Genomic DNA, 136,796 nt, shown 5'->3' on the forward strand with positions numbered 1-136,796 from the left:
TCTCCATATTCTCATTATCATTATCAGTCCTAATCATAATGCAGTACAAGTTCACTATAAAAACTTAAATAAATAAATAAATTGTGTTCACCTGTTAAACTTCTTTTTTCTAATGATATCCAGCGTGGTGGATTTTACTGATTGTCTTGGTCATTTTGGCAAGTTGTGAATCGATGAAGGTGATTGCTGTACAGATATAAACACTGCAGTGACACTGGTAACATGCTGCATGGTGCTGGTGGATATACCGGCACAGAGGACTAAATGACGTGTATAACAGAATTAAGAGGGAACGAGTGTTCAGAGACCTCCTCAACTACAAGCACCCTTGATCTCTGTGTCAGAAAAACTCCTTTTCTCGGTCTTCCTCTCGGTAGTTGCAGTGATTCACTGTAAAGATCAAACAGGCTCATTCACATGCAGAAACATTCATGAGGTGTTTTGCATCGACCATTTATGGTTGAATGTGGGCGTGTAGAGGGCGGAATATGAGGCGGATCCACGTGCGCACATTTCCAGGTGGACTGTGATTTATAAAGGGAACATTGCGTGCAGGTGTGCGTACGCACAGTTTTATAAGTCTGATTTTTTTTGGTGCACGCCATTTTCGGCTTTTGTGCGCACGTACATTTTTAGTGTGGATCCTACGCACTGTTTTATAAATGAGACCCTAGGTCAGGTAAAGTTTCTGGAAGAAGTTCAATATAAAAGGATTAAGATCACATTTCATATTCTTCATCATTCAATCATCATTCGCTACACCTGCAAATGCCATTAGGAGCACTAGGAGGAGGCAGAGGAACCGGATTGTTTTTTTTTAAAGATTATCTCTGGACTACTGTCAGGATATAGTGACAGTTAGAGCAAATATGATAGAGTAATTTTTATAAATGTTACCAACTGCAGCTTTAATAGATACACTCTCAATGCAATCTATGCAGATCTAGTGGAAACAAGATTGGTGAATGTGATCCATAATCATCTGCGTTGTCTCTGAAGCTACTCTTTAGTCAAATTGGACCTGAGTGAAGTTTTTTTCAACAAAAAGATTTCTTCCACACGTGTCAAGATGATAATGGGTTGAAGTAACTGTATAACGTTGTCTTTTCAGATGAAAGGTGATAAAAGTAAACGCCAAAGTTGAGGATGTGACGAAGACAGAAGGAGAAAGAAAATCATGGGTGAGTGGACTCCTTTTTTATCACATCTGACGATAGTGCTGTGCTTTCCGACGCTTACAAAAGTTTGTGGATGAAGCATTAAGATGTTACATTTGACTCATTTAGCGGCTGGCTAGTTAGCTATAGCTACCTTTCTAATAAAATGAGCCCAACAGCGGACAGTGCTGAGTCATGGTCCCTCTGTCTCACTGCTCGGCGCTAGGAGACTACTTCGCCGGGAGGAGGTCAGGCGTTAGCTAGCTAGCTTGTCAGTCTCCAGACAAACTAGCTAACTAGTCAACCAGTCTTTGTTAGAGTAACTTTTAACATTGTTAAAAAACAAGCCAACAGAACTTGCTAGCCAGCGTTAACTAAGCCCCCAGGAAGAGCGCTGGTCATTGTTCCCAATTTTCGTAGTGGCTAAACGGCGGTAGTTTGAACAGGTAGATCAGCTGTTCGAGCAGCGGAACATAACGTCATTCAAACCCAACAGAAACAAAATTAAACTCACCAAAACCGTCTTGGTTTGTCTCTCCACTGGCCTCTTCCACTGCTCCAACAATATGGTTGAAATAAACTCTTAATCCATAGCTTTAGATGGGAAAATCGAATCCCCTCATACAATTCAAACTACCTCGCCATCCCACATACCAAGCGTCAGCTTCTCTCCCTGCTCGGACACCTGAATTTCGCCATCTGCACCATCCTTCAAGGTTGATCCTTCTTCTTCAACTTACTATCCTTGACTATCCTTGATCCCCTTTCAACCCTCTCTTTGACCCCCGCCATCCCACCGCATACAACACCAAAAAACCTTCGGCTACCGTTCATCCCCCGATAACTGCCCCTTTTTCATCCCTCTCCTCGACCCCCCCTTTATCCCTCTTCTCAAACCTTTTTCATTCTTCTTTTTGACCTCCAACATCCCACTGAACACGACCCTCACCCAATTATCCCAACGAACTAGACCCTTACGACCAAACTTCGGCTTCTGTTCATCTCCCAGTAACCGCCCCCTTTTCCGACCGCCCCATCATCCCACCGAACACGACCCTCACCCAAACATCCCGCCGAAAATGAGCCTCCCCCAATTATCCACCGAACTCAACCCTTACCAAATCTTTCTCGCATCCTCCAGCCATTCCAAATAAAACTACTTTTGTACTGTAGTAATGGCATAGTCTTCGTTAGTGAAAAGTTAGTTATGGGTAATGGGGCTGGTAAGAGAAGAAGGTTGGAATCCAAATTTCTTCCTGACCTGTATCCACATTCTCAGAGTGTGACTCATAGTTGGGTAAATAATGCATCTCCCTCTCCTGGAAAGCAGATGGATTAAGTAGTGAGCATGGCGGGAAGGGAAATAGTTCGATCTGGAACATACAGGTCATTGGCGTAGAGTGCTACCTTATGCTCAATGCTCAATATGCCCTATCAGTCATGAAGTGCAATCGCCAGAGGTTCAATGGCTAAGTCGAAAAGTTACGGTAATAATATGTTAATGCTGTGTTAAAAATTTGTTCCGCTGCCCCAAAAAAGGCCCAAAAAAACATTATTTATAGATTATAGTCTTCAATAGGAATTAATGGGTTTGGGGCCAAGTGCCAGAGACAGCATAGGGAAGTTGGAAAGTTTGAAAATATTGAGATACAGAATAACACATTCCTGTTTTTTCACCTTTCATGGGATTTGTTGACAAAATTGAAAATTTGAAATATTATATACCAAACATCTCTAATTTGCAAACATCATATGCCTGAAGTTTGGAAGAGAACCCTAGTGCTTCTTTGATTCTCCCATTTAAAATCAAACATATTGTTTTTTTTCTCACTATACAGCTGACGAAGTTGAGCAGTCACCCAAGAGTTGGACTGAATCTCAAGTAAGCACCTGGCTAAGATCCATTGGAGTGAAGGAGCAGTACATAGAAAAGCTCTATGAAGAAGAAGTAGATGGACAAATCCTTCTTGCACTGAATGAGGACTTTTTGAAGTCAAAAGTTTGCATGAAATCAGGGCCTGCTCATTTGATTATTCAAAAGAGAGATGAGCTCATCAACTCCAAACAAAAGTCTCAAGATAAGAAAAAGACCACCAGTGGCAAAACACTGGAGCAGAAATCAGTTCAATGTCTTCCCACAACAAGTGAAGGTACTTCAGCACAGATTCATGAGAGAGATCAAGATGTCTTGAAGGAGAAACAAACTGCTCAAGAACAATGTGTGTTGATATCAAAGGAAGACTGTAGACCACGACCATTTGATCAAGAGGGGATTGATTTCATATATGTAAAGCACAGAGTCCTGCAGCCTGAATCAGGTGCTTTTAATCTGACATCTCCATGCCATGAATTTAAGTCTCTTTCTGTAGCTGCTGCGTTGGATCGTACAAGACTCCAAGCTAAGTTTGCCAAAGAGGTCCTTAAATTTGCAACTGGCTGTATGAATATCAGAACAAATGGTACAATACACTTTGGTGTGATGGACAGCAAGGAGGATGTAGGAAACGTACATGGTGAGATAATTGGCATCCCTGTAAAAGAGAAAGACATTTATGTAGATGCTTTGGACTACATTGAGAGGAGTTTCTCCTCTAACACGGAGCATATGCGCCAGTGTGTGCGGCCACCACAGTTCATTGAGGTTATGGATCAAGAAAAGAGGTATGTGGTAGAGGTTGACATTGTGCCTTCAATAGGTATCGTTAAGGGCAAGGTGTATGCAGTTCGTCTGCCAAACTTCAAAGAGTCAGCCAACAAAGTAGAATTTGAGAAAGAAGCGATTCTGCGGAGGGTGGGTTCGAAAACGGAGCCAGTGAGCGACAAAGACCTAAGTGATTTTTACCAGCGAGTCAAAGATCGGGATGCTCAAAGAGAAGAAGCAGAGAGAAATCAGTTCTTCAGTGCCCCAGAGTTCTGCCAAGACCTCGGAAGGAAACTCAAAATGCTAATGACGAGTGGGAAAAAATTCATCGAAAAGGAGAAATGGTTCATATTCGTCACAAACAAATTCAACCCTGATGACCTCTGCAACATTGACTGGTTGCTTAACATGACCATGTTCTGTGTGTTTGACTTTGACCCAGACTCAAAGATTTCAGGTCTTTGCAGTAAATACCTTCAGCATCACGCTGCAAACATGCATTCTCTGCAGAGCTACAGGAAATCCGGTGACATGAGCATCAAAGAATTCACAAGCCACTTGCATCTGTTTGATCAAGCTAGCTGGATCTTTTGTAATGGCCGTACTGACTACAAAGGAAATGAAACTCCATGTGATGAAATGACTTGGATCAAGACAAAAGTGACTTTACTGCGGGAATCTGTGTCTTTGATCTGTAAACAAATCTTGCCAAAGGGGACATTCCAGGTCATTTTTCTTCTCACTTCACCAGTTGAGAAGCCTCTGTTGCACACCTTTAATGAGTTTTTCACAGACATGGAAGGCCATGAAGACATCATCTGCATCTGTGAATCACAGAAAAACTTCCAGAAGTGGCAAAGCTTTGCAGAGGGCTCATGTGGAAAAGAAACTGTGAACAATTCCAGTGTTGTTGGGATGAAAATGAGTCACATTAATGCAACTCTGCAGCAGGTACAACCAGTTAATGCATGTGCCAGCAAACACTTGCCAGTCTTTATGAGGGGGACTTGCCTTCTTGAAACACATGAAGAGGAACAGATGTATTCTCTGGAAATTCTGACGGTCGACCATTGTCATGAAACAAGCAAAGACTTCATCGATGAGGAGAAATCAAACATTGAACAGCAGTTCTACCGTGGTGGGAGAGTGAACTGGTTGAATTTCTGGCTTGCTGAGCACAACTATGTTGGAGAGGTAATTGAAAGAGATGCTTATCATGATGTTTCCAACCTTCTCCATGACACTTTGAAATACAATGCAGAACAAACTCCGGTGAACAGCATAAACATCTACCATCATCCAGGAAGTGGTGGAAGCACTGTCGCAAGACAGGTGCTGTGGAACAAAAGGAAAGATCTGAGGTGTGCAGTTGTGAAGCCTTCATACTCATCTGCTCTTGTTGCGCAACATGCAGTTGAACTAAGAGAGTATGAAGAAACTGATCCACAGACGTGTCTTCCTGTGCTGCTCCTCATTGAAGACTCAGACAAAGAATACCTAGATGATCTCAGGAATGAACTAGAGGTTGCCATTAACACCAAAAGAATCCAGTTTGGAACTCTATGTTTCATTTTGTTGAGCTGCAGACGATCCCATGATCCAGAGAAGAAATGCAAGGAGTCTCCATTGCAGAATGTGTCAGTCACTCACAAACTGTCTGCTCAAGAGAAGAGAAAGTTTGCTGGAAAACGAGAGGTGCTTGAGGAATGCTATGAGCCTGAATTCATCCTGACATTTGTTTTGATGAGTGAAGGATTCAATGAGAAATACGTTCAACAGTTTGTGGAACATTTGCTCCAAGGCATTGACCGTCAATCTGTTGTCACACGCCTGATTCTCTATGTAGCACTGCTGAACACTTATGTTCAAAACTCTTTCATCTCTCAGTCCCATTGTGAAGCTTTGCTTGGTTTAAACGTTAAGTGGGAAAGGTTTCGCCAACATGACTTTGAGAAATCACTCACTGATCAAGCGAAACTAGTCTTCTTGCACCTCAGAGATGACAAGACACACATCGAATCAATCAGAATCATTCACCCACTCGTTGCAAAGGAAATTCTCCAACAACTTTTGGGAAACCATCAGACCCAGAGCAGTTTGGCAATGGATTTGCTCTGCGAGAAGGTGCTTTTTGAGCACAGATTTGGAAGGGACGAATATCTGTCATTTTTGAGAGCGCTTTTCATAAGGCGATCCAGAATAAGCAAAGGGGACAAATATGACAGCTTTTTCTCTCCTCTGATTGAACATGTGTGTGCAAAGGAGAAAAGCCCAGACAAAGCAATTGAGTTACTCAAGGAAGCGTTCCAGTGTTTCCATAAAGATCCATTCTTTGCACAACAACTTGCTCGTCTTCATTATACTTATGAAAAGTTCGAAGAGGCAAAATACTGGGCAGAGACAGCAGCCAAACAACAGCCCAACAACTCATACATACTCGACACAAAGGGGCAGGTGTACAGGAAATGGTTCCAAGCTAAATGCAAAGCTATTGACAATGACAATGTCCCAAAGACAGCTCAAAATATAGTAGATGCTGTGGAGACTGCACTGAAAGCCCTGGAGTGTTTTCAAGAATGTGAAAAAGCAGCTGCAGCCGATATGGAAAACCTTAACAGCTCAGGGTTTTTTTCTGAAGTTGAGGTTGGCTGCAGCCTGCTCAAGCTGATCTCATCATCGCAAGTGTTTGCAAACAGAGCCGATGGCCATTCAGAGTGTATGAAGTACCTGTTAACAGATTACATTCCGGAGGAAATTGAAGATGTCTGGGAACCATTTCATGGCCGTTTGAAAAAACTCAACAAGACAATGCAAGATGCCTTGGAATGGATTTCAGAAGACCTCAGTTACTTCCAGACAGACATCGGTGCAGATGAAGAAGAGACCCCTGAAAGACCTGAAGAGAAGATAAGCCATCCACTGACATGGTTGTCAAAAAGATCTTCAGAGTATGGGAAGTACTTCAGTGAAGCTTATTCTACTGAACTTCTACAACATGGGAAGTCAATCCCAGCCAATCTAACTCCTTTCCAAAAACGCATGGTCATCTATTATCTTGGCGGGGGTAACGTAACATCCATCCTCTCCAAGCTAACTGACCAGAGGGATGTAGTATACCTTCTAGAGAGCATCCTTTCTCTCTACCCCAGCAATCCAATAAAGGCCAACTTTGGCCAAAGGGACATTGTCAATTACATAATGGCCCACATTTCTCTGAACTGCCTGTCACCACAGAATCAAAAGGTAGCTCCTCTGAAAGATCTACAGGCACTTAGTCGTCAGTTCCCTTCTGATAAAAATAAATGTTCGCCAAGTGCCCTGTTCTTGCTTACCTTGCTGTTCTGGCCAGAGGATTGTGACACAGATCAAGAGAAAGAAACTAAATATGAAATTGTGCAATCAGCTGTTGAACACCTGGAAAAAGACTACTGGACCAAGATGAAGGACATTCCTCCGCGGAAAAGAAGGATTTACACCCATTTCTTTCTGGGCAATGGGAACGGATTGGATAAATTTGTCCACAAGAGAAAGTTTGAAACAGTCACAAAGGGGATCTCTGTCTCCGAGAAACGCATGAAGTGGTTCAGGGGTGAGGCATGGAAAAAGCCTGAGATTGCAACGATGCTGAAACGTGTTTCTGGATGGACTGAAGATGGAGTGGTGTACCTTGAAGGCCCTCGGAAAAAGAAGTTCAAAATCCTGCCTATTCATGTACCTTCAGTGCCTCATAGTAATGAAAACATCACATTCTACCTGGGGTTTACCTACAAAGGCCCTGTTGCCTACAACATCATTGTGAAACAATAGTTTGTCTTTGAACAATGATCCTGACACATGGCTGTATGTCATCTTGCTGACGCATGGGCCTAGTATCCACCTCAAGACCTAAGAGCTATAACAAATTAAAAAGAGAAAAGGTCATTCAAAACACACAAAACTTCTTACGACAGCTTGTCAAGTAGGCAATCTTTGTGAAAGACGAAACCAAAATGTTGAAGCACATGGTATTGTTTTGTAAGATGTAAGATTGTTTGATGTTTCCCCTCTTGTACTTGTATAAAGATGCACATGTAAGTGTACTGAAAAAGTGTCATAAAAATGACTCACCAGTTTTTGTGTACATATGAACATGGACTATGACATGATTGACTCTGGATTCTCAGAGTAAAAACAATGTAAACTGAATGTGCTACTCTACAGCTCAATGCTTCTCAAATAGGAACTCAAAGTGCCTGTTTCAACCTGTATCTAGTATCCTGTTATTTTCTGATTGTTTGTCGATCCAGTTCAGATGGACTGCAGTTCACACCTTGCATCAAAATGCATTTCAAATGTATCTCAAGTGAGCGTTAGTGCCTGGATTTTGCTAAGGTGCTCACATTTGGTGTTGTTGTTTTGTAAGATGTAAGATTGTTTGATGATTCCCCTCTTGTACTTGTATATAGATGCACATGTAAGTGTACTGAAAAAGTGTCATAAAAATGACTCACCAGTTTTTGTGTATATATGAACATGGACTATGACATGATTGACTCTGGATTCTCAGAGTAAAAACAATGTAAACTGAAATTGATACTCTAAAGCTCAATGCTTCTTAAATAGGAACTCAAAGTGCCTGTTTCAACCTGTATCTAGTATCCTGTTATTTTCTGATTGTTTGCTTGATCCAGTTCAGATGTATTGCAGTTCACACCTGGCATGAAAATGCATTTCAAATGTATCTCAAGTGAGCGTTAGTGCCTGTATTTTGCTAACGGGCTCACATTTGGTGTTATGTTTTGGAAACTGAACTAGACTGCTGTTAGAAAGAAAAAAAAAACATGTCACAGAAGATGAATTTTGGTGTCAACTGTTCTTAGACATCTGGGCTTTATAGTAGATCATGATGGCTTATACTCACTCTTCTATATTTACCAGGATACAATGTAGAAAGCAATGGAATTAAATGCAACTACCTTCATGGGATTTTTTATCAGTGTTTTAACAATAAATATATTAAGAGATAAACAGCAACAGTATGTACAGTTGGAGAAGAATGTGTATACATATTGATATGCAATAGAAACATGTGTAATAAAGTGCTTGTATAGATATTGAATACACTTTACACAAATTATGAAAACACACTTGTCCTTAAAATGAAACTACAAATGATGTCAGTACCTGTACTTTTGTTGCTATACATTTTTAAAATGTTGTACTTATTATGTATTTGATGATGTTTTTGATAGTAACATGAAATATTTGACTCTGTAAACATTGGTGTTCTGTATGTAAAATATATCACAGAATACAATAAACTGTTTTTTTCTCTTCAATTTCAGTTTTATGTTGTCATTCCTTGAATAAAATTTCATGTTCAACTGATAGTGATAGTCTTTTCAGAAGATTTTATCGTGCAACAACTGGCAGACTATATAAGACATACTTGTTAGACCTACACTTGAAAAATGAACACAAATTGACACTTAACATCAAGCGTAGTTTGATGTTAGCCTGCACTTTGATTGGTCTTCTACAGGCATGTTATTTCATTGTAGACAACTTATTTCAGTCAAATTCTGCTTGGTCCGCTGCCTTTCATTACAGCGTGTTTGCTGCCACTGCTCACATGGTATTTGGTGGGAGATAACTATGCAAAATAATAGCTACGACACTGAATGAACTGCTCGATAGCTAACTACTAGCTCTGTATATATATATATATATATATATATGTATGTATGTATGTATGTATGTATGTATGTATATATATGTATGTATGTATATATATGTATATATATGTATATATATATATATATATATGTATATATATATACATACATACATATATATATGTATGTATGTATATATATATATGTATATATATACATATATATATATATATATTATACACTGCGTGCAGGAGTTTTTTTTCTTTTATTTCAAAAGTTCAATACATTAGATTCACACATGTTCACACATGTTCAGATTTTTCATTACAATTGTGCAAATATGTTTTACAGTATAAAAATAATATAAAAGTAAAATAAATTATACAGCAAATAAAATGTAAGGAAAGGAAAAGATGAATAAAAACAAAAACAAATAGTGTGTACTATCTCAATCTTTGTTAGTATGCTGTCTTTTTGAGAAGTTCTTCGGTAAATTAATTAGCATGAAAACAATCTACAAACACACGTTCAATAGTTTCTCCTTCACAATAACAAAAAGTGCATCTATTGTTAACAGTTGCTAAGAACTTATATGTTAGATATTATCTTTAGCAGGGTAGATAGTATCAGTGTGCACACCAGGGTGTGGAATTTCCTCAAAAACGAAACTTGGTGAGCTGCGCAGGCGCAGTAGGAGCAGTATATAAACAGAGATCTAGTGAAGTCACATCAGTTCTGTGTTGGATGTTACTCTGAGAACAACGTCAGGGGGAAAATCCACAACAGGAAAGGAAGAAAAGCTGATTTCTGTCTGTATTTATCCAAGGTAAGAACAGTGGTCTCCCTTTTATTTATTTATCATTTTTATTTATTTACTTCTGTAAATGTTTTTTGCCTGCTGATGTTCAAAAAAAAGAAGTGATCTCTGTCTATATGTGGTTAGGGGTTTTCTGTACCAACAATATACCCATAGGCTACTTAGTTGTGTGTTATGGAGGTTCAGTGTTACAGACAACAGATTGTTTAGAAGTCTCTGCTCTCAGGAAGCAGGACAGAGGAAGTGATTATTGTGTAAACCAGTAATACGATTCTGTGTTGTCTCTGAACATATTTCTTCCTCAACCCTTTCACGCATAGTGATCACTACAGTGGACAGCTATTCAAAAGCCATTTTCTTGTATTCCTGTGGGTTTTGATGGTGTAGTCGCACATCAGCCACCTCAGTGGACGTTATAGCATCATCCCATACACTGCCACCCATTGGCCTGCCATTGTAATTGCACAAAACAAAATCCTCAGAAATGCTGAGCAGCTCAGGAATAACTTCCCAATCCTTCTATAGCAGGAGAGCCTTGCAGGTAAAAAAAATGTATAACATCAAGTAACAACTTAGGAGTAATATAATTGTTAAAATTACGAAGTATTGATTTTATGTTGGGAGGAAATTACGATTAATCATCTGTCTACTAAATTGGACATCATGCATCGCTGGTTATATTTCAACTACAGTTCATACTATTACTGCAACTTTGTTGTTCTTGAAAATTCTTCCCTTTGCAGTAACTTTTTTGGCTGAAAATCAATTTATTAATGTTTTAAGAATGTAACTTGCAGTTTTTTTTTAACAAAAACAATACTTTGTGCAGATTAATCCCATTATATGAGTAACAGTTTGCATGGTTATATTTTGTAGAGCTCAGGTGCAGTGCCTGATAGAAAGGCCTACAGGATATTGGAGCAAATACCATCTGAGTCAAGTGAGGATGATGCTAGTGGCAGTGATGATGAATGATTGCCAGAAAAAGAAAGATCAGCAAATAGAAGCAGTAGTGACAGTGGAGCTGAGGGAGCTGAGGATGCCAAGGGAGCTGAGGATGTGCCACCTGACAGAGCTCAAGACAACCAGTTTGAGGGAGAGGGCCTACTTTTTTAGGAGAGTGGAAAGTGAATGTTGAGGGAACAGAGCCAATAGATTTCTTGATGCATCTATTTCCTGAAGAGCTGATAAATGAAATAGTGCACAATACAAACCTGTATGCACTCCAAAAAGGAAATGAAAATCTGGCCTTGACAAAAGATGAAATGAAGACATTTCTAGGAATTAATATGTCCATGTCAAACCTCAGGTATCCAAGATCAAGAATGTTCTAGTCATCAGAGGTAGGGCATCGTCTTCATTTGATAGCAAATGCCCTGCCATGATGCTGCATGCACACAAAAGACCAAGTACATCTGCATGCAGTGTCTTGTGGCTTTGTGCCCTGGGTGCTTTGCCAATTTTCATAGAAGATAGACTTGGTGAAATGATGCAAAAGTCAGTAAAACTGAAGAGACTATACTGCTGAATTACACTGAAAGAGAGTATTTTGAGAGCCATGGACATGGTTCAGCAGGGGGAGATGGGGAAGGGCTGAAGAGTCAAGAGTGAGACGCTGAATGAGGGAGGAGACAGGAGCAAAGAGCAGAAAAAGAGAAGGGAGAGGGGGAGGAATCAGGAGCGAGGTTCTTCCTTTTTGAATTGCATTGAACAGTGTTAGAATATGTTCAAATATGTGAACACATTAGTTTAGCAGCATTAAAAATAAATATGATTTTATAGTTTTCGCACAATTTATCATTTTATTCATTGGTTTGGAAAAAACATAGTTCTTCAGTTGAAAACCTAAACGCATGCTGTCCAACAAAGTGGACATGTGAAAATCTCCCTGAAAAATGTGCGTTTAAAAAAAATGTGAGTCAATATTTTTTTTTCATGCCTAAAGATGAATAAAAACAGTTAGTAAAAAAATCCTGACTGAGGTCATCATAATTCATGCATGAAAGGGTTAAACCGGAGTGAAGTTTCTTCAACAGAGAGATGTCTTCCACACATGGGTTGAAAGTAACAGTATGACATTTTCTTTTGCAGATGGAGGGTGATAAACACCAAAGTTGATAATGTGACGAGGAAAGGAGAAAGAAAATCCTGATGGAGTGACACAACATTTTTCCAGTGTTTATCCAAGGTAAGAACAATGGCCCGCCTTTTTATATATTTATTTATTAGCTGGTGTTAATGTTTTTAACCTTACTCAGAGTTATGGATGTAAGTTAGGCCTGTTATATAACATCGATGCTCATAGTGTGATGGTGACGCACTAAAAGAAATGATCTCTCCCCTACATGGCTCACCATTTTCTGTGGCGAGACAGGCTGGGCACAGACCCTGAAAAAAAGCAGGAACAAAAGAATGTGGAATGTGGTCTGATTGGTTTGAAGTGAGGAGATAGGGATCACATCTAAACAATCCGATAAGTTTTTGTAACATGCAAGAATTTTTACTTAAAATTTACTCATGATAGGGATGCTCATTTTGAAATATTTTCTTAGCCGATAACCGACCCTCGTTAACCGATTATTAACCGTTAACCGACAAGATTAGTGCCTCGTGCCAGCTGCAGGAGCACAACAGATATTCGTGAGTCTCCAGTTCACCCGTCCGGGAGCGTTAACTTAGCAGCTACGATGCTGCGTGTAGTGTCGCGGACATGCAGCCACTTTCCCAGTAAAAATCTCCACCACACATTTAGTTTAGTTTAGCAGATTGTCAGCTGTGTGTCTGCCCGGCGTAACTTTAGTGAGTGTCCAATAAACAGTGTGTGTGTTCGTGCTACGTTAGCAGCTCTAGCATTGCCAGAGGCTTCGTGCTCGCCGGCGCACATGAAGTCTGCGTAACTTTAGCGAGTTTCCAACAGACTGTGTGTGTGTTGGTGGTGAGTGTGAGGTTGTTGGTGGCGTTATAGCTATGAACGTAGGTGTAGCAGTGAGTGTACAGTTTATTTGTCGGTGAATAAATGCTACGAAACTACAATTCCTCCGCTCCGCTCAAGCGAGCTGGAGCTGTTCTTATAATACATCCATGGAGAGACCGGAGCCGACTTCCTGTATCCTTCAACTCCGGCTCCGCCTCTTAAGGTGGGCTGTTAAGGTGGACCAGCTTTTCTCCTTAAAGTGACGAACCGCTCTTCTGAGCCGCTCAGCTTTTAAGTTAATTATTAACATTTCTTTTAACCGTTTTAACCGATAGCGTTAAAGGGACTGTTTGTAACTTCTTACACGTATAAATCAATCCGGGTCGGTGTCCCATGCACGCTCGCGTGTGGCTACGCTGTTCAGACTCAGACTCCAACACAAACTATACGGAAGCACCAAAACCTCAAAGTTCTATCTAGTGAAGCCCGTCTGTTAAACAGTGTTGGCCGCGGTCGGAGGACGCGGTCGGAGACCGTAGCTTTGGTCTCCATGGCCGGAGTCTCTGCTCCTCTGCCTGCTTGCCTTCACTCACACACCACACTCGTTCTCACTCTTTCGCTCCACTCTTACATACATGCGTGCACACTACACACTGCAGAAGAGTTAGTTTAGCTCTGAGAATATCTAGTGAATGCACAGTGGATGTTTGTGCAGAAATAAATGCTGCAGCTCCTCCAGACCAACAGAGGTTTTCCGTGTCTTGTGAATTGATGGGGCTCCGCAGCAAGAAACGTTATCGTCTCTGACCAAAACTCCGGTTTCTCCCCTGTTCCCTCCGACCGCGGTCGGGAGGCTGAAGCAGGAAAAGCCAACACTAGGATCAGCATTGATTCATGGAGAGACCTTCGTCTGGTCAGCTAACATTACTGCCAAGCAGCTGAAATATAGAATGATATTGTGGTTTTAGCTGACGTGTGTCGCTTCACTGTTTTGAGCGATGCTCGTTCATGTCTACTGTATGTAGAGCGAGTACAAGCGTGAGCAACAGGACACTGACTTTCGTTGACTTAACGGCCACAGGTGTCGCGGTTTACAAGCAATTTCAGATTCTTACATAGAGTCCCTTTAAGAGAGTCTGAGCCGGATTTGCAGGATACAGGAAGTTGGCTCCGGTCTCTCGAGCTCGCTTGAGCAGAGCGGAGGAATTGTAGCATTTATTCACCTACAAATAAACTGTACACACACTGCTACAGCTATGTTCACAGCTATAACGCAACCAACAACCCCACATTCACCGCCACCGCACACACACAGTCTGTCGGACACTCGCTAAAGTTACGCTGCGCTGACGGAGCGTATGTTTGTGGCAGCGGCGAGCACGAAGCCACCATGCTAGAGCTGCTAACGTAACACAAACACACACACACTGTTTGTCGGATTGCATGTCCGCGACACTACACGCAGCATCATGGCTGCTACAGTAACTCTCCTGACGGTGAACTGAGGACTCAGTTGTCTGTTGTGCTCATACACTGGCGCACCGCTGCCTGCGAGGTACAAATCTTGTCGGTTAACGGTTAATAATCGGTTAACGAGGGTCAGTTATCGGTTAAGAACATTTTTCAAAATTAGCATCCCTAGTTTTCATTGGTCTTTAGGGAAACTTTAAATTGCTATAGCAGTTTATTTCTATAGACAATTACATTAACATTAAAACAATAATTAATACAATCAAATTACAATTACATTAATTACATCATTCTAGAGGACAATTACAGCATATCAGGGAATATACACACACACTTTTTGAAAAGATCTTTGGCCATGCTGATAAATCGACTGATATGTAACAGCCTATATCATCATCAGCATCAATGTAGACCAATAAATAAGGAAATTGCTGTACGTATATTGCTGTATATGTTTGAGGTAATTTAGAAACTGTCACCATTACATAGTTTGACCACCAGAATGGACTGTTTTCCAACTGAAATGTTAACGTTATGTGTTCATGTAAGAAAAGAATATCAGTTTATCTATTTTAACATAATTTTAAATATTTATCAAATATTTATCAGTGTTGACCTCATTAATCCACTAACAGTTGAGTTATAATCTTCAGTAATTCCGATGAGGAGTGTAAAATTTGCAAATAAAGAAGACAATAATTGAACAGTATTTTGCATGGAGTTTCGCATATCTGTCTCTCTGTAATGACTGTACCAGGACTTATATGAAGTGAACTAAAGCTATCTGGGATTCCAGTTTCACCATAAACAAGATACATTTGCCTGTGAGCCAGTTTCATTTAGCACATGTTCATCTGTATGCAAGATTATAATGGACTGAATGTAACTGTATAACATTTTCTCTTGCAGATGGAAGGTGATAATAAGTTAATACCAAAGATGATCATTTAGAGGAAGGAGAACGAAAATCATCATGGGTGAGTGGAGTGACAAGTCCTTTTTTCAGCACTTCAAAGGGGTGTAGTAGTTTGAGCTGTTTGCAGTGACATGTATCTTTGTCTTCTCTGCTTTTAAAGTGTTAATATATTACCTAAAATATTCCCTTGTGCACCTCAAGTTTGGCTCTAGCAGCACTGTATTATAAATTATAATTTGTTATTGTGAGATTTGATATACATTATGGAGAAACGCGGATATATGGAGCATATTAGCTCAAATGCTAAACACCAAATTTAAGGATTTGGTTAATATCAAAAAGATAAGAATATTGGGCTAGATGCATGTATCAATAATATTTTGTTTAGTTATGAATACTCAAACGAATCAATACATGGCCTAACCTAGTCTTAAACAAAATAAAGCATTCAGGGTGTAAAGTGCATTATCCTGTTTTAATGTTACCCAAAGTACAACATCTTTAAACTAGAACAACAAAAATATATGAAAATCATATTTAATTAGACCCAAATCACAGTCCTCGCAGGTGCATGCTTAAGGTGGACACCCATGGCTGCTTCGATTATGCTCTCTGTGGCCCTTGAATCCCGTCTGTTCACAGCAGCTGGAAAAAAAGCACAACAAAAAAATAATATTCATCTTTATAGAGCGCCTCTTCTGATGCTGGAGCACTTTTTATCTGTCAACATTCAAAACAAAGACATCCTGCCAATTATAATCTTGTGCGTGAAAACACTATATAAATCACGAACATAAACAATATAAACAGCTATCAACGTATTGTTTAAATGCTCTTGTTTTCACATTACAACCTAAACCAAAGTTCCCAGCTCGGGAAATGGGACCATCCGAGGAGCACGTGAATGCAGCATAACTGGCGGCTCAAGTCCAAGGTAGCAACATCAGAAGCTACCACCCCTCTCGCTATGAATACAGAGTAAAAAAATAGAGAAAATGGGTCTTAAAAATAACCAAAATTTCACAGGACTAATGCGCAGGAAAACTGCTTTGCCACCCGACTATGCATATGTTTCATTTTCAAAAACACACAGCTAGCGTGCTAGCTTCCCCGGGCTCAGTTCATATGTAAACACGCTATCTATGAGAATACGCCATGTAGCCTCAAACTCAACACTTAGTATGAGAATGGTAGAAGCGTCTTTACAAATACATTTGCATTTTAAATTTTAGTGTCTTTTCGGAACTCACCTGCAACTCGCATCCCCTCCCTGTCGAACCATAGACGTGTCAAACTCGATGTAGAACTGCATCACCTGTTGCACATGTGTCGGAGGCCAAAGGTATTAGTGTTGGTGTGCAAGGAAAAATAATCCTACATCGAACTCGGGGGAATGCTGGAACAAAACATACTGTTTAGCCCCTCTATTGGCCATATACTGTACATGATATCATATTGCGTTTAGAATAATACTTTTCAATAACACAATTCATATGTAAAAACTACTGTTCACACTGTTTTCAATGTAGCACCATTGAAAATGGTGCACCATTTGACAATGTAGCACCATTGTCAGACAAATTTCCCTCAAAATCACCATTCCCATAAGATTATGTTTTCATGTCGGCAAATGGTCGAAATAAAGTCACGTTGTGACACGAAGTCTATTGGACTCGTTGGCCTTGATGCAGGTCGAGGAAATGTTTGCTGGGAGGGGGGGACTGCAACTGAAATTCAGCCCAGGACTTTGAGATGGAGAGGCCCGGAACATTTTTTCTAATACAGCCATACCAGCTGCCACCTCAGTACTTATTTATGAAAAGTTGTGGCTGGACGGAAATTCAATAGAGCAAAACTTCGATGTAGTAGAAGTGAGAGCATGCCGTGAGGGGAAACGGATGTATCCAAAACATATAGTAACAGGTCATCGGCGTAGAGCAATACTATTCTCAATGCCCCCCTGCAAATACCTGATATGCCCTGGTAGCCACCTATGTGCAATCGCCAGATGTTCTATGGCTAACTCAAAAAGCTAAGGTGATAATATGTCAATGGTATGTTTACAGTTTGTTCTGCTGCCCCCAACAGGCCAAAAAATATAATTACTGCTTTAAAAATTCAATAGGAATGAATGGGCTTGGGGCCAAGTATCACAGACAGTTAAGGGAAGTTGTAAAGTTCTGAGATACGGATACGGTTTTGGACTTTTCGTTGGATTTGACAAAATGGAAAATTTTAATTCTCATATTTAAAGTATGTGCTACTACCAAACATCTCTAAATATGCAAACCACAAATATGCCTGAAGTGCGGTAGAGAACACGATCACTTCTCTGATTCTGTAATTTTTGTCTTTTCTCACTATACAGCTGACGAACTTGAGCAGTCACCAAAGAGTTGGACTGAATCTCAAGTAAGCACCTGGCTAAAATCCATTGGAGTGAAGGAGCAGTACATAGAAAAGCTCTATGAAGAAGAAGTAGATGGACAAACCCTTCTTGTACTGAATGAGGACTTTTTGAAGTTAAAGATTTGCATGAAATCAGGGCCTGCTCATTTGATTATTCAAAAGAGAGATGAGCTCATCAACTCCAAACAAAAGTCTCAAGATAAGAAAAAGACCACCAGTGGCAAAACACTGGAGCAGAAATCAGTTCAATGTCTTCCCATAACAAGTGAAGGTACTTCAGCACAGATTCCTGAGAGAGATCAAGATGTCTCAAAAGAGAAACAAACTGCTCAAGCACAATGTGTGTTGACTTCAAAGGAAGACTGTAGACCACGACCATTTGATCAAGAGGGGATTGATTTCATATATGTAAAGCACAGTGTCCTGCAGCCTGAATCAGGTGCTTTTAATCTGACATCTCCATGCCATGAATTTAAGTCTCTTTCTGTAGCTGCTGCGTTGGATCGTACAAGACTCCAAGCTAAGTTTGCCAAAGAGGTCCTTAAATTTGCGACTGGCTGTATGAATATCAGAACAAATGGTACAATACACTTTGGTGTGATGGACAGCAAGGAGGATGTAGGAAACGTACATGGTGAGATAATTGGCATCCCTGTAAAAGAGAAAGACATTTATGTAGATGCTTTGGACTACATTGAAAGGAGTTTCTCCTCTAACACGGAGCATGTGCGCCAGTGTGTGCGGCCACCAAGGTTCATTGAGGTTATAGATCGAGAAAGTACAGAAAAGAGGTATGTGGTAGAGGTTGACATTGTGCCTTCAATAGGTATCGTTAAGGGCAAGGTGTATGCAGTTCGTTTGCCAAACTTCAAAGAGTCAGCCAACAAAGTAGAATTTGAGAAAGAAGCGATTCTGCGGAGGGTGGGTTCGAAAACGGAGCCAGTGAGCGACAAAGACTTCAGTGACTTTCATGACCGGGTCAAAGATCGGGATGCTCAAAAAGAAGAAGCAGAGAAAAGCCAGTTCCTCAGTGCTCCAGACTTCTGCCAAGACCTCGGAAGAAAGCTCAAAATGCTAATGACAAGTGGGAAGAAATTCATTGAAACGGAGAAATGGTTCATACTCGTCACAAACAAATTCAACCCTGATGACCTCTGCAACATTGACTGGTTGCTTAACATGAACATATTCTCTGTGTTTGACTTTGATCCAAACTCAAAGATTTCAGGTCTTTGCAGTAAATACCTTCAGCATCACGCTGCAAACATGCATTCTCTGCAGAGCTACAGGATATCTGGTGACAAGAGTATCAAAGAATTCACAAGCCGCTTGCATCTGTTTGATCAAACTAGCTGGATCTTTTGTAATGGCCGCACTGACTACAAAGGAAGTGAAACTCCATGTGATGAAACGACTTGGATCGAGACAAAAGTGACTTTACTGCGGGAATCTGTGTCTTTGATCTGTAAACAAATCTTGCCAAAGGGGACGTTCCAGGTCATTTTTCTTCTCACATCACCAGTTGAGAAGCCTCTCTTGCTCACATTTTATGAGTTTTTCACAGACATGGAAGGCCATGAAGACATCATCTGCATTTGTGAATCACAAGAAAACTTCCAGAAGTGGCAAAGCTTTGCAGAGGTCTCATGTGGACAGAGGGAAACTGTGAACAATTCCAGTGTTGTTGGGATGAAAATGAGTCACATTAACGCAACTCTGCAGCAAATACAGCCTGCTAAAGCGTGTGCCAGCAAACACTTGCCAGTCTTTGTGAAAGGGTCTTGCCTTCTTGAAACACATGAAGAGGAACAGATGTATTCTCTGGAAATTCTGACGGTCGACCATTGTGATGAAACAAGCGAAGACTTCATCGGTGAGGAGAAAGCAAACATTGAACAGCAGTTCTACCATGGTGGGAGAGTGAAGTGGTTGAATTTCTGGCTTGCTGAGCACAACTATGTTGGAGAGGTAATTGAAAGAGATGCTTATCATGAGGTTTCCAACCTTCTCCATGATGCTTTGAAGTGGAATGCAGATCAATCTCTGGTGAACAGCATAAATATCTACCATCATCCAGGAAGTGGTGGAAGCACTGTGGCAAGACAGGTGCTGTGGAACAAAAGGAAAGATCTGAGGTGTGCAGTTGTGAAGCCTTCATACTCAGCTGCTCTTGTTGCGCAACATGCAGTTGAACTAAGAGAATATGAAGAAAAAGATTCACAAACGTGTCTTCCTGTGCTGCTCCTCATTGAAGAATCAGACAAAGAATACCTTGATGATCTCAGGAATGAACTAGAGGTTGCCATTAACGTCAAAAGAATCCAGTATGGAACTCCATGTTTCACTTTGTTGAGCTGCAGACGATCCCATGATCCAGAGAAGAAATGCAAGGAGTCTCCATTGCAGAATGTGTCAGTCACTCACGAACTGTCTGCTCAAGAGAAGAGAAAGTTTGCTGGAAAACGACAGGTGCTTGAGAAACAATATGCGCCTAAATTCATCCTGACATTTGTTTTGATGAGTGAAGGATTCAGTGTGTATTACATTCAACAGTTTGTGGAACATTTGCTCCAAGACATTGACCGTCAATCTGTTGTCACTCGCCTCATTCTCTATGTAGCACTGCTGAACACTTATGTTCAAAACTCTTTCATCTCTCAGTCCCATTGTGAAGCTTTGCTTGGTTTAAACGTTAAGTGGGAAAGGTTTCGCCAACATGACTTTGAGGGCTCACTCAGTGATCAGGCTAAACTAGTCTTCTTGCACCTCAGAGATGACAAGACACACATCAATGCAATCAGAATCATCCACCCACTCGTTGCAAAAGAAATTCTCCAACAACTTTTGGGGGACCAACAGACCCAGAGCAGTTTGGCAATGGATTTGCTCTGTGACAAGATGCTTTTTGAGCAGAGATTTGGAAAGGAGGAATATCAGTCATTTTTGAGAGCACTTTTTATGAGACGATCCAGAAAAAGCAAAGGTGACGAATATGATAGTTCTTTCGCTCCTCTGATTGAGCATGTGCGTACAAAGGAGAAAAGCCCAGACAAAGCTATTGAGTTACTCAAGAAAGCATTCCAGTGTTTCCATGAAGATCCATTCTTTGCACAACAACTTGCTCGTCTTCATTATACTTATGAGAAGTTTGATGAGGCAAAAAGCTGGGCAGAGACAGCAGCCAAACAACAGCCCAACAACTCATACATACTCAACACAAAAGGGCAGGTGTACAAGAAATGGTTCCAAGCTAAATGCAAAGCTATTGGCAATGTCCCAAAGACAGCTCAAAATATAGCAGATGCTGTGGAGACTGCACTGAAAGCCCAGGAGTGTTTTCAAGAATGTGAGAAAGCAGCTGATGCAGAAATGGAAAACGTTAACAGTTCAGGGTTTTTTTCTGAAGTTGAGGTTGGCCTCAGCCTGCTCAAACTGATCTTTTCATCGCAAGTGTTTGCAAACGGAGCCAATGGTCGTTCAGAGTGTATGAAGTACCTGTTAACAGATTACATTCCGGAGGAAGTTGAAGATGCCTGGGAACCATTTCATGGCCGTTTGAAAAAACTCAACAAGACATTGCAAGATGCCTTGGAAGGGATTTCAGAAGACCTCAGTTACTTCCAGACAGACATCGGTGCAGATGAAGAAGAGACCTATGAAAGTCCTGAAGAGAAGCCACTGACATGGTTGGCAAAAAGATCTACAGAGTTTGGGAAGTACTTCAGTGATAATACACTTTACGGGAAATCAATGCCAGCCAATCTAACTCTTTCCCAAAACCGTATGATCATCTACCGTCTTGGCGGGGGTAACGTAACATCCATCCTCTACAAGCTAACTGACCGGACGGATGGAGTACGTCTTCTCGAGAGCATCCTTGCTCTCTACCCCAACAATCCAAAAAAGGCCAAATTGGGACAAAACGACATTGTCAATTACATCATGACCCAGCTAACTCTGAACTGCCTGTCACCACAGAATCAAAAGGTAGCTCCTCTGAAAGATCTGCAGACACTTAGTCGTCAGTTTCCAACTGATAAAAGGAAATGTTTACCAACTGCCCTGTTCTTGCTTACCTTGCTGCTCTGGCCAGAGGATCATGACACAGATCAAGATAAAGAAACCAAATATGAAATTGTGCAAGCAGCTGTTGAACACCTGGACAAAAACTACTGGACCAAGATGAAGGACGTTCCTCAGCGAAAAAGAAGGATTTACACCCATTTCTTTCTGGGCAATGGAAACGGATTGGATAAATTTGTCCACAAGAGAAAGGTTGAAACAGTCACAAAGGTGTTCTCTGTCTCCGAGAAACGCATGAAGTGGTTCGGGGGTGATGCATGGAAAAAGCCTGAGATTGCCACGATGCTGAAATGTGTGTCTGGTTGGACTGAAGATGGAGTGGTGTACCTTGAAGGCCCTCGGAAAAAGAAGTTCAAAATCCTGCCTATGCATGTACCTTCAGTGCCTCATAGTAATGAAAACATCACATTCTACCTGGGGTTCACATTCAGAGGCCCTGCTGCCTACAACATCATTGTGAAAAAATAGTTTGTCTTTGAACAATGATCCTGATACATGGCTGTATGTCATCTTGCTGAAGCATGGGCCTAGTATCCACCTCATTACCTAAGAGCAAGAACAAATTAAAAAGAGAAAAGATCAATTCAAAACACACAAAACTTCTTACGACAGTTTGTCAAGTAGGCAATCTTTGTGAGAGACGAAACCAAAATGTTGAAGCACATGGTATTGTTTTGTAAGATGTAAGATTGTTTGACGTTTCCCCTCTTGTACTTGTATATAGATGCACATGTAAGTGTACTGAAAAAGTGTCATAAAAATGACTCACCAGTTTTTGTGTATATATGAACATGGACTATGATATGATTGACTCTGAATTCCCAAATAAAAACAATGTAAACTGAATGTGCTACTCTAAAGCTCAATGCTTCTCAAATAGGAACTCAGAGTCCCTGTTTCAACCCGTATCTAGTATCCTGTTATTTGCTGATTGTTTGTCGATCCAGTTCAGATGTATTGCAGTTCACACCTGGCATCAAAATGCATTTCAAATGTATCTCAAGTGAGCGTTAGTGCCTGGATTTTGCTAACGTGCTCACATTTGGTGTTGTTGTTTTGTAAGATGTAAGATTGTTTGATGTTTCTCCTCTTGTACTTGTATATAGATGCACATGTAAGTGTACTGAAAAAGTGTCATAAAAATGACTCACCAGTTTTTGTGTACATATGAACATGGACTATGACATGATTGACTCTGGATTCCCAGAGTAAAAACAATGTAAACTGAATGTGCTACTCTACAGCTCAATGCTTCTCAAATAGAAACTCAAAGCGCCTGTTTCAACTTGTATCTAGTATCCTGTTATTTTCTGATTGTTTGTTGATCCAGTTCAGATGTATTGCAGTTCACACCTGGCATGAAAATGCCTTTCGAATGTATCTCAAGTGAGCGTTAGTGCCTGGATTTTGCTAACGGGCTCACATTTGGTGTTTGGAAACTGAACTAGACTGCTGTTGGACAGAAAAACAGTATGTCACAGAAGATGAATTTTGGTGTCAACTGTTCTTAAACATCTGGGCTTTATAGTAGATCATGATAGCTTATACTCACTCTTCTATATTTACCAGGATACAATGTAGAAAGCAATGGAATTAAATGCAACTACCTTCATGGGATTTGTATCAGTGTTTTAACAATAAATGTATTAAGAGATAAACAGCAACAGTATGTACAGTTGGAGAAGAACGTGTATACATATTGATATGCAATAGAAACATGTGTAATAAAGTGCTTGTATAGATATTGAATACACTTTACACAAATGATGAAAACACACTTGTCCTTAAAATTAAACTACAAATGATGCCAGTACCTGCACTTTTATTGCTATACATTTTTAAAAAGTTGTACTTATATTTGATGATGTTTTTGATAGTAACATGAAATATTTGACTCTGTAAACATTGGTGTTCTGTATGTAAAATATATCACAGAATACAATAAACTGTTTTTTTTCTCTTCAATTTCAGTTTTATGTTGTCATTCCTTGAATAAAATTTCATGTTCAAGTGATAGTGATAGTCTTTTCAGAAGATTTTATCGTGCAACAACTGGCTGATAATATATAAGACATACTTGTTAGACCTATACTTGAAAAATGAACACAAATTGACACTTAACATCAAGCATTTTAACACTGTCCAAACAACTTGAATATTGTTTTTCATCAGTTAGGCTATAAAGTGTGTGCAAACTTCAGAAAGAAAAAAAATACATTACAACTTTGTGGTGTTAATAGTTTAATCATTCTGGACCAGTAGTAGTAGTTCTGACTGAGACAAAGTTGTCAGGTCACTCAATACAGGATTATTAACATTTGCAATGCAGATTACTATAAAAACAAATCTAATTTTTAGATATTTCAGCGCTCTCAAAAAATATCAGCGTATGTACCTAATCAGATTTACAGGGGTTCCCATTAGTGTTTTTGGCTTATCAAATAGTCTTAATTGGCTAATGACACATTGATTTTTTTTCTCGTAAAGTTATGACTTTATTCTCATAATATTACAACTTTTTAATCAGGTACATTACATTTACCACATACATACTATATACAACATCATATTTGTGTTACACTAATAACATTAAAATTTTCCAAACATATATAAATTTCACCTTCATACACAATCTTCCACAACCATTTAGCTTCAAGGCCCATCATCAGGGAAAAGGAACAAAAGAAAAACCATACATGACCAACACTGGACTATCGATCAGCTGCTTAAGTAATGTATTCTTAGATGGTATTTGAATGAGGATTTGTTAGAGGATTGATGGATGTAAAGAGGGCAGCTATTCCAATGACTGATGGCATGATAAATGACTGTCTTTTTTAAGGCATTAGATTTTGGGTGAGGTAACAAGATTTGGCCATTACCTGCTGTTCTAGTAAAATGACTGTGAACGTCTCTACATTTGGTAATTTGACTGTATAAAAACTCGGGTTTAGTAGAATAAATGCTGTTACTAAAGAATGTCGCTGTGCTTAAGGCGAGTCTTTTGTCTATACTGGTAACCATGACAGTTTATGATGCATGCTGTCTGTTTTCGTTCTCATGGGGCAGTGTAAGACTAGTCTTGCAGCTCTGTTTTGGGCAATTTGTAGTTCTGTAATAGTACTTTAAAAGGCAGAAGAAGTAAAATGAAGAGCCGTTTGGGAGCCGAAAGAGCCGGATCTTTCTTGGTGAGCTGAGTCAAATGATCCGGCTCACTAAAAAGATCCGAAATTCCCATCACTATAGCTCACAGCTATAACAAATCCCAGCTGGTCTCTGAGCCAATGAGAAGCGGTCATCCTGACCAGACAAAATCTCGCGAGATCTAACATCGCGAGAATGCAGCTGCCGAGGATGTTGAGAGTATAACGGTTCAACGTCCACAAAATGAACAAAACTACGCGTGTGAGTGATTCTCCACCTCCAATAACTATATGTTCATGACGGCGTTTTGTAATAGCAGGCCATAGAAGGTCAAATTGACTCTACTATTGAATATTTATGCCATAAGAAGCACAAACAGTTCATCTCAGGTGAGTGTTATGGGTCTGCTGTCTAACTCACCTGTAGCTGGGCTCCTCCTCTTCCTCACTTTGTCAACATGTTTGTACATCAGCTCCTCGTCTATCCATCAAACAAAACCAATCTATGATAAGCTAAGTAGAACCAAAGCACATGAAAGACTTGGTAATAATAATAATCCAGCAAAACCACAGAGCAATTCAGTGGAAACAGGAGTGCACACAGAAAGCTCTGATATTTCCAGAGACATTGAATGCAGCATGGCTCCAGAGAGCAGGTTTGACTGCAGCAGAGACAGGCTGCTCAGCAGGAGGGAGTGTGCAGAGAGGGGATGCTGCTATGCTCCTCTGGCTGACTCTGCAGGACCACCTTGGTGCTTCTACCCCAGTGTGTACCCAGGCTACAAGATGGGTCCCTTAACTCCCACCATGAGAGGCCAGGAGGCCACCCTGAGTCGAGACACCCCCTCATACCTCCCCAGAGACATCTCCACCCTCCACCTGGAGGTCATAGAAGAGGCTGCAGGCTGCTTACACCTCACTGTGAGTACCCAATATACTCTAAAGACATGATGAAAGAAGTGCACTGGAGTTCCCTGTTGATTTGCATGTTAAGTATAGGCTGTATAGACCAGGGGTCAGCAACCTGCAGCTTTTTAGCCCCTCTCCAGTGGCTCCCTGTGGATTTTTAATAAAATTAGTGGAAATGAATAATAAATAAAAATTAGTGTAAATTAATAATAAAAACAATTTTTGTTTACATTTTCAATTTTATTTGTCATTGTTGTAGGTCTATGGTAGGAGTATTAGGGCCACATTGAGGAAAAAAAATAAATCTGAGATTTTATAGGTTTACGAGAAAAATAATATGAGAATAAAGTCAGAAGTTTAAGAGAAAAAAGTTGTAATATTAGGAAAATAAAGTCATAATATTATAAAATAGTAATTTTACGTGTTATTTTCTTTTTTTCTTGTAAACTTCTGACTTTTTTTCTCGTAAAGTTATGACTTTATTCTTGCAATACTCTGAATTTTTTTCTCATAAAGTTAGGACTTTATTCTCGTAATATTACGACTTTTTTTTCTCGTAAAGTTATGACTTTATTCTCTAAATCTCAGGTGTTTTTTCCCTCATTGTGACCGAAATACATTTGCACTTTAGCCCTCACTGCATTAGACTTATATACTATATACTTAGACTATAAACTGTGTTACCTTCATCACAATGCTCACATGTTTTGCAGCTCAAGACAGATTATTATTATCTTTTTTGCCTAAAATGGCTCTTTTGATAGTAAAGGTTGCTGACCCCTGGTATAGACTGTCATGTAGTGTGAGTGTGTTGTAAGCCCATGTGGGCTTGGCATAGCTGTGTGAATAATAATAATAAAAAACGTTCTTTATTCATTCATATGTATTATATCAAGAGATTAGACCCTCTACTATTCTACACACACACTGATCATTAGTATGTGCTGGTAAAAAACTGAAGTTTGTTTGTTTTCTGTCTAGTTAAAGGACCCGTCATCTCAGCGATATGAAGTTAAGCTCCCAGCTGGTGTTCCTCAGAGCAAAGCTGATACCCAACAAGACGCCCTCTACACCACTGAATACCAGTCGGACCCATTTGGCTTCATAGTGCGGCGAAAATCCAATGGGAGGGTGATGTGAGTAGTGTGATGGAATTTTCCATCAATTCCTCTCTTATTGGTAGAAAGGTCAGAGTGTTTGTCAGAAGTGTCCCTCTGTTGACATTCTTGGGTTGGAGTCCTGTCTAGAGGAGCCACCGTTATCTGTACAGCTGTGCCTGTAGTGGAGACCGTAGAGCCAGTCGCTAGGGCAACCAGGGTCAGAGATGCCAGAGGAACGGAGTAAGTCATAACATGATAAGGGGTAAGACACTGAGCACCGGGGAGGAAGGACAGAGTTGTGAGGCCTTCACGCAGAGAGCATCTATTGTGGAGACCTGTCAATTCTCCTTGATCAAGCTTCAATAAACCTTCTTTTGTAAGACATCATCAGCTCCGGACCTCTTCCTTCCAAAGATAACTTGTGTATCAATTATTCCATCACAAGTAGTACGATGGTTATTTTTAACGCCACTAATTTGGGGGTTTTTCCGTTGGCTTTTGGATGATTGCAGAAAATAAGATCTGTGGCAAAGATAATCTTCACAAATAAACATCACTTTTATGTTTTTTGAAGTGTAAATGCAATCGCAAGAAGTAAAAAGCTAACGTTAGGCTCAAAACAAACTACACCACAATCATATGAGCGCGAGTATACACAACGAGGCTGATCATTTAGCCACTTGTTAGCAACCGCCTTTTTTAAGACACGTAAAAGATTCAAAATTCATGAGTCAGGTATATCTTGATGTATTTTATATCGTAGAAGAAAACATTAAAATCTCTTCAGCTTGTGTTAACCACAGACCTCATTTCATGCATTTAACTGAAAACCCATTCAAAAAGCCCATTGACTTCCAGACGAGGGAACCGGACGTGCTAAAATGCTAACTCATTGCAGGGTTTTAAGGACTCATTCCTGCAGCAAAGTGGCCAGGGAGTGTATTTATTTCACCATTTATATTGAGCATCTTTGGCACAAAAAGTCATATTTTTAACTGCGAAAAATGTCCGGTCGTGTGATGATTTTCTTAATAAAGATCATCATGTAGTTTTTGTTTGCTTGTCCAGCATGAACACCACCGTCGCTCCTCTGCTGTTTGCTGACCAGTACCTGCAGCTGTCCACCTCACTGGCCTCTTCCCTCGTGTCTGGCCTCGGGGAGCATTACACCTCCCTCCTCCTGGACCTTAACTGGACTTCTCTGACACTCTGGAACAGAGACATGGCACCTCATGTGAGTCTATTGCAGTGGCTCCCAACCTGAGGGTCGGGGCCCCTCCAGAGGTTTTACGGGTGAAGAGATAATTAACAAGATCTGAAACAGGAAAAAAAAGAATATTCTTGCTGCACAAATTGTTTATTTTTCTCTAATATTGGTGAAGTAGATAGGTTCAAGGTCATTTATTTGTCATATGTCAATTCCAGCAAGCAGTCATTGGCAATGAAAATCTTTGGTTCCTTCGACAATGCTCATAAAATATGTATATATAAATATAAAAGAGGAAATCACACAAGTAAAAGCAAAATGATAATCTAAGGTGTAAAATAGTACAGGTAAAGTATATGTATAAGTATATATGTTTAAGTATAAACATAAGTAAGTGTAAAATAGTAATGTAAATAAATTTGTAATTTAGTTGATGACAGTATTTCAGATGGGAAAACTGAATGTAAACAGGATGTAGTATATATATGCATGATGAGAAGTAATATATGTACACAGGAACATAGTATGTAATAAGGGGAAGTACTAATAAATATATATATATACAGAGGTGTACACAGGAATGCAGTATGCATAGAGAATAATAATATATATATATATATATATATATATATATATATATATATATATATATATATACGTATATATACAGAGGTGTAATTTCTGGTTGCAAATAACCAAGATGACGATGGCCAAAAATGCGAACTCGAGGCTTCAAAACGGCCGTCCACAAACCAATAGGTGACGTCACGGTGACTACGTCCACTTCCTATATTCAGTCTATGTTCACAACTCAGTCGTATGATAAAGAGTTCCAAGTAGTCTTTGTTTTAAAGGGTCACAAGCCGAAAAGGTGAGTAACCCCTGTTCTATATGACATGCCAGTGATGTCCTATCTTCTTCTGATTTATAGCACATTAAAACATCCCAAAGTATTTGGACCTCCTTTTTATATCCAGCCGTCTCTGTAGAACAGTAAAGCTTTTGTCATTTCCTGCCTCTTTCCCGTTCCAGTTGTAAATGTTGACACTTGTCTCTCTCTCTACAGACTGATGCTAACCTCTATGGCTCCCACCCATTCTACATCGTACAGGAGGAGGACAGCATGGCACATGGAGTTTTCCTTCTCAACAGCAATGCAATCGGTACCGAGCTATCGTTTCCAATAAGACACACACACACACACACACACACACACACACATACAGCATCCCAGGGTCATTTTCCTGCCCTCACTTTCCATACAGAATGCTGAATATCTTTCCAAATGCAGAGGTGATGTTGCAGCCGACCCCCGCTCTCACCTGGCTGGCTATCGGCGGAGTCCTGGACCTCTACGTTTTCTTGGGTCCTGACCCTCAAAGTGTTCTACGACAGTACCTCCAGCTCATTGGTATGCATTTTCAGTGTTGTAACACATCTTCAGGTAGCAAGAGAAATAGCTGTATATACACATACGGGCGAGAGGAATGTGTAGTTTTTAAGTCTGCTGTATATTGGAAGAACCTGATACAGAGTGGATGTGTTTCTCTGCTTCCCTGCTGTCATTCATTTATCCCCAGGCTATCCTATGATGCCTCCCTATTGGTCACTGGGCTTTCATCTGTGTCGCTGGGGTTACACGACCTCTATCACAACCCGACATGTGGCACAACGCATGCACAATGCAAAATTTCCCATGGTAAATGAAATAATCACAAAGCTCTATTTAGATTAAACTAATAGAGTGCTGCAGGGATGACGTATTTTTATAAGCCAAAATGCTAAGTCATTTCCTGGTTTTAGGGCTCATTCCTGCACCACTCTACCTAACTCTAGTGTTGTTCAATCAACACATAGTAACACGTGAAACTTTGCTGTGACATTCTCAGATATTTTAAATTATCATCAACACTACACAAAGCTGACATCAAATTGTTATTATTTATCTTTTTTTTTTTCGTCACCAGGATGTGCAGTGGAATGATCTGGACTATGCAAATAAGTGCAGGGTCTTCACCTTTGACCCCTGGCGATTCGGCGACCTCCCAGAGATGGTGGAGGAGTTCCACAAGGGAGGCATGAAGTACATCCTTATCCTGGTGTGACATCTTTAAGTTCCTCATCAACGCATGATGTTTATATAACAGTAATCAGTAAATACGTTAGCATTTAATCAAAAAAAAAAAAAACTAGGGCTGTCAAACGCAAATTAGTTTTAACTCCACTAACTTCTTTAATGCATTAATGCAAATTGCGATTTTTAGGTTGTAGCGGGTTCAGTTTTAAAGCTAGAGTGAACATACTGGCATCATATAAAACTAGAAAATCCTAAAGAATCCATTGGTACCGACCATGTCATACTAACTTGTCACAAAGGAGGCTAAATAACGCTTCAAACTTACGCTAAATATTGTCGAGGAAAAACTGGCATGGCCATTTTCAAAGGGGTCCCTTGACCTCTGACCTCAAGATATGTGAATGTAAATGGGTTCTATGGGTACCCACGAGTCTCCCCTTTACAGACATGCCCACTTTATGATAATCACATGCAGTTTGGGGCAAGTCATAGTCAAGTCAGCACACTGACACACTGACAGCTGTTGTTGCCTGTTGGGTTTGAGTTTACCATGTTATGATTTGAGCATATTGTTTTATGCTAAATGCAGTACCTGTGAGGGTTTCTGGACAATATATGTCATTGTTTTGTGTTGTTAATTGATTTCCAATAATAAATATATACATACATTTGCATAAAGCAGCATATTTAACGACTCCCATGTTGATAAGAGTATTAAATACTTGACAAATCTCCCTTTAAGGTACATTTTGAACAGATAAAAAATGTGCAATAATTTGCGATTAATCGTGATTAATCTTGGACAATCATGCAATTAAATATTTAATATTCAATATATAAATAAATAGATATAAATAATATTTCTATTACATATTTTAATTGACAGCCCTAGGAAAAACACATGCATCAGTTGTTTAATTTCCGTTTAGTGTTGTGTAAAGCAATCAATCAATCAATTACAATGTTTCTCCAGTAGATGGCAGCAAAGCTTTCTTTACCTGTGTCCTGCTCTCCTGCTTTCTTTTTAAGGACCCGGGGATCAGCAGCACCAGCCCTCATGGAACTTACTCTCCATTTGATGATGGACTGAAACGAGACGTCTTCATCAAAAATGCCACAGGACAAATCCTGATCGGGAAGGTCAGGCTTCTTTTTCTTTCTTCTGCGGATGAATGCTTTTCTGTCCCATTGTGATGTGTCATGCACATTTTCCATATTGTGTATCTAGGTTTGGCCGGGCCCAACAGCCTTCCCCGACTTCACCAACCCAGAGACCAGACGCTGGTGGGAGGACTGCATCAGAGACTTTCATTCTAAAGTTCCCGTGGACGGTCTGTGGATTGTGAGTATTTAGCCACCGATACTATCACAAAGACATCATGTATGTCAGGTTTTCTGTTCTGTGTTGTTTGGTTTGTGTGCACCTTAAAACCACATAAAGAATAACATATCCTTTGTTGTTTTTCTCCCGTGCTCCACCAGGATATGAATGAACCAGCCAGTTTTGTGCAGGGCTCAGTGGAGGGCTGTCCTGACAGTGATCTGGAGAACCCGCCCTACACACCCAGTAAGTGTATTGGATCAGTGTCGCACGTTACCAGCATTTAAAGGCATACAAACATTATTTGTTTTACATTTATTTGTAAATTAAAGCACATATTGTACAGTATACCATGTAAACAGAGGTGGGTAGAGGAGCCTAAAACTGTACGCAAGTCTTTTATTTGATGTGGATATGACTGGAATTAATTCAACCAAAAGGTTTCTTCAGTACACGTAACGCAGTAAATGTGACTCGGTCCTACCTACCTCTGCATGTAAATGACTACGGATGCATAACTGATCTGTTCATCGCTATACACGTTGCATTCATTTGTAGCCTGCGTGTCTCTCTGGCTGTCGTACAAACAGGGGTGGTTGGAGGCCGGCTGAACTCTGGAACTCTTTGTATGTCGGCTCAGCAGAAGTTGTCCACTCACTACAACCTGCACAACATGTACGGACTGACAGAAGCTTATGCCACGCACAGGTTAGACCAGAGGTTCCCAACCTTTTTTTTTTTATCATTGAGTAAACTGACGTCCCCTGACTAAGTTTCATTTTATGGAAATTTCATATTATATTCAGTGCATAACAATAACAGTACAGAACAAATGATAAACCCAAATAAAAATAAAAAATGAACCCAAATAGTGAACGCAATAACTGAATTTTGAGCTGATTATTTCCTGTGAATATTGACTCAGAGATGAGCTAATTTTAAGAACTTTTAATACAATTCTCTGTATTATGTATTTTTTAAATTATTAACAACCATACATACTTAATAGCCCTCTTTTTTTTTGAAAAATTCAGGGTTTTCTTCTCCCTTACACTTGGCCGTTGTTCTACTGTATTAGATCTTCGGTTGTTTTAACAGCGTACCTTTCTAATTTTTAAGTTTGTAGATTAAATAATAGTCCAAACTTTAAAAATAACAATTTCATTTCTTTTCTTCATAGAAATTAATGAAATGCTGAGATATAGGCCAGCTGTATATTTTAAAAAAAAAAGTTGTCATACACCCTTTAAAATCAAGAAGGCCTCGTGACCCCCTGTGAAGCTTTGGCGACCCCTAGTGGGGATCGGGATCCCCAGGTTGGATTCGTGGGTACCCATAGAACCCATTTTCATTCACATATCTTGAGGTCAGAGGTCAAGAGACCCTCTGAAATTGCCCATGCCAGTTTTTCCTCGCCAAAATTTTGTGTAAGTTTGGAGCGTCATTTAACCTCCTTCATGATAAGCTAGTATGACATGGTTGGTACCATTCTTTAGGTTTTCTAGTTTCATATGATACCAGTATCTTCACTCTAGCTTTACAATGAGCCCACTACAACCCACTAGAAATTAGTGCCGTTTAAACTAATTGCGTTAACGCATTATTATCGCATTAACTTTGACAGCCCTCGTATTTTAAAATGAAAAAATAGAAAGACAGACTTTTTTTTGAGAATACTGGAGGCCAATGTGACACCACAGAGAATATATGGACCATGTTGTTCTTTGGTTTTTGTTCTTTGTTCTGCGTACTGTATTCATGCCGTGGTTGGTTGCCGTCTTCAGCGCTCTCGTGAAGGTACGAGGGAAGAGACCCTTCGTCCTGTCTCGCTCCTCCTTCCCTGGCATCGGACGCTTCTCTGGTGTGTGGACAGGAGACGTCAGGAGCGACTGGGAGCAGCTTCGATACTCCATCCCTGGTGAGGAGATATGTAGCTTCTGAAGGGTCACAATACTGCCTTGTTATTATGTGCAAACATTGTCACAGGTGTTTGAATGCATGTGGTAGAATTTACTTTTTTTGGTCCTTTTTTGAAGTGACCACAGATCATTTGACGGTTTTAAACTGACCTTTTGCACCTGTCCCGTCCCCCCCTCCCTGCCCAGCGGTGCTGCAGTTCAGCCTGTTCGGGGTGCCCCTCGTGGGGGCGGACATCTGTGGCTTTGGAGGGAACACCACTGAGGAGCTGTGTGTACGATGGATGCAGCTCGGGGCCTTCTACCCGTTCATGAGAAACCACAATGACGCGCTGAATGCTGTGAGTGTTTGCCTACGACTGTGTGTTTGTATCTGTTTGTGTGATTAGTTGATTCGAGTGCATTTTTTACAAGTTCCATTAGTTTTTCAGGACATTGGATCTGCCCTGTATGTTGTTTTTCCACTGCGTCTAGAGCAGTCCATCTGTTTCATGTATTATGGATAGAGGTAACTCTATATCTTCTCATTGTCTGTGTGTTTCTGTGTGTCCCTCAGCCTCAGGAGCCCTATGTATTTGGGCAGAAGGCCCAGGCGGCCATGCGGAGTGCATTGAACCTTCGTTACTCCCTTCTCCCTTTCCTCTACACACTCTTCCATCATGCACACACCTCTGCTGACACCGTGGCCCGGCCTCTGTTCGTGGAGTATGTGTCCTCTCCTCTCTGCCCTCTATAGACCTACAGTATGTTAATGAAATGACAACATGCTTCACTTTCTATAACATTATCTTTTTGTTCCTGCTCCCTGTCTATCCATCAGGTTTCCCTCTGACCCTAACAGTCAGACGATAGACCGACAGTTCCTGTGGGGGAGTTCACTTCTCATCAGCCCAGTCTTGGAGCAAGGGGTAGTAGAGCTGGCTGCTTACCTGCCCTCTGGCACTTGGTACAGCCTGCACAATGTGAGCTCCAACTTCAACTGTTAAAGGCCACCACGTTTGAGGCTTTCTGTGGTAACACATTAAAGGATAACTTATATAATTAATAATGGGGACAACAATATTGAGGGATAACGCTGTAATCAGCAGCAGCGAGCAACAAGCTGCGAGGGCAAGTAGAAGTAAAAGTACTCATCAAAATAACTACTTGAGTAAGGGTACAACACATTTTTCTATTATCTTATTGTGTCCAAGTTCCGCTCAAGGAGAAGTCTCGTGGTGAAATCTGAATATCTGTATACTCAAATAAATATGGGCGACCATCAGAGTCAAAGACCTCATCCACATTGTTGAAATCATCTAAATATTCAGCCATGACATTAAAATTCTTTTAGATAACACTAAGTTATGCTTTCTATACTCCAACACAACAAGCTCTTGTGTTTCCACCACGGATGTATTCCACTGTTCCACACATCACTTCGCCAGATTTCAGAACGAGGCTTTTCCTTGAGCGAGACTCTTTCCATAATGTCGTCAGACACTTAAAATAACAATCAGCCTGTCATGATAAAAACAAGCACTTTTAGTGGATGTAAATGACGGTGCCAGCTTGCCCCAATAGCACCATATTGCAGCCCGTCTAAAACGTTCTCCCTCAATACTGGACCAGTTTCAGAAATTGTTGTTCTTATTAGTAAGTTAGACACAATAACATGGGAAGATAGGGTCCAGGTTGTGTGTTCTCATCTGTGTTTTGCTCTCTAGGGTGAGCCTTTCTACAGTAAGGGTCAGTACCTGCTCCTACCAGCCCCTCTGGACACCATCAACGTCCATGTGAGGGAAGGACATATTATCCCCCAGCAGGTGGGTGTCTGCTGCCAACATGCAGCTCATTTTACTGATGTTACCACTTTCTGTATCATTTGTGGTTCAATAGGAGTCAGTTGTGCTTTTCCCTTTTCCTTTAGTGTGTTATATAGTTTTTTGTGCATGCAAAAGGTCTGCAAAGTTATAAAGTCCAAAGTCCACGCCAAAGGGAGTTACTCTCCCCCACAGAAACACGGCTCCTGAACTGACTGAAACGCCTCACTTGAAGTCACGCCTTTTCTTCCGTAACGTGGTGATGTCACCAAGTAACACAGTTACATGATACCTGCCTAGTTTGGCACGCCCTCAAACTCATGCTGGACATGAAACAGACATTTTAAGGTCTACTATGCGCTGTCACTTCTATCTATTTATTTATTTATTTATTTATTTATACAAGGTAGAACTACTGGAGGGTCATGGGTTTTTATAAAGACCTGATTGCTTTTATACTGCTTTTAGTCTGCTAATCATCCTGTCATCCACCTGTTTATTCTGCTGCACTATTGCACTTTGTTTGCTGTGTTATGTTCTATGTTATGTGAGTCTGTGACTATGTTTTTGTATGTCTGTGTTTGCACCCTGGTCTGCGAGCAGTGACATTTCGTTTTAGTCGTGTACTTTGTATGTGGAAAAACTGACAATAAAGTTGAACTTGACTTGACTTGAGAATAGGTCCTCTTTAATAAAATATATGAGGATGGGTACTTAGAATTCCTACTTACAATTTTTACTTTTATTGAGCTGGATCATGTTTGAGGCTGGTGTAAAATAAAATAAAATATTTTTCCCCTGAACATTTACATTTTTGTAAACACAGTGGTTGCCCCATTATTCACGCAGTAACCTTAGTCATCATTAAAATGTCCGAGACGTGGACGCGTGTGATCAAACGTATCAGGTTGTGTTGAACTATAACTATCATGTCATCCTGACTGACGTCTTAAAGCTGAAAAACTAGCCGAAACACTTTGGAGAGAAGAGTGCATTTTGTATCATCTCATCGTGATTTCTTTGATCTGCCTTTTCTTGTGAAGGAGCCTGCTTTGACAACCTCAGCCTCACGCAGAAACCCTTTCTTCCTGACCGTGGCGCTGTCAGCAGGCGGCTGGGCCCGGGGCGACTTGTTCTGGGACGACGGGGACGCACTTCACACCTTCGAAATGGGAAATTATTGTTACGTTATCTTCATTGCTGGACAGGTAGAGAAGAGACAAGTGATATTTGCATCGGGAAAGCTTTTGCATATTACTGTACTACTTGATTCAAAAGTCCCTTTACTGAATGATACAATTAAATGCTTCAGAGAAAAGAGAAACATAAATGGTCCCTAAATGTCTTCCTTCAGTCTCAGGTGGTGAGTGATCCTCGCCGGCTGAATGGGGCCCTGGATGGTCTGGTGCTGGGGGGGCTGCAGGTGTTCGGGGTGCCTTCACCACCTCTATATGTATTAGCCAATGGGGACAAAGTCAGGGATTTCACGTACCGCAGCGACACCAAGGTGAGTTCTGTATGACTCAGCACTTTTTCCTCTGGTGTTTGTCTTCCTCCGAAAGACAATGATGTCATTCTGCAGATACGTGTCTTTATGTTTCCCTGTCTTTGTGCCAAAGAATCTAACCATGAAGCCTGAACTCTGTGTCTTCCTCTTCCGGCAGGTGTTGACAGTGACCGGCCTGGCCTTGCCCATGTATAAGGTGTTTACAGTCCAATGGGCTCTCTGATGCACTGAATTTTATTACCTTTTAGCCTTTGCATTTTTTGCTACTGCTGAAAAGACAAGCTGATTTCCTCGAGCCGTCCCAACCAGCGAGATGCACCTTACGCTTGTTCGGCCTCTTTGTCCAAATTGGACAGTTGTACTTTGTAAGTAGCAGGTTTTTTAAATTATGTGACGATATCAAACAAAGGGAGCCATCGTCTAGACGTATCAGGTTTTCTTGCGAGGTAATTGTTTTGCTGCTAACTGCTACACTGAATGTAATGTCTTGTAAACAGTGCTTGAAGTGGGAAATAATAAGTGCCAGTACTGCCCTTATTCACATGTTTGCGTGTGTATCAACAATCATTATTACCTTCTGAATTTCTACAGTGTATGAAAGATACTAGGAGATATTGGGTTTGGGGGGTCCTCTTCCAATAAAATTTGAATGTTTTTGTCTTTAAACTATGTGATTTCACATCATTTATCATCACACAGCATTAATATTACTAGTTAAATAATGATTTTATTATGTAAACATATCACAGCATTCATCTGAACATTTCATTCTCCTGACAATGTTTGCCCTCTAAAATCATATTCTTTAAAGGTCCCATATCATGCTCATTTTCAGGTTCATACTTGTATTTTGTGTTTCTACTAGAACATGTTTACATGCTGTAATGTTCAAAAAAACTTTATTTTCCTCATACTGTCTGTCTGAATATACCTGTATTTACCCTTTGTCTGAAACGCTCCGTTTTAGTGCGTTTCAACGGAATTGCAACGGAATTGCGTTGCTAGGCAACAGTTTGGGTCCATGTTTACTTCTGATGTTATTTACATACACTGCAACAGGAAATAAACTGGGACACATTTAGAATGTTTATGTTTATGTTTAAAACCGTGTGAGGATCTAGCTCTGACTCCAGCTCTGGTCCTGATGAAGGACCAGCTGTGTGAGGAGATGCTCTGACTCCAGCTCTGGTCCTGATGATGGACCTGCTGTGTGAGGAGATGCTCTGACTCCAGCTCTGGTCCTGATGATGGACCAACTGCGTTCAAGCTTTTGCCAGTGACCTTTAAAACGTCACTTGTGATGAAAGAGGAGCAGATTTTTTAAGGTAGGCTGGGTCGGATGATGACTTTGGTTCATGTAAAACACATTTGTTTATATTTTAAAGTGCAGTCATAACCTGGTGTGTTCCTCAAATCTAAAAGTCTAAAATGTGTGATTAAAAATCCTTTTACATTCCGGAAGTAGTGGAATTTGGGGGGGGGGGATTTGTCTGGAGTTGTTTAGTCAAGTTAGACACACATGAGCAAGTAATTACAGGAAGTAAGAAAAGTTTAGCCTTCAAAATAAAAGTCAAAGGATTTTTTTTTTTTTTTCAATATTAAATTTATTGTGTTTTTGTTCATTTTGAAACAACAGAACAAACATTCACAAACGTCCCCAATAATAACATTCTCGGTACAAAGAAACTTAACAAACCTAATATTAATATAAAATACGTCAGTATAGATACAGGAAAAAAATATTATATATACAAAATAGATAAGTAAAAAGAATATACACAAGTAAAAAAATAAAATAAAATCTATTTATATATACTGTATACACATATACATACAAAAACACATATAATCAATTAAAAAAAATCAGTATAAAATTCAGTCATCATCCTGTTCTATCTCTATTCACAATCGTCCTGCTCCAGCAATGATACAAATTACAAACGACCTTGGAGTGACGGTGGTAGCACCAATCCTTATCCGATCACAGGGATCTACAGTTCATAAAATGTATGAAAGGTTTCCACATCATATAAAAATCCTCAACTTTACCTCTTACTATGAAAGTCAGTTTTTCTAATGCCAGACTAGAAGACATCTCTTTAATCCATTGATTAGAGTAAGGTCTCAGAATATCCTTCCATTTTAAAGCTATTACACCTTTGGCTTTGAAGCAAACAGAAATTAATCAGTTTACGTTTCCTTACATTCACTGTAAAGTCTTCAGGGTATATATGTAACAAACATATTTTAGCTTCAAAGGGAACAACACTTTCTGTGAATTCGGAAATCAACTCAAGAACTTCTTTCCAGAACATCTGGAGCTCCCTACACCCCCACATACAATGAAACAAGGTACCAATTTCCTCATTACATTTAAAGGGACTGTTTGTAATTTTCAGAATGTCTTGTTAACAGCGACATCTGTGGCTGTTAAGTCAACGAAAGTCAGCGTCCTGTTGCTCGGGCTTGTGCTCGCTCTACATAGACATGAACGAGCATCGCTCAAAACGGTGAGGCGACACACGTCAGCTAAAACCACAATATCACTCTATATTTCAGCTGCTTGGCAGTAATGTTAGCTGACCAGACGAAGGTCTCTCCATGAATCAATGCTGATCCTAGTGTTGGCTTTTCCTGCTTCAGCCTCCCGACCGCGGCCGGAGTGAACAGGGAGACACCGAAGTTTTGGTCGGAGACGATAACGTTTCTCTCTGCGGAGCCCCGTTACTTCCCATGACACGGGAAACCTCTGTTGGTCTGGAGGAGCTGCAGCATTTATTTCTGCACAAACGTCCCCTGTACATTCACTTGATATTCTCAGAGCTAAACTAACTCTTCTGCAGTGTTTAGTGAGCGCGCGTTCACGTCTAGAGGTGGAGCGAGACAGCGAGAATGCGCATGCTGTGTGAGTGAAGGCAAGCAGGCAGAGGAGCAGAGACTACAGCCACACGCGAGCGCGCATGGGATCCCGACCCGGTACATTTAAACGCTTAAAAAGTTACAAACAGTCCCTTTAAGTGATATATTTATATATTTATATATTTTATTGTGTTAGATGATGCAGCTTGTGTTTTGCACTATCCCCTTTGCTGCTGTACACTGCAAATTTCCCCACTGCAGAACTAATAAAGGAATATCTTATCTTAACTTATCTTAATATAAATATATATAACGATTGACTAGATATAGCCTAGATTGTACTTTAAAGATCTTTTTTTTACATTTATCCTTTGATATTGCAATATATTGTAATTAATTGTTTTTTATTTGTTTGTTTGTTTTATTGACACAACAAGCATGAATTACTTATTTATTGTTTTCTTCCATTTACATGCATTTTCTTTTTAAATATCTATATATTGTAATTTGCTTAATGAATTGCATATATGTATATATATATGTTTTTGTTTTTATTTTGTTCTCTTTATTTTTATTTATTATTGAATCTAGTTTTTTGCAATATCCCCTTTGCTGCTGTACACTGCAAATGTCCCCACTGCAGGACTAATAAAGGAATATCTTATCTTATCTTATCTTATCTTACCTGAAGATCCTTTTCCCATGCAGATAGATTTAGAGGTAAAAGGGGAGGTTTTACTTTGAAAGTCAAAACCGGAAGTGTGATTTCGTCCTGTAGAGAGAGCAGCAGTGTGGTGTCACTGTCGGGAAAGCACGGGGGAAACAAACACTCCCGTTAATAACAGCTGGGCTGGAGAACTGTCGGTGAGAAAGGCGGTTAAAACGACCCCGGTCCGGTGAGATGGAGTCCGGTAGAGTCCGGTAGAGTCCGGTAGAGTCCTGCTGCGGGTCTGAAGGTGAGCCGCCGCTTTGGCCCCGTTTCTCTTCTTTATTCATTCATCTCTCTCCTTTAACAGGTGAATTACATCTGTATCTCAACACATCTCTCCGGTTTACGGTAACGAGATAATAATGTTCAGCTTTAGCTTTAAACTAACTTTAAATTACAAACACATATTAATGTGTTCATGTTATATTAGTGTATTCATGTTATATTAGTGTATAATGTTATATTAGTGTATTCATGTTATATTAGTGTATAATGTTATATTAGTGTATTCATGTTATATTAGTGTATTCATGTTATATTAGTGTATTCATGTTATATTAGTGTATAATGTTATATTAGTGTATTCATGTTATATTAGTGTATTCATGTTATATTAGTGTATTCATGTTATATTAGTGTATTCATGTTATATTAGTGTGTTCATGTTATATTAGTGTATAATGTTATATTAGTGTATTCATGTTATATTAGTGTATTCATGTTATATTAGTGTATTCATGTTATATTAGTGTATAATGTTATATTAGTGTATTCATGTTATATTAGTGTGTTCATGTTATATTAGTGTATTCATGTTATATTAGTGTATTCATGTTATATTAGTGTATTCATGTTATATTAGTGTATTCATGTTATATTAGTGTGTTCATGTTATATTAGTGTATTCATGTTATATTAGTGTATTCATGTTATATTAGTGTGTTCATGTTATATTAGTGTATTCATGTTATATTAGTGTATTCATGTTATATTAGTGTATTCATGTTATATTAGTGTATAATGTTATATTAGTGTATTCATGTTATATTAGTGTATTCATGTTATATTAGTGTATTCATGTTATATTAGTGTATAATGTTATATTAGTGTATTCATGTTATATTAGTGTGTTCATGTTATATTAGTGTATTCATGTTATATTAGTGTATTCATGTTATATTAGTGTATTCATGTTATATTAGTGTATTCATGTTATATTAGTGTGTTCATGTTATATTAGTGTATTCATGTTATATTAGTGTATTCATGTTATATTAGTGTATTCATGTTATATTAGTGTATAATGTTATATTAGTGTATTCATGTTATATTAGTGTGTTCATGTTATATTAGTGTATTCATGTTATATTAGTGTATTCATGTTATATTAGTGTATTCATGTTATATTAGTGTATTCATGTTATATTAGTGTGTTCATGTTATATTAGTGTATTCATGTTATATTAGTGTATTCATGTTATATTAGTGTATTCATGTTATATTAGTGTATTCATGTTATATTAGTGTATTCATGTTATATTAGTGTATTCATGTTATATTAGTGTATTCATGTTATATTAGTGTATTCATGTTATATTAATGTATTCATGTTATATTAGTGTATTCATGTTATATTAGTGTATTCATGTTATATTAGTGTATTCATGTTATATTAGTGTGTTCATGTTATATTAGTGTATTCATGTTATATTAGTGTATTCATGTTATATTAGTGTATTCATGTTATATTAGTGTATTCATGTTATATTAGTGTATTCATGTTATATTAGTGTATAATGTTATATTAGTGTATTCATGTTATATTAGTGTATTCATGTTATATTAGTGTATTCATGTTATATTAGTGTGTTCATGTTATATTAATGTATTCATGTTATATTAGTGTGTTCATGTTATATTAGTGTATTCATGTTATATTAGTGTATTCATGTTATATTAGTGTATTCATGTTATATTAGTGTATTCATGTTATATTAGTGTATTCATGTTATATTAGTGTGTTCATGTTATATTAATGTATTCATGTTATATTAGTGTATTCATGTTATATTAGTGTGTTCATGTTATATTAGTGTATAATGTTATATTAGTGTATTCATGTTATATTAGTGTATTCATGTTATATTAGTGTATTCATGTTATATTAGTGTATTCATGTTATATTAGTGTATTCATGTTATATTAGTGTATAATGTTATATTAGTGTATTCATGTTATATTAGTGTATTCATGTTATATTAGTGTGTTCATGTTATATTAGTGTATTCATGTTATATTAGTGTATTCATGTTATATTAGTGTATTCATGTTATATTAGTGTATTCATGTTATATTAGTGTATTCATGTTATATTAGTGTGTTCATGTTATATTAGTGTATTCATGTTATATTAGTGTATAATGTTATATTAGTGTATTCATGTTATATTAGTGTATAATGTTATATTAGTGTATTCATGTTATATTAGTGTATTCATGTTATATTAGTGTATAATGTTATATTAGTGTATAATGTTATATTAGTGTATTCATGTTATATTAGTGTATAATGTTATATTAGTGTATTCATGTTATATTAGTGTGTTCATGTTATATTAGTGTGTTCATGTTATATTAGTGTATAATGTTATATTAGTGTATTCATGTTATATTAGTGTATAATGTTATATTAGTGTATTCATGTTATATTAGTGTATTCATGTTATATTAGTGTATTCATGTTATATTAGTGTTGTTAGTGTGGGCCTGTGTGTAAATACAGGCTGTAACGTGTCCCATCATCCCGCTGCTGCTGTCAGGAGGTTGTTCTGTCAGTGAGGTGATGCTGATGGAGACTCAGACATCATGGCACTCCTCTCTGTTACACAGGCTGTTACTATACTGAGACATCCCCCCTCACTCAGGACAGGGAGAGGCCACCTTCCACCTTCTACCAGCCTGTTTATTATGGTAGACTAGAGTTGATTTACTGAATGGGTTAACCTAAATTCACCTTGAGCAGTAAAAGGTAATACTAATACTACCTATATGTGATCCAACTCCATTTTTCAGGCTTTTTGTATTTTATTACATTACCGTTTAGGGTGTTTTTTAATACTTTCCTCTACATAACCCCTGTGATGTAACGGCAAAGTAAAAGGTGGCTCAACTGTGTTGATTGTAATAAAGAAACAAAGGTGATAACACACATTTGTTCTTTATTCAATTGAGCTTTGGATTTGTGATTAAACTTCGTGCATTAAATTATTCTACACCAGGGGTTCTCAAACTTTTTTGGGGGCCAGGGACCCCTTAAAGGGACTGTTTTTAAGAATCAGAAATTGGTTGTTAACAGCGACACCTGTGGCCGTTAAGTCAACGAAAGTCAGCGTCCTGTTGCTTGCGCTCGCCCGTGTCCACGCGCTACCTGAATGTGAGCAAGCATCCGTCAAAACAGTGAGGCGACACACGTCAGCTAAAACCACAATATCACTCTATATTTTAGCTGCTTGGCAGTAATGTTAGCTGACCAGACGAAGGTCTCTCCATGAATCACTGCTGATCCTAGTGTTGGCTTTTCCTGCTTCAGCCTCCCGACCGCGGTCGGAGGGAACAGAGGAGACACCGGAGTTTTTGTCAGAGACGATAACGTTTCTCTCTGCGGAGCCCCGTCACTTCACAAGACACGGGAAACCTCTGTTGGTCTGGAGGAGCTGCAGCATTTATTTCTGCACAAACGTCCACTACACATTCACTAGATATTCTCAGAGCTACGAAGTCTTCTGCAGTGTGTAGTGTGCGTGCATGCATGTGAGGTGGAGCGAGCTGAGCAAGTAACGAGCGCGGTGTGTGAGTGAAGGCAGGCAGGCAGAGGAGCAGAGTACAGCAGAGACTCCGGCCCTGGAGACCAAAGCTCCTCCGACCGCGGCCAACACTGTTTAACAGACGGGCTTCACTAGATACAACTTTGCGGTTTTGGTGCTTCCGTGTAGTTTGTGTCGGAGTCTGAGTCTGAACAGCGTAGCCAAACGCGAGCGCGCATGGGACACCGACCTGGATTGATTTATACGTGTAAGAAGTCACAAACAGTTTCTTTAAAGGGGAGAATTTCTTGCCGAAGACCCCCTCATAATCGTAACACCGATTAAGAATAATGCGTACTACTATTTGTGCACTTAGATGCCATTGGAACTATTTGTATTTTAAAACTTTTCAACCTAAATACTTCAGACCTGTTTGATAGTAGGGCTGGGACGATACACCTATCTCCAGATTCGATACCATCACGATACCTTGGGTGCCGATTTTCAAGTTTTGTGATTCGATATTATGATTTATTGTTTTTTTTTGTAAACTTTTTTAACATTAGATCAGAGGTCAGCAACCTGCGGCTCCGGAGCCACATGCGGCTCTTTAGCTCCTCTCCAGTGGCTTGGAGAGTTGTTGCTTATCTGTTGACTAATATGCTGGTATCGATATATCTAACATAAGATAATAGCTGTTATATCTGGCTATTGAATTTATCCATCAGGCTCTAGTAAGGTGTGTAGAATCATTTAAGGCAAAAAGTTTAATCACAAGGCACAATGTAACACTTTTATTAAGTATTACCTTTGTTTCATTATTAAAATCAACAACGTTTTCACTCAAAAGCAGCTTGCAGGAGTTTTGTTTAATAGCTTATATTTATTAAAAGTATGCCACCTGTTCAGATAGGTGTATTTACATTTTATTACTTTATGGCATGAAGCTCAGTGTAGCACTTTTCCTGAAAGAGAAATATGTTTTGTATGCTTTCCACACTCCCATAAAGTTTCCTCATAACTCTCCCAGCACTTTGCAGAGTCCACAAGAACCCTGTTTTTCAGGCTTCTTTGTGGTCTCCTTTCAGCTGCCCCCGGGCTCGTCGGCATACAGCAGCGCAGATGTAAAGGGGGTTTTCAGCATCGGCTCGTCTATTCAAATGTCAGCGTGACAACTTAATTAATGTCGCCTGGAGGTGAGAAGCCCGGAACAGCAGCTTCTAAACTTCCACGGTGTAGGTTTCAAGTTTCTTATTAAAAGTTCAGTTTTTGGCATGCCGTCTGTTAAAAGACTGTAAAACTAAAATGTGAAGCATTCTGCAGGTTACAGTGACGTTTGACTAGAGCGTCCGAAGGATGTGAATCATTTGATAGAACAGTGAAAAGGTCACGAACACACTGAGGTGTTGACAGCATAAAAGATGAAGACCGTACGAGCATTATCAAACTGACCTGAGTGGCCCTGTAATCACACACACAGACCAAAATAACCACTGGGTAGCAGCACGTTGTTGCTGCTGGTGTGATGAGGCTACTGGAAACAGCTGTGTGTGTCATGTTTATGATCCTGGTCTGTCATTATGTTCAGGTCTGTCAGAGTGTGTGTCTTGCAGGAATGCACAGTTGGAGTACGTAGACACACCGTTAGTCCATTGGTGGATTAGTTGTTTACATGTGGATTAGTGTCATGCTGCTGTTTGAAGCAGTTATCATGCAAATAGCCCCGTGGCAGCTAATATTCAGCAGTCTAATATTGTGGCTTGTGGATAGAGGAACGGTGGCTTGGCAAGCAAATACTTCCTCCTCCTGTTTTAATTAAGTCTACCCATGTACTATGAAATGTGCCTTATATATAAACTTGACTAGATTATTATCTTTTACTTTTTTTTCAGTCTGGAATCATATAAAATCAGTGTCGTCTACCTTATGAATCGCTTAGTTGACAGACTTGAATTTTGATTTAGATGAATTGTTTCAGTCATTTATCAAGTAAAAAATGATAAACATTTGCCGGCTTCAGATTCTTCAATGTGACAATTTTTAGCAATTTAGCAATTTTTAGAGCTGCAACTAAGGAGTATTTTCATTGTCGATTATTTTCTCAATTCATCGATTAGTTGTTTGGTCTATAAAATGTCAGAAAATGGTGAAAAATTCAATCAGTGTTTCCCAAAGCCCAAGATGACGTCCTCAAATATCTTGTTTTAACCACAACTCAAAAATATTCAGTTTACTGACATAGAGGAGTATCAAAATAGTTAATTGTTTCAGTCATTTATCAAGTAAAAAATGCCAAATATTTGCTGGCTCCAGCTTCTTAAATGTGACAATTTCAAATTGTGTTTTGCTTATTTCATTTTAAATTGAATATGTTTCTATTTTGGACATGTCAAAACGTCCCCTTGGGCTATCAGACCTTGTGATGGCCATTTTTCACAATTGAATAAACATTTTTAGACTAAACTAGAGCTGGGTTTTATTGTCGTTTTAATTTATTTTTATCGTTTTAACTTTATTTTATCCTTTTGGTATTTTTGTTTTTACGATCCCTCTGTTGTTGGTATTTTATTCTATTTCCGTTTCTGATTTTTATCTGCTGTTTTTGTTGTGATTATTTTTTTTTCTTATTTTTTTTCTTTGTAACTTTGTTAAGAAAAGTGCTATATAAATAAAGATTATTATTATTATAATTATTATTATTATTGTTATTATATCTTTCTGTTTTGGACATGTCATCTTGGGCTCTCAGACTTTGTGTCGGGCATTTTTCACAATTTTATTTAACATTCTTTAGATAAAAAAATAATCCGTTAATCTAAAAAAATATGATGAAATTGATTTAGTTGCAGCCTAGGATTATTGGCATCTGCAAGAAACAGCAGCCAGCCCATTTTTACAAGATGTACTGCGCAAATGTTAAAACACGCCCACCACCCCGCCTCACTTTTTAAATGTAAACCAAATGATGGCCTACAGTGAGCGTCGTCTCCGAGGTCATGCCTGGATTTCATGCCAGCAGACTTCCTGTCTGGGGCCTGGCATCAGGAAGTGGGGTGCCTGCTTAATCAGGCGGAGGTAAACATGCCCTCTGAGGAAAAAGGAGGGAACATTCCTCAGATGGAGTGGGGAGTACATGATGTCAATGCTCAGCAGACAAGAAAACAAGGTTACAGACATGAAGTGGGTCCAAAGATACAGATACACGTCAAAGCAAAGAGGAATGAAATGAATCAGTGAGTCTGTGTGAGGTGAATTATTTGCTTTTAGTGTTCTTTGAGCCTGAAAAGAAAGATTCCCTTCTAAGAAGAAAGCCCTCGACAACATCTAAAGAGTCGTGTTACTTTGTTGCTTGACGTGACGTTTGTCTCATCACAAAAGACTTTCTCTCTGAAGCAGAAACACTGTTGGTGTGACATGCTGATCCCAGTTCAGCGCTGCTGTTGAGGACATCTGTTGGCTTCTGATATCTGCTTGGTATTTCACACGGATGGAGTGAAGTGTGTTTGCACATGTCTTTGCGTGTGTACACACTGGTCTGTGTGTGTGTTGTTTACAGAAGGTGGGACCTGTTCGGTTACACGCTGTATCACTATTTGTGTTAGTAGGTGGAGGCGTCTGCAAAGAAAATGTGGCACAGGGAAATGCTGAACAAGTAGAGAGGGGAGAGGGGATTGTGGGGTTGAGCGCTGCAGAGAGGACACTGCAGTAAATACGGGGACACGTGTGACGGAGGAGGTGAAGTGTAGGTGAGGAGGATGTGTGCAGTCACACCGTCCTTAACATATTAACTTGAATGTCATATTTTCTTTTTTTTCTCCTCCTGCTCTTTATCACTCCGTTCCTATCATGGACTGACCTCAACTCCTCTAACTCAAAACTCCTCTTTCTCCTCCCAAACATTCAGACGATGGGCCCAGTGTCCCGGTGCCTGAGGAGATGTCTCTGGGTCGGCTCCTGCGACGTGCCTCCACCAGGGCCTCCGACCTCCTGACCTTTAACCCCGGGGCGGGGGGCTCGTCGATGCGCTCGGGCCTCGATGGCGAGATCATCTTCTCCAAAAATAATGTTTGTGTGCACCCTGCAGAGCCTCTGCAGGGCCTGGCGGAGCACCACCCAGGTTAGGCTGCACTGGTGTTGAAAGTGTCTTTCCTGCTGTGTTTCTGTGTGAGGTGTGAATGGAGATGTGGAGTGAACCGTTCAGGCCAGCTTTCCTTTCAGCTAAGTTATTAATGAGGACCTATTATGCTCATTTTCAGGTACATACTTGTATTTTGAATGTTTATATGCTTTAATGTTCAAAAAACACTTTATTTTCTCATAGCGGTTGTGCTGCAGCACCTCTTTTCATCCTCTGTCTGAAACGCTCTGTTTGAGCTCTCAAAAAGACCAGTCTGCTCTGATTGGTCAGCTGGCCCACTCTGTTGTGATCGGTCAACCAAACCAAACTCTTCGGACTCCGCTCCAGCTCCGCTCGTTTGTTTGAGGGCGTGCCATACTAGCCGCTCTAGGCAGGTGTAATGCAAATGTGTTACTTCGTGACATCACCACGTTACGGAAGAAAAGGCGAGGTGTTTCAGACAATTCAGGAGCCGTGTTTCTGTGGGGGAGAGTAACTCTCTTTGGCGTGGACTTTGGGCTTTGTAACTTTGTTACCTTTTACATGCACAAAAACTATACAACACACTAAAGGAAAGAGGAAAAAGCATAATAGGTCCTCTTTAATGCAGGGTTCCCACAGACCCTTAAAATGTCTTAAATTAGATTTTAAAATGGGTGCAGCTGGGGTGCACCAGTAGCTCACCTGGTAGAGCGGGCGACCCCGAAGGTTCAAATCCATCCCGCAGCCCTTTGCTTCATGTCATCCCCCCTCCTCTCTCCCTTCCATAACAACTGTTCAATTACTAATCACCGTCACTATCAAATAAAAATAAAAAGCCCAAAAAATGATCTTAATAAAAGTGTGCAGCAACCCTGTAATGAGACGAGAAGTACGGTGAGAAATCATTGGATGTAGTGAATTTGAGGTGCCTAGTGCAGTGAGAAGTGTACTTGGCAAGGCAAGTTTACATGTATAGCATCTCACCTTACCTTGCAGATGTCCTGTGAGGAGCTACTGGCAGTAACATGTGTGGTTTAGGTGTGCGTGACGACACGGAGAGGCGACTGTTTGTTCTAAACAACAGTGGCAGCTCCTGAAGAGGTTATCGTAGCTGCAATAGCATCAGTTATATCAGAACTGGAGAGTGTTTCCTCTTTGAAAGAAGAGCAACAGAAGCCTTTTCTCCATGGAAAACATGTTTTCGCTCTTCTCCCAACTGGCTTTGCCAAGAGTTTGATTGACAGATGGTTCATCCAATCACCTGCCAAGTATTCTTTTTGAAAGTACCTGCCCCTTTCCCAAACAGTTTCCAGTGACGGCCTCTCAGATGGTTCTGTGTAACAAACCGTCTGGCGGGTCAGGTTACCTTTCAACAGCGAGGTAATTCAAACCGCTTCACTAAAGATAGAAAAGGCATTAAGACAAGATAAAAGTGAAACACAAGGCAGTATAAAAAATACAACACAAATAAAAAAAGGTTTAAAAACAGCAAAATAAAATAGAAGATAAATATAGAATAAAATTGGATGATAAAAGTCTCAAATTTAATTTAATAAAAGGCCTCTTACTGCACATATAAAGTAGATTGAGTTCACTTATTATTTGACAAACAAATGGTAAAATATAAGTATTAATAGTAAAATATTGAGCTTTGTAAAAGCTAAGATTAAAAAGCAGTCTGAAACGCATGGCATATTTGCAGCTGTCAGCCAGATGTCTTTCTGTCAGCATTATACAGGCTTTGATAGTGCTTTCACTTTTACTACTGTATGACTATAAACACACAATATTCCTCCTTTTATGAAGACTGCTGTAACACAGACTAAATAGTAGACTACTTGCTTTATTTATGCATGTGAAGGATGTGTGATTCTGGCCTTGTGGTTTTAAGAATGGGAGCATTAGTGGCCTGTGTTGCTGGTTTACATTTTGAACTCGCCCTGGTATGAATACTAACAGCATTTCCTTTATTTCTCCATCTCTTATCTCCTGTGATCCTCCAGTTGTGTGTGTGTGTGTGTGTTGCAAGGTCGTTACTCACCTCTCAGGGTGTGTCGTCATCTCTTTGTGTGTTTTTATCTCTTCTCAGGTTTCATGTTTGTCTTTGGGTTGCTGCTTCCAGCTGCTTAAAAAAAAAAGTTTTGTCATTTCCTCTTATGTTATCTGATTAACAACCTAACTTTCTGTTGCCCCCTGCAGGCTACCTGTGCGTGCACACGGAGAAGGATGAGAGCCTCGGCACCACTCTGATTCTGACCTGGGTGCCCAACTCCCGCATCCAGAGGCAGGATGAGGAGGCGTTGCGCTACATCACACCGGAGAGCTCCCCTGTACGCAGGAATGCACGACGCCGAGGCCGACGGTAGGAAAGTCATTTCTTCAAATGTGTGTCCTCAAGGTCTTTAACATGTCTCGGATGCACTGAAACAGTGTTTAAAATTAATGTGAGGAACTTCGAACTGGTTATGAAACAATCTCAATTTAATACTGATGCCTTTATTTAACCTACATCAGTAAACGAGATCATCAGTTAGAGGATTGGCTGTTTCTATATAGTTATTCTTAATGCTTGTCATCGGTGCCACCGGGTCAGAGTTCAGCAAAATCAGACCAAATAATGCAGAAACTCCTTCACCTCTGCCTCCATCGGCTCCTCCTCCTGCCAGGAGCAGAGCTTCGCCTCGCTGCTCGGCCAGTCTGAGTTGGGAGCCAACACTGACACCATGCTGCTGGAGGCCTGTATTGCTGGGCCCGTTGGAGGGAAGGGGAGGCACGGGAGAACCAGAACCAGGGCTGAGCGGGCCAGACTGTCAGACCCTGCTGCAGTAAAATGAGAAGTTTTCTAAAGGGACCCTGGTGCTTGGAAACACTACTGCTTTTGTCCACAGGGACCGCCAATATCAACACAAAATGAAAGTTCCTCATAGTAGCTTCAAGTAATACGTTATTGTAATGTAATGATCTCTTAAAGAAAACTCCTTAACATATACCATATTAGAAAAAAGCATGTAGTTACAGTATGAAAACCATAGTTACACTGAGGTTGAAAACTTTTTGAATGAAGTGCACAGTCCTATATCAGTATTATACATGATACTGATGATGTTTTGAACCAACCGCCCCCTCCACCAGACCCCAGTCCCGTCACACGGCAGCCCAGGAGGAAGATGAGGACGAGGAGAGGAACATTACCAGCAGCGCCTCCGCGGAAAGCCACAGCCTGGTGGTGGAGGCAGGAGCGGATCCCTCGCAGCAGCAGCTGCCCTCGACGGGCGAGGAGGGTGACGAGGGCTCCTGCGAGCTGTCGGACGAAGTGAGTCGGGACAGCACCATGGGTTCAGACTCGGACACGTTCTCCTCCCCGTTCTGCCTGTCCCCCGTCAGCGAGGCCCTCTGTGAGAGCAGCGGCTCCGTCTTCCTGGACAGTGAAAGCAGGTCAGTGGTTGCTTTGAGATCAGGCGGCAACTTCCGGGTCTGAGAAGTGAAGCCGATGCGGAAGTGCTTTAAACTTGCATAACCAGCAGGGGGCGACTCCTCTGGTTGCTAAAAGAAGTCTGATTGTATAGAAGTCTATGAGAAAATGAGCCTACTTCTCACTTGATTTATTACCTCAGTAAACATTGTAAACATGAGTTTATGGTCTCAATCAGTAGTTTCAAGTCTTCTTCAATACAGCATGATGTTCATTTAGTAAATTATGGTCCCATTTAGAGTCAAATAGACCGTAAAGCAGGGGATGCTTTAGGGCGTGGCTACCTTGTGATTGACAGGTCTGGGAGTTGTCCGCATTTCACAGTGTGTTTTCAGTTCATGAAAGTTAATTACAACATGTTTGGTCGCCTGAAAATGTCTTATTCAGCGTTTTAGCTCCACTCTCTCGTGTCACTTCTGGTTGCAAAAAACCAAGAGGCTTCATACAGCTGTCCACAAACCAATGGGTAACGTCACGGTGATCACTTCCTCTTCTTATATACAGTGGATGGTTGAAATGGGCTTCGTTCATGATCTGTATTGTTGTTTTTACACGGCAGAGTTAAGTGATCAGAGATCTCTCTATCGGGTTCTAGTCTCTACAGCCTGTTCTGTCAAATATAAAGTATTTGTTGCACTTAGTTGTTCCATATCGTTTTAATGTCCTTTTATTATATAAACTATTAACCTCTTAACAATCCGACATCCGTCTTTCAGAAGTTGTAGCGGGCTCAGTTTTAAAGCTAGAGTGAAGATACTGGCATCAGATGAAAATAGAATACCTGAGGAATCCATTGGTACCATGTCATGTTAGCTTTTCGGGAAGAATGCTGAATAATGCCCCAAACTTTCAAAAGGGTCCCTTGACCTCTGACCTCAAGATATGTGATGAACAGAGTGAAAACTATATCTTATTAGATAAAACAGATGTTGACAAACTGCATAATTTGCAGATGAAAAAAGGTAATAAATCGCAAAGTATATCTTATAGCATAACTCAGCATATCGCAAAATGCTTAAAATCGCAATAAGATCGTATCAAGACTTAAGTATTGTGATATTATCGTATCGTGGGGCCTCTGGTTATTTCCATCCCTACTATGCATAATCAAAAACATATTTCTACATTAAAAAAATCCTATAAAATGATGCATTTATTTGCTTTACGAGTCCCTCCTGGGCGTCTCTTTTCTTACCGGTATTGAAAAGTCACAGAACTGTCAAATTAGCATCTTATTTTCTATACAGGACAAAATACCAATTTAGTTCACATTCAGTGAGATTTAATGAGACGTTCAACAGTCTCTCGTTAAGGCGCTATATTTATTTATTTATTTATTGATGCACAGTTGCTTTTGTTGGCCTAAAAGCAATAAAATGTAAATACTCACTGCATGTAAGTTGTTTTGTAATCTTCCCCCCAGGCTGCTTAAAAAAACCCAATTGATTACCCAGAAGACTTTGCCTCAGTGCAAAGCTTTACAGCAGTGGTCTCTAGTGAGGACAGCACTGGTGTTGTGATTCGTGAGACGCATGAGAGAGATCAAATGAGAGAAAATGTTGTTTTAGGTTATTTTTGGCAAACAGATTTAGGGATTAAAGAAGAAATATAAATCCTCTGAGTGTGCTGTAAGATAATGTAAGGGTGTGTGTGTTTGCTTTAGAGCGAGTGGGCCGTCTGTGTAGGGCTGCAGCTAATGATTACTTTCATTATCCATTAATCTGCTGATTATTTTCTTGATTAATTGATTAATCGTTGTCAGAAAACAGTGAAAAATGTCCGTCCCAGTTTCTCAAAGTCCGAGGCGATGTCTTTAAATGTCTTCTTTTGTCCGTCCAAAACACAAAGATATTCACTTTATTATGATTTAAAACAGAGAAAGCAGGTAATCTCCATATTTGAGAGGCTGAAAACAGCATTTTCTGGCATTTCTGCATGACAAATGAATTAATCGATTATCAAAATAGTCGGCAATTTGTTTTTCAGTTGATTAAGTAATCGATTAGTCGACTAATCATTGCAGCTCTACGTCTTTGGCTTCATATAATATAGAAATATCATTAATCAATCAATCTATTGATATATTTTGGAGTTCAAACCCATTAGAAATGTTTTTCTTGAACCGGAACCGTGACCTAAAAAACGCAATAGAAGGTGCACCACTAGAATTTATCACACTGTCACAAAAGTTAGTATTTACATCTGCTCTTTGCTGCATCCCTCTGAAGACGGGAGGTTTAAAATTGTGTCCACGCTTTCAGACACAAAACGTCAGCAGTTTTCATCTGAGAAACTCTGAATGACAAGCTGCCATATCCCATTGTATAGCATTGTAATCCAGATGGTTGTTTATATGGTACATTTGTTATAAAGGTGTTTTTTCAGTTACCCTAAACTACCACAAGGTGGAGCCAAAAAGAAAAGAATTGATTAAGGGATAAGTTACCCTCTGAGGCCACATGGTGGCGTACTGCACTGCAGCTGCTTCGGGAGTGAAAGCAGGTAGAAGACTTCAAGTAGGAGGCATAAAAAAAAAAGTGTTATCAGAGTTCAAGATGGGTTCAGTCACTTAAAGCAGCTCTCGATCTGAATGTTTTATAATGTCACAGATGGCCCCAAAATAAGTCCCCAAACCCCCCCAAAAAAACCTTCTAGAGACAGTTGTCTAATCAAGCGAGCCATCTGGACAGTGATCGCGTTGCTCTTCGGACCTCACGGCCGTTTGACTTTGTGCTTCCCTCCGTGGTCGTTTCCTCACGCAGCTATTTGGCCTGACGTGTTGCCCAGAATGTCAGTGTGTGTTGAGGAGAGCGAGAGAGCGAGTCAGTGTGTGTGCTGAGGCCTTTTTAACCACTCTCAGCTTGCTGTAAGTGTGTGACTTGGCAGCGCTCTCTGCTTCACAGCTTCTAACCTTTACTCCATCCCACTCTTCCTCCATTCCTCCACTCGCTGTCTCTGGCACTCGTATCCATCCTCTTCTTTTTCCCCTTCTTCCTGCACTCTTTATGTTGCATCCTTTCCTTCTCGCTCATTCTCTCTGTTTTCCTCAATATTGTTTCATTCGGTGTTGCCCACCTCTCAAATATCTTGCCCCCCTCCCCTCCCCTCCCTTTCCCCTTCCCTTACTAAAGTCTGTGTGAAGCCCTTTGATTCCCAGTGCTCCCGGGGTTGTTGTGCTGGGCTGAATGTCAGCTCTCCGGATTAGAGGACTGAAGAGAGCGGAGCAGCAGCCAAAACCCTGGAACCCACTCAATCTCTCTTTCTCTCTCCCCTGCTTTAATTGACACTGTTAAGGGGCCAGGAACTGGAAACATGTCACTTGGAATCATTCAAAGAGAAAGAACCGCGTATGGAGAGAGAGCGAGAGCGGATGAAAAGGGAGGAGGGAGAAAGAGGAGAGTGGTGGGAGAGAGGGCGAATCCACAGCAATCTCTGTCAAGCTTTTAACAAGTTCTTCTTAAAGTTTACTGTAGTTTAGGAAACTGACAGTCAGTGTGTGAACGGCCTTCTTCAGGCTTTACTTGCACAATTTGAATATGTGATTATGTCTCAGATAAGTGGTCTTACACTTGTGATGCCTTAAGCAACTATCATTTAACAATACTAGGGGTGTAAGAAAATATCGGTACACTTGTATATCGCGATGTAATGTTTCTCAAAAACACTGCATAGATTTTTTAAATTAATATTTACATGCAAAGACACATTTGTCCGTGGGCTCGTTGAACCGTTGCATCACTATTAAATACAGGCCTGCCAATTATTTGATGCATTGCCAGAGACATAGAAGAGGCAGTTACCTGACCATACGCCTACTGGACCACTAAAGGGATAGTTCGGGTGTTGTGAAGTGGGGTTGTTTGAGGTACTTCTCCGGTGTATTACCTACAGTAGATGACTGTTGGCACGCCCTCAGTTTGGAGAAGCAGACAGGAGTTACCAACACAGGAGCAAAGCAATACAGTGTTTTGGATGAGGATGGCAGCAAAACGTATTTTAGACACCTAAAAGAAAGGCTCACCTACAAAAAAAATCAGTTAAGTGTTCGCTATGTTTAGAATATTTTCAGTGCTTTATCTCGCCGTCAGACAGCCCTTTCCTTCTCCTTTCTGACGGGGGACCAGAACTGAAAACTTTCAGTTCAGTTCGCCGTTATTCTAAATATAGCTGTAAGATACAAACAGATTTTTTTTTAGGTGAATTAATAGTTTACATGCAAAGATTCGTGGCAGACAGTGGCTCAGATTGCAACAAAAAACTAGTGCTATGATGTTGGATGTCACAGTGACTGTTATAAATGCTGATTGCATAAAAAAGTTTTTCTAAAATTAGATAATAAAAAAAATGCAATAAATCACCTTGCTTACTGTATGGCAATATATCACAATATATTGAATTGTTACCCCTGTGTCACGATTCGTATCATATCGCCAGATTATTGCCAAAACACAGCCCTACTTCATACTGTATGTCTACAAGTCGTAACCACAGTTTTATTCCTATTTAAATCATTTTTAGAGTACTGAAGAGGTCAAAGTTTCCCATTTGAAGACAAAAGAAATCATTAAAAATAACTTATTAATGTATAAGAAATATATATTTTTTTCTCCTTTTATTATTAATTGGATCTCTCTTAGAAGTTTCCATGTATTGTTTTACAACACTGAATCAAAGTAACGATGTAAGAATGAGGATCACAATATTATGTGTTGTGATCCTGTATCGATTTTCCGAAACACTACATTGATTTTAAATTAAATTCTTAAAGATCTGACGGTGGGCCTGGCCACTATTCTGTCTTTCAGAGGTTGTAGCGAGCTCAGTTTGAAAGCTAGATTGAAGTTGGTATTATATTAAACTAGAAAAACCTAAAGAATCCATTGGTACCAACCACGTCATACTAGCTTGTTGTGAAGGAGGTTAAATAACACTTCAAACTTGCGCTAAATTTAGGCGAGGAAAAACTGGCATGGCCATTTTCAAAGAGGTCCCTTGACCTCTGACCTCAAGATATGTGAATGTAAATGGGTTCTCTGGGTACCCACGAGTCTCCCCTTTACAGACATGCCCACTTTATGATAATCACATGCAGTTTTGGGCCAAAATCATGCAGTTTTTTGCATACAGTACAAAATGCATACTCTAAAATGGAGCATTTTTGGTGTGTTCTTTATATTATGACAGTTTTCCTAAAATTAAATTAAAAAAATTGCAATATATTGAATCGTTACCCCTGTATCGTGATACGCAAGTAGATTTTAATGTGGGTTTTTTTACCCTGATCAATAGAAAAAGACTCTTTAATGTCAAAGTGAAAAGTGATCACCACAAAGTAGATCTAAATGCTTTACAAATATAAAAATACAACATGATTTAAATGGAGATTATCTGTGTGTAGTCAAGGAGTTTAAACTGATTGGACTGGTATTAATGTTGTAAAATAAAAGTTTCAAGGGAGGTGAATACTTTTTATGGGCACTGTAATAATCTTTCTGGAGGAGGCCTCATGTTTAGAAAGTCCTGCATCTGACTAGAATGTGTTCTGTTCTGGTTCTGGGATTATTACATGATTCATAAATAAGACAAACAAAATAACGTCAGATGTTTTTCTCCTTCAACTGTACTGACCACCTTCCAGCGTGAGCCCTGCAGAGACCCCCCCCTCCTCCCTCGTCTCTCCGCGGATTATCTGAAGGGCCTGGGAGGCCCTGGAGGCCTGTAGCACTCAGTCCTGGTTCTCAGGGTGACCTGGCAGCACCTTCCCCCGGGGTGAGAGCTGTTATGAAGGGCCTCGGGGCAGTTTTGATCTCACCCTGGCCTGGTGGGACGTGATGTCGGTTGCAGCAGCCTGACTCCATCAAAACAGCTTGTTTACATAATGTACTCTCCGTACGGTTTTATGGTTTGGCTGCCGGCTGCGTTCGCTGCCTACAGTACATGAGCAGAATCAGGCCGTTGACACTGACAGACGCTGTTAATCACTCGTTGAGTTTCCGCCTGAACGCAGCACAGCGAAGGAACCGCGCTACAGTGCCAAGAATCATGTGCTTCCTCACCACATTTTCCATGGTTTTTGCACTTTTCTTTACATGCAGAGAAATAGCATAAAGCGTGCAAGAAGAGTGAAGGAAATGTCTGCTGTAAATGGGCTCGTTGGCCTTGTCAACACCCCGAGCTTGACAGTCGTCGGGAGATATGAAAAAGCGAGTACAGTAGTCCTTTAAAACAGACTCTACTTCACTCCCTTACCAGAGCTGTCTCTCCCCCCCCAGTCTCCTTGTGTTCCACAGTCTGGTTTGTGGCGTGATACATGAGACAGAGAGCAGTAAATCACCAGATAGCAGAGGAAACTGTGCAGCTTGGATTGATCATGGGCCTTGTTATTCTCCCATCTGCTTACGGGGAAATGATTAGCCAGACATGATTGATTCAGGGTGTAATAGATTAGGCCGGGCCTGCCTCCCTCGTCTTTTCAAAGCACCAACATGCCACTTTGTGTTCACCTGCAAAAATGTCGTAAATAAAAAAATGATTTCTGAGTGAAAAGATGTAATTAAATTCACACGTTCATTCATACGAAAGAGATCAACAGTTCTTATTTATATTAGAGATATAATAAACTATTTATTTTTTAATGAATGACTTCTGGCTTTAATATTTAAATAAATAGTAAGTGTATTTGATAGTAAGCATATACTGTATATAAGAAGTGGACGTAGTCACTGTGACGTCATCCATTGGTGCCGTTTTGAAGCTTCGAGTTCGGCATTTTGGCCGTTGCCATGTTGTTTTTTTGCAACCAGAAGTGACACGAGAGTGGAGCTAAGTGCAACCGAACGCTGAATAAGACGTTTTTAGGCGACAAAAATGTTATAATTAACTTTCATTATCTGAAAACACACTGTGAAGGTTGTAAGACGAAAACAACTCTGTCAATCGACCTGTCAATCACAAGGTAGCCCCGCTTTAAAAAAAAAAACCCTGCTTTATGGTCTACTTGACTCTAAATGGGACCATAATTTACTAAATGAACATCATTCTGTATTGAAGAAGACTTGAAACTAGCGATTGAGACCATAAACTCATGTTTACAATGTTTACTGAGGTAATAAATCAAGTGAGAAGTAGGCTCATTTTCTCATAGACTTCTATACAATCAGACTTCTTTTTGCAACCAGAGGAGTCGCCCCCTGCTGGCTGCTAGAAAGAATGCAAGTTTAAGGCACTTCAGCATCGGCTTCACTGCTCCGACCCCCGGAGGTTTACCACTGAGTAGTAAGCAAATAACTTCATGTGGGCGTCAACTTCTCAGATGTCGGCGGGTTTAACACGCCGGTCCATTTCTCAGCATTAGCATGACTCGAGACGTGTTTGAGAGCGCATTATGGCCATTAGCTATGGTGTGTCTGTGTGTGTCTGTGTGTGTGTGTGTGTGTGTGTGTCTCCTCTTGCAGCAGAGGAACCCTCAGCTCAGGTTTCAGTGCCGGGAACAACATGCTGGCCATGGGGGAATGACAGGGGAAATTGGACGGCAGACAGTGTGATTTGTGTGTGTACACATTTCCTTGTGTGTGTGTGTGTGTGTGTGTGTGTGTGTGTGTGTCCTCAGAAGCCTCCATGCATTCCTCCCATTCTCAGCCTCTTGGTGGAACCGTACTGAGACACAAAACAACAAGGCAGATCTGAACTATAAGTCTGCACAATTATCGGTGGGCTAAACACCGCTGGATGATGTCTACATGATATTTATTATTAATATGGCTCCGTCTCTGAATGTGAGGCTCAAGGAAGGAGAGATTTAGGAGAGAGGGATAAACAATATGTGAAGTCTCATTGATTTCATGGAAAGCATGACTCAGTTCCAATCAAGCTCCAAAAAAATTAATCCACAAAACTTTTTTTTTCTTTTTTTGTTTGTTTGCCAGGGAGCTGTGCGAGGAGTCCATGACCCACTCCGCAAGCTCCGCCTCCAGCTTGGACAGCCACGCCCCCTCCGAGAGCGGCGGCGGCTGCCAGTCGCACGGCATGCGGTGGGAGGAGCAGCAGAAGGTGCTGGCTCTGGAGCAGTTGTGTGGCGTTTTCAGGGTGGACCTGGGTCACATGAGGTCGCTGAGACTCTTCTTCAGGTCAGCAGGGGGAGTGCAAAAGTCGCGGGGAGGTCACGAGGGGGTGTCACCTTGTCGCGCTACTGTGCAGTGCCTCGCGAGGTGCTGCAGGTTTTAGGACGGTGTTGGTTTGTTTTATGATAATTAGTGGAAAATGAGTTGTGGATACGATTAGAAATGAGTTAAGTAAGGAGTAAAGAAATGTTTACTCCTGATTTAATTACCACATTCCTTCAAATGTCCTTCATGAATCTTTCGTTCTTGTAGAGCTGCAACGATTAATCGACTAGTTGTCAACTATTAAATTAATCGCCAACTATTTTGATAATTGATTAATCGGTTTGAGTAATTTTTTAAGACAAAAAGAATCAAAATCCTCTGATTCCAGCTTCTTAAATGTGAATATTTTCTGTTTTCTTTACTCCTCCATGACAGTAAACTGAATATCTTTGAGTTGTGGACAAAACAAGACATTTCAGGACGTCATCTTGGGGCTTTTGGAAACACTGATCAACATTTTTCACTATTTTATAGACCAAATAACTAATTGATTAATCGAGAAAATAATCAACAAATTAATCAACAATGAAAATAATTGTTATTTTCAGCCCTAATTTCTTGTCTTTATCGTTTCTTCTGATGCCGTTGCAGTGATGAGGCGTGTACCAGTGGCCAGCTGGTGATCGCCAGCCGAGAGAGCCAGTATAAGATCCTCCACTTCCATCACGCTGGCCTGGACAAGCTGGCTGAGGTCTTCCAACAGTGGAAGTGCTGCAGGGAAACTCAGCTTAAAGACCAGGTCGGGTTACAATCCAAAAATCCTCTTTGTTCGGCGTTTTATTGAGAAATGAAGGAACGTTTTAGCCTTTCTTTCCCAGTTTCCTACTCAAATTTCACTCAGTTGATTCTCTTTCCGTCAGGTGTCGGATGAGAAATCCTGCATGCAGTTTTCCATCCAGAGGCCCACCCTGCCGTCGGCCGAGACCCACCCGGAGGAGAAGCTCTACCGGCGGCTGGACGTCACCACCTGGCTACGTCACCTCAACCACAACGGGCAGGTGGAGGAGGAGTACAAGCTGCGCAAGGTACGTCTGTGGGTGTTTTTTGTTACAATCCTGTGGCATCATCTTGCATTTTCTTCTCTGTCCAATCACTCATACTGAAAGTCATTTTGAAAGTGAAGCCCACAGAGTATAACTCTCAGTTTGAGTCAGCACCTCCAGTCTGTAGCTAATGAGAGGGTTGGTCTTGGCCGATGTCCCCCTGTGAGTCATTTCAGTTCTCTTGGATTGACTCAATTGAAGGTTTAAGATCTTACTGAAATGACTCAGTGGCAGTTAGACTGTGACCGAGAACATTTCCTCTGTGAGCAGATGCAGGAACAGAAGAGCCCTGTTTTCACTGGACATGCAGGTTATGCAATGTTTGTGGTTTCTTTTGCAGAGTTTTGCAACAACACATCTACTGTCTCCAAAAAATGACGTTCCCATACAACTAAATTGCATTCTCAATTACGTTTGGAAGGAAACGTATTTTGTCGCGGATCACGTTTGTCTTTTACGACTTTCACAAATACCTTTGCGGACGGCCGCAGCGAGTGACGCAGTACAAAGAGCGACGTGCGGAGGAGGTGACGTAGTATATCGAGCGACCGTGAATGAAAATACGTTGAATAAAAACATTATTGAATAATAACGGGTATAACAAGCAAGAAAATCCACTACCGGCGGGCGGGCAAGCGGGAGGGGAGGTGGATGGGTCCAACAAACACAGGACTTTCCCTCAGAGATCGGTATTCAACCATTAAGCCAAACCATGATGTGTTTTACTAAACCTAACTAAGTAGTTTTGTTGTGTTTTGTTTCCATTTACGACGTTCATCACGTGTTTAAAACTGTTCAAAACTGCGACTGTAATCTGGGAGAAAAATATGTACCCTCAAAATGTGTTTTGGTTATGTAGTTTAGTTGTATGGGAACGTAATGTTGTGGCAGAAGAGTGTTGCTACTGTAGTACTGCTGTAGTAAGATGATGGTTGAGTGCATCTTGTTTGCATCTTGTTTGCATATCAAACAGTTTGATACGCTCTCACAACAGAAGTGATCCCTGACTGCTGCGTGCCCTCTGTTTAACCCTTTAGTGCTCACCCTGTTTGTTCACCTCCCTCTCTCCGCCAGGCCATCTTCTTCGGCGGTATCGACCCATCCATCCGTGGCGAGGTGTGGCCCTTCCTGCTGCACTACTACAACTACGACTCCACCTCTCAAGAGAGGGAGGCCTGGAGGCTGCAGAAACGCACCCACTATCACGACATCCAGCAGAGGAGGTGGGCGGAAGAAATAGATATATGTTTGTTTGTTTGTTTGTTTGTTTGATTTCCTGGCTGCTGATAACATCTGTGCCACGAAGTGAAAGTCATTTTTTTTAAGGTTTATTTGGCGCCACGGAAATCAATTCATTTAAAGACCCAGCAGCGCTCTTGACACCGTGAAACGGCAGATAAACTGTCGCATGGCTGCAGTATCGGCTGCCAAGCGCTCAGTCAGTCAAACATTAAAACCATATGTGAGTCTGTTGTGGCTTCTCATCGCTGCGGCGCTGAGCAATCAATAGGCACAATCAGGGAAGTGTTAAGGGGAGGTGCCGGGTGTGAAATAAAAGGTCTCTGGAGAGAAAACATGTCAGCGCTTATCAGATCATACTCTCTCATCAGATGGAAAAAACACACACACACACACACACACACACACACACACAGCCCTGAGTCTCTATTTGTCTCCACCCATCAACCAAAAGGTTTAGTGTGCACATATTTCCACACGTTCCACCGCTCCGTCTGTAATGAATATGATAATTGGACACTGTCACATCTGTGTGGCCTATTAACATTTTGAGACGGTCTTATCGAAGTCGGGTAATTAGAGCCCTTGTTCTGACTCTGATGTGGATTCCTTTAAAGAGCATTTGACAAGAGCAGCCTCCGGGGCCACTGGTTGATCATTAGCAGCAAGAAGACACGTCTGTGGTTTTTGTTCCTTGTCTCCTAACCTGGTGTCTTTCCCTTAGCTGTGATAGCTGAGCAGCTGCACAGGGAAGCAATGCAGCTGTCACAACTGCAGACGGAGGTCAACAGATTAATTGTTTGGTCTATAAAATGTCAGAAAATGGTGGAAATTGTCCAAGGTCTTTAAAGGTCTTGTCCAAAACACAAAGATATCCAGTTTAATATGATGTAAAACAGAGAAAAGCAGGTAATCTCCATATTTGAGAGGCTGAAAACAGCCTTTTCTGACATTTTTGCTTGAAAATTACTTGCTTTTCTACAATTAATCAATTATCAAAATAGTCTGCGATTATTATTATAATAATCATTGATGAGATCATCTTCCTTTTTTTTTCTTTAGTTGAATATATTTATTGGTTTTCCACAATAATTAAGAACACAAAAAGCTAAACAAAACCCACATACACACAGAGAAATCATAAAAAAAAATCTATATAATTCATACTGTCATACATGAGCTGGATTTCTTCATCACAAAGTACACAGTTGTTTGGGTAACTTTTAATGCATGAATCCAGGTAATGCATGAAGAATATCCATATTTTCTGGCCTTCAGATAATCTTTCTTGCACTCAAACACTGCTGGTTATATTTATGGTTTGTTTGCAAGTTTTGTTAGTAATAGAGTTAGAATTTATCCTGTAACAAGCTGCATGCTTAATATAAGAACATGTTCTCTCTAGCTGGTTTGAAGAGGAAGTGGTTATGTTTCATTTCTGATGCATCAGTGACTCAAATTCAAGAGAACGCTGATTTGTGGAAGAAAAGAGGAAGTTCACTTCTCTCTGTCTGTAACGTTCTTTGGTCACACATATTCAGACCAGAGCTGCAGCAAACAATGTTTTTCATCGTCACTTATTTCTTCCGAACATTCAATTAAAGGTGTAGTGTGTAGGATTTGGCGGCATCTAGCAGTGAGGTTGCAGATTACAACCAACTGAAACTTCTCCCGTGTGTAGATATAAACGGCTCATTCTAAGCTACCGAAAACACAATGATTCTTATTTTCAGGTGATTATACATTGAAGAAAACTATTAATATTATATTCCATTTTTGCCAATAGATCCCTCTAAATGCTACACGCTGTTCCTTTAATTGTTAAGTCTGTAGTTAAAAAAATGTCCGAGGAGATGTCTTTAAAAATGTCTTGTTTTGTCCGACCAACTGTCAAAAAAATCCAAAGATATAAAAAAGACAGAAAGCAGCAAATTCCCACATTGGAGAAGAAGCTGGAGCCAAAAAATGTTTGCTTGAATAATACCTGAAATTATTTATCAATTATCAAAATAATGATGAGAAAATGATGAATTTTCTGTTGATCGACTAATTGTTTCAGCCGTGTTTAAACGTCGTTCAAAGAGGAGTCAGTCACGTGAATGATCTGATCTGTCATTGTGCTTTTTTGTGTGTATTTCCTTGTTGAGATTTGTGTATTTTAAAGGCCCGTCTATGGTCGGACATTGCAAACTAACTAAGTCTATAAATGATGATAAACAAATACTTGTCCCTATGAGAATAAACATTTAATAAATGAATATAAATGAGTCCAGGGCTATGGTAGTGTCTAAAACAATTATGTTCCTATTTAATATTCCTGTGTAAACACAGCTATATTTTTGCTTAACCATACCAGCCTCAGACATATAATAAAGTGATGAAAAACATGCAGTGAACTCCTGAGTAGCATCCTCCAGAGAGAGAGAAAGAGAGATAAGAAAGGTGTCCGGGGAGGGTCCAACCACACAAACACTGAAACTAAACAGTTGCGTGGCGTTGCATCAGGTGTGCGCTCACTATTCCTGCTGGGGCCACATGGAAAACAAACAGTGTTAATTAAATCCCCTCTGCTTGTTAGGACTAGGGTACATTAGTGCCATACACAGAGTACATTGCTAATATAGTCCCTAACATTTGGAGGGATGGATGGGGGGTTTTATGGTCGTGGTATTATCCTCAGTGGAGCACTTGGTGGTGAAATACCCCGTCAGTCCACTGCTTGCCCACCCACACATTTTATAATTCATTTGCAGCTGGCCATTAGCGTTTTACACCAGAGTAACATCTGAGGTAAAGATTATTTGATAACACTGTATTTTTTTTTATCCTAATTACCTTAATTTCCTCAGAGATTGAGCAGTAAAAACTTTCTTAAACATTCTTGTTCTTGGATTTTTCAATCTATCGTGATAGACTCTGGAAACTAGTCTTGTTTAAAGGAACAGTGTGCAACATTTAGGGGGATCTATTGGCAGAAATGTAATATTTATAAGTATGTTTTCTTTAGTGTATAATCACCTCGCCATGTTTCTACAGTAGCTCAGGACGGACAAACCAAACACACTCACTGTGTTTCCATTCAACTGTCAAGCCAATTTTAAGCAAACTTTTGAAATGTTGCAAAAAAAGATATGAAAATTTGATCTGGTTTGGAGTGAATAAACTCGGCTTGTTGGCGTAGTTTGGTCAGAAGTTGGTGCTATAGGCTACGCATGGCTGTAATCCACCAATAGAGTAGAGGAAGAGGTTGTGAACCGGAAACAAAACAAGTTGGCTTGGCCATCTGACCTTCTATGAGATAAAAAAATCTTCAGGAATTTGTTTAAATTGGGAAAGTTTTAATTGTTCTTTCATGTTAGCAAGTATTAGCCATGTTTCATGTTGTCCGGAGGCAAAGACAAACATTTGCACGTTACGGGAATATCCGAAAAGACGCCGGCAGCGGAAACAGCTGGTCAGTCATGTGAGTTAAATGTTCGCTACGTCAGAATCTCTTTGGCAAAGGTGTTTCCATATCCCATTTACTGCGTCAACTCTTTTACAATAAAGGAAAGATCCACCTTAAGGGGGCGTAATTGCAGAAGTTTTATCAAATTTTGCTGTTACAAAATGCACATAAATATATGTGAATGGAAACACGACTACTGGCCATTTGTTTTCGTGTTGGCCACCGTAGTTCTCCTACACGTTTGGCACACGGGAGAAGTTTCTGTTGGTTGCAATCTGCAACCTCACCACTAGATGTCGCCAGATCCTACACATTGAACCTTTAAGAAAACAGCTGCGGTTTCTTTTTTGCACATATCTCAACTTTTCCATTTCCGCTTGGCGTATTTTTCAGGTTGTCCATGAGCCCGGAGGAGCACAGCGAGTTCTGGAGAAAGGTCCAGTTCACGGTGGATAAAGACGTGGTGAGAACAGACCGCAGCAACCACTTCTTCAGAGGAGAGAACAACCCCAATGTGGAGATCATGAGGTCAGACCACTTCTCTTCGTTTCCTTCCTTCTTCCTCTTTTTTCTCTCTCCACTCCTGATCTCTATCTCTGTCTCTTTCGCCCCTTCACCTTCTCTCTCAATCCATCCTTATCATTCCCATTCCTCAGCCCAACGCACCGGCGTACCTATTCATTTCATATTCTGAACCCCGGGGGAGCCGCAAATGAGTTTCATGCTTTATTGACTCTGACTAAGCCGTCGGAGCACTTTTGATGCATACTCAGAGCTAATGGCTTTCTAAACGAGGAGCAGGAGGATTTAAATAGCATATTAGTTTAGTGACTCTCATCGAGGCTCCTGGTATTTGTCTTGGTATTATATCTTCTGCTGCGTCTGGGGCAGCGCTGCTTCCTCGGTTATCTCTCATCTGTTGTACCGATGTGTCACAGATAACTTTCACTGGGTCATTAGGTTTAAGCATGCATTTTGATCTGAAGATGCACATAACCACTGCAAAGTCTGCTTCCCCAAACACTCCTCCATCCTCCTCCAAATGACATCTATTTTTACTGTTAATATTTCACCGATAACAATGAAGAAAGTCCTCAGGGTTTTCCCTTTGTTTTACAATCCTTTCTAATGCACGGGGACTGCCAGGGAAGTTTACTTCAAAGTAGTACCCATATATATATATATATATATATATATATAAATATATATAATAAAGCGAAAAGAAAAGAAAGATCATTAATTAGCTCCCTGGTTACCAGAGGAGTTGGCATAGCAACCGCTTAAGCAGGGCTTGTCATGTTTTTCTGGGCATTACCAGCAATGCTGAAACACATGTTGGATCATTCAGTGTTTGGGCGGGACCGTACTTTTTAGTGGTTTGGCTGGGCTGCGGGGTCGTGAACATTTCTATATGAGAGACTCCAAAATAAAAAAAAAAAGAAATCTGTTTATGTCACTCTGTTGCTATATTGTATTAGATGTTCTGTTTTCTGTTCTTCTTGACCCAGGCGGATTCTGCTCAACTATGCAGTGTTTAATCCAGATATGGGCTACTGCCAGGGCATGTCTGACCTGGTGGCCCCCCTGCTCACTGAGATCCAGGACGAAAGCGACACCTTCTGGTGCTTCGTCGGCCTCATGGAGAACACCATCTTCATCAGCTCGCCGCGCGACGAAGACATGGAGAGACAGCTGGTAGGGTGACTTTGACGCAAATGTCAGGTTGTAGCATAGAAGTAGAAAAAAAAGCTGGAATTATGCTTCTGCGGCGATGCACATGAAGGCGGCAGTATACTCCATCAGAAGTGTAGTCCCATGGTCGAATAGCTCACATTTCCCCCATCGGCATTATGGGGGTTGTGTCCGACAATCATTCACACCCACTTCATGTTGTGATTGGTCAACTATGCGGAGAAAATGAGCGGAGCTTTTTTCATTCTTGAGTCAACAATTTCTGTCACTTTTCACATGTACAACCAGCAGGCAACTCCAGTGTCTGAGAAGTGAAGCCAATGCTGAAGTGCCTTAAACTTGCATTCTTTCTAACATCCAGCAGGGGGCGACTCCTCTGGTTGCAACAAGAAGTCAGATTGTATAGAAGTCTATGAGAAAATGAGCCTACTTCTCACTTGATTTATTACCTCAGTAAACATTGTAAACATGAGTTTATGGTCTCAATCTCTAGTTTCAAGTCTTCTTCAATACAGCATGATGTTCATTTAGTAAATTATGGTCCCATTTAGAGTCAGATAGACCATAAAGCAGGGGATGCTTCAGGGCGTGGCTACCTTGTGATTGGCAGGTCGCTACCACGGCATTGTCCGGTCTGGGAGTTGTTTTTGTCTTACAACCTGAACCCTTTCACTGTGTGTTTTTGGTCGCCTAAAAATGTCTTATTCAGCGTTCGGTTGTACTTAGTTCCACCCTCTGGTTGCAAAAAATCAAGATGGCGACAGCCAAAATGCCGAACTCATGGCTTCAAAAATGGGTGACGTCACGGTGACTATGTCCACTTCTTTTATACAGTCTGTGGTGTACAACCAAGTGCAACACTATGAATGCCTTCCAGAAGAGAAAATGTCTGCGGCGTTACGCCCTCCTTTCTATGACGGCGGCTTTTCATTCCACCGTCGTCCGCTTGAAACAGCTATAAGCATGTTTCTTCCAACGTAGTCGGACTGCACCCACACAAACAAACAAAAAATTACCCTGAACATCTTTGCAAAAGGTGTTGTGTGATGTTATGTAGGTTGCAAAGGTTCGCAGAGGATCTGATGCCTACACCTCGCGAATCTCAACAACGGGTAGTGCATCAAGCGAGCTGATTCGTTGATCCAACATCAAGTGATCTTCTAGTAGACCACAGGGAAATAAATTCCTCTTCAAGACACTTAATATCGTTGCCCGTCTCGTCATTGTCCGGTCCATTTATGTTAATAAATGTGACACTGTCACCGGGGTGAAATTGATTGCACATTGCGGTTACCTAAACATGAACACATACCCCCAGTCCAAGCAAGCATAAAAGAAACGCACACAAATGTGTCAGAGTGAGCGTACGTGCAGAGCGGAGAAGCCTAATCCCGGCCTAAGAAAACTAAACTGTCACTAGAAAATGTTAGATTGTGTTTGTAAGACAGTGTGCTCCCTCTCCGCCTTTGCCTCCGCCTCCAGATGTACCTGCGGGAGCTGCTGCGTCTCATGCTGCCCCGCCTCCACCAGCACCTGACCAGGCTGGGCGAGGACGGCCTCCAGCTGCTCTTCTGCCACCGCTGGATCCTGCTCTGCTTCAAACGAGAGTTCCCCGACACCGAGGCCCTGCGCATGTGGGAGGCCTGCTGGGCACACTACCAGGTCGGGGCAAAGTCCGAACGCCTCCTTTGCATACACAAGTAGTGCATGAACGATGCACAGAGGCGCTTGACTCTGTTCTGTTTCACTACAGCGCAGCATTTTTTGGTTTTTCTAGAAGCATACAGAAATGTGCGGTTAACATTTTCTGCAATAAAAAAAAAAAGTCCATGTTATCCCTTTAAAGCCCGTCACCACAGACTATTGTAATCCTCCTAAATACTTATAAAATGTCATATTACGTCTTGGTCCTGAAGGGGTTTAATGGTTTAATTCAACGGTGATCCTTTCAGTAAAGATTCAACACATCATAAAACCCCACATTTTGATTTAGTTCATTTTGAATTGATATTAGGGCTGTTCAAAATGTACCTTAAAGGGAGATTTGTCAAGTATTTAATACTCTCATCAACATGGGAGTGGGCAAATATGCTGCTTTATGCAAATGTATGTATATATTTATTATTGGAAATCAATTAACAACTCAAAACAATGACAGATATTGTCCAGAAACCCTCACAGGTGCAGTACCTGTGAGGGTTTCTGGACAATATCTGTCATTGTGACTATGACTTGCCCCAAACTGCATGTGATTATCATAAAGTGGGCATGTCTGTAAAGGGGAGACTCGTGGGTACCCATAGAACCCATTTACATCCACATATCTGGAGGTCAGAGGTCAAGGAACCCCTTTGAAAATGGCCATGACAGTTTTTTGACGCCAAGCTAGTATGACATGGTTGGTACCATGGTTGGATTCTTTAGGTTTTCTAGTTTCATATGATACCAGTATCTTCACTCTCGCTTTAAAACTGAGCCCGCTGCAACCTCTGAAATATCAGTTGCGTTATTATCGCGTTAACTTTGACAGCCCTAATTTCAATGCTTCCTTAAAGCATCACAGCTTTATAAATGTATATAGTAAAAAGTACATGTAGGTCTTACATGTGCACTAGTTTAAAGATCTCAGATATGAAACAAAATATTAAAAGAGATATCCTGCTTCATGCCATCTGTTCAGACTCCCTGCTAGATGTTCTGATCTTCAGCTGCGGGCGCTGATGGAGGAGATAGCATAGTGAAACCTCGGTTTAGACGGTTGAATATCACACACCAGATGGACCAGAATTTCTGAGTGATATCTGATTTTTCTGTGAATTTGGAGGCTTCAAGTGATATTGTGTCACAACAGATTGTTCTCGACTGCTCTGTTCACCTGAAATGAAACCGAGACACAAAGTATTACTCATCCACATGGAGTTTTTAATTTTTTTTTTTACCTTTAATTCACTTCCCATCTTTGAACTTTCTAAATACTATACCGTCATAATTTGCCCTCTGTTCTTTGTCTTTCCTTCTTCTGTGGTAACCTTCAGATTGTACTACTCTGCAGCGAGGGAAGAACTAAATACAGATATCTGAGATCATGTTGTCATTAGGTTTAGCAAATATTCCTGCATTTGTCTCCCAGTAGTGACCTGCTCACTAACTAGGGGTGGGGGAAAAATTACTACAGCGTAGTATCGCGATATTTTGCGTGGCAGTAGTGTATCAATACACAGATCTTTAACCAATAAACTATTAACCTCTTAACAATCTGACGGCCGCTATTCTGTCTTTCAGAGGTTGTAGCGGACTCAGTCTTGAAGAAAGGGTGAAGAAACTGGTATCATATGAAACTAGAAAACCTAAAGAATCGATTGTCACCAATATCATGTTACCTTGTCGGGAAGAATGCTAAATAGCTCTCCAAAGTTACGCTACATTTTGGAAAAACTGGCATGGCCATTTTCAAAGGTGTTCCTTGACCTCTGACCTCAAGATATGTGAATGCAAACTCTGAGATGAACAGAGTGAAAACTGTATCTTATTAGATCAAACAGATGTTGACAAACTGCATAATTTGCAGTTGAATCGCAATATATCTCAGCGTATCGCAAAATGTTTAAAATCACAATAAGATGGTATCGTGACTTAAGTATCTTGATGATATTGCATCGCGGGGCCTCTGGTGATTCTCGCCCGTATCACTAACCTCTTCTCCCCTCTCTTCATAGACCGACTATTTCCACCTGTTCCTGTGTGTGGCCATCATTGTTCTCTACGGGGAGGACGTGACAGAACAGCAGCTCGCCACCGACCAAATGTTGCTCCACTTCAGCAACCTCTCCATGCACATGAACGGAGAGCTGGTGCTACGGAAGGTACGCAGCGGTAAACGCAGCAGGTGTTCTTGCCTTCACGTCACCTGTGTAACAGTTTTGAATTTTTTTATTATTTTTTGTTTTATTTTAGTTTTGACTTTTCAAATTCATTTTAGTTTAGTTAAGGCTGGCCCACAGTAAAAGATATATCAAATATTAACAGATGTTGAAAATGTGAGCAAGCCCACACATAACGATATGTTGTGTTAAATTTAACAGTTTTGATCCTATAGTGTGTGGAGAGCAACGATTTGGCCAAAACAGCAGCATACCACACACTAACGGATTCATTCATGAGGAAGAGTCCCCACTTAAAAAAAGGGAAATCTTGCAAAATCTTTTGGTTTATCATCATTCTCATAATTCGTCAACAGACCGCTGCATTGTATTTAATTCAAATCGGTGTTGTGTTTGCATCAAGTAGCCCCTCTCAGCTCTGACACACTATAACCTGCCCAAAGAGGCCTTGAGGTGCTAAACGGGATGCTGCCGTGCCATGCAGACGATTTATGATCTGCATCTCTGCTACCGTGTCAGAGCCTGAGCCCTCATGTTTATGGATGCTGTGTTCGTGCTGCTGCAACCACCACAGGCAGAGAGCTCGTGTTAGCATGCAGCTGGCGTAACTCCTGTTGTTGTTGTTGCCTGAGATTTTGCATCCGATGCACGCCGGCTTTTTTTAGCTGCAGGTACCACGCCGCAGTGCTGACCTTGACATTGTTTTGCTACCAGAGTCCAGGCTAGTAATTTATTCTAATGTGTTTGATATCTGCAACAAACTGCTTTGCATTCGTCCTTTCACTCTTCTTTTACATATTTTAGTTCATCTTGCCACTCTGCTCTTCCAGGCCCGCAGCCTTCTCTACCAGTTCCGCCTGCTACCCAGAATCCCATGCAGCCTGCACGACCTTTGTAAACTGTGTGGCCCGGGGATGTGGGACAGCCGCTACATCCCCACTGTGGAGTGTTCTGGTGAACACCCCGACTCCCAGAGCTGCCCCTATGGAGGCACCTCCACCCCCCGGCCCTCCTCACCCTCCCTGTCAGCCACGCCCTCGCCCAACACCGCCCCCACGCCTCCACCGAACGGCAAGAAAGGCTCTAAAGCCCGGGATATTTTCACCTTCCGGAAACAGTCCTGACTGCGGAGGCTAAGGGGAGCTTTGCTGGTCTTGGCTCATGTTAGTGCAGCAAAGGTTTGGATCCATCTGGTTCCTGAAATACTTGCCACCCTCTGACTCCTCTTCCCCCCAAAAGTCCCTGCTTCTAGTTTCCCTATCTCACTGAGGATCGTCATCATGTGGTGCAAAGTGAAACACTGCCTTACCAGAATGTTATTCAGCGTCACACATGAATCCGCGATGATGAGGACGGTTTGCTGCTCTTTCCTCGTCAGAGCAGAATGGACAATCACCGGGCGCTGCGTTGGTCTGGAGCTACTTCAGGTTTCGAGTCTGCTGCTGGCTTGGCAAACTTCCAGGGTCTCTGTGGGCATGGGTCACATCAGGGTCTGAGGCAACCGGCCTAAAATCGTGCAGACTCTGACCGGCGGGTCAAATGAAACTGGAGATTCATTCACAGGACCTGAACTTGAACTTTTAAAAAATGTTGCCGTGTTCTCACAATGGAATATTTGTGCGAATATCAAATTACGTGTGCATATCTCAAGTCTGAGCAGGACGGTTTTTAACACGAAACCCCCTCTGTGTTAACAAAGAAACCTATAACCAATTACTGGTACTTTTTAAGTTTTGTTTTAATTTTCATTTTAACAAACAAAGTGAATGTTTTACGTTTCTAACAAAAATATTTAGCAATATTATATCCTTGCATGAGCGATTCTTGACATATAGAGGGCATGTTTGTTGGAAAACACTCGAGCCCAAAACAGAGGTAAGAATGTGTTTACATGACAAACACTCACATCATGATAGGGCTGTGCTTATTTCTCCTCATCATCAGATTATGAACAGGAACATCATTTCTCTCTGTTAAAAAGGGGTAGGATGTTTCCTTCTGATAACACAAACGTTCATTTGACCTGTGCGAGGTATCGGATGGATATGAACAGCGCTGTCTGCCAAAGAAAGTTTTTATCCTGACAGAAAAAATGGACAGCCTCGTGTTCTACTTGAAGTTTTGTCTTCTGTGTTGAACCGTGTTTAGACACGGTTGTGAAAAATCGTCAGCACAGTGCTTTGTTTTTCTTTCCCCTCCAGCGTTTCACTTAAAAATGAATGAAAAACGCACTATCAACACTAAGAATCAGTCCACATGAATGTATCTGGAGTTTTTTTTTCTCACTCAGCAGTGTGAAATTGTTCAATGTGTGTGCGTGTGTGTGTGTATAAACTGGAGTGACCTCTAAACATCTGGTAATGAGTTGCCGTAGAGGCCCCCCCCCCTCCTCTGACCAGTCTCTTTAATTATAGCAGTCATCATGGGGAGAAAAAGGGGAAGAAAAGTAAAGCTGGGACTCTTCAGAGGAATAAATACAGGAGAGATTGGAGAGGAAAAGGGACAATTTAAGCTTCACACGGGGATATATAGAGATCTGCGTCTTGCCTCTGTGATTTGCAAATCCCAGATGTAAAGACGGTCTCCACTCTGAGGCTTCTGAGTGACACTCCTGGGGCTGAAAACATCTTCAAATTGCTGCTAAAATGTAACATTAAGACCTTCAATCAACCCCCCCTCTCTCTCTCTCTCACCCTCTCTCTCTCTTGTGGTCTCTCGCTCTCTCACTCAGCAAGCAGTCTCTGCAAATGACATTCATAACTGCTCCTTTCCTCCCCTATTAGTTATCATGTGCAGCTGCTTGCTGGAAATGCCTGCAGAGTTTTGAAGATTGGGGTGGCTGCGTTGAAATGAGCAAAGTCAGAGATGCACGATGGGAAAGTAATCGAACTGTGTGTGTGTGTGAGTGTGTGTGTGTGCTCATGAATTTTATTCAACTCATTGGAATCACATTGTCTGCACAGGCACCGTAAGTCACGAGCCTAATCACCGACTACTCCTATTTAAAGGGGTTCTGACCAGTCATCACTGAATGTACTACGTTGCTGTTTTATCTCTATGACATGTCGATGTATTACTGTACACATCTCAGAGAAAAAAAAGAGCCTATTCTTATTCTTGGTATAATAATAAAAACACAGGCATACTTTGGAGAAACATCTCTAGGAAATGTTTTACTGCAACAACAAAACGTACCAAGATTTATAAAAATGCCTTTTCTGACAATAAATGACTTGTGATTGTGATCTGACACCAAGTAAAACAATGCTGGGATTTACAGAATACGTTTCATCATTAAACACGGCTCAAGTAATAGCTTAAAGTCTGTGTATTGTTTTGTAGTTTGTGAATTAAACACACAGATATCAGGATTAATATAGAAAGATGATCAAAATAATTTATTAAATTAATAGGGCTGACCCGAAGCTTCGACCATTGCCGTAGTAGTCAACCTTGTTTTTTTTATATATATATATATGTATATATATATGTAATAATAAAGTATAAATTCCGAAATAGCCCATGAAATAATGAATAATCCCACAACATTATTCATATTCAACATTATGGATATCGCTGTTTGTTATGTGTAGAGCGGCAGCGGCGCTGTCTGAAAGCTTCAAATATCTTCAAATATTTCTCACCAAGGCTTCGAAGTACAACATTTTTTATTTGGGACAGCCCTATAAATTTAATTGAAATGCATTCATATCAATAATATTACCATAATATTACTAATCAGTTACCCTACTTTTGAAGACATGAAGATAATTTTTCTCCTATTTTTTACTGTTATAGTAGTCACACAGTTTGTACTGTATGCATCCATTCATTTATTTTTTGTTGTTTTTACCCAAAATGAATCAGGAAGAGCTCTTCAACCATAAGGATTATATGCAAACATCTGGTCTCCTTTGAAAGGTAAGAATCTGAAGAATATGAATCCACTGTAAGTAAACATATTTATACTACCATTCCAGAGTAAATGGAGATGCAATAAAGGAAAATATAATTTTTTTTATCCTCGCCTAGTATATAATCCAGGCAGTATCTACGTACATAACCAAGATCCCATGGCTAATGATGCAACTGAATGTCTTCTACTACTCTTCATACATTGTACATGATTGTAAAATCTGTGAATTAGCTTTATTGTTCTTCATTCACATGTTGTTCTGGTTTGCATTCTGTGCTTGTAGCCAGCTAGAGACACACATTTTGGGAAAAGTGTCAACAAGTTTAATATAGCCTTTTTCCTAACAAGTGCCTTTAATTGTATTTAGTGCGACTATTCCTATGTCTGTAACCTGCTAAGTCTATTCGTCTAGGCAAAAATAATGTTATTAAAATGTATGTAAAACATAAATAGTGCATTAAAACAAATCAGTAAGATAATGTAAAAGAAAGGTAGAAAAACAGCTATATAATGTATCTTTAAACAGCAAATTAACTGTAAAAAAACAACCCAGTTCAAACTGTATTTTTCATTAACAGTACAAAGCTGTAAATTTCAGCGACAGTATAATAATGTTGATTTTACAGTAACATAAAGAGCAACCCTGCTGCCAGTTCTTTACTGTTATTTTAAAGGGAAATTCTTAACAATGTATCTTATCGAACATTCTAGAACACTTTTTACAAAGAGTTCTCGAATGCGTGCGCTGCAATTAGCAACTATTTAGTGTGACTATTCCTATGTCTGTAACCTGCTAAGTCTATTTATCTATGGGCAAAAAATAATGTTTATTAAAATGTATGTAAAAAATACAACCTAAATAGTGCATTAAAACAAATCAGTAATATAATGTAAAAGAAAGGTGAAAAACAGCTATATAATGTATCTTTAAAGAGTAAATTAACTGTAAAAAAAAACAACCTGTAAAATAACTGTAAAATAAAATAAAATAACTTTAAAATAAAATAAATACAATAAATAAAATAAATAACATACTGTGAAATTAATTTATAAAAACTGTTCAAACTGTATTTTTCATTAACAGTACAAAGCTGTAAATTTCAGCGACAGTATAACATTGTTAATTTTACAGTAATATAAAGGCAACCCTGCTGCCAGTTCTTTACTGTTATTTTACTGGGAAATTCTTAACAGTGTGGTAGTTTTACTTCAAAACACTATTTATAGCCATATAGCCATGTTACAAATCTCCCCAAAACATTGAAATAGTAATAAACACAATGAAAACCAATCAATATTGATATACGACTGAAGAGCTTCATGCAAAACAGGCAGATAAATGGAGAATATTAGGCCCCACAGTGGTCAATGAGGTATCCATAGATTTGTCTAAACTAGCTGAATATAATTAAATAAGGTTTGTTGGTGTAATTGCTTCCATGCATCCACCAGGTGGCCACAAACAGCCAGAGCTCTCACCTGTGCAGGTCAGTCAAACTTGACAAAGATGGCTGCCAATATGGCGGTTATAGCTACAAGAGGAGCCGGAGAAGGAGATTATTAAACGTTATGGACTCGTACAACACTGAGGGGACGTTTTGTACCAACACAGCCCTCTTGATCTGGGATATATGTAGACAATGTTGAGAATGGGACCACTTTTCGTCACTGTAAATGGAGAAAAACTGCTAAACTGTTGGTGGTAACGCAACATGGACGCCAACCGCCGTTGGACGCCAACCGCCCTTACCAAAGCAAGATGGCGGCTGACTCCTCACAGCGGCCCAAACTGAACCGTAAGTAGCTAAAACTGCCGGTTTTGGCAAAAAATAACACAAGCTTTGTTTAAATACTTGTTAAAGAACATATATTGGTGCCATTGTGACTGTAAAATGTGAAGTTTGACTGCTTTATTTGTCCGTTAATAGCGGATTTTGTGTGTTTTGAGTTGAGGTGCGTTTAGATGCTTTTTAGAAAGCTTGGAATTTCTATTTTCCGACGATACCAAACATGTTATCGTAGACTGACGAGAAAATTGTCCTGGATGTTTTGAACACAACTTGCTGTAAGGTTATATTTATAGACGGGTTTCTGTGCAACGTCATCACAGAGATGCGCGCGCAACTAGGGGGCAGAAGGCATTGAATGTGTAGCAGAGATGACGAGGGATGCGTCCGAAATGTCATACTAACATAACATTTTGTACGCTAAGTAGGAAATATTGCAGTATGCAAGGCTGGACACATAATAATACGTCATATGATGATGGTATCTGGTGGTCGGACTCTGCAGGACCCTAGTATAGTCAACAAGATTGTGCAGACAATGCTAAGATAAGATAAGATAAGATATTCCTTTATTAGTCCTGCAGTGGGGAAATGTGCAGTGTACAGCAGCAAAGGGGATAGTGAAAAAAACAAGATGCATCAGCTAACAGTAAAAAAAGAGCTAAACAAAGTGTCACAAAATATGAACCATTTAAATAGAAAGTATAAAAATAGGAGCAGTAAATACAGCATTGACAATAAACAGACAATAAACAGACTATTAACAAATCTACGTTGATTACAATGGTGGTGACGGTGGTTTTGCCCCCTGAATGCCACGCACCCAGTAAGTTTGTATACAAGGAACCCATCTGTACTACTTCATCGTTAAAATACTTTGTAATGAGACCTTGTTTGGACAACATACAGTTGGTTTATGGGTTATGAAAGCTGAAGCCTCTGTTTTTAAAACAGTATAACTTGCATATCTTATATAAACTGGGGGGAAAAAGTTCGGAAACTTGTGTTTTGTCAATTATTTCTCCGTTGTTACAATGCTAATTGGCATTGTATTTTACATGGTTGGAAAGCCTGTTTATTTACCTTCACAGTGATGTCCAACTTGTAAGGATCATGCATTTGTGGGATGAGCAGCACAGCTGATTATGTGGGAAGCGCCCAAGAAACATTTGCCAAAATGCTCTGCCAATGGTAAACAGTGCTAATAAACAGGCTTTCCAACGATGTAAAATACAATGCCAATTAGCAAGCTCAAACATCTCAGACCAGGAAGTTATTTATGGAGCAGCTACTAGATTTGTCTCGTGCTGCTGACATCATATGAGGAAATTTATAACACGTAAATACAATGCTAGAGGTGAACCTTTCGCCCTGAAATGAAGCCAACAACAACAACGTGCTTATACCTTGTGATTGCCTGCTCTGCGAACCAGTTTTACGAGAAAGAAGCTGCAAGACAGAGTTTCCAACTTCCTGAAATTGTTTACTTGGTTTTCAAGCAGCCGTTACATCAATAACCAAGTGAACTCAAGGAAGGAGAGCAGACAAGTTGAGTTGGAACAAAGCCAACGGATTTCTTTGGATTTATGTGAGAAGATGTAACTAGGTTGATAATAAACAAGAAAAAACTTGTCACCATGCAACAGATACAAAATGTACCGATAGCTCAAATAAAGCGTAATAGGTCATTTTTTCCAGCTTTCTCATGTTTGCACTAGGGCTGTCAATCGATTAAAATATTTCATCGCGAGTAATCGCAAATTAATCACACATTTTTTATCTTTTCAAAATGTACCTTAAAGGAAGATTTCTCGAGTATTTAACATGGGATCGGACAAATATGCTGCTTTATGCAAATGTATGTATATTTATTATTGGAAATCAATTAACAACACAGAACAATGACAGATATTGTCCAGAAATCCTCACAGGTACTGCATTTAGCATAAATGACTTGCCCCAAACTGCATGTGATTATCATAAAGTGGGCATGTCTGTAAAGGGGAGACTCGTGGGTACCCATAGAACCCATTTACATTCACATATCTGGAGGTCAGAGGTCAAGGGGCCCCTTTGAAAATGGTCATGCCAGTTTTTCCTCCCCAAAATTTAGCGTACGTTTGGAACGTTATTTAGCCTTCCTAGCGCCGAGCTAGTATGACATGGTTGGTACCAATGGATTCCTTAGGTTTTTATAGTTTCATATGATGCCAGTATCTTCACTATAGTTTAAAAACTAAGCCCACAACCTAAAAGTTGCATCAATGTGTTAAACAAATTAAAACAAATTTGCGTTAACTTTGACAGTCCTAGTTTGCACCTGTGACTCCTGCAGTTCTTTGAGCCTAGACGACGATTCAAGCAAAAACCTTTTAAAAATTTCTCCTCGGCGGGAAATTGTGATTTTTCTCAAAAACTACTGTGATGCTGATTAAAAAGTATTTTTGTTAATGTTACGTCATCAGTGGTATTATCTATCTGTAGCCGCTGTTACCTCAGCTCAAGAAAAAAATCTGGTTTCATCTGCTAAAGGGCTAATTTGCTATCCTTTTCTAGATTTGGGGCTCTGAGCTGCTGAATGTGTGAAAACAGCGAATCTGTATGTAGTTTTAAAAATGTGGCTATACTGTACCTTTTTATAAGATTTTCTATTACAGTTGTAGTTACATGTGATATAGTTCCCATGGGGCTGCTGTGGCTCAGGAGGTAAAGCGGGTCGTCCACTAATCGGAAGATGTTGTTCTTGGCCGAGATACTGAACCCCAAATTGCTCCCGAAGGCTGTACCATCGGTGTGTTAAATGTGTGTGTGAATGAGCATTTAGATTAGATCCTGAAGCGCTTTGAGTGGTCGAAAAAGACTACAAAGGCGTTTTATAAATGCAATGTCCATTCCCAAATTTCAGAAATCCATAACACCTGACCAGCTTTGCTACTTCCAGTCCAAAGCACTGACACACATGTTCCCCCCTAAGCAGCGAGTATAAACTAAAGAAGTTGTTGTTTGTAGTGTTTCTTCCTTTAACTCTGCAAAGATGAAAAAAAGATGAGGTGTGAATTCAGCCTCACGGGGGATTTCCATTCCAGTTTTCTGACAAACAATATAAGGCCTCCCATGAGAAAAAGGCAGCAAAGCAGACGGTGTGTTTCCCAGAGTTTAACCTACAGTCTTATCAGCCTTGGCTGTTTGTTGTTGCTGTTTGACAGTGTGTGTGTGTGTGTGTGTGTGATGGCTCAGGCATTTGACAGCGATCAACTGACTGTCACAGACAGCTGTGGAGATAGCATCAGACACCGTCGTCAGGTGGCTGGCTCCTTGAAAGCGAAAGGAAGACTCGGGGCTGACAGCCGTCTTTGGGGAATGGCTCCGGCAGCGCAGGTATTCTGGTTTACTGGTTCCAGGAAAACACTATTTGAACCAGTTTTCTCTGGAAGACCCAAACATATTCTCAATGTGTTTTTTTTTGGGAATCCAGACCGGGCGGCAACCTCCGGTTTTGAGTGCCTTCTGCATTACTTCTAATAGCCACCAGGGGGCTTTCATAGTAGGGACCTATGAAATCCCTTCTTTTTTTTTTCTCCAGATTCCGTGTTTTTAATTTTTCTGAATTCTGTGTTTTAGGATTGAAGCACATTTTGTCATCAGTGCTGGATGGAAAAAATGTCAACAATTCATAAGAAAATATTCAAAATGTATTGAATATCAATGAATTTGATGTAACACAACGTTGCACTATTTTTTTTTATCAATGAAATTGCTTCAATACAGCTATAAAAAAGTTATTTAGCTGTTAATGTAGAATTCCTCAGGTTTTTGGATGACTAACAGGTGACCCCTCCGTCAGGTTTCCCCCTCATCCCGTGTCTTGTGCTCTCATTGGCTGCAGCTCCTCGACCGGTCACACATTAAGTCTGATAGGCGATGCATCGGCGACTCGGCGAGCCTCTCGGTTCACGTCTTTGACAAGCAAACATGAAAATAATGTTGGTTTTAACCCAACATTTCTGATATTGGACTGATTATTATTAGCTTATTTTTTTCAGCTAAAACCGCAATGGGCAACCTCCAGGGTCTGAAAAGTGAAGCCGATTCTGAAGTGCCTTAAACTTGCATTCTTTCTAACAGCCAGCAGGGGGCGACTCCTCTGGTTGCAAAAAGAAGTCTGATTGTATAGAAGTCAATGAGAAAATGAGCCTACTTCTCACTGGATTTATTACCTCAGTAAACATTGTAAACATGAGTTTATCGTCTCAATCAGCTAGTTTCAAGTCTTCTTCAATACAGCATGATGTTCATTTAGTAAGTTATGGTCCTGTTTAGAGTTAAATAGACCATAAAGCAGGGGATGCTTTAGGGCGTGGCTATCTCGTGATTGACAGGTCGGCGTTGTCCAGTCTGGGAGTTTTCCGTGTTTTGAACTTTAACCCTTTCACAGCGTGTTTTCAGTTCATGGAAGTTAAACCTTTCTGGTCACCTAAAAACGTCTTATTCAGCGTTCGGTTGTACTTAGCTCTACCCTCTCGTGTCACTCCTGGTTGCAAAAAAACAAAATGGGGACGGCCAAAATGCCAAACTCAAGGCTTCAAAACCGTAGTCCACAAACCAATGGGTGACTACGTCCACTTCTTATAATACAGTCTATGATCCAGACTAAACAGTCGGGAGTATTTTCATTCCCAGTGAGTCTGAAACTCTCTTTCATTTCTCTCTTGTCTCTGTGTTTTAACCTTTAACCTGGTTGATTAATGTAAGACATCACCGGGATGAGTATTATGAGTTTCAATGGGGGAAAACGAGTTGTAAATGATGTTAACCTGTACCCCGAGATCGCCGAGGGACCTAATCCACTGTAAGTAATTCTCTACTGTACGTGTGATTATTGTGCTATCCAGAGACCCCGCTGCCTCTGATGTGGGGGGGCATGTCTGCCTCCAATTACAACCCATTAGCCCCTGATTGATAGCGTCACTGAGGGGCTAATGCATCGCTACAGCAGAAAACACGATAAAGGGAAAATGACAATAAATACATAAATGAATAAAACGCCACTTCTCATTACTCAAATCTTTGGCCTCTTTGCGTCATATGAGCGACTAATGCAGTTTTTAGAGAGCTAAGAGCTGAATGACTGTGGATGATGGAGCAACACGTGGATTGCCATAAAAAACTGTATCACCCTGTTGAAAAGCCTACTGCTCGTTGGAGGCACTTTGCTTATTTCTACACAGAGTTAGATTAGAGAATTTTTTAGTACGTCATTATGATTGATAAGACAAAAAACGTGTGTGTGTGTATGGAACGAAATGGCCGACCCGTTGTTCCCCCGGCGTGTTACAACCTCATTCTGCATGAGCACCACAGACGCTATCAGTAACCTATACGCAAAGCACTCCAGCTCTGTGGAGGCTCTTTGTGTCGGAGTAAATACTCCGTCTGTGCTCTATCAGCCTTTCCATGTGCATCATACGCTGCCATCAAAACCTGCCTATTTGTACAAGAAACCACCTCTTTCTTTCCTCAAACCCCCCCTACCAATAGCTCCCCTTGTTGAACTGCAGCCCTCCCGTTTCCCCTGCCCCCTGACTGACAGTGTGGGGGTCTGGCCACTCTCCTGTCGTGAGGCCGGCATTGAACGCCGGGTTATTGCTCCCTAATTATCAATTACTGGGCTCTGCTTCCACACCTGGAGCAGGCACAGGCTGGGAATGAGCTTAGCCCATTAGGAAGGACCTCCGGCTGGGCTGTTTATGGAGGGGGCTGGGCTCTACCCTCTGGAGGTGTTAATGGGCCTTCTAGGGGCACACACTGATCCGTCAGAGTGTCTGATAACACGCTGTTGGGATTTTATGGCGTCATTATTTGTCATTATATATACAGATTTTACATCTTTTATGTTCCGTCTCAACTCTGACATGAATTTCAAGAGATCATTCAGAGATTATTGAAACAGACTGCCATGAAAGGGCTCTGATATATTGTATTACGTACATGTAGATCCGTGAGAGATACATTATTAAAGGGGCACTCCTCCGATTTATACATTAAATGAAATGTAATAGTCATGAGGGGGTGCACGTCTTGTGCAAATTGTTGTACTATTTTCCTAATTTTTTTTGGTAAAGCTTTTCCTCATCCGATGTGAGGGTCGTACTGTAAAGGACTGAGGGTGTCGTATCCTCTCCTGATTGTAAAGCCCCCTGAGGTGAATTTTATGATTTGTGATATTGAGCTATATAAATAAACTTGACTTGACTTGACAATGTTTTCTGTGGCTCTCGAAGTGCTTGATTAAGTCAGAGAAAATGACTGAAGCGAGATCACTTGAATGTCTCGGCTTATTCTCGGAGACTAATTGTACAAATTGTTAAAGACAAAGCCTGCGTTGCAAACTGGAGACATGGACGTGTTTTTTAGAGCTTGACCCAGATTAAAAATGTATGATACTTTATCGCCATTTCATTGTCGACGTATCCTCATACAACGATTCGTATGATATATCTATCTCTTAAATAATTCCTAATTGTTCGTGAATTTTCCTACCAATGTCCAGCAACATGTGACGCACGTGTCAATTTCTGCTCCAGTCTTTTCGAAGTAAACTTCTGTCTTCACAGGACACAACTTAGTTAGATTTAGGCAACAAAACTACTTTGTTCGGTTTAGGAAAAGATGGTGGTTTGGGTTAAAATAACACGGGAAGTGACGTAACTTAAGTACGGAAGTTACGTGATAAATAAATCAACGTTGACTTCTGGTTTCACACGGGCTACGAACACCGGTCTCTTGGGCGAAAGTCCGGTGTTTTTTGACCCACCCATCCACGCCGACCTCCTCCCTACGCTCTTTATACTTCCTGGTTTACAATTACATGTATTCTATACAAATTAATTTAATGAGATATAAACAAATACAGTGCATTTACTTTTTGTAGGTATAGCTTCGTACGGTGTATGAGAACAGCCTGTTATTGTAGCTGATAGGAATTTGCTATGGTGACACAAAGACATAAAGACAAGTGGTAAAAACATAAAATGAAACCATATTCACACAATAAAAACTTAATAAAAAGCATTCAAAAATGGCTGAATAAATAAATAATAAAACAAGTGTTCCAATATGGATGCTATCTGCACCATAAACCCAGCATGTTGTAAAACACTCTGCACACATATATCATCACAGTGTCAAAGAGTATAGAAGCAAAGAGACGAAACTCCGGTGTTTTTTTTTTTTTTACAACTGCTGCTGCGGCCATTTTGGACTAAATTCTTATTATATTTATAATATTTTATTGTTCAACACAGGCCATTTTGGTAGAATATGACAATAGAATATAAATAATTTTGTTTCACTTTTGTGCGGCGGACGTTTTGCTGGAGTCCGGTAGTCGCTTTCAGTCCAAAATGGTGGAAGCGTAGCTCTGCTGCTGGGCGCTGATGTCTTTTTGAATTGTCTTTCACTTCTTGGCAATATACGTTCTTTGTCCTATGGATGAGACTATAACACCAGTTGTGTTTTAGATGTTAAGGGAATAAACAGCCTTTGGATGTTTGCTGTATTTTGTTTTTATTAACTAAAAGGAGGAAATTAAAAAGCAACAAAACCCATGTCGCCATCGGGCTAAAAGTCAGGAAATCTCAACCTCTACTACACTCACAGATGAGAAATGTGGGGTCATCACCTATTGGATTTACTCAGGAAGACCTATTAAACAAGTATGAGAACCGTGTCCCTCCACAGCCTGGATTTGTAACGGCATCAAGAAAGAATCTGCTCGCTGAATTATTGCCTCTCTGCTCTGCTTAAGCTTCAGACCTTGGCAATATTCAACACGGTATATTCAGAAAAGGTGCAGCGTTGAAAGAATGTGGCATGTGATTTGCTTGTAGGTACTGATATCTTTAGACATACTAAGCGATCAAGTGTGACATGCATAGATCACTGCTGCCATCTGTACCCTCCACTCTCCTCTTTCTATTCACGTAAGAAGACACAGAAATAGATGTACGTCTCTTCACCCTCGAATGCGAATAGATTGACTTGGCCTCTTATCATGACAATATAGTCGCTCTTTGAAGCCGTCTGTGCTCTATTCAACTGTTAGCGGCGTTTAGGTGAAGGAGACGCCGTATGGCAGCCACGCTCTGCATCACGCAAGAAGATTGAAATGAAAATGAGGTGTTTCTCAGAATAGCTGCAGGCGGACGGGAGGGGAAGCTGGCAGTCGGGAGGGTTGAGGGTGACGGAGGTGAAGATATATGTTCTGACTTTCTGTGTATTTTAGAGCTCACGGGTTGTTTTGAGTCTTTGCCATGCTGAATGCTTCTGAGATATGTCACAGGTGTTATGATGGATTGGAGAGCGTGGTATGTGCCGCATTAACTCTGCAATTGGTTTACGTTGAGTGAGTGTGACACACACACACAGAGAGAGAGTGCAGGTGTGTGTGCTTGTGACTGCAAACACACATTTATATCGATGTGTGTGTTTGCATATTTTGTTGGAGGCAGAACAAGGGAGGAAATGAATGACTAAGACTCAGCTTTGTATTTATTCTGTTATTATAAAAGCTCTGTGAATCATAGAAGATTGAAAATGTGTTTTTTTGCATTATAAACTCAGCTTGTGAAAGATGTTTTATTTTTATGCACATGGCCTTTTATATTGCTGCCAAAAAATCCATTATCCCCAGCAATGACTTCTCTTATGTAAGCATATTTTAATAATATGAAATCACATACTGTAATATAATGCCCCGTGCTTTTAATTTATATTTTAGATATACTTTTAATGCTTTTAGTCTTTTTTCTAATTATCAACAAACTGTTTGAAAAGACCAAATCTAACAATTAATCGATCCACTAACTAAGTACTTCCTGTTCATCCAAAGCCCGATAAATCGTATTCCCCAGTGCTGTAGAGCTCATTGTTGTTTAAAAACTATTAATAAAAGCATCAAGTAGTGACATTTTGAACTGGAAGACATATTTCTTCATGCAAACGTCCACAGTTAGGTCCAGGCAAGAAAACCACTTAGTTAGGGTACAGTAAAATGTCATGGTTGGACTTAAAATAAGTACGTAAACTAAGGATATACTTACGGAAACAATGTAACACAACTACGGAAAACACATCACAAATGTCAATAAAAAACACGTGACGATTGTTAGTAACGTAACTTACAAAACAAAACGGTCTCGAACACCGGTGTCCTGGTTGAAAGTCCTGTGTTTGTTGGACCCGCCCACCAAAAGGAGTCTTTCTTGTTTTCTATAATACGCCACTAACTCGTACCGTAGCATTTATACGCGGCTGTGCTTACATTGCAGTCAGTACAGGATACATGGTGTACAAATGACACGCAGAAATCAAGAAAGGCGTACTTATTGCACGCTAAACGTCTTGTGCATTATCGTGGCATTTATACGCCTTTTCGTGCGAACGGGCTGATGATGAACATGGGCACTGCAGAGTTTTTTTTAGTTACCCTTCCACACACTGTCCCGCTGCTGTAAATAATCACTAGTGAAAATGTGTATTAATCCACAGCTGAAAATAGTCCACAACAAATGCTCTATTTACTCCTGTTTGAGTAATGTTGGGTAAAAACTACAATGCCCAGCTGTTTTAGAAAATGTCTCACCATTTTCTTGTAATGACACTTTACATTACGTGAGCTGTTTTTCACCTCTTCAGGAACCATAGTGCTTGAGGCTGAGTGCAGACAAGATAGAAAAGTAAAAAAGTATTAAAGATCCCATATCGTGCTCATTTTCAGGTTCATACTTGTATTTTGTGTTTCTACTAGAACATGTTTACATGCTGTAATGTTAAAAAAAAAACTTTATTTTCCTCGTACTGTCTGCCTGAATATACCTGTATTTACCCGTCTGTCTGAAACGCTCTGTTTTAGTGCATTTCAATGGAATTGCAATGGAATTGCATTGCTAGGCAACAGCTAGGGTCCATGTTTACTTCCTGTCATCTGATGTTATTTACATACACTGAAACAGGAAATAAACTGAGACACATTTAGAATTTGTACGTTTAAAACTGTGTAATGGTCTAAATATTGTATATTTGTGACATCACAAATGGACAGAAATCATAACGGCTTGTTTCAAACGCGCAATTTCTGAATATGAGCTGTGTGTATTTCTCCATATATTGAGCTTTTTGACAGTTTAACAGTATTTATAAAGCACTTAAACCTGCTTTATAATGTAAAAGACCTGAAAATCTCACTTTTTACAATATTATATAATGTCGATATATTGCCCAGCCCTATGTGAGGAGACGTTAAAAATATGTGCAATAATTCTGCTTTTCTTTTTGTCCCCAACAAATGCACAATTTTTGAGCAACGTTTGTTAGCCATTTCAGAAAATTACTGAGCTTTTTTTTAAGAATCAAACTTTATATTTATGAGACATTTTCAAGTTTTGCGTCTTCAGTAGGAGAGTTGGACTAAAATATTTTTTTCCATGTGATTTGTTGACAATAAGAAACATATAGAGTAGCACCAGTCTACTAGTCTTCAATCAACTGTTGTTGATGAAAGTCTGGAGCTAAAAGTCATCCTGACAACCATTAGTGATGTTGCCATGATGTGTCCACACACCGTCAGTGCATTAAGCCTCCCTGATGTCCCCTGTTGTGCTTCACTGGGGCCGAGGGATATGTGCACTGACGCAAGCACCCGTCTCTCTTGGGCGGCCATGCAGGTAAATAAGCTGGTGATTGTGTGCTGAGGGACGACGTCACGTGCGCAGATGAAAAAGCCTGTTGATTACCGATCGTCTAGCCGCGCTAATAACGCTCCATGTCCTGACTCTCAGCCTCGAGATGAGCTCTGGATCAATCTTTAATACGCCGACTGAAATACAAATTTCTGTATTGACCTGCTGGAGAATCCTCCTCCGACCAGCATCATTTATTTGTATTTAATTGCATCCATGTGTGTGCCTGGCAGCCAGTCATTGATTTCAATACAGCAGATGATGAAAATAGTCTTTCACCTTAATTACTGATCAATTTAAAGGAATTGAAACTCTCCTGTTATTTAATATGTAACAGCATCTCTACTCTCTGTGTGTGTTGTGGATGACTTATCGCTGCTTCATGCCACCACGTGAGTCTGTGGCTCTGACACATCCTACCTCGGTCAGAAGATCGTGATACCTCTCGTGGGTTTATTCCCTTATTAATGTCTGGAGAATCTCTGTGGCTTCCCAGCAGACAGTTTGGTCGCTTTGTAGTCGCCCGCAAACTGTGAACAACTCACTTTATGTTTTTAAACCTCATTTATTTGGGAAACATTCCATGTTGTTTTTTTATTTGACTCATGGATGAAATATGTTGACGTCTGAAATGTGCGTAAATAAGCTATGTGTCATATCTGTGGCGATGTGATGACTTCCTTCAAATTCTTTTGATCCATTTAGATCAGGGGTGCCCACACATTTTCGCTTGGAGGGCCAAAACTGGAACTTAATGGTGGGCCACGGGCCTAAAGCATACACCTATTGTATTGTAGCCTATTGTTGAAGGTAGGGTTGCTCAAGATTTTACAAACATTTTTTATTACATTTGTTGAAATATCAATAAATCAAATGCTCTGACAAAAAATAGAAAACAATCTGTGGCTGTCGCGGGACTGTAATCAACCTGTCCAATCATTTCATTCGGCCCGAATGTAATGATTGGATGGGCTACCTGTCTACCTATCTGCCTATGCACTCGTTGCGGGTCACTGGAGTCTTCCACAAGCTGCTAGCTTGACAGCAGTGAGTACTAACAGCCATGTTCACCGTTCACGTTCATTATGATCATTTTGGGGGAGTGGATTTGAAGTGAGGCCTGAAGCGACAGGCTGTCGGTGTTGCAGACTTGGTGACTTTCTTGCTAGATGTAAGGACCTAGTGCTGCTAGCTACTTTCATTGGAAAAGAGTTGGCAACACTGGGCTCGGTTTTTTTGGTTGGATAATTCAAAAAAATCTAGTGTACTCTTGCTGGTTTCTCAAGATTGCCCACCAAGATGCAAAATGTTATTCGGATCCCAAGTTCCCCTAATTGAATATTCTTTTAGCTTTTACATAGTTAACCCCTTAAAACCCACCTGCTGAATACAATTGGGCTCATTTCCAGTCTTACCCAATTCATGCAATCCCAAGACTATTTAGGGACCCCAGCAGGCAGAAATATTCAAATACACCATTTTTACAATAGGTGTAAATAACACATTTATTCTGCATGAAAAAAACTGCATGTTGTTGCCCCAAACTGCATGGGATCATCATTAAGTGGGCATGTCTGTAAAGAGGAGACTCGTGGGTACCCATAGAACACATTTTCATTCACATATCTTGAGGTCAGAGGTCAAGGGACCCCTTTGAAAACGGCCTTGCCAGTTTTTCCTCGCCAAAATTTAGCCCAACTTTGGAGCGTTATTTAGCCTTGATCGGATTCCTTATGTTTTCTAGTTTCATATAATCTAAACCTGCTACAGCCTTTGAAAGACAGTAAAGTCGGTCAGGATTCCAGCAATCCGCGAGTCTTTTCATAAAAAAAGAAAATATCGCTAGAAATATCGGTGGGCCAAATCAAACCTTATAACGGGCCAACTTTGGCCCGCGGGCCCTGCTTTGGGCAGCCCTGATTTAGAGTGAATGCATCCTTTTGTAGCTTTTCACATTCATTCCTGGCTTGTGTCTTAGCTGCTCATATGTGGCTTCTTTTCTGTTGAGAACACTTGTGTTAAGGAAGGTTAAAGTGGGAATACACACACACACACACACACACACACACACACACACACAAACATCAGGGTCCTCATTAAGACAATAGCTGTCATTTCCAACAATGCACCAATTAGAGTGTATCCTGTGCTAACAAAGTGCTTCGTTGGGGGCTCAATTCCTCCCGTTCTCCAATCCAAATCTTTGTCACCTCAAATGAAAAGCACTTGTAACATCACAAGGGCCTATCCACCATTATCCCTCTTTACTATTATTCATCTCCAGTAAGCGCCGCAGCTCCCCTCAGGGCGACAAGGCGAGGTCTGATGCAATTCAATCCTAATCACACACTGTTTGCCTGTTTTTGGATTGGCTGTTGTGTTCTCTCACCATGTGAAAGGCACCGGCGCCTCAGGCACAGCTGACTGTGACGGGGGGGGGGCCCCCACGAGGGACCCTATGGTCGCTCCACGGGGAGGAGTCCCTAATCCGGGATTATACTCCCAGACCCGCAGCCTGCTGGATTAGGAGATAGTCGGTGGAAAAGGGCACCGTCAGCACTCTTTCCTCAGCAGCTCAGTGGATTAGACGACGAGCTGCCTGCGAGGTGCAGAGACCGAGAGGAAGGTCCCCTCGCAGCTACGCTGCAGCACCATACATGGAGATGGAAAAAAGGGGATGGTTGAGTGCACACTCGTACACGATGGAGAGTTGATTTTTCCATTCTTGACTTGGGGGTGTTCAAATATGGTGTCAGGAGATAATGGTGGGCTTAACGGCTGGATGGTGCTAAACTAAATTGAGGAAAAAAAGGAAATTTAAATAAAAAACCTGCATTCACACTTTTGTAGTTATGTCTGCAGCGAAATCCATATCTCACGGCCCTCGTGTGCGGGCCGTACTGTCCGACAGATGACAGCTTCCATACAGCTGCAACCTGCCATCCCTCATTAGGGAGATTATCTACATTACAGTGTGTGTGTGCATTATGCAGTGGAGAGAGAAAGAGCATTTGAGTGCAGCAACTGGTTGTATATCTTGTGTTATTTGTGGCCTGTGTGTGAAACCGAGTGCCCGATCGCAGCAGCAGAGCAGCGTCAGATACCCCAGTGAGTTTCTACAGCCGGTAATCAGCTACTATTGATTGTAAAGTAGTCAATGAGAGTAGAGTCTCAATGTGCCCTCAGAGCTGCTGCGGGCGGATCGATCACGGCCTGCTGCTGAGCCTTTGTGTGACCGGCATAATGGAATGTGCACAGCGATGTGCAGAGTTTGCTTTTCTTGATAAGAACAAAAGAGCATCTTCGTTTTTTTTTTCAAATTTAAGAAATGTGATCTTTTTTTCCAGGGCTGTCACAGTTAACGAGTTAATGCAAATTTGTTTTAACGCCACAAATTTCTTTAACGCATTAACGCAACTTGTGATTTTTAGGTTGTAGTGGGCTCAGTTTTAAAGCTAGAGTGAACATACTGACATCATATGAAACTACAAAACCTAAGAAATCTATTGGTACCAACCATGTCATACTATCTTGTTGCGAAGGACGCTAAATAACGCTCCAAACTTACATTACATTTTGGTGAGGAAAAACTGGCATGGCCATTTTCAAAGGGGTCCCTTGACCTCTGACCTCAAGATATGTGAATGTAAATGGGTTCTATGGATACCCACGAGTCTCCCCTTTAAAGAAATGCCCACTTTATGATAATCACGTGCAGTTTGGGGCAAGTCATAGTCAAGTCAGCACACTGACACACTGACAGCTGTTGTTGCCTGTTGGGCTGCAGTTTGCCATGTTGTGATTTGAGCATATTTTTAATGCTAAATGCAGTACCTGTGAGGGTTTCTGGACAATATTTGTCATTGTTTTGTGTTGATAATTGATTTCCAATAATAATACATACATACATTTGCATAAAACAAGCATATTGGCCCACTCCCATGTTGATAAGAGTATTAAATATTTGACAAATCTCCCTTTAAGATACATTTTGGACAGATTAAAAAATGTGTGATAAATTTGCGATTAATCGTGATTAACTATGGACAATCATGCGATTAATCATGATTCAAATATTTTAATCAATTGACAGCCTTATTCAAAAGCAACTTGTTTACCACCTTGCAAACAAATGCATGTGTTCATCCATGAGACTGAGATGCGGCCACATTACCTCCCCATCAAAACCACATCCTATCAACTTAACGCAGAGAAAGAGGCCATATTGAAATTGCCAGGTGCCTAATTTGGTCTTTGTTGCACATAATTGAAACCACTCATCCCTCCCCCCACTGAAGGGGAGATAGAGAGAGAGAGAGAGAAGAGAGAGGAGAGAGAGAGATAATTGCCTTATAAGGCAGTAGGCTGTTATGAACGTGACGTCTCATTCCCAGCAGCGTGCTGGCAGATGATACGGTAAAGCCCACATCTCAAATCCATCTGAAGAAAGCTGGCTCTCACAGGCTTTGGTTTGATAGCTCCAGCTGTCTCGTTCATGTGTGTACACACATATATGTGTGTGTGCTTGGAGGGGGGATGGTGCATGTGTGTGTGTGTTTTCGAGGGGTGCATGTGTACCGTGTTATTGACTCCTGAATTACTTCTCTGCAGGGGGATTTTGTTGGAATTTTGTGTGTGGCGGCGGGCAGGAGAACATGGATGATGAATAGTGAGGTGTGAGTGTGAATGTGTGTGATGCTGAGTCAGGTGGGTGATTTACTATGTAAGCATTGCAGTGCAGGTGGAGGCGCACACGCACACACACACACACACACACAGGCACGCCACGTGTCATTTTTTTTCTTTTGTTTTTCTGCTCGCATTCCTCTCTTCCTCCGCTTCTTGTTGCATCCCTCTCTTCTTCTTTCCCCTCTCCATCACTATCCCTCGCCGTTTCCCTGCATCTCAGCGTTCCCCTCCCCCAACCAGACAGTCAGGCGAGATGTGTGTGTGTGTGCATGTGTGTGCATGTGTGTGTGTGTGCGCTCCCAGCTGGGGGCAGCAGTAGGGAGGGATGTTCTTTGGGGAAATGGAGGACGGTATGCAGTCTGCTCCTCTTGGAAAACCAGTCAGTGTATCATCTCTCCTTCTCTCTATCCTTTGTCAACTCTTCCTCTTCTCTTTCTTTTTTTTAAACAAATCTCTGTTTTTCTGTGTTACGTCTAGGGGTATGATACTCGTTTGTGGTGCGAGAGGTCCTGGGTTCAAATCCCGGACGAGCCCCCTAATTTTTACGTTCCCTGATTGAGGGTAGTAATGATGAAATTAAAACCGGGGAAAAAGAAGCAAGGAAACTGAGATGTAAGTGAAAATAAAGAGGGATTTATTAACCTAAATATCAAACAAGCACTGAAATTTACAACAAAAAAACAAACTATAATAGTTCACGTATCGCAGGTTACATAAGACGTACAAAGTAATTGGTTTTTCACTGTCGCACGTCAACCACTGGTCCATTGACTCTGACCGAATGTCACTCGCCGTCTTTATAGCCCAGCAATGATTAGCACAGGCACAGTTTGCGTTGGTTCAGGGGGCTCACTGAACCCGCTAGAAATGCATTTATATATTTTTTTATAATAACGTAGAACTAATAATTTATTGTAATAATGAATAATATCGACCTTGTTGTGTCTTCATATTGACAGAATAAGAAACCAAGACAGATTTGTGGTATTTTTATTTACTTATAGCCTAATAACATCGGACACTCTGTCCACACACCGTTAAATATGCACTTCTGTTATGCCATGTAAACAAACCACGTACCATCAGCTGTGCGGTCAAGATCAGACTCGAGACATGACCACTTAAAAGATGGGTGAGTAGTACTTGCTCTCTTCCAACGTTTGTATTTTTTTAAACAGAAAACAGGTTTTATACTGCGATATTTACTGAAAATAACGTACAATACAGCCAACAGTAAACTTTCAGACAATCTCCTGGTGATCTCCCTCCAGCCAGCTGCCTCCTTATTTAGGTGTTTGCAGTGAAATGAGGAGGTATCGTATTGTCATTTCAACTTCACCAATCATTGTTCATCATCCGTTGGAATAACGAATAAATATAAACAGTGTCTGACAAAAGTTCAGCTCAAAACGGCGCACTGCGCAGTGCTTCGTCGCTTGCAGTCAGTTAGTTAATTCCGGTAGAAAACAATGCAATCAAACTGATTTTGTCACTGACGCTTGCTGGCGTCGCTTTCTGTTTGGAGGGTGTAATATGTAAGCGACACACATCCCAATACATTAGACCTCTCTGTGTTGTACACATTACATTCCCCATCAATTTTTTTCTTGTGAACCCCCTACCTTAAAGTTCGAACTGCGTCTATGATTATTAGCGATGCATTTCAGCATTTCATTGCGGAGAAACTGCAGTACCTGGGGAATCACAGGCAAAACAGAAAAGACACAGAAAAACACAGGCCTGTAACATTCTGCTAAAGAAATATCTCCCTCTACCTGTCCCACCCTCCCCCCTCTCTCTCTCTCTCTCTCTCTCTATCTTCCTCCCCCTGTCCTCTCCGTCTGATTTGCCAGGATTTTTTTCACTACTGTTGCTGATGCTCTCCCAGCGTGTGCTGCCGTCCCCCCACTGTGAGGGTTTTCTCCTGTCACTACACACTCCTCACATGGTATCCTCTCGCTACCAACAGCCTCTTTAAAGCCCTCCATTTATCTCAGCTCTCCTTTTTTTTTTTTTTTTTTTTTTAATCTCTCATTCTCGCCCTTTTTTTAGAAGTGCCGCAAGCTCCTTTCAATTATCTTCCCCTTCTTCTCCTCCTCGCCGGTCGCTGGGAGACAGCTTTCCTGTGCAAATATTTGCTTTTCATGAATATGCCATCATTAAGCACCCTGCATAGGTGTGGGCGCTGCACCGACGAAATGTTAATTGTGGCTCGGCGAGGCCCTCTCGTGCATTCCTCCCCTCGCAGGAATCTGGCAGGAGCTCAGACGGGTAACAGACGTCTGGGTCAGGGCAGGCTCAGGCAGAGAGAGTGTGAGGGAGAGGAAGAGGAGGGGAAAGGAAATGAGGAGTGTGAATAAGAGGGAAACTTAGTTAGACAGATGTAAACATGAAGGAAATAACCTCTAAAACCAACATTTGTCAAGCTGAGCGTCCAGTCTAATCCTCCATGAACCACAGGGGGGTTTCGAGTTTCGGAAGAGCTGCTTTGTTCCTCTTGAACGCACTTCCCGACCACCTGAAGGCACATCACACACATTCAAACAAATCCTTTTTTTATATTTTTATGTTTATTGCAGTATTTTTAGGTTACTAAAGAGCCAACCACTAATTCTCATCCCGCTGCTTTAGTTGTTGCCTTTTCCCTGCATGTTGTTTTTACCTCCTTTTAATTACAGCGCGGCTCTATCCCCCTATTCCCCCTTTGAGATTTGCATTTAATGAAACATGTGTTATTTATAAAATGCGTTATCACTATTAAGGCCAGAAAAATGAAGAGTGCGTACGCCCGAGGGAGTTCAGTCGACGATTGTAGTACAACTGGATGAGGACCGAGAGGCCAGCGTGAAAAGAAGGATTAGAGTCCGTCTCAACGTGGAGCTGGTATCTGTTGCAAGATCGCCTTAATATGGTGAACAGCAACGGCTTTGTTTTAGGCGAGGAATGCAGCCGGTTCAGCTAAATTAGAGGCGGCCATTTCCGTTGGCATGAGGGCTCGGCTACGTTGGCAGAGCTCCTCGATTGGAGAGAACTGGACGCTGTGATGTGGAGTAAAGCAGTAAAGAGGGAGCCAATCAGAACCTAAAACAACAGCAGACGTTTGGTGAGAATGATAACTTGCAGGTTCCTGGCAATGCCGGATTCTCCAACATTGGTTTCCACAACCCGGTCTTCAAATGAGGTCGTGTTTACCTTGTTCACGAGAAAGAGTCCATATGAACGCCCCCCTCTTGACGTATTCACGACCTCGTAAGTGGAAAGTTACTGAAACCTCAGAGTTCACGAGTTCTGGCGTGATTTTCATAAATGGTGGAGGCCATAGAAGTTCATTTTTCGGTACATAATAAGTATATATAATGTAATTTTAGTCGAATATTGTAATTCTTTTTTTAATTTTATAATATGTCTCAGGAAAATGTTGATATTCCCAAAGGCCTCATCTTTTTCCTCTTTCATTATGTCTTTGCATTTCCTGCATTATGTCACACACTTGTTAGCCTCTGTTGCTTCTAGACGCCGACAGTAACGTTAATATTGTCGTTGCTTAGCAGTTCTCACGACTTAACCACTTGAACGCCAAGCATATCGTGTACTGACTTCCCATGTTGTAAACACAAGCTCACAAGTTTCATCTGAAGGCACCATCACTCCAAACTCGTCAAATACCGCCGATTGTGCAGCGCCCCTCGGCACTGGAAACTGACGCTTTTTAGCGACAGTATGTGACGAACCGGGCTTTCAACTGACTCCAATGTAAACCCACCCACGGCGTTATTCGACGGTCGGAGCAAGTGACGTAGTATTAATAGCGTGAGAGTCCGTTCAGGGCGGGCGGGATGGGTGGTGGATGAGTCAAAAAAACAACAAGACTTTCAACAAGGAGACCACCGTTCGTGTCCCGTATGAAACTAAAAGTAACTTATTTTGCCACGTCAGTCGTTAGTCACCTGACTCGTTGGTATCATCAGTTCCGTAAGTCGTTATTCTGTGAACTTAACGTTAACCACGACCGTTTCCTAACCCAACCTAAGTGTCTGTGTTGCCTAAACCTAACTTTCTGTGAAAACGTTAGTTTAATTTGAAGGACACTATGCATGTAATGAGTGTATATTGATACGCCGTCCCTGGTCCGTCCAAAAGTAATGCAGGAGGGGTACCCCGTGCGTCGGTCTCCGATGCCGAGGGGCACCGACCAAGCGGCGGTATTTGACGAGTTGGGAGTGAGAATGTGTTGATTTCCAGACTTCCTGACTACAGGTGAGGTGGTATGAATAGTGATGGACACATGGACCAGTGGTGGAAGAAGCACTCAGATCATTTACTTTAGTAAAAGTACCAATATAACCATGTAAAATACTGTATAACAAGAAAAAGTCCTGCATTTAAAAGTAAAAGAACATCAATATGATCAGAAAGCAACAGCTTGGCTTGTAGATGCAGAGACCGACCGGGATAGAAAGACATGATTCTGTATTTCTTGTTTCTCTTTTCCGTCCCTTCTTCAGCTCTAAGATCGTAGCGTGAGAATGTGCATACAGACGGGGTGTAGTCACAGGGACGACATGATTGTAGTTAGTCACACTGGGCCACATGACGGCCGCTGCTGCAGAATGAGGCCGTGTTGTTGAGTGACGCTGTTATCTCATGACATAAGTGTATTTTCATACATTGAGGAGAGATGGAGCAGGTAAGATGCTCCTCCACACTGAAACGGTGTGGATGTTTGTTTGTGTGGAAACTCTCCTGTTTCCCCTTTTCATTCTTTTCTTGCTGGCAGGTGTGTGTGGATGGGAAGGTGCTTCCTCTTCCTCGTTATCCTTCGTTTGATCCTTTTTGTTTCAGCCCTAAAACATCCTCCTCCTCCTCCTCCTCCTCCTCCTCCTCCTCCTCTTTCTCAGCTCTGTTTTAGTTTCTTTCCACAGGTGTATTCTCCTGCACCCTCCCTCCTTTGTCTCTCGTCTACCACCCTCCCCCCCTCGCCGCCTCTCCCTGCCTGCTGCTTTCCCAGAGAAGTCAACCTGTTATCGGCGGGGTCTATGAATAGCACACAGGGTTGGAGCTGCGACCCACTCACCCCCCTAACACGGCTCATGTCTTATGCATTGCTCCTGCATGCAGAATCCCCCGAGCCCTGTTTCTACAGTTACTCGGCTGTAGTTCTGCTAGTTTCTAAAAAACGCTGCGCAATACCATCTTATTTAGAGATCTCCATACCATATGATGTATTTAATATGTGCATATTAAAGGCACTATATCACATCTCTCAGTTCATTAACAGCACACACAGAGGTGCATCATCTTTCAGCCTCTTTTGAGCCGAAAAAAGATGATAGAAATGTGCGAAACGGCTAATAAATTAGTTACTCATTTGCATTCTGCACACGTTTTCTGCCACTTTTCCTGCACCAGACGCCCGTGTATACTGTATATTCATCTAAAGATTGCAGCTCAGCAGTCATATGCACGCAGATGCAGCGCAGAGATAAGCGCACCGCTGCCGTCGATGCCATCATTCTTCCTACGTTTGCTCCTGTAAAAATTCGGTCGTGGCGAGATGCTTATTTTCCAAATACCGAAGCCTGTTTACAATGCAGCGAGCGGCGGCGTCCTCCCAGTGTTTCTCCTCTATATGCCACCGCTCCAATAATACACCAGGGACAAGGAGCTTAGCAGTGACAGCCCCAAATCCCTCTTTCCACAGCACTGATTTCTGGATTAAGGAGGGGAGATTTCCACACCTCTGAATTGTATTGTGCTACGGGGCTCACGCATCTTTTCACGCATCTTTTCTTCGGCGGCGTGCATCAAAAATGGGAGCATTTTCTTATTTACACAGATTTGGAGCGATTCCGGATGGGGGGGCGCGGGAGGCTATAAATGAGGTTTGAGGCAGGGAGAAGGTGGAGAATAAGAGTGATTATTGTGGTAAACCCCCTTTTTATGGAGGGATTTCAGAGCTTCATAACAAACAGAACACATAAACAGAGTAGCTTATGCATATTTTGGTTCCTGAAAAGCATGTTCACTCTGTCTAAATTTCAAGCGATGCCTCAGATCGGGACGCTTTGACAGATTTGGATGACACAAAAAGGTTGGGAATGTTTTCATTCCAGCCTGATAAAAAAAACCTCCCCACTTCATTCCTCCTCTTCCTCTTCCTCCTCCACTTCTTGGCCACTCATTTTTTCCTCTCCCTCGCTCCTGTCCTCCTGGACCCTCCTCACGCCCTTCGTCATTTTTTCCCTCATTCCATTACCGAACATTGTTTTGACTTTCCAAGTTCCGCATTCCTCCTGCACGGCATACCGACCTGCCTGCATGCCTGCCTGCCTGCCGGACCGCGGGAAGAATTCCTGGCCTGTGATTATCCACTCATATTTCATTTACACACACACACACACACATGCAGGGGAGGCAATAAATTAATGGAACGGGGTGTTCTTCTTTTATTACCTCTGAAGAAAGCTTTATTGTTTCTTGTTTCAGGGGGTTGAATTGATTTACTGTTACATTCCAAAACGTCCAAACGCCATCGATTTGCCTTTGAGTGATCAATCTGAGGAGATTTGTGCCTTTTAACAGATGCTGTGTGGCAAAGCGGAGCATGTTTGTGTGTGTGCGCGTGTGTGTGTGTGTGTCTCGCTGTAATTTTCCTCTTTGTGAGCTAAATTAAACACAGCTTTTTACTGAGAAATTAACTTCTGAAGAGCAATTAATTAGGAGCCGGAAATGATGAAAATCTAAATCAATCAAAGTGAAATTTCCCCCATGATGCATCTGCAGACATTCATAATTAACGGGCAAAACACACATTTTGTCGGAAATAACTGTAATTTTTTTTGCCCGAATGAATAAACAAATTAAACCGGTTTATGTATCTGGAGCAGACACATTAACGCACACACACACACACACACACACACACACACACACATGCACATACACACATACACACATGCACAACCTACCAGTTGGCAGTGGGTGTTAATTGTGTTGGGCCTCAGGGCAAAAATAACATTGCACCAAAGACGGAGAGACAGAGTGTGTTTTGTCTGTCAGCAGCCTACGCCTTTCTATCGAGACAAAAGGACGCAATCGTTTTACAAATATAAAACGCACAATATCTCGTTTATTAACATGAAAAGGATTGCTCGTTATAAATTATGCACATCACAGAAAAGATATTTGTGCTGTTCTTTTGTTCAACTTTTCCTCCTCTTCTCATTTACAGCCCCTATAATCCCCCGGTGGATCCCAATAGACAGTGTTTTCATGACTGTATGACTGTTAATTGCTAATTAGGCCGGTGTAGCAACAGACCTCCTGTGTGAGGTGATAGCACTGTGTCGGTGTACACGGAATAATTACAATGGAAGGTGTTGTAGGAGCGCGTCAACATCTGCTCCCTGTGTGGGCCGCCAGAAAGGAAACCGTGAGAGAGGAGCTCTCGCAAAATGTGACAGGTTGTACTTATCGGCGCGGCAGTATTTGTGCAAATATTTCACGGGTCATTTGCTGCGGTGCAGTTGATACAGAGATTTTTAGAGCAATAACCGAGGGAATGTTTCATTGTGTGAACCTTTTCATACGTTTTTATTCTTTTACATTGAAGTATTATTTAATGTAAACTGCATCATTTAACGTCTGTGTTTTGGCTGCACAGTTTTTTTTAAACTTTCAGGTCTTTAAAGGTCATGGTAAACCAATGAAATGTAAATTAACTTTTTTGCAAGAGGAATCCCTGAATTAACGCAATGTTTGGTAAAAAACTATGGCCTGATTGTCCATGATTAATCGCACATTATCACACATTTTATCGGTTCAAAATGTACCTTTTAAAAGGGAGATTTGTCAAGTATTTAATACTCTTATCAACATGGGAGTGGGCAAATATGCTGCTTTAAGCAAATGTATGTATATATTTATTACTGGAAATCAATTAACAACACAAAACAATGACAAATATTGTCCAGAAACCCTCACAGGTACTACATTTAGCATAAAAAATATGCTTAAATCATAACATGGCAAACTGCAGCCCAACAGGCAACAACAGCTGTCAGTGTGTCAGTGTGCTGACTTGACTATGACTTGCCCCAAATTGCATGTGATTATCATAAAGTGGGCATGTCTGTAAAGAGGAGACTCGTGGGTACCCATAGAACCCATTTTCAAATGGCCATGACATTGTCCTCGCCAAAATTTAGCACAAGTTTGGAGCGTTCCTTTACCTCTTTCCCGACAAGCTAGTATGACATGGTGATACCAATGGATTCCTTAGATTTTTTCTAGTTTCATGTGATACCAGTGTCCTCACTCTATCTTTAAAACCGAGCCCGCTACAACCTCCGAAAGATCCAATTGCGTTAAAGCGTTAAAGAAATAAGTGGCGTTAAAATGAATTTGCCTTCTTATCGCGTTAACTTTGACTGCCCAAGTAAAAACCCCATGACCACGTTTGTGTTCACACACATCTCCAGCATGCCAGCGATGCATCTTGCGTTTAAAAAAAGCCCCACAAATGGAAAGCGATAAAAAACCAAACTGTGTCAGTTTCGGTATCAGTATATCTCGTGTTCCTGTAGCACAAACAAATCCTTTGTCTCATACAGTACATACTGTTTCTCATTCCAGAAACAACTTCACATTAATGTACTTTAATGTGTGTGTGTGTGTGTGTGTGTGTGTGTGTGTGTTTGTGAGAGAGAGAGAGGGAGGCAGTCTTTGACAGTCAGGAATTTTGTGAAGCTAAATGGTCCCACAAGTAACCAGTAAAACAGGATTTAAAGGTCGACAACAATACAGATGTTCGCATGAAATAATTGCGACGCACTGCTTTTGTATTGTAGCTCTCATACAACACACAAACACACACACACATATAGACACACAGACACACACACATCCCCCCACGTTCTTCTTTACTCGCAGACTATGTAAAGTGTGTCTGCGTGTGTCTGTGTGTGTGTGTGTGTTTGAGGTTTGCTCGCTGAAAAGCTTGTCTGTGGGTAGAGCTATATTCTGAAAACACATGTTGGTCTAATGGATTTAATATGGTTGTAAATTACAGTCAACAGAGTGCCGGAGCATCAGTACCACTCACATGGAAATGAGCACGACTTGAGTGCCTTTTAACGCCGTATTCAGAGCTTTATCAGCAGTGTGTGTGAGTGTGTGAGTGTGTGAGTGTGAGTGTGTGTGTGTGTGTGCAGCATCTTTCATTTTTCAGCGGACTAAGTTGAGTGTGTGGTCAGTGGTTATTTCACATTTTTAAGACGACTCCCTCTCCATCATACACTTCATGGTTTGTTTCATACAGATTGCACGGGGTTCTTGTCAGTCTGTGATTAATTTCGTGCTTCATTTGAATAGATTGCCATAATTATTCAGACAATTGCTTCGCAAAAAAAAAATAGCTTGTAAAGGCTCCAGCTTTTTTATTTTGCGCCCTTTTTATTTCTCAATTCATACGCTCTTCATACGACATTAACAAATGTTAAATGAAACAGTAATTCTCCTGTGCAGGGATGCAAGATGTATGCCAATGCGTGCATAGGTGTTTGTGCATGTGGGAATATGTGCGCGTTAAACTGTTGATCGTGGGATCGGTGGTGGTGGTGTCGGTGGTGTTGGTGGCGTGCAGGCAGATTTTAACCTGCGCCGCCGCTTCATTAGGCCTGCCTCCGTTGCCATGGTTGTCTATTAGAGCAGCAGAGATTAAAGACTCATTTACATGTGAAAGAGGAGAGTGGTTAGAGAGAGAGAGAGAGACTATACTCTACTGCTCTCTACTCACTTCAGTGTATTCTGGAGAAGAGGGTCAGATAGGACGCAGGCAAATGTTTGCAGAGGCTTTGACCAACATTTTGACCGTCTACGTGTGTGTGTGTGTGTGTGTGTTATCGTTTCAGCTTATGCAACAGATTTACTTTTGACTTTTAGTGCAATTAAACTGTGCAGTTTACCAGCCTCTATTGTGCCTAAAATCATTTATGACTGGGCGTACTGTACTTGTGGTTTGTGGTTTGAGACGCATGCTAAATACAACACCTTTGTTGCTCTCTTGCCATGTTTCCTGTCTCTATCTCTCGAGTCAAGTAAGGGCTTTTAGAAATAATAATTTATATTAATTGCATTCATGGGGATATACAAGGAAACCCATTGCTTTATATTTAAAGTTATAGATCTTCCCAATGTTAATAATTTGTGTGTGCTGCACGAGTTGGTGTGAGTCAGGTGGATGTTTTGCATTTTGAATATAGGCCAACATCTGGCATCCTGTCACACCTTTAGACCTGCAGAAGGAAGAATGTTTTTGTTGTTTGTTGTTTGTTCTGTTTATTATAACCTTTCAGCATATTGTAATTCAAGTGTCCTCAGAGAAAACTAGACTTCTGCACTTCCTCATGGCTCTGTTTTTTTTAGAAAATCTAGGCCATGGCAGGAGACTTTAGACAATCACAGGTCATTTCAGAGAGACAGCGTTCCTATTGGCTGTTCATTCAACGGAGGCAGCTGTAAATTACTCGCGAACTCTTATCAATTAATATTCTGTTACAGTAATGACTATTTCTCACCTCAAATGTTTTCAGAAACATCTTGTAGTGTACTGTTTAGCTGTAAAATGAGAAGGTTTGCTCCGGCTGGTGGGCGGTGCTTGGTATTTCCTCAACTTGATCTCAACATGGCTACCGGGTCACAAAGTTTCTCATTTTACAGCTAAACAGTACACTACAAGATGTTACTGAAAACATTTGAGGAGAGAAATAGTCATTACTGTAACAGAATATTGATTCATATTTGATCAACGCTGCCTAGTTTGACCGTTTGATCGGAGTTGGCGAGTGATTGACAGCTGCTCAGAGACGGCAAGGCTCCAGATCAGCTCTGATTAGTTGTTTTCCTCCGGTCTGTGAAATCTTGCGGATGCCAGTAGGAGCACCGGAGGAGCATGATTTCTCATGCACTACTGTCAGGATATAGTGACTGTTTAAAAAAACAAAACTTTTTTTTAATCATATTTGCTACATTTCTTACCACTGCAGCTTTAAGAGAAACAAAGGAGGCAAAACTTGTAAATGACTTATATTTTTACATTTAGTGTATCAGAGAAAAAATAAACTAAATTGAGGTGACTTCGAGAGGAGAAGGAAATGCTGTAACGTGTAGTCAGTGGCGTGACGCTTGTTGTTCAGAGATCTGCAAGGTGGACTTAATGACTTTGTGCATAATTACTGAGGTTGTTCATGGGAGGCATGAGTCACCTCTTCGTCTCTCCCTTTTTTAATGTTCGTCATGAACCGAAGCAGGAAAAGGCAAAAGTGGAGCACTTGGTTTCGCTCTGACTCACTCCACCACGGCGGCTTTGACCAAAACAAGCCACAAGATCAAACCAGTGGGTCTGTGAACTCACTGCTGCAGCGTTGAACCGTGAATCTGCTATTGCTCAGCACAAGGCAGCTAATTCACAACGGGCCAATTAGCCAAAATAAAGAGCGATATTTGTACTCTGTTTTTTTTTTTTTGGTGGATTCACAACATGATCCGTGCCAAGTGTAGCCTTCACATTGTCAGTCCACACGGGCAGTGTCTGAAAATCACAATAGGCTTTCCCCAACAGAGAGTCTGCGAGCCACATTTGAGATTCCTAATAAGCTGTGTGCTACAGGCAGCAACAGACAGCAAGGAGAGAATCTTCTCTATGAATATTAATGTGTGGTAAAGGGGGGGGGAGGTTGAGGGTGGGGAACCAAAGCCTCCTCCAAATCCTTCGCAGATAAACTGAGAAGGGAAGAGAGATGATTACATGCATGGTTTTTCACAGGGCTCCCCCAAATCTCATTTTCTGTAGTGCATTTTAATGGGATCCTCGCGCCCACCTCAGCCCGGCTAAGTCTCCGGATGCTGCCGAGAAGAGGGGGCCGATAAATTCCCCGTGAATTTTTTATGCGTCGCCGTGGCGCGGGTTTTGTCACGGCTTTTTTAATGCGTGCAAAAACTGGGCCTTGTCGACCTTTTTGTCTTTTGTAAATGCGCCGTATGTATCACTGTCATTTTAAATGCAGCCTCAGACAATGGAGAGCTGCGAGAGATGGATGAGACGAGGCGCTGAAATAGGAATCAAAGTCATTCTCCTGCTGCAGATGATGGAAGAGGTCACCGCGCACGGGCCCGGAGGGAAAACGATCTGGACGTGTGTGTGACATGGAAACATGATGGAAAATTAGTTTATATGAAGAAGAATTGGCCCCGTTTGATGATGTTGTACAGGACCTCCATGATTTCATGATTTCCCTGTTTTGAAATCTGAGACTCCGACATTGATCTCCGTCCATCTTGTGTTTATTGCTGATAGCCATCAGGGTGACCTGAGCACACACGGGGGACTGTTTAATTACACACTCTTTCTCCACATGACCATCAATAACCCGACTGATGCAATCATTCATGTGGCCATTTCAATCAATACCTGCGAGGGAACTGCAGTCAGACTCCGGGGTCACGTGACCGAGGGCCTCACATCAGCTTTATGGCATCGTTACACCGTTCACTTTACTATCTGGAGTTCACCAGCCATTTACTATCAATCTGTTGGTTAAATGGGCCGATTGTTAGTTTTTATGTAGAGACTGGAGTCTCTGTTGGAGGGTGATTCACAAACATTGGCAGGTTGACAAGGAACAGGATGCAACTCCTTCGATTGAAACATGGATGAAAAGTGTTTTTTTATTTAGAAGAATAACTTGAATAAAAAGTAGGAACAGACTTTAGTCTATAAGCCGACAAAACAACATCTTCAGAGCTTTTATTTAAAGGAACAGTGTGTAGCATTTCGGGGATCTATTGGCAGCAATGTAATATAACATTATGTTTTCTTTAGTGTATAATCACCTGAAACTAAGATTTATTGTGTTTTTGTTACCTTAGAATGAGCCCATATCTACATACGGAGCGGGTCCTCTTCACTAGGGTGGGGCGATATGGCCAAAATATTCTATCCGGATTTAGGTCATTTCATATCTCAATAACAATATATATCCATGATATAGCATGTTTTCTGGTAATTCAGTAAATGAATAGTCTATATGCACACTGCACCTTTAAGTTAGAGATGCTTCAAATATCATATATCATTTCAAAACATGTCAGGTGTCTTTGACTGGCTTTCTGAGGACTGATTGGCCAGTTTCATATGATAAAACTAATTCTCAAACATTCTATGCAAAAATGTCCATGTCTCCCATGCGGTATTTTTGCATCCATCTGCCCCAGTCGTTATTTTTTATTTCAGTTTTCTCCTCTCATTCCCGGAGGTGCACCTTCCCTCTCATGCTCGTTAACAGTTTTTCTGAAGCAGCCACATTAAGGGACGTCAGGGAGACATCTACAGAGCTGGTGTTGTCTCGAGGAGGCTGTTTCATTGAGATATTGACACTTGGCTAGAGAGTGGAGGGTGTGGAAATAATTATGAGTGCAGAATCACTCTTGTTTTCTTACAACTGTGAAGCATCCATTGGTTTTGTGATTGGGAGACTTTTCATAGAGAAAAGGAGCAGACTTGTGTTTGTGGCGCTAAAACCGCCTTGTTCCTCTCTCTTCAGCTTCAAACATGTGCTTGTAGCTCATGGCGTGTGTGTGCTGAGCTGAGCTGGTATAAACAACACGATCTGGCAGTTCTGCAGAAATATGAGAGAGCAGATGACAAGTAGTATGATGGAAGAGGACGGTGTGTGTGTGTGTGTGTGTGTGTGTGTGTTTAGTCAGAGCAAGTGTTTGTGTTTGCACTTGCGTGCATGATAACCACAAAGATTGTCTTAGTGTCTGTAGTGTGTTTGCAGGGCTGGCTCGTGGAATAAGTGATCTAGGGCCATGTGTGAAGCCTTTTTATTCCATAGCCTGCTTGGTCATACTTGCCAACCCTCCCGGAAAATCTTCCCGAAAAGAGTTTTTCATCGCCCTCTCCCGGTTTCCTCCTGAGGTCACAATTCTCCCGTATTTCTCCCGATTTATGAAAAATGTTCACTCCTTTTTTTCTCCTTTTCATTATCTCAACCTGTTTCTGGCTCTGTACAGCGTGTATAAAGCTGGGCATACACTGTACGACTTTAGAAACGTTGTTGTGTACTACCTACTCTTACTGTACGAGTAGATCGTTTGTGATGTAAAGCCAAAGCTCACGATTTATGTGCTCACACCATACGGTCCGATCGTCAGCCACGACCTGAGCGCTCACACTGTACGTGTCAAATAGATTATAGATAGATAGATAAAGATTGGTTTGAAAGCTCTGAGGCAGGTAAAGTGTGTTTGCTAGCAGAGGTCTGTACGGGTCACAGTGCTAACAAGGCAGAAACGTGCTCCCTTGATCATCTGTGCCATCCTGTCTGCTGAAACATCTAAAAAAAAAGAGGTAGCGGCGTAACGTTATATGGACATGCTGTGTCTAGGAAGACGTGGACAGTATGGCTTGTCCATTTTGTAGAGAGTATTGGAGGTAAGCTAGCTACGTTCTACACTGCACGGCAAACGACGCCCAACAAAGCTTAAATTTGGTCCGACTCTAAAATGAGTCGTGTGGCTCAAAATTCGGGCTAAAATCGTCCAGTGTGTGCCCAGCTTAAGCCCTACTGTTTCCACCAGGACGAAAATAGAGCTACACCAAATGTGACAGAGAGCTGCTCATGACACAATGCGGTTTGAGCTGCGCTCGGCGCACAGCACAACGCGGAGAATGCCCAAAGTTGAGCTTTACGTGACGCAGCGAAAAGCCGTCGTGGCGTAGCTGGACGGGTTTCAGAGCGCAGTGGTGCCTTTGATGCGTTGTGTCTGAAAGGACCTTCAGTGTGTGAGAGAAGGAGGGGGAAATGGAAATGGAGAGTACTAAGAGAAATAAAAACTCAAGCAGGGGCTAAAAAATGAATGCATGTATAAAAACTGATGAATATGAGTTTATGCCAGAGGGGCGAATTATTCAGTTTTCTTTCCTGAGAATTAACAGAAAATTAAAAGTAGGCCTATTTAACAAAAAAAAAGCTGCTGCAGATTACTTTTTATTTTTTTTATTTTCATTCTTTAAAAATCCCCAGAATGCAGTAAACAAAAACTCAAAGACCCCCATTCCCCCCGCTTTGCTTTTGAAAGCCTCCCTAGTACTATTCAGGTCTCAAGGTTGGCGAGTATGTGCTTGGTTGTGTCTCTGTAGCTGCATCCATCGTCCAGCAGCACGTGTGAGCAGTTCAGTGTGATATTTCCTGGACCATGGAGCATTACTTCTGTCCTCTTTCACCACAAGACCCCTCTCTGTCCAATCAGCGAGCTGCATCCAGATAGCATATCTCGCTCTTTGCATAAATTTGACTCTGTATATTTTTGTCTCAACCAACTATTGAATGTTTTGCCTTGCTGACATCATTGAAATATTCTTTCAGCTGTGTGTAGCTTCAATTCTTTGTGATTAACGCGACAAAAACCCCCCCGCTTCAAACGGACCTCTATCCCCATGACCGCGTGCATGCTGGGAAAACGGAGAGGTGTGAGTGTGAGCTCGGCTTCTGTGCTCAATCTCCAGCTCAAAAGTGTTAGATTACCATCACACATCCTGGCCCTCCTCCAGGCCCCGTCTCATCCACCGCTCTGATAGACTCAACCCGGCCAATACGGCATCTGCAGATGTGTGTGTGTCTGTCTGTGTGTGTGTGTGCTGGGGAAAAGCCTATGAAACTGTGATCTCTTCCATAATTCACTTTCAGCCACAGCACCGGTGTGTGTGTGTGTGTGCACACGGTGCATGTGTGCAGCTTCTGCAAAGGTGTGAAAAGTCACACAATGCTGTCTATAAAATAACACTTCAGCTCTTCATCAGCCGCTGTGTGTGTGTGTGTGTGTGTGTGTGTGTGTGTGTGTGTGTGTATGTGTGTGTTTGTTTGCCAAGAGGAGGGTGAGGTTTGTTTCCAGCTTATTGTCCGTGTGCAGAAATGCTTTGTTTTCAGCCATTTCCAGCCGCACGGATCAATGAAAAACATGAATAAGAGGCTCATCCGGTTTGATCTGACCGCGTTCACACTGAGAAAACTGAATCACACTGACAGCTTGTTAATGATCCGCTCGTCTCGGGCTGCACCGACACAAAAGAGGCCCTTTTGAAAAACAAGCTCTCGTCCCGAGGAGTTTGGCCGAGAGCTCCGCCGCCCCGATGACGGCTCTCCAACTTGGGGACACGGGGGGAAGACAACCTTCTCTTTGTCAGTGTGGGAGCGTGGGTAAAGCTGAGCAGTCACAAACTGTTACTTCAGCTGTCACCATATCTGGATGTGAAGTGTTGCTCCCTCATTTCCCACCCACAGCATCCACATCCTTTCATGCCCAAAGGCTATCGGTGGTGGTGGTGGCGGGAATGATTAAGCAGGATTTGCTGTCGATCCTCAGCCCTCCCCTCCTCCTCCTCCAGCAAAGCCACGTTCGCAGCACTTCAGAGAGTGGTGAGTCATTGAGGGATTGCCAGCCGTGTCAGAGATAAAGACGACGGAGGAGGCACTGACTGACAGAATGGAAAGTGTAAACACAGAGGACCTCCAGGCGTCTTGTCTTCTGACATCCGACTCCCCTCTCCCTTGTGTTTTTGTCGTCGCCGGTGGTTGGTGGAGATTCATTTCCATGTTTTTTTTCATCTTGTCATCCTCTCATTCTTTCCTGCAAAACCCCTCCGCTCTGAAAAAAACAAAAAAACAGCATTCCTCTCCTGTCTCCCCTGCCCGGTAGGAAACTGCTGTCCAATCCATAAGTCATGATAACAACCGTCTTCCTCCTTCCCTTCCCTCCCACACACACACACACTGTAACCCAGGCGGCGGTGGAAAACCTCCTCCTCGCTCAGAGCATGATGTCAGACGTCTGCTTTCTGACAGGCCTTGCCATGGTAAAGACACGCATTAAGTGTGTTTAAGTGTGTGTGTGCTCACACCACGGGGACCTCGCAGGCACATCAGCGTACTCGTCCTCACGCTCCACATGTGTGTGAGAACACGCTTAGCACACACATAATTGAACGGCACATACACCAAAAGAAAGAAAGCGTCATCTTAAAAGGGATTTATTCTTTGATTTAAGAAGGCAAATCTGGCTGTGTGTGTGCAGCCGAACGTGCAACATAATGATTAGGAGATCGTTTGCATTCAACTCCATAAATGGCAACAACGATCAAACATTTATTTATTATAATGCAGTTGGAAAATCCATCTGTTCCTTTTTTGCCAGAACTCCAGTTCAATTTGGCGTCCCATCGTTTAGGCCGCTGTATGAAATGCCCTCTCTCTCTCTCTCCCCGTATGGCCCGTGTTATTGATTTGCCATTATGTCGTATGCGGGGAGAAAATCCATGGCTCTCCCTTTAAATAACCATCACATGAGGACAAGAGAGATATATCACGGAGAAACCATATCGAATTTGAACACATGGGACGCCCGGTGTAAGCGAGGCAATCTTCTCCACGTGTCTCGTGTCTTGACAAAGACGGAGCTGGTGAATTATGTTAAGCTTTGCTGAATCAGGCTTTTCTAGAGACCCTGATATCAGTGTGTTGTTGTTGGGAGGGAGATTCCTCCTCGCATTGGAGGCTCCACCGATAAATCTGCATGTACTCGTATCGCCCAGTAAGCGTGGAGACGACTGGTCTACTTTCAAACTGGGCTAAATTCAAGCGTGACCTTCTTACCCTTGAAATAGTTTGACAAAAATATTCTAAACACAAAGTGCACTGACGTTGTTTTTCAGGTGAGCTTGTGATCACGCTGGCGGGCTAAATTTGGTTAAACGTCCAGGTTACATGTAGCTGTTGTTTCAACCAACCCGTTTGCATGAAAAGGCGTATTAATGCCACGATAATGTGCAAGGAATTTAGCGTACAATAAGTACGCCTGTCTTGATTTCGGCGTGTCGTTTGTACGCCATGTATCCTGTCCTGACTGCAATGTAAACGCATCTGTGTATACATGCTATGGTAAGAGTTAGTGACGTAGTTTAAAAAGCGATAAAGACGCGGGTGGGGCGGTGGATGGGCCCAAAAAACAATGGACCTTGTAACCCGGAGAAAACATACTTATTAATATTATATTTCTGCCAATAGATCCCCCAAAATACTACGCACTGTTCCTTTTAAGACAGATTTGAAAAAAATGTGAACCTCTCCTTTAATGAAATGCTGTTGAAACAGCCGTTATACGTGACGTAGACATCTAATAACTAGAGTTTTAAACTCGAAGCATAGACGTGTTTCTGACTTGCAAATCACCAACTCAATGCTCACTAGGTGTTGATGGGTAAAAGCTTGTATTTCCTTATTGTCAACTTTTCATAAGCAAAGAAAAACAACCTTGACTATAGTCAGACAACCATGCATTTTTGAGTTTGTATTTAATTGGCTTTAAAAGTAAGTTTTTGTCTAAACAAACCCAAACAAGGGAACATTTGTCAGCCTACAAAAGGAACATTAAAGCTGAAATCTTCAAGCCACAATCGATGTTCGACTTTGATAACACAGTGTTCAACAAACAACCCAGTTTATCTGCTTCATCAGGACTGTGTGAGTGCAGTTTGATCAGATTTGATTGACTGGAAAACAACCGTACGAAAAACAACAACACCAAAGTGTCAGAAATTAAATGTCAGATTCTGATTCAACGATCAGCGGCACCGACAGAAATCTCTTATGAGAAATAACCAAAACTAACTTTGGCAGAAATGAGTGTTTATGTAGGACCCCGTGGCTCACAGTACAAGAGCCTTCTCTGCACATTAAATCTATGCATTTAGGTATTTGTGGTTCTACTGTATCATCTAACATGTCACTCAGTGACGACGGGACCTCAGCAGCAGCAGCAGAAGGGGACAATACAGGACATGCTGCAGACAAAGGGCTGTCTGTGCTGCTGTGTTCAGGAAGAGGCCTGTTTCGCTCTGATGTGGCGAGCTGCAGTACCTGCGACACACACCGAGTTCCTGTGTTGAGTGTATGATGTCTGGTGCACGTGGCAGGGCGCTGAGTGACTGACACACACACACACACACACACACTGCCAGCTCTATATGAGTCCTGACAGGCTTGCCGTAGGCCATCAGTGTGGCAGTGAGAGGTGATTATAAAGCCATGTGGGTACTTATTGTCTGGAAAGTTTTCTATAATGTAGGATATCTATATGCACAGAAGACAAACAGCTGGAGTTAGTGAGACAGTAGATTTTATTTTTATTGAGCCCGAAGAGAGAAAAAGCGACAAAGCAGGACACAAGCTAGAAAACAAGAGATAATATTGAGCTGTCTTTGTTGATATTGTGCTGTGGACGGCAGTTTCTGAGTGATTGTTACCTTTTTTTTTTTTTGCACAAAATGGCAGACGCTCTGCGGCGGCTCCATTATCTCTCCAAATTTAATACAAATCTTAAATCCCTGTTGTGCTCTTTGCTCAAGTAAAAGAAAGCTTGCTTTATCTCTCGGCTCCTCCTCTGAAACCTCCTTCTCTTTGCTCTCCACGCAGCCAATCAAAACCCAAAAGTGAATTATGATAAAAAAAAAAAAGAAGAAGAAGAAGAAGCAGCGGGGCGAACACCCGCACGGCTGAATTTCCATATAGATAGACATTAAAGTTGTCTATCTGCAAGCTCACTGTCCACCCTTCCTCTTATTACATTTTTGATGGAGAGATGGCCGCTTCATCTACATCATCAACTTGCAAAGCCCCTCCACCCCCGTTGCCCCCCCCAGCCTCCTAACCCTCTCCCTGTGTCGTGTTCCTATCTGCCCCGGACACTTGATTGTTTCTGAACCCGTGTTGACCCCGTAAAGAGGAACCTGCGCCTGGTTTTCCTGCCCCGGGTTTGTTGTGTTCATTATTGCTCAATCTGGCCTCTTCTTCCTGTAAAAAAGCAGTTCATGAGTGGTGACGGGAAAAAAAAGAGGAAGAAGAAGAAAGGCAGCTCCTCATCGTGGTGCTTCCAGGCTTACATGTAAATTAAAACGCAATTAAAAACAGGCAAATAAGCTGTTCCCGGGAGATGGGGAGGGGAGGGAGGAGAAGTGCTCTCAGGATAAGGGCCTGCGTCACTCATCATTAGCATGGCATTAGACTGAAGGGAGCTAAATCTGAACGCTGGGTCACGGCCACATTTAGAGGAGCCGCGTCTGCTATACCGCGAGGTCTGAAAACAGCCGCCCCATCTCGTGCAGAGGGAATCACTTCTGCCTTAGATCAGAGAGAGGAAAAAAAAAATGCAACACAATTATTCAGTGGATTATTCAGCTATTGTTCTCCGAGGCGTGCCATTGTGCGCTCGCTATTGTGTTTCAGCTCGCTTGTTGTGATTTTTTCCTACACAAAAAACACAAAATATCTGTCGTCGATGGCGGTGAATGAATAATTTTCAACATGCAGTGTGCTGCGTGCACGAAACATCCACGCTGTCCTCCTCACCGCAGGCTCAATACCGTATCGACAAGTCAGCCGCATTCTTCCACTGCACCACCTCCTTCCTCCGCCCCTGATCTCGGCCCTCGCCCCCCCTGGAAGCCTGGTGCTCTGTAGTAGTAACCCCCCTCCTCTTCCTCTTCCTCTTCTCCCAGGCTCCCTGCAAACCCCCACCTCCTGCTCAGGCTCCTGGGTAGAGGGGGATCAATGGGGGAAGCTTATGTTGGTGGTGGTGGATGTGTGGTGGTGGTGGTGGAGGAGGAGGTGGGGGTGAACCCCACACGACGGCAGCCTTGCAGGCAAGCAGGCGGTAGGGCGCAGAGGGGGAAGAGGGAGGGAGGGATGGAGGGATGGAGGGGAGCCCACCCTGGCAGAGGAGCACCCCTCTCTGCAGACCTGTCGCCTCGGTGCAACAATGGCCGTGACAATGACACTGGAGGAGGAATTTCCGCTGCCCCCCCCTCCTCTCCTCTCCTCTCCACACACACCTCCCCACCCCATCTTCATAGTGCATTAAAATCCGCGGCGCCAAGATGAATGGCTTCCTAATGGCTTTCATTTGTTACAATTATCATAATTAAACATATGTCAGGGGCAGACAAAGGGAGCGGGAGATTTCTGTGTTAGCACCTGAAGCAGAAGGGGATGCGGGCGCCGGATATTGTTACAGCATAATTAGCCCTGAACGTGTGTAGTAACCACACAGCAAATAGCTTTCCAGTCGGCGAGTTTCCGGTTTGTTTTTCAGCAACATTCTTCTTTGCCATTAAGTGTGTTGCATGTTTCATGTGTACGTCCATCGCTACATCAGCCTGTTTGATAGTGGAGCTTAATGACCGCCCGCTGAGCGCCGTGAGAATGGCTGTAGGGCCCTCTTAACATTTTTGTAATACCCCCCCCACACCCTCCTCCTCCTCCTTCGCCTCCTCTAAACCCTGTCCTTGCATTCTGTCCTCTTAAACCAATCAGCTCTTTTCTTCCTCGTGGCTGTGGAGGAATGAATCTTGGTCTTTCTTTCCTGTCCCTCTTTTTTCCTCATCCTTCCCACCACACCTTCTCCTTGCCCTCTGCATCAATCACACGTTCCCAGTTTCCCTCCTCCTCCTCCTCCTCATCTCTCCATTCCCTCAGTTGGCACTCTTGGCACCGTGGGTGGTTGGGTGCCAAGGACGGGAGGCCTCCCTGGTTTCTCCCCCCCTCGTCCTGAGCCACCATTTTGTGGCTTCTCCAGCGAGCCAGCTGTGTGCACGCAGAGTGTGCGTGGAAAGACAGAAAGAGGGAAAGAAATTGGTGTTGCAATGGCAAAAAAAACAAAAAACGTCACAAGGCTGAGCTCCCATGTGGTTCCTGCTGAGACCGGACCAGAGATCAGGACTTAACCTGACCCTGGCCCTCCTAGTACACCCACATAAATACACAAACATTCTTACAACACTCCTTTTCTTCTGCAGAGTCTATCATCACAGAAACCTCCTTTAAACTCACAGAGAAGAAGTTGTAATCTTAAAGCATTTCCTGCTTTTAGATGTCTCAAAGAAACATATTCTCTCTCTATCCAACGTGTAATGATATAAAAGCTTTGGCACAAACTGAAATAAAAGGTTTGTTTTAGAAGAGTCCCTTCAAACAGAGGAGATAAAGAAACAGACTGACTGACCCTGAGTTTATCCTCATGTTTTAGATAACAGCTCATTTGACCTTGACTGTGCAGCAAGGACAAAATAAAATGCTTTTTTCTTTTTTTTCCTTTCTTTTCAAAAGCACTCATGGAGCATTTAAAAAGAAAAACAAGAAAGTATAACACAAGGACAGCCACTAAGTAGAGTGAATATCTGTGTTTGTTGTTCATTTTAGAGGCATTTTTCACACTTTGAATAAGTGCGTAAAAACGAGGAGACACATTCAGGAGCGTCTCTGCGCTGTTTGAATTTGAGATTGAGCCTTTTTCACATCTTATTCTCAACCAAATCAGTGTTTGATTTTAATCAGCGCTGTTTTATTTCATTATTTATGTATGTGTGTTTCTTTTATTTGCTTGAAAAGTTTCCAGTTTAGCTGTCGGCACCAAAAACCGGTTGATTTCCAATCTGCGACTTTTTTTTTTTTTTTTTTTTATCAACATCTTGAATGTCAAACGTCACAGGTGAACAAGTGCAAAAAAGGTGGATACGTGCTCACCTGAGCGCATTCCTGAGAGGGCAGACAGACAGACAGACAGACAGATCTGGGAGATCAACAACAAATACTCACATTCATAACGAAGTAAAGATATGAAGACATATCTTAGTGCTTCAAAGGATTTGTGATAAGATGATCAGTAATTACTGAGGTGCTTCAGGCAGTAGGTATATATATGGATCTCTTGGCCACAGAGGAAAACACACTGACAGCTCCTCACAAAACCAATTTCACACACATTTTTTTTTTAAATAAGCAACGAATGGTTTCTAATTCCTCAAATCCTTCATACTTGATGCGCATATAACCTGTATAATTTAAGAAGTGCTGCGTGTTGGTGACGCTCTTCCTCTCCACAGTCCTTCCAGGTGATTCTCATATTGATTTCTTTTTTATTTAAAGTATAACCAAACATATTTCCATGAGATCAGATCACACTCACACGCAGACAAGCTGACTCAGAGGATCTTAAATGATTATTGACGCACACTCATTCCAGTCAGTGCAAACACACACACAACAAAAATGACACATAATTTGTATTTTGGGTACCTGGTTGAGTAAACAAGAGCTCACCAAAATATGTGCTCTATAAAACGCGCTCGGAGCTTTTTGCGCTTTTGCATTTCGATTCGATGATATTGAATAATGTTTGAGGAAACACGTCAATCCTTTTGCATGGTGCCATTTTATCAAGAGCTCGTTTGTTTGTCACAAACTTAAATTCTCTCTGTTTCTCTGCGTCTCTCTCTCTCTCTCTCTCCTTTCATGCTGTTGCTAGGGAAGCAGGGCGTATGCGCTGAAGGGCACGGGGGAAAAAATGGGAATAAAGCGAAAAAGACGCACTTTTCATCGAGCACGTTTGCAACATTTGAGTCTAAACCCCCTCCTGTGCACATTTCAAGAGCGAAACTCGAGAATTAACGAGTGTAAAACGCCACATTTGGTCGCTTTTTCTCCATTGCCTTATATGGCAGGGCAGAGATATATCGTGCCTGTGTTTAATAGGCTGGCTGGCTGCAGCAGCTCTGCACGGAGGCTTCAGTTTAACCCTTCTGCTGCTGAATTATATTTGGAGCATGCAAAAAGCATCGGGTTTTTTGTTTTTTTTAGCTCGTTTGATTCTCTTTTGATGCAATCCACGATGCACATTCAAACGAATTGCACCATTTTTTGGTGACAGTCTTGCACAAAAATGCAAGACTTTTCATGCACGTTTTTCCTCTCATGTTTCCAATTAAAGTCCCCCATAAATCTATTGGCTTTAAAGGTCCCATATTGGACGACATGAGATTTGTCTTTTATATTATAAAGCAGGTTTAAGTTCTATATAAATACTGTTAAACTATCAAAACACTCAATCCACGGAGAAATACACACACAGCCGCGTATTCAGAAATGTGTGTTCGAAACAAGCCATTAGGATTTCTGTCCATTTGTGATGTCACAAATATACAATATTTACACCATTTCACAGTTTTAAACGTAAACATACTAAATGTGTCTCAGTTTATTTCCTGGTTGCAGTGTATGTGAATGACATCAGCTGACAGGAAGTAAACATGGACCCAAGCTGTTTCCTAGCAACGCAATTCCGTTGCTTTTCCGTTGAAATGCGCTAAAACGGAGCGTTTCAGACAGAGCGTGAATACAGGTATATTCAGACATACAAGATAAGAAAAATAATGTGTTTTTTGAACATTAAAGCATGTAAACATGTTCTAGTAGAAACCCAAAATACAAGTATGAACCTGAAAATGAGCATAATATGGGACCTTTAATGCGGGTGACATTTACAGCACGTAGTACAAACTCACTGGTGATGTGGTTCATGCTTTTTGGGATTTAAATTGTCAAGATGCACATATACCAAATAGGCTATATTATACAGCGAATAACAGGCTGTATAATCTAAGCTGCAGCGTTGTGTGGCACCATTAGAGAGTTGCCACAGGTAGGCTGAAGGCTGCACAGCAAACCCTCTGCTGTATGTCAAATTAATGGCAGTTGAGCCCAGAGGACATGGCACTGGTTTGACGATCAGAGTGTGTGTGTGTGAGTGTGTGACCTATATTTTTGCAGGGCGCTGTCAGCAGATCCGCCTGCACAGCTACAACTGGGCTGCTTTTAAAAGAGGGATCGAAAAAAAAAAAAAGGGGAACTTCTCTTCTCTTTCATCAGTGCTTCAGTTAAACAAGCTCTGGTGACACAGTGTTGTCACCTGCAGTGCTATAGAGGGTTATATATTTGTTAGCCTATTATTACACAAGTCTCTAGATAAAACTGACTGATGTGGAGAGAGATGATTGGAGACAAAACTGGTAATTTCAGCTCCCTTTGGGTGCAGCATTAAAAAATGCTGGGTGCAGTTATAACAGAACATGTTATGTGAGTTTTAATAGAAGTGTGTGCATCTATTGTAAATGCATGTGCAGTTATAACAGAACATGTTATGGGAGTTTGAATAGAAGTGTTTGCATCTATTGTAAATGCATCTGCAGTTATAACAGAACATGTTATAAATGCACGTGCAGTTATAACAGAACATGTTATGTGAGTTTTAATAGAAGTGTTTGCATCTATTGTAAATGCATCTGCAGTTAAAACAGAACATGTTATAAATGCATCTGCAGTTAAAACAGAACATGTCATGTGAGTTTTAATAGAAGTGTTTGCATCTATTGTAAATGCATCTGCAATTATAATAGAACATGTTATGTGAGTTTAAATATGCATCTATTGTAAATGCATCTGCAGTTATAACAGAACATGTTATGTGAGTTTTTATATGCATCTATTGTAAATGCATCTGCTATTTATTAACACCCACTCATGATATGTGCTTGAAAAAACACTCAGAAGTATTGTTTTCTCATGTGAATCAGCTGTTGGAGGAGGATGAGAGGAGGAGGTTCCCAGGAGCTTTGCTATCGAAAAGAAATAACACAACTGCACAAGTAGATGTAGTGCTGTTACAGTTAGGTAGTGATTTATTTGAATTTCCAGATATCCAGTACGCACGGAATAAACCCCAACCTCTGTGCCTGGTCTCCTCCTCTCCTCCTCCTCTCCTGACGTCATGCACCGAGCTGAGGCACGAAAAGAGCTGCTTGCAGCCGCACCACTGTGGAGATCTGTGTGCTCATAGCCAGGACTGTGCAGAGGAAGTGAGAGAGAGAGAGAGAGAGAGAGAGAGAGAGAGAGGAGGAGAGGTGGAGGGAATATACAGTTGGATTTTTTGGATACAACTGGAAAACTACCAAGCGCGCACATTACGCACCGAGCAGAAAGGCACACATCAACGCACATTTCTCTCCCCCCATCCCTCCCTCCACCCTTTGCGATCGGATTCAACCGAGAATGGAGCTCCCTGCCGCCGGAGAGCACGTCTTTGCGGTGGAGGGCATCGAGAAGAAGCGCATCCGCAAGGTAACACACGGTGCATGGTTGCAAAATGAAATATTGCTGGTGTGTTGTTTTTTTTTTGGACATGAGCCTTAACCAGATTTTCTCTCCACCATCACAACAGGGCAAGATCGAGTACCTGGTCAAGTGGCGAGGCTGGTCTCCCAAGTAAGTCTGCATGCACTGAAATGGAGAAGAAATGCACAATTTTGCAACAGAATCTCACTTATAGATGGTATCGATCTGGGGGTTTTACGCGCACAGAGTGTGTGGTTGTTTGTGGCTGACTGTGCGTGTGTGTGTGTGCGCGTAAACTGGAGGAGCGCGGTCGGTATGTGTTTCAGTGTTTCAGTGGATCCGCGGATGCCTTCACTAATTTATGCAAAGGGAAGAGGGAAGGGGGTAGTAGGCACAGCCATGTAATCCCCTTTTAATTATTTCTGCTCTGCCAGCGAATTTACGAGACAGTGGTGCTAAAATGGCCGACTGTATGTTGGTGCTGGAGGACCGTTTGGAGAGCACATATACTCTCTATATATATAAATATCTATATCTATATACAGAGACATGTTTGCTGTGCAGTTGCATGGTTGATGTGCTGCAGCAGGAATGTGGCTGGTAGTTGTTGCACATTCAGATTGAAGGACGTCTCCAAAAAACGCATCTTTTGGTGCGTAACCGCCTCACCTGTCCACTCCACACTGACGTGCGCAAAGATGTGGGAATGTGTGTGTGTGTGTGTTTGTGTGTGTGTGTGTGTGAGGCCTGCTGTGTGTCAGTTAGAAAAAGGAAGTTTGCACGTGACAGCTCAGTGACAGTTGCTCTCTCTCTCTCTTTTTCCCTCTCTCTCTCTCTCTCTCCTCCCTGCAGATACAACACATGGGAGCCAGAGGAAAACATCCTTGACCCGCGTCTCCTGGTTGCATTTCAACACAGGTGAGACAGAGAGACAGAGACAGAGAGAGAGATGTGGACTTTGGACGAGGCCGCAGCAGCCTCCAGTTCAGCCTTACCATATATAGGCATGGGAGGAGGGGCGCTCCAGTAACTCTAGCACTGATCTCCCTCCTCCTCCTCCTCTTCCTCACCCTCCTCTTCCTCCTCACCCTCCTCCTCCTCCCCACAGGACTGTCCCTGGGGGAAAAGGACTGGGGATGTGGTAGTGAGAATTCCCTAAATCACACTAATGGGAATATTGGACACGCGGATATATGCATGGATGTAGACGCAAATTGTCAGATTATCATCTTATTACATGATTTTGTGTCAGGAATCATGTCGTGACCCGGTTTCACACAAAAAACTGCCTTCTTTTTTTTTTGCCAGGCAGTGCATGATGGACCAGTGAAAATGGAAAAGCAATGCTCTCCATGTGGATCAAACTACCAATATCTGTTTATAAGTTTTAGGGGTGGGAAAAAAAATGTATTCACCTATGCATCGCAATTTCTTTTTTTTTTACGATTTTGAATTTTTAAATGCCAGAATCGATATATTTACTTCATTTGAGTCTATGTGGAGGTAGAACGAAGTTACCGCTTCTATTGTTGTAGTCTGAGTAACGTGACGTCGTATCCGTTCCGTATCCGTTCTGTATCCGTCAACCAAAACAAACCGCAGTGAGCCGCAACGCGAAAGTACAAAACAGCGAAGGGTCTGCTTTGATACGACCTGCACCCTCACTTGTTAAATCCAGCGTGGTAAACACTACACATCCAGTAAAGTATGGAAACACTTTGGGTTTCACACATTGCAGGAAAAGCAGAGCTAGACATCACGGCTAAAGCTGCATGCTAACTCTGTTACGGACAGGAAACGTTATCGTATCGCGGTAACGTGCGGTCAAGCCGGCCGTCACTCTCATCTCCGTGGTCAAATGGGCCGACGCTACAACTGTAGAGCACCCAGATACTGACATTTATGTTAAATGCATTCAAACGGCCCCGATGGAGCTGACCATGGATGTATAAAGAGAACGGAGCTGACGGAAGAGCTAGAGACGGACTTGGCGAAGTTAGAGGAAGTATACACGTGGGACTACGTCCAGTTTTCAAAATAAGGTGTTAACAAAGGGAACTGTATATACAAAATATGGAAATAAGATTGATTGGATTATATTCACCAGAAGTAGAAAACATAACATGTCCCTTATAAATTAAAAAGAAAATACCACTAATTTGTGAGGGAAATGTCTTTATTCTTTGATATATTTGACTTCAGGACATCTCTGACTACATACAAGCTGAAAATTAAACATTCTTACTGTATTAATTTAGATATTTTCCAAAGTAAAAGTCCCTAGAAGTGTATGATTCAACTTTTTATCATGGTCTAGTGTTAAAAAAGTTAAAAATTGCAATACTTAGAAATGGCAAAACATATTGAATTGGCACCTAAGTATCGTGATAGTATTGAATCAGGAGATAGGTGAATCGTCCCAGCCCTACTACTAAGTTTGCAACTGTAAAGCTTCAGCAGGACAGGTGCTGACCGAGCAGCTGCTCTCCAGAGTCTGATTGTTTTCATTCAGGGTGCAGCAGCTTGTTGTGGTTTCATGTGAGGAGGCCAAGCTGCAGCCTGATGGGATTCTCATCACTAGTCTGAGATCTTCTAACAGGCTGACTTCATACAGCGAGAAAAGTAGTACTATAGTTCAGACGCCTCGCGTGCAGCTGCCGCCTTTATTTTACCTTTCGGTGTTGTGGAAACAGAATATCTCACCTTGGCTGCGTCAACCTGCATTCAATCTTGGGTCAGGAGGAGGCTTAAGGGAGGCCTGTAAGATAATCAGAAACACATCGATGTCAATCTCAGAGGTTGAGATGTTAATGAATACAAATGCTGATGTCGTTTTAGCCCCCCCCTTCCCGTGGCGCGTGCACACCAACATCTCGCTGCTGGACCCCATGAGGCCTGTGAGATGTGCTCTCTCTGTAGGCCAGCAGGCCCGCTCGTTTGGGACTGGGTAAAGACACGATGGTGGGGGAAAGGAATTTCTGAAAAGGCTAATTGACACGCAGTGCTCTCTCCAGCGTTTCCAGTGCACCGCTCTCATATTCCCCCGCAGCCTGCCTGCCTGGCTGTGTGTGTGTGTGTGTCTGGCTCTTTGCTGATGGTCATGGAGTGCTGCCTCTGCGCCGTGTGTATGTGCGTGTGTGTGTGTGTGTGTGTGTGTGTGTGGATTCCTCTCTGCTCCCAGAGGATGGGGGAGGGGATCCGACAAGGGAGGCTGTAATTGCCAAATCTTCTGTGAATAGGGGTCACCCCGTTGGACGCTGTTTTGAAATCGCACACATTATGAGACGTAGACTGTTTATTGTGGCAATTTTCTGGCGGCTCTGATAGTTTGAACATCTGCAGCAAGAGAGGGCCAACAATAGAGCTGGATTTACGCGTGCCTGGTGAAGCCTGTGTGCAGGCCCGGCCTTCACCCACCGCTGGTTATTTATGAGCCAATGATGAGTCAAGGTTTATATCAGGGAGCGATATTTCAACCCCAGTGCTCGCTGTAGCCGGTACAACAATAACACGTTTCCCTCTCGTTCCTCCCTCTATGAAAACAGCTCCAAAGAGATGTTTGCTATTTGTCAGACACTCATCACCCTACATTTCCAGAGTGTGGGCATTGTGTTGCACAAGGGTGGTGGTTTGGGTGTTTTCAACAGCAGCACGTATCCCAGAAGTGCCGTTGTATTTATCCCATTTCATCCCTCACGACCCTAATTAGAGATTGAATGTAAGAAGGAACAGGGCGTGCGGCAGGAGGGAGGATGTTTGAGAGACAAGGAGAGGGTTTTTTTCCCTGCTGTAGCCTTAATTGAATTTCTCCGGGATAATGAGAATATGGAACGGGGCCGATTACCATGGAGAGCTATGCAAATAAGGACCATAATGCTTTGCAGCAGGTCACATGTGGGCATTCATTAGTCCTCCAAATCTAAATTCCACTTTTGACCTTGAATAGGTAGAAGGAAATGAGCCCTCCAAACGTAAAATCTTCCACGTGATATAATTAGATTTTTTAATGCATAAAGGTGAAACACTGTCCCTCACATGATGTGTTGTATATAAAAGGTAAATATGGGTGCAAGGAAATGTAATTATCTTTTTTGTTTTCGCAGGGAGAGGCAGGAGCAGCTGATGGGATATCGCAAACGAGGACCGAAACCAAAACATCTTATACTCCAGGTAATTATTCATCATCAAATGAGTCATCACAGACATGACTGTGTCCTGCTTTTCCCGTTAAAGTTTCACTCTGAGAGGCCAGAAAGGGGGGGAAGGGGCTTGTCAGGTGTTGTAGAGCTGCAGTCATTACGGTCGCGGTTATTAATAGATTTCTATGAGAGCGATGGAGTAAGAGGCGAAGAGAGAGGATGGGGTTCGACAGCTACGGGATTTGTCTGCAAACTCATCATGAAACAGGGTTTGTTTTGCCCGAGGTTACGCATGCGTCGCTTGAGTGCACTCGTTTTATCTGCATGCTCATTATTTCTTTATGTTAAATAGCTTTATATGCTAAACACTGTTTTTTAAAGAGAGCGTGTTATTGTCGGGGTCTTTTTGCACAAAGTGAATCTGTACCGGGAGAATGTTTTCTTTCATTTCCCCGGTTGCAAAAGACAAAAAATAGACGTCCTGAAAGTAGCACTTGTGTCATGCTTTGACTATCTTACCTCGGGCCTTCTCAGGACCGCATTCTGAGCCCAATGTGATTATATATTTTGAGAGAGACTCGGAGCTGATTGCTATGCAGTGTCACTCCTTAAGAGGCACAGCACCCTGCCAGAGTCACACGTGGCCAGCAATCAGGGATAAAGCGTGACATGTCTGGTGGCACTTCTCTGACCCCGAGGTCACAGCCGGAGCGTCTTGAGCGTTCTGCTGCAGTGCCCCTCTGACGGCCCGAAGGGTCAGCATGTACAAGGGGAGGGGGAGGGGACGGGAGGGTGGGAGGGAGGTCATAAGCTGAGCACTGATTGGATAGTTAAACTTCCATTTTTATCTGAATTTTCAGTGTGCAGGTTTGCATATTTTATCTGCTGTTAGAGATCCTTTTTTTTTGTAGGGGCACTACAGCAACTTTACTCCTAAAAAGTCAGCTTACTCATTACGTTCAGCCTGTGAAAACGGTTTTATATTGGCTCCTGTCAGCTTGGTCGCACGAAAAGCCGTGTAAATGACGTGTCATTTGTATGCCATATAGTCTGTACTGACTGCAATGTAAACGTATCTGCGTAAATATGCTACACTCAGAGCTAGTTACATAGAATAAAAAGCGAGAAAGGAACGTTTATAGTGGGCAGGGAAGTGGATTGGTCCAACAAACACAGGACTTTCAACCAGGAGACCGGTGTTCGTAACTGGTGTTTTGTTTTGTTTTGTAAGCTACGTTAGTGACGTGTTTTCTGTACTTTGTTTACGTACTTATTTTAAGGCCAACCATGACGTTTTTCCTAAACCTAACTAAGTGGTTTTGTTGCCCAACCTGTTGCGTGGCGTAAATATTACACACGAAAAGACATTAGCTTTTAGCCAGGCAGGGAGGGTAAAACACATTGAGGCAAGTGATTGCATTATGGGGAATGTAGGATCTGGACTTCATAGAGGTTCATATATACTATGGATTGAAAATCATATCTCAGCCTCTGTTGCTTTGATTCTTTTGTTAATCTGTTTCTCAGGAGCCCCCCCAACAAGTACAATACTAAATTGGCTTAATTTTTATTTATTACTGAAAGGATAACTTTGGTATTTTTCAATCTGGACCCTATTTTCCCATGTTTTTGTTCATAAGTGACTAATGGGGAACACTTGAGGTAAAAGAAACGTTTAATTTTTCTGTAGGGTCTTTTCTATAATGTTGTCAGACACTTATAATAACTAGCTGAGCCTGTCTGTGGCAAAAAACAAGCTTTTTATTGGAATTAAACTAATGGTTGGGGCCAGGTTGCCCCAGAGATTACATTACAGCTTGTTTTGCAGCTACCGGTTACAGCGTTCTCCCTCAATACTGGACCAGTTTCAGAGAGTGTTGTCCCCAATAGTCACTTAGACACAAAACATGGGAAAATTGGATTGAAAAATACAAAAGTTATCCTTTAAAGACACCCAGAATCCCAATCCTCATTATTATTACTTGACTCATCATATTCTGGACTTGATGAAAACAGGTGAAATGTTAAATTTGGTGTCTCGTCTCTTTCTTCAAGGTACCCTCATTTGCCAGGAGGTCCTGTATCCCCGCAGGTTTCGAGGAATCATCTCAGGATGCAGAGGCTAGCTTCAAGTCCGATCCCGTCCCGGTCCAGCGGCCCCAGCCTCAACAGTACCAGCTCAACAGCAAGAAGCACCATCAGTACCAGCCCAGCAGCCAGGAGATCCCCACCGACCAGCCGACCAACGGCAAGAAGAAGTTCATCTACCAGCTCAACAGCAAGAAGCACCACCACTACGAGCCTGACCCGAGCATGTACGACGCCCAGGCCTCCAGGCTCAAAGAGGTGGTCAAAGTCCAGGAGCCGGCCAGTAAACCGGCAAATCCTGGCTGGAACTTACCGCTGGCCCTGCAGCAGAAATGGGTCCGAGACAAAGACACAGGCTGCTTGAGCAAAGTCAAAGAGTTGGCGGTGGAGGTGAGGAAAACAGCCGTTAAAGACGCTGAGAGCGAACACGCCCTTAAACCCAACCCTAAAGACGCGACCCTGCCTAGCACCCTTAGCAGCAAAATGAAGATAATCAAGAACAAGAACAAGAACGGACGTATTGTTATCGTCATGAGCAAATATATGGACAGCAACAAGGTTCACGGAGCGAAGGGTAAACACGGGGAGTCGTCGGGCGAAGTGAAACCCCAAAACGCCAAACCGTCGGAGAACAATCCAGCGCACACAACCAAAATGGTGGAGCACCCGGAGAACGGTATCCCCAAAGAGCTCCGTAACGGCGGCTCCCTGCCCGGAGCGGAGCATCCCATAAAGTGTTCCCCAAAGGACAGGCATTTCTCCAAACCTTCGCCGAGCACGGCAGAGGAATACAACACCGAAGTGGCTCGCGGTCAGGCTGATTTACCGGACGATCTGCCCCTTCAGCTGACCGCCAGCTCGCCCATGACGTCCTGGGCTGTCGACACCAACATCCCGACGCCTACATCCGTCGACCATATCAGGATCCCTTCTTTTACCAGCGACCGCAAACGAAAGATATCGGATCCCGCGGATGACAGGAGCGTCTCCAAGACGTACCTGACTTCCAGAAGCTTCAGCGTACCCAGCACTGTGGTCACGCCACCTCAGGACAAACCTATGGACCTCCACTGTAGCGGCCCGCGCCACAGCAGCACATGTACGTACGAGGCGACGGACAGCCAAGAGGAGCCGATGGATCTCAGCTGCCCAAAGACTAAGAAACAGGAGGAGATACAGCCGGAGATACAACCGGAGCCCGAACCTGCCGTCACAAACGCACCTCCCGTGATAGAAGACGAACAGAAATCTAAAGAAAAACCTGCTAAGAAAATCTCCCCTTTTATGGGAAATATCATAATCACTGACATCACAACAAACAGTCTCACCGTCACCTTCAAGGAATACGTTTCTTTCTAAGAAACAAAATACCAGCGACCGATTGGATGAATCCTGTTAATATGTGCATATTGTAAAAATATCAGAATTTTGTATATGTGGAAATTTATAATTTATCATTCAAATTCAATATGTTTCTTATAATGTTTTATACTGTAACTCCTCTTCTGTGACGTCGTAGCCAAGAAAGTGCCCTCGAGGATTTGAGCGAATGCATTCAGGTGGATGTGTTCCACTTTAAAAAATAATAATAATAATGATTTGTCATAATGGGATCCTTTTTTTGCCGTTGTTTCATACCTGTACCAAACTTATAACCTGAGATGTATGAAGGTTTATACATATTTTGTATGAATAATATCACTTATTTTGGTCCTGATAGAAGGTAGAGAGGATGTTTGTTGAGTATGTGGTGATCAAAGATCAAATTGAAAGCACTTAATTACATTTTCACATGTTGGTTTGTGTCATTACGAGCGGAGAAACAGCTTCTCTTTATTTGGCTTTTAACTCCAGGACAGGCGCCGTCATCCGCATATTTTAATACACGTTTTGTTTTGTGGCTTGTTTCAGAAAACATGACATGCAAATCTTGAAAAAGCAGGTGTGTCTGAATACAGTGTAAACACAATGTGTGACTCGGCTGTGTCAACAACCTTAAAAGAAAAATGTCCCGGTCTTCTTTTCATCTTTTGTCAGGTTATTGTGTTGCCGTTGAGACACAACAAAGCCGTCAGTGAATAACCCGATCTATTGCTATGTTGCACACTTCACCTTTAAAGCAAACATATATGGAATAAAATGTGACGTCTCAAAGGTCAGTTAACCATTAAGAAAATGGTGTCATTTATCAAACGCTCCCGTTAAAGACGACGTATTGATTCTTATTATAATAAGGTCTTGATTTATTACTTTATTATTGACCTCACATACTGCTGGAGTTACTTTAAAAACACAGTCTCATTAGGGCTCTCCTAATGTCACACAGATTCATCTCATTTTGCTCTTGAAGCTCGTTATATGATCTGAAGAACACACGTTAACTGCTATTTGTTTTAGAGGAAGCTACCAGGGTCATTAATGAGTTTGTTTTAAAGATTAAATGTGAGTTGCAAGGCTGCCTTTGAACACTGTTACATGCGATCCAATGAGTGCGAGCTGTTTGGATTATGCTGCTGAAACTTCAAATGTCAAAGCTGTTGGATGTAACCTACATTTGAGTCTAAATTGCCTTCTACGCACATTTAATGCAAACCAGCAAGAATGCTAAAATGCTATAATAATAATAGATGATTAAGCATATTTATTAATTTGTTGTTCAAAAACAAGAAGCTACAAGTGATTCCACTGAACAGTTGAAAATGTTTGCTTATCTTCTGCTTTGTTTTGTTTATTCTCGCACTTGGTTCAAAATCAAAACACCAGGAAAGAGTTGGTTGACTTGTTGCTGTTGGCGCAGCGTGTTGGATGGTATGTTCCACAATAAAAAGAAAGAAAGAGAAATGATATGTTGTGGCGTCGGTTGCCGCGTTGATTAATTGAACGTACTATTGTCAAACTTTGTCATCTTGTTCCAGTGAAAGATTTATGCATCGTTGTTTTCGTGCCCTGCAGTTTGTTATTGAGCCTTTCTGCTCGTACGGAGAGAGAATGGAACAATAAACACTAGAAACACTAACTTGGTTGTGAACCGTGAATAGAAAAACAGATCATGTTGCATAATCACAAACGATCCTGCACAAAGGGCCCTCTGTATTGCGTAACTGCACCGGCCACTTGTATTATTAAAACTTATACCCATGCATTATTTTTCTGCTGCAGCTCGACCCCGAGCAGGAATGTAAACACGCAACATAACTGGAGGGAAAGGCTGTTATGTAATCCTTGGTATTCTATCGAGAAGAAAGGAGTCACGCAGGGTAAGTATTCGGCTGTTTTAAGCGTGAGTGCCTTCCAGCACAATGGGCGTCAAAAGTTTTAAATAGTGTCTGCAAAAGGATCATGGCGTTTCCAGAACATTGTGTGACTTTGTTATAAAAGGCTGTGTTGTCTCCTAAGCAGGCCCGTGTCACCATGACACAGCAGTTCTCCCCGACGTTATTATCATACAGGAAAATTCAGAGGAAAGTTCAGACTACAAAGACACAGATTCACATGCAAAGCTTCAGATCCACATTCATGTGCACAGACCTCAGCTGATCTTTCATGACATTATGTGTAGGCCTCTCTCAGTCTTGTCTTGTCTTGTCAGTATTGTCTATAAGCCACAGTGATTTTATTATGTTGGTTATTCTGTACACAGGTCATCTGTTGCATGTCTGTCCGTCCAGGCAGGGAGAGGGATCCCTCTTCAGTTTCCTTATCCAAAACAAGGGTCAAAGGGTGTCGTAGGGTGAACAGATTGTAAAGCTCACTGAGGCAAATTTGTGATATTGGGCTATATAATTTAAACTGACTCGACTTAAAGGGGAACACTACACAAAATAAATATGCAATATGTTATTTCCAAAGTTCAATCAATATGTTTGAACATGAGCTCCTCTCTCTCTCAAAGCCAGAAACCAGAGAAGTAAAGGCCCAAACGCACCAAGCCGACGCCGACTGTCGTGTCGCCTCATGTCTCCTTTGTCCTGGCTGACGAGTTGAATGTCTCTCTTGTCATGCATTGATTTGTTGAAAGCTGAACCGCCAGTCAGAGTGATTTCTCTCACCGACGTGCTCCGCCGCCGATTCAACATACTGAATCGGCCGAAAAACCTCAGACACGGGCCATCTAGAGCCGAAGGTGCGGGACACGTGATGTCATATAGGGTATAAAGTCTGGAGCGGCTCCATAGACGATGAATAGGAGAATGTTTTTTTTTCTTTTTTCATACCCAAATGAGCTTATTCTTTTGTAGCGTTGTCAGTTGTGAAACAGAAGATGACCCCATATACCTCTCCCCATTCATCGTCTATGGAGCAGCTCCACACTTTACCCCCTATATGACATCACAAGATTGAGTTTTAGCACTCTAGTTTTTAGATGTTTACTGATATTTTTTCAGACTGTCTTACACCATACAGGAATAACATGTCTGAATTTTGAGCGTAGTTCCCCTTTAAGGAGGATCATCAGAAGGCCTGTATAGGATTCTGATCTGAACATGAAAGCAGAAATTGTTGTTATACTGGAATCTCAAGCTTGTAAAGAGATTAACTCTTGAATGTTTTGAGTGACAGAAAGGCCCAGGAATGTGTGTGTGTGTCTGTGTGTGTGTCCTCTTTAGTTTAGTCATGGGAGTTGTTGCCTATCAAAGAATGTGACACAAACAGAGAACAAGACTGAAACATGAGACATCAATGCTCTTTGTACAGTATGTTCATTCTACTTAAGTCAGATGGATTAAAGTGAAACGAAGACTTACATATTTTTACAGCATTTCCATCTATTTTTTAAACTCAGAACTCCTCTGTGATCCTGTTTTGTTGCCAGTTAATAGTCGTTTATCACAGAAATAGATAGATAGATAGATAGATAGATAGATAGATAGATAGATAGTAACTTTATTGATCCAGAGGGAAATTCCAATTGGTGGCCTTTGTGGTTCTCTTCTCTGGCTTCGTGCGTAAACGTGTAAATGGGGTGGAACACATTTATGGATCTGTATGGATCTCATGTAGGCTGTCAGGCAGTTTGTTGGTATAGTGCTACAATTTCTCAAGAATTACATCAACTTCCTTTTTTGACTCGACCTATCAACTCATTTTCACTCATAAAAACAGACTGTTCCTCTCCTCTCTCTCTCTCTGGTCGATTAGATTAAAGAAGTAGGAAAATTAAAAGTGAATTAACTTGAAAGTTCAAATATCAATGTCCACTTTTAATTCTAAATAAATCTATTAATTTAACAAATAAATAACCTATTTCTGTTGTAATTTAGGCCGTGTGAGCTACTGACGTCTTATAATAAGGGGATTATTTATTGATTAGTCCAAACAGGCCCCACACTGTCTATGGCAACCAAAGACTTTTTCTCTGTTGCGAAACTCAGTCGATATCTGTTGATATGAGCAGAGTTTCAAAACCAATGAACACACACAGCTCGCACGTCTCTCTCTCTCTCAGTGTGTGTGTGTGTGTGTGTGTGTGTGTGTCTATAGGCCGTTCATGGCTTTGAACCAACTGTGTGAGTCAGTCATGCATCCGTAGGAAACTGAAACACCGTTGAGCAGAGGAGCATATTTATAGACCAAGTGTGATGTTTCACATTCCCCCTTTATCATCGTGTGCCCAGTGAGCACAGCCTCACAGCCTCATAGGATCATGTCAGCAGCAGGATCCTTTGGATAATTTAAAGCCCAGTGTGTGACCCTGTTGCTCAGTAAATTTAGACTAAAACATCTAACTATATAGATGATATTTTTAAGAATAAACAAATGGAAAAGGGGGCCTCCATTAATTATAGAATTGGTGACTTTCTTTCCAAATGCATATTAAAAAAAAAGCCTCAGAGGATGTTTAATAGGCTAGATCACATCTCCTACATGCATGAGGCAGCCCATTTAGCTCACTGTATAGATAAAAGCAACTCCTTCCACAAAAGATAGGCTTTGTTAATTGGGATGAGTTGTAAAGGGCTGTTTTGCGCTGCATTTTGTACTAAATGATCTACATGTTACATGCTTCAGCAGCTGTCTTTCCTTTTGGTTTCACATTATTTTGCATTTGATAGTATGATGACAGAGTGTTGAGAAAGAAGCTCTTTAGTTTCACAGGTGTCTGAAATATGTTCTGGAAATCTATTTATGTAAAAAAGCTGTTAAACACAAATAGATGTGAACCTAAAATAGTTGCAGTGAGAGAAATGAGAGCTGGTGTTGTGGCGTGCTGTGCTGTGGTGTATCAGGCTGCTGTAAAGGATGCTTTCTAATTCAAAGCATGAGCTGAGACATGCAGCTCCACAGCTCATATATAGATGATATATTAAGAATAAACAAAAGGAAAAGGGCTTCCATTAATTAAGGAATTGTTGACTTTCTTTCCAAATACATTTTTTTTTAAAAGCCTCAGAGGATGTTTAATTTCTTTCATTTTTTTTATCTGGAAAAAGCTGTTAAACACAAATAGATGTGAACTTAAAATAGTTGCAGTGAGAGAAATGAGAGGTGGTGTTGTGGCGTGCTGTGCTGTGGTGTATCAGGCTTCTGTAAAGGATGCTTTCTAATTCAAAGCATGCGCTGAGACATGGCTGCACAGCTCATACATGTTATTTAATGTTGTTAACGTGGTTGCTGACTGAGCAAGTTGTCTTTGGTTGAAGCAATACTACTCTTTCTGACAACCTTATATATAAGTTTGCCCAACTGGTCTTGGAGTTTCTAGATTTTTTATGTGTAAATTTGGGGCTCCAGAGAACAAATTTATTGCAATGTTAATTATCTTTTATTTTTTTAAATTTTTGTTATTTTTGCTTTATGTTGTTTTTTCAATCAACCATGTACTGTACTAGGACTCTACTATAACTTGTGTTTTAAAGAATTATGCAAATATGTGGAAATTAAAGGGTCTTCCATTAATAATGGAATTACATTGTGGATTTTCTTTCCAAATACATAAAAAAAAGCCTTTCTTTCATTTTTTTTTTATCTGGAAAAAGCTGTTAAACACAAATAGATGTCATCTAAAATAGTTGGTAGTGAGAGAAATGAGAGGTGGTGTTGTGGTGTGCTGTGCTGTGGTGTTATCAGGCTGCTGTAAAGGATGCTTTCTAATTCAAAGCATGCACTGAGACATGCAGCTTCACAGCTCCTCGCTTGTGGTTTTTGTTTTTCTGTATGAGTGTGTGTTTGTGTGTGAGAGAGAGCCACCTTCTGCAGAAAATGTCGCCTGGTATAAAGTAGGACATCGAGCAGAGAGCTGTACGTGCAGCAGCAGCAGCAGCAGCAGCAGTTGCCCAGAAACCAGAGAGCCAATAATGTCCTCACACATCTCATGCAGCTCTGTTTATTCATGTGCGTCTGTCGCAGACTCAGACTGACTGCACTTCTTCTCATCGACAAGCAGCCAAATATGGAAGAAGAACCGCAGCAGTCCTCTCTCTCTCTCTGAACACTGAACCGTGCATGCAAAAGCCTCTCTAGCCATGAGAGTACCGACAGGAAATGTCGGTCTACACTGCTATGACTATCAAAATGGTGGTTCATATTTCGACTGCAGCCACAGACGCATCTTTTGTCTGCAGCGCGCCTTTGTCTGCAGAATTTAAACAGATAGCAGCCAAATAGATTCATATATATATTTATATATCTATATCTATCGATCATTCAGTATCTTTAACTGGATCGAGAATGAAGTCGGACAAACGACCGCTTCTCTGCTTATGGTGCGATTTCTTTTCTTTTTTTTTATTTGTGTATTTGTTTATTTGTTTTGCACAATTTAAGACTATACAACATAACAAATAAATAAATGAATAATATAAATGCAGGAAGAGGCAAAAAACCCACTGGGCTTATCTGAAGCCTCCACCTATAGGTACAAGATTAATATAAAGAAATAATATGACTACATAATAGTGATAACAAAACAATTAGGACAAGATATATATAATAACAACAATAACAATAGAGTAAATATATATAAAAAAAGACAAGTGTGTGTGTGTGTGTGTGTGTTTCGTGGAAGTGTATGGTTGGCAATCGTAACCAAACAACATTATGAGTGGGAAAAAATAAAAAACATAAAAACAGATACATGGACAACAAAAGGAAAAGCAATTACAAGACAGCAATTAAATAATAATAATAATAATAATAATACATTTATTTATATAGCACTTCTCAAAACAGATGTTTCACAAAGTGCTTCACAAGACAATAAAAGCAGATAAATCGAGTAAAAGATATGGTAACTGCTAAAACAGAACAATCAATAATAATAATAAAAGAAGTGGTAAAATGGTAGGACAAGTTGATAAAACAAATATACAGTATATATATACATAAATGTGTAAAAATATACACATGCGTCCAGAAACGGATCTATACATACATATATTTATACCCAGTATTCTACTTATAGGAATGCTATCCTAAAAAAATGTGTTTTCAAAAGTTCTTTTAAAAGTGGATTCAGAGTTAGATGATTGTATCTCTATAGGAAGTTGCATTGCAGAGTTTGGGAGCTCTGACAACAAAAGCATGATGGCCTCTTGTCACAAAATTGGACCTGGGAACAGCAAGAAGTAGCTGATCAGATGATCTCAGACCTCAGGCCAAGTTGTGCTTTAAAAGTGAGTAATAATATTTTAAAATGTGTTCTAAATTGTAGAGGAAGCCAGTGCAATGATGCCAGGAATACAAGGAATTAAAGTAATCCAGTCTGGAAAAAATGAAAGCATGTATGACTTTCTCCATATCACTGAATGACAGAAAAGATTTCATTTTGGAGATTGTTCGTAATTGTAGAAAACAGCATTATGTAAAAGCCTCTCATGTGCATCATTTAAGGTAAATATTGAGTAAGGATTTCATAGTTTAGAGGCTATAACATGTCATGTCCAGTTGTTTTTATCTGTCTATGTTTAATTTTATCCTTGTAAGGTGTCCTTGGGTGTCTTGAAAGGCTCCACCAAATAAAATGTATTATTATTATTATTATTATTATTATTATTATTATTATTATTATTATTATTATAACATTATGAAGAGCGCAGAGCAAAAAGAAATGTGCCTTTTTTTTTTCTTTTTTTTTTAAATAATATTAAGAATTTGTGGTAACTTCGTGTCAGAATCAGAATCATGTTTATTGCCAGATGTATATGAGGTATACACTAGGAATTTGCTTTGGTTTTGTATGTTGCAAGTTAAACAGTATAATAACAAAAGAATAGATTAAAAACGTTAGAATAAAATAAGAATTAAAAAAAAAAAATTCTACCAATATACAATATACAAAATAAGCTATAAACAAAAATAAACATGATATAAACAGTATCCAATAACTGGGAGGATTTCGGTTGTAAAGTCACATTTTAGCTGCGACCTCCTTTAAAAAACGCCACAGTGGCAAAAACATGTGTTGTCAGTCAGCGGAAATGTGTGGCCCACATCATCAACAAAAAGGTTTTAGTGTTGTTAGATACCTAATGAGAAGACTTTAGTCCTGTTTTATTCATTTAATGAATAAACTCTCACAGGCTGCATACATTTTTGTGTTCATTTTAAATATGCAAATTAGAAAAGAGGAAGAAAATTGGTAGTAAAAATCTGAAAATTGAAACAATCCAGTATTGTAGCCATGCTCTATCGTGTTTACAGCATTTTAAAGACTAATTATTATAAATAAATATTTTTTAAATATTGAAATATTTTTTTTTAATCTATTTGACCTTCAGTTCAGCTCAGTTTTAAAGGTGATGTGGAGGCCTGGAGGCTTTGCCAGGTAGAAATACTGCAGGATTAAAATACACTGACGTGTCTCTTGAGCGGAATTTAAGATTTTAAATGTATTATTATTATTTATCTATTTTATTTTCATTTAAAATAAATAGTTAATAAATGTAGCTTAGAAAAATTACAGCTGAGGCCTTCAGAAAATGAAGTTACAGCCCTGCACTTCCGCATGTTTAATTTATGTGATTTAATATTCCGAGTGAATGTTTTCATCATCACCATATTAGTTGTTCAATATATTCCAGACAAGCTGGCTGCTGGCCAAATAAATAAATAAATAAATCTATAATAATAATAATAATGATAATAGGCCAAATAATAATTTGCTGCTGACTTCAGAAATATAAACATTTTATGTTTAATTAAATAATAAGTGCTTCGTTTTATTTGTGATGTAAACAGACAGAAACAATAGGCTGAAATAAATAAAAAAAACATAATAATAATAATAATGCTAATAATAATAATTACAATACAAACAACAGGCCCTCATGGCCTCATTTAGCCTATACAATAAGATTAAATTATTTTTTTTAAAGACATCTTTATTGTCTATAAATGCACAAAACATCCTTTTATTGATTAAAGAGTTGGCTCACAATATTTTGTAGATTGTTTTAGATGCAAAGACAGAAGTTCAGCTGGTTTATTAATATAATTTAAATTTAGCCAAACTTCAACTTTGTAGGTAAATCACCCAACTCTGCTGGCTGGAGTCCAGTTTACCAAATAAAAGGTACACCTTTGACTCATGCAGGACTTATAATTAATTGAATTTATCCCCTCAGAATGAAAAGCTGTTATGACCATAAAGGCTGTGAATATTCTGCTTGTTTCTGAGTGAAGAAATCGACATCCATGAGGTCGTTTTGGATCATAATTGCTCTTCATGTAATTTGGTTTGTCTTATTAAAATCCTATAATAATGAGTCTGAATAAACCGACGTCGCTTTACTGTTTGCAATAGATTAAACAAAAAAATATATAAATAGCCTCTGAAATTATCATTAAAAACCGACTTTTCTTTTTTTTTTCTTTTATTCTTTTTTTCCCTCACAGCGTGCGTAAAATCTTAATGCGCAAAGTTCCAATTACGCATGATATGGCATTATATTGTGGCTCATGGGTTATTTTCTTTTACATATTCAGCACCTGAAAAGCTGGATTGTCGCATATTGTATTAAACAAATTATTTTAAATAATCAATAATGAACCTTTAGACTTATCAAAATCAAAGTGTGTCTGAAGGTTATTGGTAAGTTTTGACCTTAGATTCGGACAGATATCTGACCGGTTAGGTTTCCTTTTTGGTAGATTTTTTATGCAGGGATTTCTATTTGTGACTGCAGGGCTGGACTGGCCATCTGGCATCCCGGGCGTTTTCCCCGTGGGCCGACGTCCTTTTGGGCCGAAGTATGTCTTTTTTTTTGGCCCATAAAACAGGTAAATCGGGCCATTTTCCTTAATTGACACTGAACTCACTGGGTTGGCCCAATCGGTCTGTGCCGGGCGGCCACAGTGAAGAGGAGAGCGAGAGAGAGATGATGGAGATGAGCTCTGTATGTATAATCCTAAAAAAAGGGACAGCAGGGGCAAAAAAATGAAATATAACTGATGAATATTAGTTTATGCTAAATATTTATTATTATCATTATTTTTTTTATTTGCACAATTTAAAACTATACAACATAACAAAAGAAATAAATGAATAATATAAAGTGCAGGGAGAGGCAAAAAACCCACTGGGCTTATCTGAAGCCTCCACCTAGAGAGACAAGACTAATATAAATAAATAATATGACTACATAATAGTGATAACAAACAATTAGGACAAGATATATAATAACAACAATAACAATACAGTAACTATATCAAATGCTAGATGTTCACACGCAAAGTTTATGCCAGAGGGGCAACTCTTTCCTGAGATTTAAAGGTAAAATTAGAAGTTTAACATAAAAATGCTGATGCAGTGTGTTAATTATTTTGTTATTTTCATTGTTTTAAAGTCACCAGAAGTCAGGAAACAAAGTCTCTGAAACTCTCAAAGTCTCAGACCCCTCCGCTTTGGTTTTGAAATCGTCCTTATTTTTCAGGTCACAAGGTTGGCGAGTATGCAAAACAACCACAGCCTTCAACTAAACGTGGTACACAC

The 136,796-nt window shown here is 41.1% G+C and overlaps 4 protein-coding genes across 12 annotated transcripts in view; all 4 read left to right on the forward strand.

Annotated features, from left to right (window-relative positions):
* samd9l (sterile alpha motif domain containing 9 like) overlaps window positions 1-24,026 on the forward strand; it is a 27,118-nt gene extending 3,092 nt beyond the window's left edge. For 2 of the 5 annotated variants that reach the window (XM_037792499.1, XM_037792501.1), the window contains 3 exons: window positions 12,361-12,457; window positions 15,563-15,630; window positions 17,938-24,026. In XM_037792499.1, coding sequence (XP_037648427.1) covers window positions 15,627-15,630; window positions 17,938-22,529 — 4,596 coding nt within the window. In that variant the 5' untranslated portion in view covers window positions 12,361-12,457; window positions 15,563-15,626 and the 3' untranslated portion in view covers window positions 22,530-24,026. Of the gene's footprint in view, window positions 1-1,111; window positions 1,182-2,995; window positions 9,117-10,156; window positions 10,279-12,360; window positions 12,458-15,562; window positions 15,631-17,937 lie in introns of those variants that run through there. The other 3 variants (XR_005209937.1, XM_037792500.1, XM_037792498.1) reach the window with 3 other exon arrangements.
* Window positions 24,027-25,345: 1,319 nt separating this feature from the next.
* gaa (glucosidase, alpha; acid (Pompe disease, glycogen storage disease type II)) lies at window positions 25,346-37,709 on the forward strand. 2 transcript variants are annotated; one of them, XM_037792504.1, is made up of 20 exons: window positions 25,346-25,466; window positions 25,972-26,125; window positions 27,095-27,249; window positions 28,282-28,447; window positions 29,487-29,583; window positions 29,712-29,831; window positions 30,001-30,119; window positions 30,388-30,519; window positions 31,527-31,637; window positions 31,726-31,839; window positions 31,980-32,064; window positions 32,409-32,526; window positions 33,603-33,736; window positions 33,924-34,075; window positions 34,291-34,439; window positions 34,555-34,696; window positions 35,441-35,539; window positions 36,580-36,744; window positions 36,891-37,043; window positions 37,201-37,709. In XM_037792504.1, exons 2-20 carry the CDS (start codon window positions 25,991-25,993, stop codon window positions 37,264-37,266), a joined length of 2,412 nt encoding a protein of 803 aa, XP_037648432.1. In that variant the 5' UTR covers window positions 25,346-25,466; window positions 25,972-25,990; the 3' UTR covers window positions 37,267-37,709. The 2 variants fall into 2 exon arrangements, with proteins under 2 accessions (XP_037648432.1, XP_037648431.1); XM_037792503.1 differs by having other exon boundaries at window positions 25,354-26,125.
* Window positions 37,710-38,092: 383 nt separating this feature from the next.
* On the forward strand, window positions 38,093-74,774 carry tbc1d16 (TBC1 domain family, member 16). 4 transcript variants are annotated; one of them, XM_037793004.1, is made up of 14 exons: window positions 40,649-40,858; window positions 48,016-48,159; window positions 48,318-48,530; window positions 50,712-50,874; window positions 51,645-51,947; window positions 59,910-60,110; window positions 60,741-60,888; window positions 61,010-61,174; window positions 62,267-62,415; window positions 66,273-66,407; window positions 67,388-67,574; window positions 69,054-69,233; window positions 71,288-71,434; window positions 72,257-74,774. In XM_037793004.1, exons 3-14 carry the CDS (start codon window positions 48,350-48,352, stop codon window positions 72,587-72,589), a joined length of 2,292 nt encoding a protein of 763 aa, XP_037648932.1. In that variant the 5' UTR covers window positions 40,649-40,858; window positions 48,016-48,159; window positions 48,318-48,349; the 3' UTR covers window positions 72,590-74,774. The 4 variants fall into 4 exon arrangements, with proteins under 4 accessions (XP_037648933.1, XP_037648932.1, XP_037648931.1 ...); XM_037793005.1 differs by lacking the exons at window positions 40,649-40,858; window positions 48,016-48,159 and adding an exon at window positions 38,093-38,368; XM_037793003.1 differs by lacking the exon at window positions 48,016-48,159 and having other exon boundaries at window positions 40,650-40,858.
* Window positions 74,775-118,186: 43,412 nt separating this feature from the next.
* Window positions 118,187-127,877, forward strand: cbx4 (chromobox homolog 4 (Pc class homolog, Drosophila)). Its single transcript, XM_037792065.1, has 5 exons — window positions 118,187-118,646; window positions 118,747-118,790; window positions 119,493-119,558; window positions 122,744-122,810; window positions 124,835-127,877. Exons 1-5 carry the CDS (start codon window positions 118,578-118,580, stop codon window positions 126,224-126,226), a joined length of 1,638 nt encoding a protein of 545 aa, XP_037647993.1. The 5' UTR covers window positions 118,187-118,577; the 3' UTR covers window positions 126,227-127,877.
* The last annotated feature ends 8,919 nt before the right edge of the window (window positions 127,878-136,796 follow it).

This window comes from Sebastes umbrosus, chromosome 14, assembly GCF_015220745.1.
Source record: "Sebastes umbrosus isolate fSebUmb1 chromosome 14, fSebUmb1.pri, whole genome shotgun sequence".
Classification (NCBI taxonomy): Eukaryota; Metazoa; Chordata; class Actinopteri; order Perciformes; family Sebastidae; genus Sebastes; species Sebastes umbrosus.

Bases quoted from the DNA above. Each gene is read 5' to 3' on its own strand.
- tbc1d16 (XM_037793005.1), top strand. From the start codon at position 48,350: ATGTCTCTGGGTCGGCTCCTGCGACGTGCCTCCACCAGGGCCTCCGAC. The intron at 60,111-60,740 runs GTCAGCAGGGGG...ATGCCGTTGCAG, and splicing joins TCGCTGAGACTCTTCTTCAG to TGATGAGGCGTGTACCAGTG. The intron at 66,408-67,387 runs GTCAGACCACTT...TTCTTGACCCAG, and splicing joins CCCAATGTGGAGATCATGAG to GCGGATTCTGCTCAACTATG.
- gaa (XM_037792503.1), top strand. From the start codon at position 25,604: ATGGGTCTGCTGTCTAACTCACCTGTAGCTGGGCTCCTCCTCTTCCTC. The intron at 29,832-30,000 runs GTATGCATTTTC...ATTTATCCCCAG, and splicing joins ACAGTACCTCCAGCTCATTG to GCTATCCTATGATGCCTCCC. The intron at 35,540-36,579 runs GTGGGTGTCTGC...TTTCTTGTGAAG, and splicing joins GACATATTATCCCCCAGCAG to GAGCCTGCTTTGACAACCTC.
- cbx4 (XM_037792065.1), top strand. From the start codon at position 118,578: ATGGAGCTCCCTGCCGCCGGAGAGCACGTCTTTGCGGTGGAGGGCATC. The intron at 118,647-118,746 runs GTAACACACGGT...CCATCACAACAG, and splicing joins AGAAGAAGCGCATCCGCAAG to GGCAAGATCGAGTACCTGGT. The intron at 122,811-124,834 runs GTAATTATTCAT...TCTTTCTTCAAG, and splicing joins CAAAACATCTTATACTCCAG to GTACCCTCATTTGCCAGGAG.